The sequence below is a fragment of the Dermochelys coriacea genome, chromosome 3, assembly GCF_009764565.3.
Source record: "Dermochelys coriacea isolate rDerCor1 chromosome 3, rDerCor1.pri.v4, whole genome shotgun sequence".
NCBI lineage: Eukaryota > Metazoa > Chordata > Testudines > Dermochelyidae > Dermochelys > Dermochelys coriacea.
This window is the reverse complement of record NC_050070.1, coordinates 67,795,367-67,939,545: the sequence shown is the minus strand read 5'-3', so window position 1 is coordinate 67,939,545 and position 144,179 is coordinate 67,795,367. Positions and strand designations below refer to the sequence as shown.

General features: G+C 41.0%; 2 protein-coding genes across 3 annotated transcripts; one reads left to right on the top strand and one right to left on the bottom strand.

Annotated features, from left to right (window-relative positions):
- The first annotated feature begins 18,263 nt into the window (after positions 1-18,263).
- On the top strand, positions 18,264-43,962 carry GJB7 (gap junction protein beta 7). Its single transcript, XM_038396514.2, has 2 exons — positions 18,264-18,415; positions 40,493-43,962. The coding sequence occupies exon 2, from the start codon at positions 40,520-40,522 to the stop codon at positions 41,324-41,326; it is 807 nt and encodes a 268-aa protein (XP_038252442.1). The 5' UTR covers positions 18,264-18,415; positions 40,493-40,519; the 3' UTR covers positions 41,327-43,962.
- An 18,455-nt stretch (positions 43,963-62,417) lies between these two features.
- ZNF292 (zinc finger protein 292) lies at positions 62,418-127,502 on the bottom strand. 2 transcript variants are annotated; one of them, XM_038396119.2, is made up of 8 exons: positions 127,177-127,502; positions 91,614-91,768; positions 90,954-91,032; positions 89,982-90,117; positions 83,576-83,778; positions 76,650-76,786; positions 74,802-74,943; positions 62,418-70,549 (listed from the first exon to the last, which is right to left on the bottom strand). In XM_038396119.2, the coding sequence occupies exons 1-8, from the start codon at positions 127,336-127,338 to the stop codon at positions 63,344-63,346; spliced, it is 8,220 nt and encodes a 2,739-aa protein (XP_038252047.1). In that variant the 5' UTR covers positions 127,339-127,502; the 3' UTR covers positions 62,418-63,343. The 2 variants fall into 2 exon arrangements, with proteins under 2 accessions (XP_038252047.1, XP_038252048.1); XM_038396120.2 differs by lacking the exons at positions 74,802-74,943; positions 89,982-90,117; positions 90,954-91,032; positions 91,614-91,768; positions 127,177-127,502 and having other exon boundaries at positions 83,576-83,715.
- Positions 127,503-144,179: the final 16,677 nt, after the last annotated feature.

The following is a 144,179-nucleotide window of genomic DNA, read 5'->3' as shown; positions in this document are numbered from 1 at the left end:
AATAGCTGCAAATGTTTCAAGCCTCCCTCCTCCATCTCATAGGCTATCTCAGATAAGGTGGCGAAAAAAACGCACGCACAATGAAATGTTCTCTGAGCTCATGCAGTCGTCCATCACTGACAGAGCTGTGTGGAGGGACACAATAGCAGAGTACAGGAAAGTGGTCGATGAACGCGAGGAGAGGTGGCTGCAGGAAGATCAGAGGAGGCATGAAGCAACGCTGGGGCTACTGTTGGATCAAACGGACATGCTCCGGCAACTGGTGGAGGTTCATGAATGGCAGCAGAATCACAGACTGCTGCTGCAGCCCCTGTTTAACGACCCTCCCTCCTCCCCACGTTCCATAGCCTCCTCACCCAGACGCCCAAGAATGCGGGTGGGGAGGCTCCGGGCACCCAACCACTCCACCCCAGGGGGCAGCCTAAGCAACAGAAGGCTGTCATTCAAGAAGTTTTAAAGTGGCCTTTTCCTTCCCTCCTACCCTCCTCCCACACACACACCCCCGGGCTACCTTGTGAGTTATCTTCCTATTTTTATAATCAATTAGTAAAGTTATATATTCTTTTTTAAACGATAATGACTTTATTTCCTTTGCAAGCAAACTGTGATTGAAGGGGGGAGGGCGGGTGGCTAACCGGGAATTTTGAGGCAACCAAGGGGGTGGGTTTTCATCAAGGAGAAATAAACAGAAGTGTCACACAGTACCCTGGCCAGTCATGAAACTGGTTTTCAAAGCTTCTCTGATGTGCAGCACTTCCTACTGTGTTCTTCTAACGGCCCTTGTGTCTGGCTGCGCGTATTCAGTGGCCAGATGATTTGCATCAACCTCCCACCCCACCATAAACATCTCCCCCTTACTCTCACAGAGATTGTAGAGCACACAGCAAGCAGCAATAACAATGGGAATATTGCAAAAAGAAAAGGAGTACTTGTGGCACCTTAGAGACTAACAAATTTATTAGAGCATAAGCTTTCGTGAGTTACAGCTCACTTCATCGGATGGGAATATTGGTTTCGCTGAGGTCTGACCGAGTCAGTAAACTGCACCAGCGACTCTTTAAACTTCGAAATGCACACTCTACCACCATTCTGCACTTGCTCAGCCTATAGTTGAACAGCTCCTTACTACTGTCCAGGGTGTCTGTGTATGGCTTTATGAGGCAGGGCATTAAGGGGTAGGCTGGGTCCCCAAGGATAACTATAGGCCTTTCAACATCCCCAACAGTTATTTTCTGGTCTGGGAAGTAAATCCCTTCCTGCAGCTGTTTAAACAGACCAGAGTTCCTGAAGACGCGAGCGTCATGAACCTTTCCCGGCCATTCCACGTTGATGTTGGTGAAACGTCCCTTGTGATCCACCAGTGCTTGCAGCACCATTGAAAAGTACCCCTTTCGGTTTATGTACTGGCTGCCCTGGTGGTCCTGTCCCAAGACAGGGATATGCGTTCCGTCTATGCTCCACCACAGTTAGGGAATCCCATTGCAGCAAAGCCATCCACTGTGACCTGCACTTTTCCCAGAGTCACTACCTTTGATAGCAGCAGCTCAATGATTGCGTTGGCTACTTGCATCACAGCAACCCCCACAGTAGATTTGCCCACTCCAAATTGATTCCCGACTGACCGATAGCTGTCTGGTGTTGCAAGATTCCAGAGGGCTATCGCCATTTGCTTGTGAACTGTGAGGGCTGCTCTCATCTTGGTATTCTTGCACTTCAGGGTAGGGGAAAGCAAGTCACAAAGTTCCATAAAAGTGCCCTTACACATGCGAAAGTTTCGGAGCCACTGGGAATTGTCCCAAACCAGCAACACTATGTGGTCCCACCATTCTGTGCTTGTTTCCCAGGCCCAAAATCAGCATCCCACATCATGAGCCTGCCCCAGTAACACCATGATCTCCAAATTGCTGGGGACCACGGTTTTAGAGAAATCTGTGTTCATGTCCTCATCACTGCGCTGCCATCGCCTCCTCACCTGGTTTCTCAGGTGCTGGTTCTGCATAAACTGCACAATAATGTGAGAGGTGTTTACAATGGTCATAAAACTGCTGTGGTGAGCTGAATGGGCTCCATGCTTGCTGTGCTATGGCGTCTGCTCGGGCAATCCAGGGAAAAGGGTGCAAAACGATTGTCTGCAGTTGCTCTGATGGAGGGAGGGGCAACTGACAACATGGCTTACAGGGTTGGCTTACAGGGAATTAAAATCAACATAGGGGGTGTCTTTGCATCAAGGAGAAACAGAATGGCCCCCTCAAGGATAGAACTCAGAACCCTGGGTTTAGCAGGCCATTGATTTCATGGAGGGAGGGAGGAGAAAATGAATACAAAACAAATCGGGTCTATTTCTTGTTTTGATCCACTTCATCTATCTTTATACATCTTGCTGGCAGCAGACTGTGCAGTACGACTGCTGACCATCGTCATCTCCTGGGTGCTCGGCAGAGGATGGTGTAGTATGACTGCTGGCCATCGTCATGTCCTGGCTGCTCATTAAAAGGCAGTAGGACTGCCGGCAGGACTGAATTGCCATGTGACGAAATTTCAAAGGGTAATGACCTGGCTGAGTCACTCCCATGTTTGCCTGGCCTCACCGAGGTCAGTTAAAAGAGCACCCTGAAGTACGCTGACCATGGCTACCAGTCATACTTTGCTGTCTGCTGCCAAAAGGCAAAGAGCGGCTGCTGTGTAGCAATGCAGTACCATACCCAGGAAACATATGGTGACGGTGAGCTGAGCAGGCTCCATGCTTGCCATGGTATGGTGTCTGCTCAGGTAACCCAGGAGAAAAGGCGCAAAATGATTGTCTGCCGTTGCTTTCACCGAGGGAGGAAGGGAAGGGGGGCCTGACAATATGTACCCAGTACCACCCGCGACAATGTTTTTGTCCCATCAGGCATTGGGATTTCTACTCAGAATTCAAATGGGTGGCGGAGACTGTGGGAACTGTGGGATAGCTACCCACAGTGCAACGCTCCGGAAGTCGACAGTTGCCTCGGTACTGTAGACGCACTCCGCAGACTAAATGTACTTAGAGCATTTGTACACAGTTGACTGTATAAAAACGCTTTCTACAAAACCGAATTCAATAAATTCGACCTAATTTTGTAGTGTAGACATGGCCTTAGAAACAAAAAAAATTATGTTCGCTGCCCGAAGAGCATTTGAACAAGATACACAGATGACAAGGTGCAGGGCAGCAAATCAGGGGTGGGCAGGTTTGGGGGTTATGGATGAGGAGAAGAGATTGCTTGGAGAGATTTGAAAGAGGAAAGGAAGGGTAAGTAGTGGATGAGGATAGGGATACTGTTACAGGAGTAGGGGACAGCAAGACAGAAGACATGAAACAGAAAGCAGGAGGAGACACAGGGATAAGTAAAGCAAAAGGGTAGGGAGTTTCCTAGTCTCTTACACATGCTCCCTCAGTTTGACCTAGGCTGTGGGCATTCTGGATTTACTAATTTCACTCCCTTGGAGATACCATGGCAGGAAAGCAAGGAGTAGAGGCACAGCAGAGGAATTTCTTTACTCTTCAAGCATTTGAGTTATATATCTTTAAAAATAACAGATGTCCTGAGAGGGTCCCACCTCCCACCCCTACCTTTACACTGAGATCACTCCTTCTTGTGAGTGCATGGTTCTTCAGCATTTCAGGCTGCACTCTCACCTACAAGCCCTTCTTATGTGTGGCTACAGTTAGCCTCCTGCTGGCTCCACTCTTAAACAGGGCCCCCTTTAGGGTTGCCAACTTTCTGAATGCACAAAACCGAACACCATTGCCCCATTCCTCCTCTGAGGTGCCCCCCCCCACTCACGCCGTCTCCCCCTCTCTCTGTCATGCTTTCTCCCCACCCTCACTCACTCGCTTATTTTCACTGGGCTTGCTCAGGGGGCTGGGGTGTCAGAGTGGGTGAGGGCTTTGGCTGGGGGTGCGGGCTCCGGATTGGGACCAGAAATGAGGAGTTCAAAGTGCGGGAAGGGGCTCCAGGCTGAGGCAGTGGGTGGGGATGTGAGAGGTCTCTGGCTGGGGGTACGGGCTCTGATGTGGGGCTGGGGATGAGGGATTTAGGAGGGGGCTCCAGGATGGGGCTGAGGGGTTCAGAGTGCAGGAGGGGGCTCTGAGCTGGGGTAGAGGTTGGAGGGAAGGGGGGTGTGAGGGCTCTGGCTGGGGTCACATGTGGAGGGGCCTGCCAACCAGACAGTCAACCAGCCTGGTTAGTGGTGCTGACCGAAGATATGAGGGGCCTGCCAACCAGACAGTCAACAGCCTGGTTAGTGGTGCTGACTGAAGATGTGAGGATCCCTTTTTGACCATGTGTTCCGGTTGAAAATTGGACACCTGGTCACCCTAGCCCCCTTGCCTCCATGCTACTTGACCAAACTTCCAGAGCCAACTGGTCATGCTTGCCCCATCCCTTTGTGGTGTGTTTTGGTGCACACTCACCACCAGAACATACCCTTGTCTGAAGATGCACTGCTGCATCCTTTTTGACTCTGACCTTCTTGGATCCATAACTATCTGCAACTTCCATGGCCTATCCCTCCGGCCAGGTCATAATAAGAAAACCCAAAGTCCAGTCGCCTCTGATCTCAGCTCTTGATCTCTATCTGGAACTCCTAGGTCTTGGCCTCTTTCACTCTTGACACCTGTACTTCCCCTTTTGGTCTGAGGAAAAGGTAGGGGAACCCAGGACTATCCTCTCCTCTCCTCTGGGTTCTGGCCCAGGGACCCTGCTCAAGTGGCAAGACTGTTCTCTAATCCCTCCGTGACTTCCCTAAGATGCTCCCTTTGCCCTGCTTGTCAGCATCTTCACCAGGTTTGTAAACTCTGCTGTCTCCACCTTGGATTTGTGGTTCCTCATGGCTTCTTCTGAGCCAGCTATGGTGTTGCTTCCTCAAAGCCACTTCTAGCCCTTCTCAAACAGTCTCTCTGTCTCTCACCTTAAGGCAGTCAGTCTCTCCCTCCAGGGCTGGGCGAGCAGGGCAGTTGTCCTGGATGCCAATGCCCACGAGGCGCTGTACCACCATGCCAGACACATTTTTTTCTCTTCCAGTTGGCCAGGAACAGAGAGGGCAAAAACTTTTCCCACCCTGACCAGCAAGGGGCTAGGGCCCCTCCAGTCTCCCTCCTTCAGACAGGAGTCCCCCCACCTTGCTGGACTGAGGTCCACTTACTCAGCAAATGGATCTAATAAATATTAAGGCAAAACACTCAGAGCAGTGATCAATTATTCACAAGTGGGAAACTTACCAGGACGATCTCATCACAGTTGCCTCCAGCACAGACAGTACGGCTTCAATCTCCCTTTGTTACACAAACTTATTTATAACTTTGTTATTTTTTATACATATGTATCAGCCTCTCATTTCCATATTAATTCACCTACCCCATCAGTACAAGCTTAATGTTAATTTAAACCGGTCTTCTCTAGCTTTCTGGTTACTTTATCTTTTCTTGTTCTCACAAACATGATGTTCTCTACAGTTTTCGTACATGTGTGCAACACTAAATATGAATACTCTACAATTTGTTACAGATACACAGTTTTACACTGTTAAATGTTATCAGAACAGACTCTTAAATCCACAGCAGGCTTCTGTCAGGCCTAACTATGCTTCCCCACCTTGAAGCCATAGAATCCTCTCTAAGGCTTCATCAGAGCCTGTATTTCATATACATCCCTTCTCTTTCCCAGTTGCCTAACCAAGCTCCTAACCTTCCAAATCAATGCAATTAACACCACTACTAGTATGGCTTGCACAATTACAAAGTCGATTGATATCATGCATATCCATGGATGTTCCCCAATATTATACACTATCTCCCATCATTGGCCATTTCCCAGTGTATCTATGTTGCTTTAAATATTTCGACTCTCCTGTCTTAAGGTCAACAAATGTTCTGGTCGTCTACTCATTCAGGTCTGCACATTTAAATGCAATGGTTGTCTGACTCAGGTTAACTGTACCACAGAGTCTAGGGCAGCACCAATCAGACTGGCATCAGCTGATACATTATGGAACTCATGCTGGGGAATTAGAAAAATTACCTTGTCCCCTATTCGGATAACCTTTCTTGGAACTAAGCAGAACGTTGTCCCGTCATAACAAAGTTTGTCCCATATTAGAAGTGTCCAACCCAAGAGGTTACACAATATTTGCCTTGTCCAGCCTTTGCAACCTTGGCTTGACCTTGTCCCCATTGCCTCAGCCATACTGTGCAATTTTGAGTTTCTTCATCCAAGATGAACCAACATGCTGGCAATGCACTTTGCAGTACATCACAATGACATAACCGGGTACCATGCCTCTTAGAACAACATGAGGTATCTAAGGCTTTCCAGACTCCCCAACCCTTCCTTATCAGTATGTGAGGATGAGTGACATACTCCTTTAAGATGGAATTTGCCATGGTAGGTTCCAATGTACCTATGGACTGGACACTCACTACACACTCATTGCCTCACTTAGTCCTGTGACCACTGGTACTGCTAGTACCATAGAAAGCACCTTTTCTCAGCATAATAGACCCGTGAGTAGCACCTAACCCTGCACCAATCCATTCCTTTTATTTTTGTCCATTGTTCTAGCATCTTATTTGTTATGAACCCAGGCACTTTCCCACCTTGAATTTCCTTTAGTCCTACTTGTAGCTCCTCTCTTAGGAAGCTGCCATACCATGAACAGGTAATTGTCTTTGATACAGGCTGGTTCATGATTTCATTGATTGTTGCTTCCACGTCCCTAAACAGCTGTCCTATTACCCTAGCATCCTGAACATCCTTTAAATTCTCCTGTAAGTCCTCATTCTGTTGTTTGTTTAACTTTGTTAACAGGTTTCTGAACTCTTCTTTTCTGATTTTCCTCCCACAGCACTGTGATATCCATATGATTCCATGCTGAAGTTCCCAGTGCCCCAACTCCTAATACTGTTCATATATCTCTTCTCACTCTTTCCCTTCTCAGGCCACCAAATTTCGTCCAATTCCACCTCGTACATTGACTATCCAAAATTCTGCACCATTTTTGCTATCATTTGCATATAGAAGTGTACATATTTTGCAGGACAAAGCTGCTATGGTAATGTCAAATTGGTTAAATTCAATACCACAGGTATCATTTGGTACTGTACATTATACATAATCTGATGTTCTCAATTTATCACTAGTCCATTATCAAGTCCCTCTTTGGTTTCTGAGCATGGTTCATCATCTTGCTTTAATTCTGGAGTAGGAGGTATTGTTACTCCAAGATGTTCAGGAGTGGTGATGGTAATCTGACAATTCTTAATCACATTTGGAGAGAAGGTCGAAGTCTCAGGTTTCAGAGTAGCAGCCGTGTTAGTCTGTATTCACAAAAAGAAAAGGAGTACTTGTGGCACCTTAGAGACTAACAAATTTATTTGAGCATAAGCTTTCGTGAGCTACAGCTCACTTCAACGGATGCATCTGATGTTACTCTCTAAGGTGTCAAAGTCTCAGTCACTTTCCTGGAATGGTAGGTGGACTCAAGGGCAGTAATTTGATGATCTGCTAAAGTCACTGTAATATTTCTCTCATTTCTGAACTGGCATGCTATAAATGGTTAGGTTAGCCATTCCCATCCCATTTAAACACACCAACACCTCTAGGTCTCCAGTCCCAGTCCCTGCACCTGAGAGTTGCTTGTATTCCCCCACCTTGACTGCAGTGCAGACTGTACTAGGACATTAGGTTTTCTTGCATGATTACCCGAGAACCATACGGATAGGGTGGCATTCTCCCCCTTGTACACTGTCACTGTCGTGTTCCTTTGTTGTATCCCGAATTCCATGGATCCTGATCAGCACATGAAAAAGAAAACAAATATTCTCACTTCCCTCTTTTTACATTAGCAGATTCACTTCTGTGCTTCCTTCTGTATGGGTTCAGCTGCATAGCATGCACCCTTGAATCATCACTCCTTTTTCATGAACCAGGTATATTGATGGACTAGCCTTGCCCATTATATAGCAGTGATCCTCTCAACTGGCTTTTGTAAATGGCTTTTCAGCTGAAACATCCTGCACAAGTACCTGGTCTCTCATTTCATACTCCTTGCCAGAAGCTTGGCTATCAAAATATCTTTTCATTTTTCTTTAGACTTCCCATAAATTAAGCAGCTCGCATTTTAGCTTTATATTTCAGATTTGAATATGTTTTTCACAGGTGAGAACATTTTTTTTGCCTGGGCTCTGTTAACTGCTGCATTTTAGCAACGTTTTGTTTTACTTCTGCTTTGCTTTCTTTATTCTTTTCTGAGTCTCAGCAGACTTAGATATCAGTATCTCTGCTGTTATATCTAAATTGTTCTTCTGACAGGCAGCATTAGCTGCTGTGTTAGTCATTTTTTCTTATTGAACTTACTAGGTATTTCCCCCTTTGTATTAAAAAAAAAAAAGTCACCAGCATTCTTTTTAACATTCACACTTTTTAACACTTGCACTACCCCCAGTTCTTGAGTCCCTTCCGAGCTTTGCAATGTTCTTAGCATCTGTGCAAAACTCCTTTTAACGTCACATTCCTTTTCTTTAAACACCAGTTTCAGGTTTTCGATGTGAGATAGGACATTTCCTGAGTGCTCACTAGCTACTAAATTCTGGGATTGTAAACTGTCTGCCTTTTAGCTCAGCACAACATAGTTTTCAGCCAATGTATTCTGCAGCTTTAAGCAGATCTCTTTGCCTTTTATACTCATTTTTCAACTTAGCACATTTTGTAGCTGTCCCTAGAATCATGGGCCACAAAAATATGTGTAACGGAAAAGCTGCCTACTGTGACATCCAAGGATTTAGTAAGCCATCAAGTGGCTCCTTGCCCTGTCACTCCAGTCATGGTAATACACTGGTGTGTAAAAAGAAAAGGAGTACTTGTGGCACCTTAGAGACTAACAACTTTATTTAAGCATAAGCTTTCGTGAGCTACAGCTCACTTCATCGAATGCATCCGATGAAGTGAGCTGTAGCTCACAAAAGCTTATGCTCTAATAAATTTGTTAGTCTCTAAGGTGCCACAAGTACTCCTTTTCTTTTTGCGAATACAGAGTAACACGGCTGCTACTCTGAAACACTGGTGTGTGACATCTTCCACCTGAATTCTAGGTGTTAAAGAACTAGACACCCTATTATCAAACAAAACTTGCTTACAAATGCCTCCAATAACTGAGGACACATTAGGGCATCCCCACTCATCCAAAGTAATGTGGGTAAGAATCCTGGTGAGTAGAAGGAGGCTCGGTATCCATAGTGGGGGATGGAGGAAGCAGTTCTAGCCAGCAAACCACTCCCGGTTCCTGAGGTCATCTCCTGAAGACTCTGCACCTCCTCCTCCAGTTCCTCATTACACCTCTGTACCTCACAAAAGAGAATCCATGGATTATTAGTGACTGGAGAATAAGCAAAAATAAGTCATTTTGTAGGGGGCTCCTTAGGTTTCTGTTTCACAGCATCGACCGTGGTGATTACTCTGTCAGACCCAAATCAAATTCAGATAATCTCTGAACACAGGAATTATCACTGTCCCTGACCTCTGTGGAATATGCAGTGAAACTCCAGAGCCAACTCCCTCCTGAAAAATTCTCTCCCAATTCCCTCTAGTTGGATCACAAAATTCAACCTGCTCCCTAGTTTTCATAAGCCACTTTAACACCCTTTAGGTCACCTTTTACATGTTATTTTTAACTCAGCCCCCGAGGATTGAAGGAGTATGAAATATTCCCATTATGGAAAATTAAGAGCCAGCATTGACATTTTATATTTTTTAAATAGAAAGGTATTTTATATATATCCAGTCTTTTGTCAATTAATTCTTCTCTTGGTTGAAATTTCTGATGAGAATCGAAGCCCTAAGGGGAACAGACAAACCTGACATCCTAGACGGTTGAGGTTTAGATTCAATTAATACTGCTAATCATAGACACTCATGGATTCTAGCCAAATCAAACACTGAGACAGTATAAAGCCCAGCTACAGTGATATGCATCTTGAGAACTTGTGCTTGGCATTCCACTTTCACAATTAGATGAAAATATTTGGGAGGAGTAAGCATCTCTGAAAAATCTTTTTTCCTTAGAGATGAAAATCTGTGAGAGAAGTGAAATATATATTAATTCATGAAACATAATAAAGCACTAGTACAAACACAACCCTCACAAGACCCTTCCCTGTCTCTCCTGCACCCCAAAAGGAAATGTAAAACATTTGAGGCTCATGCAGGAATAAGAAAGTCTCCCTGGTGCACTCTCTTTCTCACACACACCTGCCTCCTTCCCGTAATACTTTGATTTTGACTTTCTCTTTCTTTTTTATTCTGTTGTTCTTTCTTTTTTTGAACACTGTTTTCCATTTGCAATAACCAAGCCTCAAGGCATTAGGAAACTGGATGACGCGAGAGTTTTGAACAATGGGCTACTTGTTTATTCAAACATAGAAAACCAAATGAAAAACATTCCAGATTTTTCCAGTGGGTGTGTAAGTATACTTGAGGCTACATGGATTAGTGGCAGTTATCTTTGAATTCTAAAAAGAATATAAAGAAAAACACAAAGGTGCCCAAGTCTGCAGATTCTGCGGGTCTGAACATCCCTACAACGTCAACAGTTGTCACACACACATACACATCTGCAAGCACAGTTAGGCCCAAGAAATTGAGTTTTATTAAGTTTGGATTAAACAGCCATAGTTCTGGCATTTGGATCTGAATTCTGATTCTTGGTCCCATCTCTGAAACCAATGGATGTGTTTAAATCACAGTCACATTATTCTTTGGTTTTCTCTGTCCTATTTGTAAAGGGGCAAATGATTAATAACATTGTGTAAAATCACTTTATTTTTTTCTTGTCCTTTACATTTGTATAATAACAATACTCAAACCGTCTGCTTTCTTCTAAATGTCAGTATGTGTGATACCATTGGTCAGCTTGTTCACTGTGAAACCTACGTCTAAATTTTGTCCATACAAATTGAGTTATCCATTGCTATTTGCAAATATCACAGAATGAATGAGAAAAATAAAGGGAAAGAGCTCAGTGGTACATCTGTGGTTTGTGTCAATATTTAACTCACAATACACCATCTGTTAAGCTGGTAGCTTGTTTTGGTAGCATGTGCTGGGCAGCTGGTTTTGTGTTGAATCCACAGAGCAGTAAAGAAAGAATCAGTATTGAATGAAGGTTACTACTGTTATTGCACTTAATTTTTATCTCTTTATATAATTAATGAAGAAAGCTTCTGTAAAATACCTGCATGAACCGTGGTATTTTTGAGAGGGGTAGCCATGTTAGTCTGTATCAGCAAAAACAACGCGGAGTCCTTGTGGCACCTTAGAGACTAACACATTTATCTGGGCATAAGCTTTCGTGGGCTAGAACCCACTTCATCAGAAGCATGGAGTGAAAAATACAGTGGGCAGGTATAAATATACAGCACATGAAAAGATGGGAGTTGCCTTAAAAAGTGGGTGGTCAGTGCTAACCAGTCTAATTCAATCATGGTGGATGTGGCCCAGTCCCAACAGTTGACAAGAAGGTGTGAGTATCAGCAGAGGGAAAATTACTTTTTGTAGTGACCCAGCCACTCCCAGTCTTTATTCAGGCCACATCCACCCTGATTGAATTGGCCTCATTAGCACTACAAAAAGCAATTTTCACATTTGTTGATATTCACCCCTTCTCCATTGCAGGGACATTTTCACTAGATTCTGTTGTTGTTACAAAATGCACCATTAAAATCATTTGTTCCGTATGGCTGATGTCAGGTGTGCAGTCCAGAATAACAGAGTAATATCTTGCTGACTTCAGATCTGCCACAATATTCCATTTGACTTTTGTTGCCAGTAACTGTATGATCTCATTTTGAATTGTTTTTCCAAGGTAGTGGTGTGTGTAAATTTCTTGGGTGGTGGCTCTTCTTAGATGCTCCTGGAGTACAGCATCAAACTCAGCCATCAGCTCCACAATTTTAAGGAAGTTTCCAATGTTTGGCACATAAGCTGATCTGAAGTGCCACGCAGTGCTAGATTTTGGGTAGCAAGCATTCTCACAATGGCAATAAGCCTTTTCAGAACATTTTGCCAGTAAAGAGACTCTGATGCAATCTTTTCTTGACGCCGATCATCTATGGTGGACTTTAACTTTAGTCTCTTCTCAAGCTCTTTCCACCTATGAAATGCTCTCTGGTGATTTGCTGCCTTCTCATAGCATGCCAGATTTCTAGCCAAATTTTTCCAGTCCTTTGTTCCTGTAGAACTCAATGTGGCTGGAACATTAGACTGGAAGAGTTTGCAACAAAAATAGTATGCAGCATTCTGGGTTTTTGAATACATAAGCCATGGCCTCTCCACTTTGTCACCATTGGGGATTTCACACCAATAACGTGTTGGATGGAAACTTCTATTTTCATTGTCTTTGGGGATCGTGAAGTTTTTCACTTGCTGTGGCCCATGCAGTACAAGGAAGTCCCTCAGGCTACTGCTCAAGAGAGTCCACAGTCCTGGATCACCTAGACTTAAGGAACTAAACTCAGCCGCAGCTGTTTCTTGTGCCTCCACCACACTCTTCTCTGATCTACACTTTTCTTCAGGAATGTGCATGGTTACATCCATTTGAGGTGGAGATATGTATGCTGCAGTAGCTGCCAGGTCACCTGCACTCTGACTAACTGGAAGATCAGGCATCTCTTCACCACTCACATCCTCACTGGGGCTGGAAGGCTCACTGTGACTATTTGTGTCTATGTATCTCAGGAGAGCTCCTTCCTGCTTAGATAGAAAAGCTTCCTTTGCTTTCTTTCTTTTTCTGAATGCTGCCCCAGAGGGGCGTTTTCTTCTTTCACTCATGGCTGCTGTTCTGTGCCAGCTATAGTGGCTCTCAACACTCAATTAAAGGGAACAAATAAACAGGCTGGTAGCAGGGCCTGAGTAAGGGAAGACATTAGCTTCTTAAGGGCCTAATGGCTCCTACTACTTCAATGGACCGCCTGTTCTCCTCAAGTGGATTCAGGGAAGCAGCAGGAAACAGGAAGCTCCCTGAGAAGCTGGTGTTAATCAGTCCAGGTTCCTGGGCATGCTAGAGAGGTACATAAGAGCCTCCTCCTCTCTCTCCCTGCAGCTCCTGCAGCTTTCTGTTATTCCCTCTCACCTTTTCTCCTGCCTCCTCTCTTATGTCTCTTGTGCCCTCCTTCCTCCAGCACAGCACTTCACCACCTCTGGGCATCTAGAGCAGAGAGAAGACATATGCACCAGCAGCAGACACAATTTTCTACACTCAGGGTCCTAGTGGTCCCCCCACAGTCTGGCACCTGAGGTGGCCACCTCAATTCGCCTCATGGTAAGGCCAGCCCTGTGTTTAAAGTACACACACCAGATCCTCAAAGGTATTTAGGCATCTAACTTCCACTGAAATAAATGGGAATTAGGTGCTTAAATACCTTTTAGGGTTTGGGCCTGAGTGTCAAGACTCCTGGATTTTATTGCTGGCTTTGCCATTGACTTGCTGTGTGATCTTGGGAAAGTCACCTAGTTTTCCTCCCTATAAATAAAATGATATTTATCTTCTTAATGGGATGTTGGACATTAATTAATTAATGTTCACAAAGTGGTCTGAGATCTTTTTGTGGAAGCTGCTATGAAAATACTAGAATTGTAACATATCTCTGGCTATCTATCTAAGTGTTTATAAGGTTGCCCATCCCCTTGGTATCTGAATACCATCCATGAGAAGGAAACACAAAAACACCTCTATCTTTTAGCCCTGCTGGCAGGCACAAACCTAGAGTTAGCATTGAGGGGCTTGCTTGCTTGCTTGTTTGTTTTTTCTTTTAAATAAAGACACTTGGGAATTCACTGTTGATATTGTGCTGCACACCATGGCCACTCACAACTTCATAACAGATCCCCCTGTTCTAACAGCTCAGACCCCTTTCACTTGAGGCACAAGAAAATCACTATTAGCACTACGATACATTTGAGCAGTTCTGACCTCCAGTTGACATCAACACAGAACACAATAGCCAGTTTATGACAGCAACAGTACACAATAGTCAGTTTTATTGTGCCTCGGCACCCTTGCTCACTCACCACATAGGCCCTTATTATGTCAAAGACCATACAACATGAAAGGTGAGGATGGTCCTTGAACTATAGATGCTACAACTCAAAGTTCCAGTAAACAAATAGCTATAATATTAAAATACATGGATGGACACCTAGTTACAAATCTGTCATAGACACAGAACACAAATGTTTTCCTCCCCAGCACCAGCTTGCTTGCAATAGAGAGGGTTGCTGTGTGGGAGACATCTTGATTTGTGATCTTGATCTTGATACAGGCTTCAATCTTTCTTCTCACATGAAGGGGATGTTACAATGTTTTACTTTGATTTTTATAATGGTGTTTTTACACTGTGTACTTATTTTACACTTTTTGAATTAGTGTTTACTATTTGGCGATTTTTTTTCCAAAACAGCCTTGAGCAACTCTGTGTGGAGCAGCCGAGGAAGGGGACGGCATTTTGTAAATGAAATTATTATAACATCCCCATCCTTTTCACAGTTAAGGGAAAAAATGTAATTATTTCACTAACGCATATACAACAAAATGTTGCCTTATTAAAAAAATATAAATGCAGAAAACAAAGTGGGTCTAGCTAGACCGAGGTACCATTGTGAATTTTTATGCATGTGTTACTTAGTTCACGCATCCTTTAGCCTGATTTTTCAGCCATTACCGTAAATCTGTGCAACTCCCACTGAAATCACTGCGAGTTGTGTGTGCACAAGGAATCCAGGCTCCAGGCTATACGTTTAAGGATCCAGTCACTGATGAGCCAAAGCAGTTTTAAGAAAATAATGATGTTATAAACAAATGATTCTGTCATACATGAACTCCTCTGTTTACACAATGCCTTATATATTTCTGACGTTGATGTTTGTTATTAGCCAACATCATCAGTGGGAAATGGGTGGACTATACCGTCCAGCCTTGCTTGTCAACAAAGATTAAACAAATTGTTTTTCAAATACCAAAGAAGCTTATTAATCATTTGAAGTGGATTTAACTTGGAAAACAAACAATGTTTTGTTCAGTTTCACTTCCATGGCACCTGTTTGATTTGTGACGTTCAATAATGGAGTTGGCAACAGGATGCTACCAAAACAAAAAAAATGTCCCTGTGGAGTGGAAAATCAGGTTTCTATTGAAAAGAGAGGAGAGAAAGATTCGCAGTGCTGACTTCTCGTTATTGTTCCCCAAGCCACAAGTAAAACTAGTCTTGTATCCAGGTGTCTCAAGAACATCTCCTTACTACAATATCCGCAACAGAAGCTAGTGATGGAGACTCCCTGTTCTGTGGAGTTTGCAGAGATTACAAATTCCACAGGACTAGATAGAGACACTGGAGCCAAGGCATTCTTGGGCCCTATGCAGTTTATAAACTCCGTAGGCTTGGTAGACTGTGTGGGCATCTAAATGGACAGACATTCCATACAAAATGGGAGAGACCTACAGGAAAGGACTATCATTAAGTAATTTATTTATTTATTCAAGCAGACAGGGTTGGTGACAACATTTACAAAAAGGCAGTTTAGTATTTGTGCATGAGATGAGATGGAGATATAAAGATGGGTGTTCTGCATAGCTAAGGCACCAGGACAGTCTTATCTCTATCCTATGGTGTCACCACGCAACAACCATACAATTGTGATTAATGCAAAATGGTTTTGGTAGTAGATTCCATTGATTTTTAAAAGGCAAATTCATGTTTTTTTTATTTTTATTTTCCTCTTTCCTACATATTCTTATGTTCTTGACATATTTGGATTTCTTTTAAGTTTAGCCTTAACTCTGAATTTCCTGGGTTAGCAATGCTTGTTTTGGGGATAATTACAATATTCCTGTAATATTTTCACCTTTAAATGATTGATAAGTGCTCACCTTTGTCTTAAGTTTAATATAGTTTTTATTCTGGGAATTATATATATGTGTGTGTGTGTGTGTGTGTGTGTGTGTGTGTGTTTGTGTGTCCAGCAGTTACATACATATTGTATAAGTACATTCTACTGTTAAGAAATCTTAACCAGGGAATAAATTCAGGCTGTCAATTTATTCTTTGTTATTTACCAGCACCATCAAATCCTAAAGAAAATCTGCCTAAAAATCAAAATAAGTATAGGAAGATTGAGACTCTAACACATGGTAAGATATGTTAGAATAGGCTATGTATGTTTGCTATATTGCTCATTCATTAGAAATCATCTCAACACATAGTTGGACATAAGAATCTCATTAAAATAATCAGTTTAGTACAGTAACCAAAGTACATTTAAATAGATAGCTGAAACAACAGGAGCGACTGCCCAAAACACAGGCCATATACAAGGCTAGAATAGAAGTTGAAATATGCGGTCTGAAGGATATTCTCTGGGTTCTAAATGCAAACACAAGAGGCTGGATATTATTTGACAGAGCTGTTTGTGTATGAGAGAAAGAATAGAAACAGCACAGAAGCACATAGAGAAAGCAGCAAGGAAGCCCCCATGACAACCAGAGAAGTACCTGTAGTGTGGTCCTCAGAGAAAGAGAGAGCACTTTTGGGCAGAATGCTGGCTGGAAAGACGCTTGGAACTGTGAGCAAAGAAACTCTTTTGCTGTTTGATTCCTACTGTGATCAGGGAAACAGAATTTTGTGTGCATTCTTTGTAAATAAACAAGATTGTATCAAAGAAATAATTTACTATCATAATTTTCTCCTTCTAAAGGAGACAACTTGCAAGACCCTAAGTATTGGCTAACTGCTTGGGTCAAAAGAGGTAATAACAATAATTATGAAATAGAATAAAGATGAACAACAGCATCAATCGCAGCTGATATGGGGCAGTATAAACTTATTCTATGAGTGCGGGTCTACTGCATGCTATGTTTTCCACAGCAGGGGTCCTGGCTGGGGCAGATGGGAGGGAGGTAGGGCGATGATATAAGGCACAAAGTTGGGTGTGTACAGAGGACCAGGAAAGCACAAAGATGGTCAGGGAAAGACAGAATCTTTTATCAACATTGAAAGCTGTAAGGGTAAATTATTCAAAAGCATCTAAATGACTCAGGAGCCTAAGTCTCATTGAAAGTCACTGGGACTTATATTCCTACATTATTTAGGGGCTTCTCTGAAAAAATTATCCTAAATGCTCAATGTGTCCTAGGTATAAAACATGACATGGTTAAAGTTTTCCATGTGGATAAAAGGTTCCCCTTCTCCCCTCCACTGTTCAGTATTTCTTTATCCCACTCAGATATAACTCACACCTGCTCCTCTGGCCTTGTTAAGGTCTGCAAGAGGGGATCCCGGCTTTGATGGGTCTTGCAGTGCTCTCTTCCTGGCAGGGCCGGCTCCAGGCACCAGCTTCCAAGTAGGCGCTTGGGGCGGCATTCAGAATGGGGTGGCAGTCCGTGTCCTGCCACGGCAATTTGGCGGCAGCTCCTCCGCTCTTCCTGCCGTGGCGACTCTTCCGGGCGTGGCAGCAATTCGGCAGCGACTGCTTGGGGCAGCAAAATTGGTAGAGCTGCCCCTGCTTCCTAGGGGTCATATAGTCCAACCCAATTTAAAGTTTTGGAGTGCATGGTGGGGTGAGGGGTGGAGAACACAGCCCAATTCACAAACAAAAAGCTTTGTTTAAAAAGTGTTCAGATTGAAAGTGTGTTTCAGTGAAGGCCAGTCCTTGTTATACCAATCTTTGCACACATCTTTGCAAATTTCAGGAGACAGTTAATGGTGGGTGGACAGTGTAAATCAGGTGGGATTACAGTAAATGATAAAATATCTGGAAAAAGGGAACGGACTGGATCCCTTAGTTATTTCTTTCTAGAATTTTTATATATAAGTTCTAATTCTTTGTAAATAAAGTTTAATATTGTTTTGGGGTGCTAGCTGGAATTAACTAAAACACTTTGTGAGTCAGAAGGCTAAATGTCCTCCATAGACCATCAGTGATCAGCAGTCAGCTTGAGAACCATTTCCCTCTGCCATAGTATGTCAAATTCCTCGTTCACTGTTGAGGCGCTACCTGTGATAGTGTAAGAAAAGAAGCAAAGAACTGCTGCTCTTCATTAGAGTTAATATTTGTGGATGGGTAAGAGAGAAAAATTACATGTATAGCATTAAATAATTGTTTCTCGTCTCAAGTTACTCATTGTACATCTTCCTGACAGCACTAGACACACTGTAATACTCATTTGAATAATATGCCAGAACAACTGATCAGGTTACACCTGTTTAGATTATACTACCTAGGAAACAACTGGACTCCATTTTCACAGCTTTAAAGCAATTACTCCCTTTCTGGGAAATGAGTAATTAATTGTTAATGGTACTAGAAAACGGCTGGTTCAATTTTAATCATCACCTGTTGCTGTTCAGGTAAGTAAGATTTTCTTGTTCTGATAAAATGTGTCTTTATTCAATAAGAAACAGGTTAGGGGGGAGGTTGTCTGTGTTTATCAACAATCAGGATAATAGGTTTAAGAAAGTGTCCTTCCAGAAAGTGTCAAATGTATATGCAATTCTAATTAAGTATAAGCCTTGTAAAATGGTGGTAAGATTTCCCATGCACTGTTGATCTACTTTTTAAACAATTTAATTGTTACAAACTGGAACGTAGCCATCTATGACCCACAGTCCGTATGTTTTAATTTATTTTTTTTCAGTAAGTTCCAATGTTGAAATCCCTTGCCTTGTGATTGTAATACTTTTGTCCTCTGACCACCCTTACAGAAATGAACTGCAATATTTATTGTGCAGATATGGAGCAGACACAGCTACTTTGGCATTTTATGTAATCCTGGACATTTCAAGTATCATTTTTGATTACCTAATTTACTAAGATACACAGAAAAGGCAATGGCTGATAGTTACTGTTCCCCCCAGAATCAGTCCTGTGATGTGGAAAATAATAAAACACACCATACTCTGGCAGAACATCATACTTGATAGCTGCTGGGTTGTTAAATGATGCTTTTAATTTCTCAAATGTAAATATAAAATGTTAGTGAGATGAAGCAATGCAACTACAAGCTATAAAAAAGAGTTCATCAGAGTTAAGCTTCTGACAAACACAGAGGAGGTAGTTTGTGGATGATATTCTCCCCTACATACAAACTATTTTGATCTTTCCACACATTCTCTGGGGGTGGGTAGGGAAGGAGGGCAGGTGTATTGATTTAAAGAATAAATTGTCAGCTGATCTTAAAAATGTGCCTTATTTAGATCTGAATCAGGCTTTGAGTAACATGTCTAGATTCTGGTATGGTATTCATCACCATCATGGCTGAATGCCTCAATATTTAGCAGCACAAGGCTGGGCTATTGAGGAATGGAGGTAGATGATTAGTTTAATTTTTCTGATGAAAGTTTTCAAAAATTTGGGAAACACTGTATCAATTAATTGACCCTCACGCTCCCCCAAAGAGATAGAGAAAAAATATTTATCCCACTTTGGAGATGAGGAACTAAGGCATAGAAGGATTAAGTGACTAGCCCCCGGTCACCCAGGGAGTCTGTAGCAGAGCAATTATACCCAAATGGTTTATTATCATTATTAATTATTTTATTAAAGTAGCACCTTGATGCCCCAACCGAGAACAGGATCCCATTGTGGCAGGGAGTATACACACACACACTAACAGAAAGCTCCTGCCCTGATAAGCTCACAGTCTAAATAGACAAGACAGACAGAGTGGAAAAGGGAAGTATTACCCCTATTTTACAGACAAAGAATGGAGGCCCTGAGAGATTACATGATTTCCCCAGAGTTACACAGGAAGCCAATAGCAGAGCAAGGAATAAACCCAAAACTCTACTGAGTGCCACTCCAGGGCCACAACCAAATGACCAGCCTTCCTCCATTTACTTCTGTTCACTACCATTCCTGTACATATTTAGCAAGTACCTATCCAGGCTAGTGTTTTTACACATTATACATACACATTTTAACCACTATTCTACTTGCATGGGAAGTATGGAAATTCTGCTTAAAAAATTACTTATTGTGGCGCCCAAAAGAGTGCTAAGTGCCTCCTCCTGAGAGATAAAAGGACATGAGTTGTGCTCTGATGAGCTTACAAGCTAATGCTAGACCTGATGTAATGAGAGGTTAATATTAAGAAGGCAGAATAATAACTCAGCATGCTACCGTGGCTCAGATACTGGACTGGGATACAAGAGACTGGGTTTTAGTCCTAACTCTACCATTGATCTGCTGCATGACCTTTGGTAAATCACATTGCCTCTGATTTCCCTCCTACCTTTTGTCTGTCTCTTTAGACTGTACACTCTTCAGAGCAGGGACTTTGTCTCTTACTCTGTGTTTGTGACATATCTATAACAATGGGGTCCTTCTTTCAATGGCACTGCTAGACACTGCCATATTATAAATAATAATCAACTAGGGCTAGTATGCAGTTCAGTGGAGGTAGGTCTGTTTGCTAATGGAATATAAGAAGTAAATATCTTAGCCAGCTAGTTTCTTGTAGGCTTCCAAAAACAATGAGTATTGAAATTTACATTTTTTATTTCAGTTTGACTCATTTTAGGACAGACAAGGGAGTATCTGAACAATGAAAGACCCTAGACACAAATAATTTCCCAGTGTTAAATTATTATGCTTGGCATTTCCATAACACCTTTCACCCAAGCATCAGAAATCAATTTTCAAAGTTGGTATTATCACCCCCATTTTACAGATAAAGAAACTAAGGCACTGAGGGTTGTGGCTTGATTTTCAAAAGTGATGAGCACCTACAGCTCCCATTGATTTCAATGGGATTTGTGGGTGCTTAGCACCTCTGAAAGTTAATCCATAAGTAACTTGATCAGGGTGACTCTGAATAGAATCAGGTCTGGCATCTTGTAACTTGCTCTAGTCACTAGACTACACTGTCCCCACAGGGAAGTTGATGTCTCAACTTATTTTCCACCTTCTGTTTTCCTGTGCCCTCCTCAGTGACTCTCAGCACCCGCCCCGCTCCTTTAGTGTCTTTCCCAATGATTTCCATCACCTTCTCTCCTCTGTCATAAAAGCCACCCATAAAGAAAGACTATGTCTTATAGTGAACAGAATTGATATTTTAAATCAACAATGGTTACACAGAAAAAAAATGTCACCATTGCACAGCTTGCTAGGCCAGTTCGAAGCCTGTACACACAACTTGTGGGCCTCACCCTGACTTCCCAGGCTGACAATCTGCCCTCTCTGCTCCACCTCTGCATTCCTCTGCTTTTATTGTACAGCAACAAAATACTCCCCACTCCTTCTCTGTGTGCTCCCCTGGTGACTCCCAGTGTCCTTCCCTCACCAGTATCTCCTGAAAGTATCCCTATTTCTCCGCCCCCACAAACTCCTGATAGATTAGCTCCATTTGCTATTGGCTCATTTCCCCCTCACATTTTCCTAATTCCCCATTCTCCTCTGTACAAAAGTACTTTTTCTACTGCTAACATAGTTAGCAAAGATGGTCAAAATCTGGGGGAAATTATTAATCAAATAATAAGCTATTCATTGGATGCATTAGTCAATGCATATTATTCAAGCTGCTATAGACCTGACTGAATCATACAATTGTTCAGTGAATAATTCATTCAACCGTGGCATTATTCAAATACATTTTTCAATAAATGATATTCAGCCAGCTTAGCAATTAATGGTGCAGCTTTCCATACAATCATGTTGTTCAGTCTGTCTTTTCTAGAGTATTTTGAACAAGAAACTCTTTCCTTTTCAGCCCCCTCTCCTCTGCTGATTTGAACTCTCTATAATGACTCCCTTTTCATTTCTGATAGAGATGATATCTTTCCTTCATCCCTTCCACTCTGGAGGCTCCATCTTTGGCCCTCTTCTTGTTCTCTTTTCCTGACACCCTTTGTGACTTCTCATTGCTAGCTTCGGTGCTGGACATCACCTCGATACAGATGATACCAATCTTACATGTTCCTCAACGTACTCTCTGATCCCTCTGCTTCCTCATTCAACTGTCTTTCTTCCTTCTGCTCATTTAATGCTGCACCAATCATTCTACTCTTGGATGCTCTAAAGAGTGAAATCTTCCTTCCAGGTATAAATCCACCTTAGACTTTCCCTTTGCTTAACGCAGAATATAATTTTGCTAAGACTAGAAGTCATCTCTAACTTGCTCTGCTCATTTATCTCCCCTCTTCTGGAACATTGCCAAAACTCCCCCTTATTGTGATCTCCCTCTTGTCACAAACACACCCCAACTTGACTATTTCAGTTCCTATTTTATAGTCTTTCTGAATCCCTAGACTGTTCTGGATTTGACTCCTCACACAATGGCTTCATCTTCTCTAGTCGCAGGTCCATCTGTTCACCATGCTTGGCCTCCCCAACCCCTCTCCCTATAGCTGCTTGTCATTCTCACATGTCCTGCTCCATCAGGAAGTCTACTGTCTCCCTCTCATCTACTGAATCACTGTCTTTTTGCTTTATTCTTTAACTGATGACTAACCCTGTCTGCAAAGTCTAAGCCTTTGAAGAATGAATGGCATTGTACAGTATCAACCTGAGCATCAGTTAAAAGCTACATTGCCATATAGCAGCAATTGTACATAAAATAAACATTTTTTTTCCTTTTAAGGACACATTTCCATCTCCTTTGGGCAGAAATGTTGCCTGTCACCCTGAGAAATGCCACAAAACAAGCTCTGTCACTCTATAGACCTGCTCAGCTGAAGTTTGTCCCATTGACACTCAGCCAGTGTCACAGGGAAGACTACAGATGTAAAAACACTGACATTTTGTTGCCTAGAGCTTGTTGGGAATTAATGGCTCCAGAAAGTATAGCTGTGTGTCCAACAATCACTTTATTTAAAAGTCTCATTTCAGCCAAAGGAGCATTTAATCAAGTAACTATGTAAATAAGTCTTCATTAACTAAAACCCTTTTCGGTATCTATTCTATATCAGAGCTACATGATTTAAACTCTTCCTCCTCTTTGCTCTTTCAGTAGATTGGGGCCTATACATTTCCTAAGGGCTTTCTGAGAGTTCCCTCCAAGCTCTTATCCCCAGTTCTCCCTGGACAGGTCTTTCCTTTGTGCTTTTCTTCAGCCTGTTCTCAGTGTAGGATTGTGGGGCAAGGCGTAAGGAACATTTTTTCTAGTCCCAGTTTCTATGTAGGCACTCCCTGATACAGAAACACTGGCAAAGATTTTCTAAAGCAAGGGCCTGAAGATAGATTCCTAAATTCACAAGTGGCACCTTTTCAAAAGTGCTGATTCCCCAGCTACTCCCACCCCCAACAAAGAGCTGCAGCATAGATATTCATCAGACAAGAAATATAGGCTTTCTTTACTCCGATCCAATACACCTCCTAAAATTCCCGCACTGCCTTTATGAGGATTCCTTAAGTAAAAAAAGTTACTTGGTAGGAATGATGACTTGACCTATAAGCTGTTTTCACAGCAGTTAATGCAGAACCTGGTTTTCTGAGGGTATGTCTACACTACGAAATTAGGTCTAATTGATAGAAGTTGATTTTTTAGAAAGCGATTTTATACAGTCAATTGTGTGTGTCCCCACTAAGTGCATTAAGTCGGCGGAGTGCGTCCACAGTACCGAGGCTAGCATCAACTTTTGGAGCATTGCACTGTGGGTAGCTATCCCACAGTTCCCGCAGTCTCTGCTACCCATTGGAATTCTGGGTTAAGCTCCCAATGCCTGATGGGGCAAAAAAATTGTTGTGGTTGGTTTTGGGTACATCATCAGTCTCCCCTCCCTCCATGAAAGCAACAACAAGCAATTGTTTCACTCCTTTTTTCCATGCGGGCGCCATACTGCTTTCAGCAAACGCTGCAGTAGGACTGCAAACCGTCGTCATCTAATGACTTCTTCAGCTGCCACTCTGCTCTCCTGATGCTATGAATCCACCTCACAGGTCCTCTATATGACCGTCGTCATCCATCGCTTCCGCTGTCACTCTGCTCTCTTGGTGGTCTCGCAGGGCCGCTTCCACTGCAACTCTGCTCGGCTGCTCTTGTCTCACCATACCACGGCAAGCATGCAGCTCGCTCAGCTATTGTGTTCTGGCAGCAGACAGTGCAGTAGGTCTGCAAAACTGGTCATCCAACCACCGCTTTCCCTGCAACTCTGCTCTCCTGCAGACGCCATACCATGGAGCCTGCTCAGATCACTGCGGCAGTTATGACCATTGTAAACACCCCACACGTTATCATGCAGTATATGTAGAACCAGAACCTGCAAAAGCAGGCAAAAGATGGCAGCACAGTGATGAGAGTGATGGGGACATGGACACAGACTTCTCTCAAAGTCTGGCCCTGGCAATTTGGCCATCCTGGTGGCAATGGGGCAGGCTCATACCATGGAACGCCGATTCTGGGCCCAGAAAACAAGCACAGACTGGTGGGGACGGCATAGTGTTGAAGGTCTGGGATGAGTCTCAGTGGCTGCGAAACTTTCGCATGCTTAAGGGCACTTTCATGGAACTTTGTGACTTGCTTTCCCTTGCCCTGAAGCGCAAGAATACCAAGATGAGAGCAGCCCTCACAGTTCACAAGCAAGTGGCAATAGCCCTCTGGAAGCTTGCAACACTAGACAGCTACTGGTCAGTCGGGAATCAATTTGGAGTGGGCAAATCTACTGTGGGGGCTGCTGTGATCCAGGTAGCCAATGCAATCACTGAACTGCTGCTATCAAAGGTAGTGACTCTGGGAAAAGTGCAGGTCACAGTGCATGGCTTTGCTGCAATGGGATTCCCTAACTGTGGTGGGGCAATAGATGGAACCCATATCCCTATCATCACCAAGGCAGCCAGTATATAAACCGAAAGGGGTACTTTTCAATAGTGCTGCAAGCACTAGTGGATCACAAGGGATGTTTCACCAACATCAACATGGGATGGCCGGGAAAAGTTCACAACACTCGCATATTCAGGAACTCTGGTCTGTATGAACAGCTGCAGCAAGGGACTTACTTTCCAGACCAGAAAATAACTGTTGGGGATGTTGAAATGCCTATAGTTATCCTTGGGGACCCAGCCTACCCCTTAATGCCATGGCTCATGAAGCCATACACAGGCACCCTGGACAGTAGTCAGGAGCTGTTCAACTATAGGCTGAGCAAGTGCAGAATGGTAGTAGAGTGTGCATTTTGACATTTAAAAGTGCACTGGTGCAGTTTACTGTCTCAGTTAGACCTTAGCAAAACCAATATTCCCATTGTTATTACTGCTTGCTGTGCGCTCCACAATATCTGTGAGAGTAAGGGGGAGACATTTATGGTGGGGTGGAAAGTTGAGGCAAATTGCCTGGCTGCTGATTACATGCAACCAGACACCAGGGTGGTTAGAAGAGCACAGTAGGGTGTGCTGCGCATCAGAGAAGTTTTGAAAACCAGTTTCATGGCTGACCAGGCTCTGGTGTGACACTTCTGTTTGTTTCTCCTTGATGAAAACCCGCCCCCTTGGTTCACTCTACTTCACTGTAAGCCAACTCCCCTCCCCCCTCTGCCGCTTGCAGAGGCAATAAAGTCATTGTTGTTTCAAATTCATGCATTCTTTATTAATTCATCACACAAATAGGGGGATAACTGCCAAGGTAGCTCAGGAGAGGTGGGGGAGGAGGGAAGCACCGGGTGGGCTGGGGGAGGAGGGAAAGACAAGGCCACACTCACTTCAAAACTTATTGAATGCCAGCCTTCTGTTGCTTGGGCAGTCCTCTGGGGTGGAGTCGTTGGGTGCCTGGAGGCCCCACCCCCGTGTTCTTGGGTGTCTGGGTGAGGAGGCTATGGAACTTGGGGAGGAGGGCAGTTGGTTACACAGGGGCTGCAGTGGCGGTCTGTGACTTTCCTGCACCTCAACCATATGCCAGAGCATATCAGTTTGATCGTCCAGTAGCCTCAGCATTGCATCCTGCCTCCTTTCATCATGCTGCCGCCACCTTTCCTTTTGATCCGGCTACCTCTCCTATTGATCCTGTTGCTCCTGCTACTTGTCTTCACATTCATTTTGTGCTTTCCTGGACTCTGCCGTTGTCTGCCTCCACACATTTTGCTGGACTCTTTCAGTTTGGGTGGACTGCATGAGCTCAGAGAACATTTCATCGTGAGCATGGTTTTTTCGCCTTCTTATCTACACTAGCCTCTGGGATGAAGATGCTAGTCGCAGCGTTGAAACATTTGCAGCTGCATGAGGAAAAAAGGGAGATTAAAATTGAAAAAGACACATTGGCCATTTAAAAGGAGGGGCTGATGTTTTTGGGTTAACGTGCAGCACAAACCCAACTAAATCTCCCCCACACCCAGTTCTCTGGGATGATCGCTTCACCCCTCCCCCCACCGCATGGCTAACAGCGGGGATGATTTCTTTTCAGCCACAGGCAAACAGCCCAGCAGGAATGGCCACCTCTGAATGTCCCCTTAATAAAACTCCCCTATTTCAACCAGGTGACCATGAATAATATCACTCTCCTGACGATAACACAGAGAGATAAAGAATGGATGTTGCTTGAATGCCAGCAAATACTGGGACCACACGCTGCCATGCTTGCTTATGCAATGATTCCAGACTACGTGCTACTGGCCTGCTGTGGTAAAGTGTCCTACCATGGAGGATGCAATAAGGCTGCCTTCCCCAGAAACCTTTTGCAAAGGCTTTGGGAGAACCTGCAGGACAGCTTCATGGAGATGTCCCTGGAGGATTTCCGCTCCATCCCCAGACACGTTAACAGTCTTTTTCAGTAGCTGTACTGGCTGCGAATGCACTCCAAGTCTTCAGGGCAAATTAATCATTAAACACGATTGCTTTTAAACCGTGTATTATATTTTCAAAGGTACACTCACCAGAGGTGCCTTCTCTGCCTTCATGGTCTGGGAGCCTGGGTTGGGGGGTATTGTCTCCAGGGTGATAAACAGTTCCTGGCTGTTGAGGAGAACGGTTTCTCCACTTGCCTGGTGTACACCATCTTCAACCTCCCCCTCCTCCTCATCTTCCTCATCCCCAAAATCCTCATCCCTGTTGCATGAGACTCCCTTGCAGGAGTCCATGTACAGGTGTGGGGTAGTTGTAGGGGCACCTCCTAGAATTGCATGCAGCTCATCATAGAAGTGGCATGTCTGGGGCTCTGACCCAGAGCGGGCATTTGCCTCTTGGGTTTTTTGGTAGGCTTGCCTGAGCTCCTTAAGCTTCACGCAGCACTGCTGTGGGTCCCTGTTATAGCCTCTGTCCTTCATGCCCTTGGAGATTTTTTCAAATATTTTGGCATTTCGTCTTTTGAAATGGAGTTCTGATAGCACGGATTCATCTCCCGATACAGCAATCATAGATTCATAGATACTAAGGTCAGAAGGGACCATTCTGATCATCTAGTCCGACCTCCTGCACAGCGCAGGCCACAGAATCTCACCCACCCACTCCTATGAAAAACCTCACCCATGTCTGAGCTATTGAAGTCCTTAAATCATGGTTCAAAGACTTCAAGGAGCAGAGAAGCCTCCCTCAAGTCAACCATGCCCCATGCTACAGAGGAAGGCGAAAAACCTCCAGGGCCTCTCCAATCTGCCCTGGAGGAAAATTCCTTCCCGACCCCAAATATGGCAATCAGCTAAACCCTGAGCATATGGGCAAGATTCACCAGCCAGATACCCAGGAAAGAATTTTCTATAGTAACTCAGATCCCATCCATCTAATATCCCATCTCAGGGGATTTGGCCTATCTACCCTGAATATTTAAAGATCAATTACTTACCAAAATCCCATTATCCCATCATACCATCTCCTCCATAAACTTATCGAGTAGAATCTTAAAGCCAGATAGATCTTTTGCCCCCACTGCTTCCCTTGGAAGGCTATTCCAAAACTTCACTCCTCTGATGGTTAAAAACCTTCGTCTGATTTCAAGTCTAAACTTCCTGGTGGCCAGTTTATACCCATTTGTTCTTGTGTCCACATTGGTGCTGAGCTGAAATAATTCCTCTCCCTCTCCTGTATTTATCCCTCTGATATATTTATAGAGAGCAATCATATCTCCTCTCAACCTTCTTTTAGTTAGGCTAAACAAGCCAAGCTCCTTAAGTCTCCTTTCATAAGACAAGTTTTCCATTCCTCGGATCATCCTAGTAGCCCTTCTCTGTACCTGCTCCAGTTTGAATTCATCCTTTTTAAACATGGGAGACCAGAACTGCACACAGTATTCTAGGTGAGGTCTCACCATTGCCTTGTATAACGGTACTAAAACCTCCTTATCCCTACTGGAAATGCCTCTCCTGATGCATCCCAAAACCGCATTAGCTTTTTTCACAGCCATATCACATTGGCAGCTCATAGTCATCCTATGATCAACCAATACTCCAAGATCCTTCTCCTCTTCCGTTACTTCTAATTGATGCATCCCCAATTTATAGCTAAAATTCTTGTTATTAATCCCTAAATGCATAATCTTACACTTCTCACTATTAAATTTCATCCTATTACTATTACTCCAGTTTACAAGGTAATCCAGATCCTCCTGTATAATATCCCGATCCTTCTCCGAATTGGCAATACCTCCCAGCTTTGTATCATCTGCAAACTTTATTAGCACACTCCCACTTTTTGTGCCAAGGTCAGTAATAAAAAGATTAAATAAGATTGGTCCCAAAACCAATCCCTGAGGAACTCCACTGGTAACCTCCCTCCAACCTGACAGTTCGCCTTTCAGTAGGACCCGTTGCAGTCTCCCCTTTAACCAATTCCTTATCCACCTTTTGATGTTCATATTGATCCCCATCTTCTCCAATTTAACTAATAATTCCCCATGTGGCACGGTATCAAATGCCTTACTGAAATCTAGGTAAATTAGATCCACTGCATTTCCTTTATCTAAAAAATCTGTTACTTTTTCAAAAAAGGAGATTAGGTTGGTTTGGCACGATCTACCTTTTGTAAAACCATGTTGTATTTTGTCCCATTTACCATTGACTTCAATGTCCTTAACTAATTTCTCCTTCAACATTTTTTCCAGGACCTTGCATACTACAGATGTCAAACTAACTGGCCTGTAGTTAGCTGGATCACTTTTTTTTCCTTTCTTAAAAATAGGAACTATATTAGCAATTCTCCAATCATTCGGTACTATTCCTGAGTTTACAGATTCATTAAAAATTCTTGCTAATGGGCTTGCAATTTCAGGTGCCAATTCCTTTACTATTCTTGGATGAAGATTATCTGGGCCCCCCGATTTAGTCCCATTAAGCTGTTTCAGTTTTGCTTCTACCTCTGATATGGTAATATCTACCTCTATATCCTCCTTCCCATTTGTCATGCTACCATTATCCCCAAGATCCTCTTTAGTCTTATTAAAGATGGAGGCAAAGTATTTGTTTAGATATTGGGCCATGCCTAGATTATCTTTAACCTCCACTCCATCCTCAGTGTTAAGCGGCCCTACTTCTTCCTTCTTAGTTTTCTTCTTATTTATATGGCTATAGAACCTTTTACTATTGGTTTTAATTCCCTTTGCAAGGTCCAACTCTACTCGACTTTTAGCCTGTCTCACTTGATCCCTACATGTTCTGACCTCAATTAGGTAGCTTTCCTTGCTGATCCCTCCCATCTTCCACTCCCTGTATGCTTTCTGCTTCTTCTTAATCACCTCTCTAAGATGCTTGCTCATCCAGCTTGGTCTACAACTCCTTCCCATGAATTTTTTCCCCTTTCTTGGGATACAGGCTTCTGATAGCTTCTGCAGTTTTGATTTAAAGTAATCCCAGGCCTCCTCTACCTTTAGATCCATAAGTTCTTCAGTCCAATCCACTTCCCTAACTAATTTCCTTAATTTTTGAAAGTCAGCCCTTTTGAAATCAAAAACCCTAGTTGCAGATTTATTTTTTGTTAATCCTTCCATTTAGTTTGAACTGAATTAGCTCATGATCACTTGAGCCAAGATTGTCCCCTACAACCATTTCTTCTATGAGGTCCTCGCTACTCACCAAAATTAAATCTAAAATGGCATCCCCTCTAGTCGGTTCAGTAACTACTTGATGAAGGAATCCATCAGCTATCGCATCTAGGAAAATCTGAGCCCTATTATTATTACTAGCACTGGTCCTCCAGTCTATATCTGGGAAGTTAAAGTCTTCCATGATCACGCAGTTTCCATTAGTATTTACTTTATTAAAGACATTAAAAAGGGCTCTATCCATATCCAAATTAGATCCCGGAGGTCTATAGCACACCCCAAGCACTATCGTAGGAGAGGCTTTACTAGTTTTCTTCCCCAATGTAATTTTTGCCCAGACAGACTCTGTCTTATCCATTGCATCACTTCTTATTTCTTTACATTCTACCTCATCATTGATATACAATGCTACTCCACCCCCTTTACCTTTGTTTCTGTCTTTCCTAAAGAGCACATACCCTTCAATACCTGTAGTCCAGTCATGACTACTATTCCACCATGTTTCTGTTATCCCTATGATATCTGGTTTCACTTCCTGCACCAGTAGCTCTAGTTCCTCCATTTTGTTACCTAGACTCCTCGCATTGGTGTACAAACATCTTAATTTTTGCTGTTTGGCCTCGCTCACATTTTGTACCCTATTAGGCACAGTCATTCTACATCCAGTATAACCTATTAGACTAGTATCCACACCGCCCTCACTCCTTATATACATTCTCCTACCCACGGCTGTATCCATTCTTACTTCATCTTCTTCCCTCTCAATGCTAAAATCTGGCGTGGAGATTTTCTGGACATCTCCCATCCATCTCCCCCCAGTTCCTAGTTTAAAGCTCTCTTTATCAGTTGTGCCAGCCTCGATCCTAGAAGTCTATTTCCTTCCCTACTGAGATGAAGTCCATCCCGAGAGAACTGACCTCTGTCCGTGAATGCCTCCCAGTGGTCATACATCCCAAAGCCCTCCTTATAGCACCACTGCCTAAGCCATCTGTTGACAGTCATAATCTTGTCAGACCTTTGTTGCCCTTCTCTAGGAACAGGAAGGATCCCGCTAAAGATCACCTGAGCCTCAATTTCCTTAAGCGTCTTCCCCAGCCTAGCATAGTCTCCCTTAATACTTTCCAGCGAGAATCTAGCCGTATCATTTGCTCCCACATGAAGGATAATTAGGGGATTCTTTCTCGCTCCCTTTAGGATCCTTTTCAACCTCAGGTCTACATCCCGTGTCTTAGCACCCGGAAGACAGCACACCCTTCTATTCTCAGGATCAGCTCTAGTTACAGGCCTGTCTATTCTTCTCAATAAAGAGTCCCCGATCACATAGACCTGCCTTTTCCTGGTGACAGTGCTATTCTCCAGTGTCTCCCCTGTTCTCTCTGGCTGCAAGTTCTTTCCATTCCTATTTGCCCTTACAATCTTCTTCAACCCATCCTGTATCCTCCTGGGGCTCATATTTGGTGTAGGCTCCCTTGACTCTTCCCCTTTTTCTATAGGGCTAGCCTCTCTTCTCTTCTTCCTTACCCTTCCACCTTCAACAAGTACCTGCTGAGCCCCTTCTTCATTTTCCAACTCTGCAAACCTGTTCCTAAGCTCTATTTCTCCTTCACTAGCCCATCTTTTTCTTTGCCTGGTTCTTTGAGTCACATGTTTCCACTGACCACTTTCCCCATCCAGTCTCTCCTCAAAATTCCCCAGCCCTGGTTCCATCTGTGAGTCTGATCTTTTCCCTTCAGATACCTCATATCTTTGCTCCATCATCTGCTCAAACCCCTTCCTAAACTCAACGAGACTTTCCACCTGCATCTCCAAACCTCGGATCTTTTCCTCCATCGGCTCTATCAGACGGCATTTCATGCAGAAAAAACTCTTACCGGTTCCCCCCTCCAGGATCATGTACATACCACAGCTTCCACATCCAGTCATCCTCAATGTGTCTTTCACTGCAGGAGTCACTCCCACAGCTGCCTCTGTATCTGTCATCTCCTTCCCACCTAAATCCTGTTAATCTGGGAAACACAAGCCACACCAAAAAGACCACCCCCCCCAGCAAAAACAAACCCCAAACAAGCACCACAATCCAAACCCCCTTTTCAAACTCCCAGTCAAACTCCCCTGTTTAGAGCTCTGTTTGCTAGCTCCTGTGCCGCTGCAGCTGTCTGTGATCTCATACCTCCTGTTCGGTCCATGCTGGAGCTCTTTTGCGATTCTAGGATTCCATGGTCACCCCTGCTGATGAGATCTGCACAGTCACCTATGCTGATCAGCTTGCCATGCTGGGCAAACAGGAAATGAAATTCAAAAGTTCACGGGGCTTTTCCTGTCTACCTGGCCAGTGCATCCGAGCTGAGAGTGCTGTCCAGAGCAGTCACAATGGAGCACTGTGGAATAGCTCCTGGAGGCCAATACTGTAGAATTGCATCCACACTAACCCAAATTTGACTGGGTGATGTAGATTTCAGCGCTAATCCCCTTGTCGGGGAGGAGTACAGAAATCTATTCTAAGAGCCCATTAAGTAGACAAAAATGGCCTCGTTGTGTGGATGGGTGCAGGGTTAAATCGATCTAATGCTGCTAAATTCGATCTAAACTCGTAGTGTAGACCAGGGCTGAGATTAAGAGTAATTTACCTAATGTTAGAAAAGGAAAACCTACTTGGCACATCTCTAATCTTCTTGTCTGTGTTTTATTAAGTGGGACCATATTTATTTTTTTGTTAGTCAGTTCACTTCCCTTGTCAAACAGGATTACATTAATGTGAAGTAGGAATCTTTTAGTTCAGGCCCTCAGCCCCCCACATGGGAGAGATACAGTGCAACACTTTGGTGCACTCTGCTATTCGCACTCCCATAGTCCAAATGGAGGGGCAGGGTAGATATGCCCTAAGATTTTGCAGCTTATGCTGAGCACACGCTTCTGTTAGCGTTGTCAGAGCCAGAATGAATCTAAGCAACTAAGACTCTGGACTGGAATTGAACAAACAATCCTACTAAAGATGCAGGGGACAGAGAAGACTCCAGCTCACTCTCCCATAGTTGTATTGACTCTACAGCTAATGAGTAAAAAGTAGGGAGAAAAATGAAAGGGACAGGGGACTGGAAACGCTGCAAGTCCTCCTCAGAGTGTTTCCCTGGCATAGTTTCCTGTGAGGGCAGATTTGCTCCTCCTCTTGCAGAACAAGGGATTTTGGGCCCCCAAACCAGCATATAGTCCAAGATCCATGTGGAACATGAACGCCTGGCCTCGCTAGATAGAGGCCCTGTGTCTGCCCTTGTTGTCTGTACTATAGCCCCCTTTTAGCTTTGATGGGAATTGCACTGCTAGGGGCTCCCCATCCAGCTGGTGATACTGGACATGTATAAAAGAAGATCTCTATAGCAAGGATGGTGGGGAAACACATAGGAAACATAGCCAGGTTTCTGTGATAAAGGTTAGGGCATATGTTAAACTATGAAATGATGTATACCCAGTACAGAAGTGGAGGATTTAAAATGCAACAATGATCTACAGGTAAAAGAACTTCCCAGCAAATGTCTATAATTTTGGAAAAATAATTCAGTCTAATATCATGGGATAGTTGGCTCCTACACAGAAGTCTGAATTTTAAATGGAATTTGCTTAGACAGCATGTAGCAAGTATTTGCATAAACTGGAGTGTGCTATAACACACTGCACAGGTTTTGGCACACAGCTAAAAATTTACATTATGGCTTCCTTTGAAATCAGCAGGAAGATAATGTGTATGGAGACTGGCATAAAGAAAGCGTTACACCATTTAGTGAGAGAAGAAATCATTTTTATCAAAGAACAATGAAAACAAATACCCAGTCATGTCTAGCTAAGAGAATGTCCAGAAGGTTAATGTCAGAGAAGAAGTCTGGTGCTGCTCCTTTGATTATGTACTTGATAATAAAAATAACTATTGTTGGCACTTATATAAATCAGGTCAAACCAAATCTCACAGAACTACTTATTTCTGGGTATTTTACCAACCCATGGCAAGCTTTAGAGTGGATAAAAAGGCATGTATTTTAAGATTTGATTTGTATTGTTATTGGAAATGCAATGTTTGTTGTTACTGGGAATATCTATGGCTAGCAGAGAAAGTGTCATATGCAATTTCACCTCTTTCTATAATAGGCTTCCACAATTTTGGACAACCTGTTCCTGAACACTTGAACCTGGGGACAACCTCACTCCACTTGCTTGAAATCTCACACGATCTCATCCTCTGATTACATTCATATTAACTTATGTTAGTGTCTTAATAGCACTTAGTAAAACTGTAAAATTCATCAGAAAACACCATTACACTGTAATCCTTCTGTTAGAATGTTTACATCTTACAAAGGGAATTATATCTAAAATGTGTAGGCTGCTTTAGAAAATATTTACTTGGACACACGGGGAGATATAGTTATACAGTTATAGTGACTTAGTTGCATGTTAGACAATAGCAGTTATTGTTTTACTGTTTGTTTTAATTATTTCAGACACATTTGTAATTAAACTTTTTAAATATTTGGACACTTTAATTTATCTGTATTGGGGTAAGTATGCTAACAGAATATTCATTTGTATACAATATGCTCATTTAAATATTAATATATACAAGATCCATAAATTCAAACTCCATTTGTAATATATATATCCTACCCCATTCTCCCCAGAAGAGGAAGTTAAAAAATCCTGCCCTGTCACACCGCATGCTAACTGTGATGAAGCAGAGAAACTTCCCACCAGCATAGCAGGGTTAAAGCAAGCCCCAGCCTGTTATACCTACAGTCAATGCCAGGGCTGTAGGGGGGAGAAAAAGAGGGGTCCTGGCTTAGTTTGGGGCTGATTGTTGAAGAGGCAGGAGCTAGCTACCTCCTGTCTGAGGGGAAGGGTCACTAGCCTGCCAGCCAAGGCAGCCATCTGGGAGTAAGCACTGTCTCTCCAGGCAAGAGAGACTGAGAAGGGGACCTAGGAGTCTCCAGCATCTGAGGTAACTGAGTGAGCGAACCCCATAGACATTGGGGGGCTTGCCTTCACCCAGCTTGCAGCTGCCCTGCCCAAAGAAGCTTGGGACTGTGGTAAGGCACAACCCACAACACAAGAGAGGTCCCTACAGGAAGCAAGCCGCTTAGCAAATTAGGCTAGAGGGTCCATGCTCCAAACTAAACAGACTGGTCGGAAGTAACTCAGGGCAGTGGATTTAGAGTCTCTTCTGGGAGGGCCTCCCCTGTTTAGGGGCTGACGTACACACGGCCCTGAGCTGCGACCCAGTGGAGAGGGAGGGTCCAGGTCCCCCTAACCCCCCGGCCTTAAAAACTGAGGCTCCTCAACCAAGCATGGGGCTGAGAGCCATGCGCTGTAACCACTAGGCAGTCCAGCTCTTCAATCTGCCTGTTACAGATTGGTGAAGAATGCATGTAGATGCCCTAGTCCCAGCATAAGGGAATTGAAGAAAAAAAGAGAGAAAGAAACCCTCAAGCAGCCCGCACTCTTGCTAAATGGAAATGGAACAGCTACTAAAACCGATGGCCAAACAAAACACCCATCATCATAAGCAGCAACAACTCCTTCTGCAAATGGCCAACCAGCAGCAGCAGTTGATCCAGGGGCTAGTGGCCCAGCAGCAACAGCAGCAGCAAGAGTTCGTCCAGCAGGTGGTCACGATATTATGGCCACCCGCTCCCACAGAGCCAGCAAACCCTGCCCCAGCTGCGACTGCCACCCATGAGCAGCACGTGTAAGAGGCTTACGGGGACTAAGCCTCCCCAGAAAAGGCTGGCCATGCAGCAGGGCAAATGCTGCAGTTGTGGCATGGGTCACCTTCCTTTGGAGGCATGCTGGGTCACCTTTCGGGTCCCGGAAGTGAAGCTCCCTAGAATGAGGGAGCCACTGGCATCTGGACCGAGGTTCCACCTTTGCTCTGCCTCCTTCCCTGAAACACCCATCCACCACTCACTCCTCTCCGCTGCGGAGAGGAGCAAGTGGTGTGTGGGCAGGCGGGCCCTTAGAGGAAGAGGTGTGGGGAAGGAGTGAGTGGCAGGTAGGCAGGCCTTGGGGGAAGAGGCAGGGAGGAGGAGTGAGAGGCAAGTGGTCAGGGGGCACCTTGGGGGAAGAGGCAGAGTGGGGGTGGGACATTGGAGAGGCAGGGCCACGGACTGGGCACCAATGGACCCCTCCACTTCCAGGGAGCTTCCAGCACTCGCGTGTAAGCCTCCCCAAACAGAAGTCTCACACACCACCCATGCTGCCACCCCATCAGACTTACCAAAACAAGATCCGGCCCATTGATGATCCTGAGGCCTTCCTTGAAACTTTAAGTAGGTGGCTGCGGTAGATCTCTGGCTTCAAGCCTAATACACTGTGGTACTGACACCATACTTAATCGGAGTAATAGGGGAGATCCCCAATCCTGGTGAGGGGACATCCCATGCATCTGAGCCAATCTAGCAAGACAAGGCCCCATCGAAGCATAATGAAGAGACCCCCTGCCCCGCCCCCCCGCATTACCTGAGTCAGAGATTCTGAATCAGTTCTCCAACTTTGTAGAGGAGCATTGGGTGGAGAACATGCTGAACTGAGCATACACCCAGGTGGTGGTAGCAAATAGAGAGACCTCTATCATATCCCCGCTTAGTCGTCTCTTTTCCAAGCTGAAAAGTCCCAATCTTATTAAGCTCTCCTCATACGGAAGCTGTTCCATACTCTTAATTTTTGTTGCCCTTTTTTGAACCTTTTCCAACTCCAATATATCTTTTTTGAGAAGGGGCGACCAGATCTGCATGCAGTATTCAAGATGTGGCATACAATAGATTTATATAGAGGCAATATAATATCTTCTATCTTATTAGCTATCCCTTTCCTAATGATTCCCAACATTCTGTTAGCTTTTTTGATGGTCACTGCACAATAAGTGGATGTTTTCAGAGAAATATCCACAACAACGTCAAGATCTTTCTTGAGTGGTAACAGCTAATTTAGACCATCATTTTATATGTATAGCTGGGATTATGTTTTCTAATGTGCATTACTTTGCATTTATCAACATTGAATTTCGTCTGCCATTTTGTTGCTTAGTCACCCAGTTTTGTGAGATCCTTTTGTAGCTCTTCACAGTCTGCTGTGGACTTAACTATCTTGAGTAGTCTTGTATCATCTGCAAATTTTGCCACCTCTTTTCCCACATAATTTATGAATATGTCAAACAGTTATGGTCCCAGTATAGACCCCCTGTGGGACACCACTCTTTACTCCTTTTCATTCTGAAAACTGACCATTTATTCCTACGCTTTGTTTCCTATCCTTTAACCAGTTACTGATCCATGAGAAGACCTTTCCTCTTACCCCATGACAGCTTACTTTGCTTAAGAACCTTTGGTCTTGTCAAAGCCTTTCTGAAAATCTAAGTACACTCTGTCCACTGGATCATCCTTGTCCACATGTTTGCCTACCCACTCAAAAGAACTCTAGTAGATTGGTAAGGCATGGTTTCCCTTTACAAAAACCATGTTAACTCTTCCCCAACAAATCATTTTCATCTATGTGTCTGATAATTCTGTTCTTTACTATAGTTTCAACCAGTTTGCCTGGTACTGAAATTAGGTTTACCAGCCTGTAATTGCTGTGATTGCCTGTGGACACCTTTTTAAAAATTGGCATCACATTAGTTATCCTCCAGTCATCTGGTACAGAAGCTGATTTAAATGGTAGGTTACAAACTACAGTTAGTAGTTCTGCAATTTCACATTTGAGTTCCTTCAAAACTCTTGGGTAAAGACCATCTGGTCCTGGTGAATTATTGCTGTTTAATTTATCAATTTGTTCCATAACCTCCTCTAATGACACCTCAATCTGGGACAGTTCCTCAGATTTGTCACCTAAAAACACTGGCTCAGGTTTGGGACTCTCCCTCACCTCTTCAGCCCTGAAGACTGATGCAAATAATTAATTTAATTTCTCCGCAATTACCTTATCTTCCTTGAGTGCTTCTTTAGCATTTCAATAGTTGTTTAGCAGGCTTCCTGCTTCTGATGTACTTAAAAATTTTGCTGTTACTTTTTGAGTCCTTTGCTAGCTGTTCTTCAAATTCTTTTTTGGCCTTTGTAATTATATTTTTACATTTCATTTGCCAGAGTTTATGCTCCTTTCTATTTCCCTTGCTAGGATTTAACTTCCACTTTTTAAAGGATGTCTTTTTGCCTCTCATTTCTTCTTTTACTTTGTTGTTTAGCCACAGTGGCATTTCTTTGGTTCTCTTACTATGTTTTTTAATTTGGGGTATACATTTATATGGAGCCTCTATTATGGTGTCTTTAAAAAGTTTCCATGCAGCTTGCAGGGATTTCACCTTTGACACTGTACCTTTTAATTTCAGTTTAATTAACTTCCTCATTTTTGTGTAGTTTCCCTTTCTGAAGTTTAAATTCTACCATAGTGGGCTGCTTTGGTGTCCCCCTCCCCCACCCAGGATATTAAATTTTATGTTGTGATCACTATTACCACACAGTTCAGCTATATTCATCTCATGGCCCGGATCTTCTGCTCCACTTAGGACTAAATCAAGAATTGCCTCTCCTCTTGTGTGTTCCAGGACTAGCTGCTCCAAGAAACAATCTTTTAAGGTGTCAAGAAACTTTATCTCTGCATCATGTCATGAGCTGACATGTACCCAGTGAGTATGAGGGTGGTTGAAAGCCCCCATTATTAGAGTTTTTTTATTTTTATAGCCTCTCTAATCTCCCTGAGCATTTCACAGTCACTATCACCATCCTGGTCTGGTGGTTGGTAGTATATCCCTAGTGATAGATTCTTATTATTCAAGCATGGACTTACTATCCATAGAGATTCTATGATAAGGTTTGGTTCATTTCAGATATTTACTTCATTTGACTCTGTGCTTTCTTTCACATATAGTGCCATTGCCCCAACCCCCAGTACTTTGGAACAATTTACCAAGGGTTGTGCTGGATTCTCTGTCACTGAAAATTTTAAAATCCAGAGTGGATGTTTTTCTAAAACATATGCCCTAGTTCAAGTAGAAATTTAGGGAAGTCCTACGTGTTATATAGGAAATCAGACTAGATGATCACAGTGATCCTGTTTGGCCTTATAATCTATGAATCTGTTAATATTATGCAAATGATCCACAAAAAGCAGACAAATACAGTCCTTTTACAGCAACTGAACTGCATGACAAATTTTGCACCCCCATAAAGCACAGAGGCTGGGGCTGAATGTAACGGAACATGAGTTAAACACAAATCCAGAGAAGATGAATGTTGGCACTAAATCTACCATTTTTAAAGGACAGAAAGAAGCCTGGGGCTTGGAACATCTCTTATGTTGATGGTTTTATAGGCTTGATTGTTTGTTTGACAATACATTTTGCCTATCAGATGCAACTTATTTTGGCTTTGCTTAAAGGGCTCACAAAGACTGTTGGGTGACGTTATATGGATTTGCTGTTGGCAAATATTGACAGATGGGCCAGGTGACTCTCTCTATGATGAAAACTAATCCTTGTTTTACAGAGCAGTATTTCATTTTAATCATTCACATAGACATTAACCTTTGAGGAGGATTTCAGACACGTTTTCTTGCATACAAATGTGCTTAGCTAAGGGTAATGAAGGACAATGAAGTAACTCCCACTCCATATTAGCCTGTAAATGGAACAGCGAGAAGGAGGGAAAAAATGAAACCAAAACAAAAATAACCAAAACTTTTATAAATAAGATTTTCCATCCATTTATATTAGAGAGAGATTACAATGATCTTATCTTTAGCATTATGCTTCAAATTGTGGAGCCAAATGCATCCACCACCTGGGATGTTCTTGGCCCATAATTTTTTCATATGCAATCATCACCATAAAATGTCTGCAATTGCTATTATTCAAGACACACCCAAGAGATCTGCTTTTCCTTCTATTAAGATATTGTTCTATTATTTATTGTTCTACTAACTGAGATCTGTTAGCAAAATTATTACTTTTTAATGATGGTCATTGCAGGTGCTTCTCCACATCCTATGATAGAACAGATTCATCTGTGCAGCCTGACTGGAGGATGCTATTAGGACACCATACTCCTTATGGTTGCCTTCCCCCCGCCCCATTTATATCATATGGTGAGCACATGGTAGCTTTAGCCTTGATTCCTGGGAGCTCACTGGGTCCTAAATAGTCAAACTATTCTTTCCTGGGACATTTTTATGATTTCTCTTAACGTTCATAAGAACAGTCCCGCTTTGTATTTATAGCATGTTTAGAGCAAGGCTGAACCTCAGTGTCTGATGTGGTGCCTAACATGATTTGGTCTTGCCTACACTTGCTGTTAAACTGTTCTCAGTATTAGCAACCATAGGAGGTACCAAATATCAGATCTAAAACCTGCCCTGTGAATCTAGGAACAGCACTTTGACCTTAATTATTTTAGGCTGGTTTAGATACTAGTTATATTAATACGATTCAGCGTGGATGCATTTGTTTTTTGTTCTTTATCCAGACAATGGGAAATCATTAACGTATGTTTGTTTGTTACAGCATTTTGTCCTTCCTTCAGAAAAAAACATGAGCTGGGGATTCCTGCGAGACATCCTAAGTGGAGTGAATAAATATTCAACAGGAATTGGCAGGATCTGGTTGGCTATTGTGTTTATATTCCGCTTGCTTGTCTATGTTGTGGCAGCAGAAAATGTCTGGAAGAATGAACTGAAGGAATTCGAGTGCAACATCAGGCAACCGGGTTGTGAAAACGTCTGCTTCGACCACTTCTTCCCTGTTTCCCAGATCAGGCTTTGGGCCTTGCAACTGATCATGGTCTCCACCCCTTCTCTTTTGGTTGTTCTCCATGTTGCCTATCGAGAGAACAGGGAAAAGCGACACAAAAAGAAACTTTACAAGAGCCCAGGAAGCATGAATGGTGGACTGTTATGCACTTATCTCATCAGCCTCATTTTCAAAACAGGATTTGAAATTGGTTTCCTAGTTTTGTTTTACAAGTTGTATGGTGGATTCAACGTGCCACACCTTGTGAAATGTGACATGAGGCCATGTCCTAATACAGTAGATTGCTATATCTCCAAGCCCACAGAGAAGAAAGTCTTCCTCTATTTTGTGGTGGTGACTTCGTGCTTGTGCATTGTATTAAATGTAAGTGAACTGAGCTATCTGATTTTCAAATACAGCATAAAACATTGCCTTGAGATATATGACAAGAAAGTTCAGACCATGAAAAGTGAGTGCCAGAAGCTAAAATACGTTGAGCCCGATGGAACAACAAGTACAGCTCTGTGCTACAGCAATGCTTCACCAGTGCTCGTCAATATGCCAGATAAACCTGAAAGTAACTTACCTACTGATTTGAGAGAAGGATAAAAATCATATTGCATCATGTTAAATAAACTGTCTAAATTATTCCTCTTACAGGAGTTCAAAGAAATCCATGAGTGGATAAGGAGGAACCTTTATTTTTATCTAGAAAATAGCGTATTCTCTTTCTCTTAAAAAGTTGTCAGATCCCTGCTATTGTGTTTTTGCCTTCCCATTCACCTGTATTACGTATTATTCAGGTTTGTTCAGGCTAAATCAAGGCAATGTAAAAGGTTGACATTTCCACCAAGACATAATATAAATACTGAAGCTTGTGATAAATCATCTTGAAAGGACAGTTACTCAAACAATTGTGTTTTGCATATTTTATGCGGCTGCTTTGGTTCAGTTTTTTGTTTCTTTTGAAGAGGATCTTTATGTCTAAGCTGAAACACTCTGGCTCTGGTTAGAATAGAGGAGTGAAAAGGCGATATAAAACTGTACAGATTAAGTCACTCTGCCCATTCGAATCCAGGCCAGGACAACAGGAATGACTGAAAAGGGTTGGCGACTTATGGCTGCTAGCTGTCCTATATGACAGGTTTCAGAGTGGTAGCTGTTAGTCTGTAACAGCAAAAAAAAAAAAGAGGAGTACTTGTGGCACCTTAGAGACTAACACATTTCTTTGGGCATAAGCTTTCGTGGGCTAAAACCCACTACATTGAATGCATGCAGTGGAAAATACAATAGGAAGATATATACACACACCACACACACAACATGAAAAAAATATACATCTTCCTACGTATTTCCCACCTGATGCATGCAGTGAAGTTGGTTTTAGCCCACGAAAGCTTATGCCCAAAGAAATGTGTTAGTCTCTAAGGTGCTACAAGTACTCCTCGTTTTTTTTGTCCTGTGTGAGTGATGGGCTGAGCCTAGTTCTGTTTATATACTAATTGTACTATTTTACAACAAACAACAACAACTAAACACACCTGCTGGCAGACCGATTCCAAGGACTCACCTAGGTAGCTGTCTATTTGAGCTACTTAAACCGCACTTATTGCTGTAGTAGTTGAGCACCTCACAATCTTTAATGTATTTATAATTTATAATGTATTTACACCCTGTGAGGGTATTATTGCCATTTTTATAGGCAGCAGAAACAGACAGAGATACTAAATGGCTTACCCAAGATCACACAGGAAGCCTGCAGCACAGTAAAGAATTGATCCCAGGTTTCCCATGTCCCAGACTATCTCTGTAACCACTGGACCTTTGTTCTTCTCTACAGCTATAGAGATTGAATAACTTTGTCATCTATCAAAGTCCTGCTTCTCAGGTTTGGGTTGAGACACACTAGCTGGGCACCAGGGGTGGTGGTGAGAGGGTTTTGGTATCTGCAACTGCCTGGAGTCTGGCCCCTTTTGCTAACAGTAAATTCAGTCCCATTAAGAACCTATCCTTGTGTGGAATTCTCACAGACGCCAATGGACGTTCTAGGCCCAGAGAGCTTAGAGGACTGGGCCTCAATATTTTAAAAGGTATTTTAGTTTCAAGTGGAAGCAAAGTCAGGAAGAATGTTCATAAATGAAAACTCCAAGGTCTTTTTCAAAATTTCAGAATGTGCTTCAGAATTATGGTCTTTTAAAATTAAGATTATATAGTTAAACTAGAGGGGAGATTATTATTCCATGAAGCCTATCATTTTCCTGCTAACAGGTAGAAAGCGAGAGAAATTAGGACAGGAAGAAATTCATTCTCTATTGAAATCAATGGGAAAAGATGACAATCAGTTTTTCCAACTTTAATTTATATGGTAAGCATTTACGGTTTTGCCTAGGTTCAACTGTTCCAATTTTTGATTTATTTCAATCATCATTGAATTCAAGAGATTTAACACACTATATATATACACACACTTTACTGCAGTAAGATAACTACTCCTGATTTACTAAGCCTTCCTTGCTATAACAGATTAAAATGTAAATTAGTCTAAGCAATATTCGACAGATATCAAACTGCATGTTTTAAGAAGTGGATGCATGTGTCCATCTGTCTGTCCAACTTGCTAAGGATTAGAGCTGGTTGAAATTGTTTGAAAAATTTTCCCATTGAAAAATGTATTTGTGCTGAAACAAATTTTCCATGGGAAAATGTAGATTTTAACAAAAGTTTCAGCTGGAAAATTCATAGTAACAATATTTGTTTTGAATTGGCTTTTGAAATAAACATATTGATTTCAATGTAAAATGTTTTTGTTTTCCATCTTGAGATCCCCCAAGCATTCCCATGTTAAGGCACTTACGTTAGGAAAAACATTCATGACGACTATTCTCTTCTACAAAGGAAAAGACTGTCCTCTAAAAAAGGAAGGTAGCCTGTGCTGATACTCTGTAAAGGAGAATGTAGTGGACCTTGCCTGCGTTATCACTGGCTAACGCAGACTATGGTTTATGTCCCTCCGATAAAAAAAAATATCCGGGGGAGGGGGGGGGGGAAGAAGAGTAAATGTTAGCTGATCATTTAAATAAACTAGCTGCTGTTCTGAAGGAAAGGTTAAGGAACAACTAATTAAAGTCTTACTTTTTTGAAAGACATTCAAGCCTATTGGTATAAAAGCAAATTGTGTTATTTCCATGATAGTGCTAGCTTTGCTAAAAATCAATGTACATAATAAACTAAGCTACTATCATGTTTTTGAAGTCTGTGTGCGCATTCTCATTGTGTGTTGCTAAAAGGAAGCCTTTTAAAATATATGAAAGATCTATTTCTGTTGCTTTCCTGTTTACAAGGGCAGCAGAATCTAACTGAATTTTAGATGTCAGCCTGCCAGCTAGTGGCCAGTTTCAGATTTGCATCTTTAACAAAACTGCACCATAGCATCTATGTTGGATAGTAAAGAGCGTAGACTGCTTGACTGATCATACTTATCCGTTGTTGCCAGAATCATAGAATCATACAACTGTAAGGCTGAAAAGGACCTCAAGAGGTCAGCTAATCCATCCTCCCCCATGGTGAAGCAAGACTAAATGTATCTAGGCCATCCCTGACAGGTGTTTGTCTAATCTGATTTTTTAAAAAAAAAAAAAAAAACTCAGATTATGGGGATTTCCCAGCCTCCTTTGATAATCTGTTCCAGTACCTAACTACCCTTATAGTTAGAAAGTTTTTCCTAATAGCTAATCTAAATCTCTTTTACTGCAGATTAAGCCCATTACTTCTTGTCCTTCAGTGAACATGAAGAACAAATGAATTCTCCTCCTCTTTCTAACAACCCTTAACATATTTGAAGACTTATCAGCTCCCACCTCAGTCCTTTTTTTCCCCCTCAAGACTTAAACAGGCCAAGGTTTTTTAATATTTCCTGATAGGCGAGGTTTTCTAAACCTTTGATCATTTTTGTTGCTCTCCTCTGGACTTTCTTTAGTTTGTCCACATCTTTCTTAGAAGTGTGGTGCCCCAAACTGAACACAATACTCCAGCTGAGGCCTCATCAGTGTCAACAATTAGCTCCAGCGTCTTACATATGACACTCCTGTAAATACACCTCAGAATGACATTAGTCTTTTTTGCAACTGCATCATGTTGTTGGCTCACATTAAATTTGTGATCCACTATAACCTCCAGGTCCTTTTCTGAAGCGCTACTGCCCAGCCAGTTAATCCCCATTTTGTTGTTCCTTTCTAAGTGCCGAACTTTGCATTTGTCTTTACTGAGTTTCATCTTGTTGAATTCAGATCAATTTTCTAATTTGTCAAGATCATTTTGATCTTCTAATTCTGTCCTCCAAAGTGCTAGAAACCCCTCCCAGCTTGGTGTCATCTGCAGATTTTGAAAGCATACTCTCCACTCCGTTATCCAGTCAGTGAAAATGTTGGTAAGTACTGAACCCTAAACAGATCCCTGTGGGACCCAATTAGATACGCCGCCCCCCAGGTCTGTCAGCAAACCATTGATAGCTATTCCTTGAGAATCGTTTTCCAGCCAATTGTGAACCCACTTTATAGTAATTTCATCTACACTGTATTTTCCTGTCTTACAAAAATTCAGCAAACATTTCCCATGCATTATCTATACAAAATGTAGTTTCTGAACTGATTTCAAATGCATGAGTTGAGCTAGCTGTTGCACAAAAAGCTCCTCGTACTGAATGAAACAATTTTGTATTCCATTGTTTATTTTTACCATTTGAATTGTCAGAATGATTAATTCTAGGAAAGGAAACTCAGTCCTATCTTGACATCTGTCCATTTTATGCACTACACATCCTCTTCCTTCAAGAAAAAAAGTAAATACTGTGTCTTGGAGGGGAGTGGGATTTTCTAAGCATTACAATAATGAAAGAGGACTTTTTAACAATGTTTACTTGCGAGTCAGAGAGAAGCACATACTATAAACACCAACATAGGCTTTCAATTCAATTTGGGCTTTTGCTACTTTTCAGTGAGTAAAGCATTCTAGGACAGGGCTCAAACTTTTTTTTGTGGGGTGGACTGCCTCGGAGAGGATATCTTGTGACTACCTCCCCACCCATTTGCAACATATCAGCCATGAGCCATCTATATAATTTGCTTGCATGGAATAGTAATATTGGGAAACATGTTCCTTTGTCTCTGCAACTCATCCAGACTAAAACATGAGAGAAAACTAATAGGGCTTTTGATTAATTGCAGTTAACTCACGCAATTAACGAAAAGAATTGCAATTAAAAATTACTCTTTTGTTTATCATTTTTACAGTGCAAATATTTGTAATCAAAAATAACCCCCCACCAGTAGCAATACAGAAGTGTGGGTGGCAATACCATACCACGCTAGTCTTACTTCTGTGCTTCTGCTGCTGGGGGTGGTGCTGCCTTTAGAGCTAGGCGCTCAGCCAGCAGCTGCTGCTCTCTGGCTTCCCAGCTCTGAAGGCAGCGCTGCCACCAGCACCAGTGCAGAAGTAAGGGTGGCAATACCACAATCCCCCAACAATAGCCTTGTGACCCCCACCCCCCTCTGGTTCTCCTTTGGGTCAGGACCCCCACAGTTACACCACCATGAAATTTCAGATTTAAATATCTGAAACCATGACATTTATGATTTTTTAAATCCTATGACTGAAATTGATCAAAATGGACCATGAATTTGGTAGGGCCCTACTTGGGTCAATGTCTTAACAAATAAAGCACAAGATGGTGTATTAGCTATGGTCTGCTAGACCACCAAATTACAGTAGGAAACAGGACGACAAGCTCCTTAGCACACATATCTAAAACGTGCAAGACAAAAGCTGTGTGATCATGGAGGACTTCAATCTGAGTGATATAGGCTGGAGGTCTCATGCTGACAGTACTAAAACATCCCTGGAATTTCTAATTATAGAAAAGGAGTACTTGTGGCACCTTAGAGACCAACAAATTTATTTGAGCATAAGCCCTCGTGAGCTACAGCTCATTTCATTGGATGCTGTAGCTCACGAAAGCTTATGCTCAAATAAATTTGCTAGTCTCTAAGGTGCCACAAGTACTCCTTTTCTTTTTGCAGATACAGACTAACACGGTTGCTACTCTGAAACCTAAACATTATAGATGACAACTTCCTAATTCAAAAAGTGTTGCATCCAACATGGGGGAATTCTATATTATACCACATCGTGACAAATAAAGACCTATAAAACTAAAGGTTACTTAGGCATAAGTGATCATGACTTGAGCACATTTATAATATGCAAACAGAATAAAGTCCTGATCAGTGATTGATATACTTGGTACTTTAAAAAAAGGCACATTTCACAAAGCTGAAAATAATTATGCGCCAAAACAGTCAGGAGGAAGAATTTACTTAGAAGACTGAATGATAATTGGGAATTATTAAATAACACTTAGTAGCGATCCAAAAAGCCACAATCATGGAATAAGGCTACACTGGTTAATAAACATACCTGGTTTAGTGGGGAAGTGAAGGAAGATACATATGTGTGTGTGTGTATACACACAAATGGAAGAAAGGGGAAGTTGATAGCAATGAATATAAATCATAAGCTAGAAATTGTAGAAAATTGATAAAGGAAGCAAAGGGACACAAGGAGAAATTGATGATCAGCAGAGTTAAAGAAAATAAGGAGAAACGTTAAAAAATATATATTAGGAACAAAAAAGAATCCTAATAATAGTATTGGTCAATTACTAGTGTGACAAAGTTCCTACTCTACCTTGGTCGGTCTTGCACTTATTGGCAGATTTGCTCGTCTTGGAGATTCACGGCAGCCCTCAGTTTGGCCGTTTTCATGAAGCCACAGTCCAGGTCAACTCCTCTGGTATCAAGTAGGGAATTGCGGGGGATGGAGGGAACCCGGGCCTGCCCTCTACTCCGGGTTCCAGCCCAGGGCCCTGTGGATTGCAGCTGTCTACCATGGCTCCTGTAAAAGCTGTGTGACAGCTACCACTCCCTGAGCTACTTTCCCATGGCCTCCTCCCAACACCTTTTTTATTCTCACCACAAGACCTTCCTCCTGATGACTGATAATGCTTGTACTTAGTTTTCCAGTAGTACGCCTTCTCAGTCTCAGCTTTTTGTGCCTCTTGCTCCCAGCTCCTCGCACGCACACCACAAACTGAAGTGAGCTCCTTTTTAAATCCAGGTGCCCTGATTAGCCTGTCTTAACTGATTCTGGCAGCTTCTTGATAGGCTGATTAGAACACCTGCAGCCAATCTGACTTAATTGTTCCAGAAAGTTCATGATTGTTCTGGAACCTTCCCTGTTTCCTTACCCAGAGAAAAAGGGACCTATTTAACCTGGGACTAATATATCTGCCTTTTATCACACTCCTGTAGCCATCTGGCCTGACCCTGTCACACTAGATGGAAAAGGTAGAATTATCAATAATAGTGCAGCAAAGACAGGAGAGTTCAATAAATGTTTCTGAACAAGAAACACAGGAACTGCCGTACTGGGTCAGACCAATGACCCATCTAGGACAGTATCCTGTCTCTCCAGTGGCCAGTATCATAGTCTCATGGAAAGTGTACAGAACAGGGCTTTCCCTCCCAGCTTCTGGAAGTCAGAGGTTTAGGGTCACCCTGAGCATGAGGTTGCATCCCTGACCATCTTGGCTAATAACCATCAGTGGGCCTATCCTCCATGAACTTATCTAGTTATTTTTTTTAACCCAGTTATACTTCTAGCCATCACAATATCACATGGCAATAAGTTCCACAGGTTAATTGAACATTGTGTGAAAAAATACTTCCTCTTGTTTACATTAAACCTGCTACCTATTATTTTCATTATGTGACCCATTTTTTGAGTTGTGGCAAAGGATAAATAATATTTCTCTATTCACATTTTCCACACCATTCATGATTTTATAGACCTCTATCATATACCCTTCCCTATGGCTTTAGTTGACTATTTTCTAAGATGAACAGCCCTAATCTTTTTAGTTTCTCTTTTGTATGGAAGCTGTTCCATATCCTTGATTATCTTTGTTGCCTTTGTTGCCTCTGAACTTTTTTTCCGTTCCACTATATCCTTTTTGAGATGTGGCAACCAGAAATGGACACGGTAGTCATGGTGTATCAACAGTATTCTGTTCAGTATTTGGGGGGTGGAGAGGGGGAACAGATGATATATCATTTAACTCTGTCCATTCCAGCAGTACCTCAGGAGGATGTTAAACAGCAGCTACTAAAGTGAAACATTTTAAAATCAGAAGGTCTAGATAACTTGCATTCAAAAGTTTTAAAAGACCTGACTGAGAAGCTCACTAGACCATTGGTGTTGATTTTCAATAAGTCTTGGAACACCAGGAAAGTTCCAGAAGACTGGAAGACAGCTAATGTGCCAATATTTTAAAAGGGTAAATGGGATGACACAGATAATTATAGACCTATCAGTCTGACGTTGATCCCAGGGAAGATAATGGAATGGCTGATATGGGACTTGATTAATAAGGAATTAAAGAAGAGTAATGTAATTAATGCCAGTCAACATGGGTTTATGGAAAATAGATCCTATCAAACTATCTTGATTATTTTGGATGAGATTACAAGTTAGGTTGACAAAGGAAAAAGTGTTGATGTAATATACTTAGACTTCTGTAAGGCATTTGACATGGTACCACATGACATTTTGAAAGACTAAAATTAACATAGCACACATTAAACGGATTAAAAGCTGGTTTTAAGTCTCCAAATGTTGTTTGCAGTGTAGCTGCAGCTGTGATGGTCCCAGGATACGAGACCCAAGATGGATGAGGTAGTATCTCTAATCGGACCAACTTCTTTTGGTGAAAGAAGCTTTTGAGCTACACAGAGCTCTTCTTTAGGTCTGGGAAAGGTGATCAGAGTATTATAGCTTAAGGGAAGGTGGAACAGATTATTAAGCATAAGGAGTTAACATATGTTGCAAGAGACCACTGAAGGTGAAGTTAAGAGTCAGAGGACACCGAAGGGTTAGTATGTTACAGATTGTTGTAACAAAACATAAAACAAGTCTCCACTGAGTCCATGATTTTTAGTATCTAGCAAAGTTATGAATTTAGGCTCTAAGGCTCATCTTTAAAGGTGTTGTGCAGGTTTCCTTTGAGGTTGAGGACTGAGAGGTCAGATATGTAGGTCTCAAAATGTAACTGTAAACAGGGAATCATCATTGAATGGGGGGCGTTGTTAGTGGTGTCCTGCAGGAAACTATTCTTGGCCATGTGCTATTTAACATCTTTGTTAATGACCTGGAAGAAAACATACAATCACTGATAAAGTTGGCAGATGACACAAACATTGGGGAGTGGCAAATAATGAAGAGAACAGGTCACTAATATGGAACAATCTGGACTGCATGGCAAGCTGGGAGTAAACAAACAATATTTGTTTTAATGTGGCTAAAAGTAAATATATATTGTCTCAGATCCTAGTGAGAGCCTGTTCCTGGCCGTCCTCTAAGACTAGTGAGAGGGGAATTCAAGCCTCTGTGCTCAGGATCCCCTGGGATATGTGAAGTTTTTAGAGCCAGAATGGAATTCAGACACTGCCCCAATCTCAGGGTCCCTAAGCACACTCTCAGGGTACTGATCTTCTATCTGGTACCCCCCCTTCCAAGTGTGGGAACCCACTGTCCAAGTGCCTAGCCCCTCTCAGCACAGCCCTGACTCTCCAATATTTAAACATGTGCACCTCTCCCAGAACTGCACCGAACAGATGTGAAGCTTTTGGTTTACAATTTAACTCTCTCAGGGGCATGCAGTAATTGTGAAGCAGTCGACAGACATGTGCCCACGTACACACACTTCAATCTAAAACCTTTATGCTCACCCTTCCCCTTGGATTACCTATGTTCTATCAGTCAGTCAGTCTTTCACCCCATTGCTTACCCTAACCCAGCAGCAGCCCCCCTCATCTTATTCTGGTGCACAATGGCTCTAGGCCCTAGTTCCCTATTTGGCACCCCCTCCGAGTGTTGGAACCCACTGCCCAATCGCGCATCGGCTCCGAGCACTGGCCCTCTGACTTCCCAGTACTTAAAACACACCCCTCCCCCAGAACTTCATCCAACATGTGTGAAGCTTCTGGTTTACAGTTTAACTCTCTGAGGGGCAAACAGTAGTGAATCAGTACATACGTACGCACACACTTTGTTTAATCTAACAACTTTATGTTCTTTATACTTATGTATAAAGCACACAAAAGTACAGATCACACAAAACAATACAACATCCTAAACACGAGCGTCCCTTACTAGCTCACCCTTCCCTTGGGAGATCATCTGTGCTCCATCAGGCAGGATCTTTCACCCCATTGCCTATCCTGCCCCAGCAGCAGCCTCAGGCACTTAATTCTGGTGCAAAACAGTGCTTGCCTCCAGTTCATTCCTGAGAGTCCCTTTATAGATTCCTGCTGGGGTCACCTGCTTCTTTTGTTTTGCCTTTTGGTAATTTTCCATTATTCCCAAGTCTCTCCCCCCACCCTTCAGTCAAAAGGAGGAAGAGTCTTCTCCCAGGTAGATCAAACTTATTGTCCCAAGGTACTTTACTTTGAATAAATGATTGTGAATTGCTGATCACTCACCAATGCCTCTCTCGCCTGGCAGAGATATTACAATTCTGCTAATTCATGGATCAACATACATACAGGCTTTCCATGACGCAGTAATTTCATGATACAATTTCATAAAATCATCCAAAGTTCAGAAGTGGTACAGACAGAACTCCCAATTGGTCACATATACATCTAGGAAACAAGAATCTAGGTCAACCTTACAAGATGAGGGACTATCCTGGGAAGCAGTGACTCGTGTGACTGCTGCTGAAATACTATGTCTGGTTCTGGAGTCCACAATTGAAGAAGAATGTTGATTAATTAGAGAGGGTTCAGTGAAAAGCATGGGGAATGAAAATGGAAATCATGCCTTATACTCACAGAGGTTCTCAAACTGGAGGGGTGGGGGTGGGGGACAGAGTATGTACTGGGGAAGAGCATGAGAAGCTTTGGGGGGGAGAGGAGGGGGAACAACCAAACTTACTGTGCACATTTTATCCACAGCAATGAACAAGCAAAGCTGATTTCTTCAGACACATCAGGTCCTTAGATGGCGCTGTGCATTTAGACCGATTTCTATTAAGCTTGCATAGCATTATACAAAGTTACTGCCATCTATCTGTATGTTAATCCATTTGCTACAATACAGTGTGCACATTTAATTGTATGCATCGATTACAGTCAATTTTGCTTTTGCTCTTATTACAATAGATTGTTGGCTCAGTTTGAATCAATGCCTTACTGTTCTTAATGTTTAGTGAGAGTTTCATGTTGATTTGTTTAATTGGTATGTATGTATGTGTGTGGTGGTGGTGGTGGGGGCATAAACTGCTACAGACACAAAGAAAGGGGGCACAATCAAATAAGTTTGAGGACCACTGCCTTAAAGCGATAGATTCAAGGAACTCAATCTATTTAGCTTAAAAAGAAGGTTAAGGGATGACTTGATCATACTCTATAAGGAGCAAGATGGGGAACAAATACTTAATAATAGGCTCTTCAATCTAGCAGAGAAAGGTATAACACGATCCAATGGCTGGAAGTTGAAGCTAGACAAATTGTTGAGTATTTACATCTTATTTCCCCATCTCAATGAGAGTAATTAACCATTGGAACAATATACAAAGGGTTGTGGTGGATTCTCCATCTCTGATGATTTTTAAATCAAGATCAGATTTTTTTCTAAAAATATATCCTCTAGGAATTATTTTGGGGAAGTTCTATGGCCTGTGTTATGCAGGTCAGATAGACTATCACAATGGTCCTTTCTGGCACTGACATCTATCAATCCCAAGCAAATTTCACTTACCACCACAGAGGAGAGCAACAAGGGAAAGACTACCCAGAAATAAAATGAGCTGTGCAGTAGAACTTCCTGCAAACCCACTATTCTCCTTTATACAAAATTGAAATAATCAGTCCTCATCTATGGGGCAGGATCTTATGAACTCTGATTCCATGTCTTAAAAATAAATCTAAATCAGAATCAATCACTCAAAGCATCTCACATTTTCACTGCGCTATTCTGGATTTGGGTATACAATTCTAGATTTGGGATCTACTTGTTTACTTCAGTGAGTTTATATTTTCAGCTGCATACTTTGAAAGTTCAGAGGTCAATAATGACTATAAAATGTTTTCTGCAAGACTGTAGCAAAATTAAAGAAGATTGGATAATAAAAATTGAAGTGCAGACCTGGTTTAAAAATGCATTATCCATGACTATTGTCTCAATTGTCAGTGGTGTATGGGGGAAAAAAAGCCCAGCTTGACTCACTTCACGGGTTAAGTTTGATTCTGCCAGCCCTACAAACATTTACATTTGTAAATGGAGTACATTTGAAAAAGTTATTTAAAATGCCATCAGATATGTACAATGCCATTTCTTTTAGTGTACCTGAATGGAACTTAGGAAGCAATTCTACTGATAATGCACAAAAGAAAATACTTCAGCTGATTTTCAGCACCATTGAGACAACACAGTTATCAAAAGTGAGAAACATTACAAACATTTTTGTCATTAAAGGGAACAGATATGACTGAATACACACCTAAGGAACAGATCTATTAAATAATTAGGTACTCTTTTTGCACTCACTTTTCCTGGAAGAAACACACTTTTGCCAAATCTCAGGATCCTTTGCACTTCATAATATTTTCAAGCAAAACTACTTTAAAAATATAAAACCTGCTTTTCAAACGTTTTATTTATAAGGAAAAATACTACACTGTGGCACTAGACTACTCTTTAATCAGGCACCCAATATCCAGTTAACAAGTTGTCCAGTGAGGACTAAATGACCACTTTGTTTTGGTATTGTCCCCAAAGGTCTGACTTTGTTTCTGAATGTGGGGAAGGACAGAAGATGGAGAATAATAATTTCTCAGAGATATTGTCAACTGGTATTAGACTCCATATTATTAAACAGACTAAGAATAGAAATGATTTCCTGAATATTGGTATCAATGGTAAATTTTCTGGATTTTAGAACATGCCAGTGTAGTACCTGTGAATGCGAAGTCCAAATGCTGCCCCACAATATTCTCATGGAATTTCCATTCCATAGGAAGGCATGAAAACCTAGGCCCAGATCCACAAAGTTAGTTAGATACCTAAGTCCCAGTTTTGGCTCCGTTACAAACCACACAACTATAATAAAATTCTGTAATTACGTAAGCTCATTCAACGCTTAAGTTTTCAGGGTAAAAATTCCCTTGACGCCTAAGTTTCAGCCTCTGGGCACATACACTGCTGCCTCCCTCTAAGCACCTGGAGGCCTATTCCCCTGCCACAGCTGCAGAACACCTATCGAATTGGGTCCCATTCAATATCCATCCAGAAGTAGTGGTGTTGGTACCTGTCTTATAAGTCTCAGAACAGTGGTTAGAGCACTTGGCTGGGATGTGGGAGACATCCGTTTCCCCTTCTCTGCCAGAGGGGGAGATGGGAGACTCCTGTTCAACCATCTCTCAGGAGAGTGCTTTAACCACTGAGCTATGGGATATTCTGATGTGGGGTTCCCACAGTCTCTCCTGTTGAAGCTGGTCCACTGTGTATAAAATAATGAAGTGACTGGAGCCAGGGAGGACTGGACCCAGGTCTCTCTCCTTGCAAGGAGCTGCCCTAACCACTGGACTACAGCATCCTTCCCCCTCTCTCTCTCTGACCCAATGACCATGGATAAATACTTAGTCATTGGGTCAGAGGGAGAGGGAGAATGACTCTGCAGTTCAGAAGTTAGGGCATCCCCTCCCCTTTCAGGAAGTGGGAGACCCGAGGTCCAGTCCCCTTGCTCAAATCACTCTTTCATTATCTATTCACAGCTTCAATAGGAGAGACTAAGGGAATACCCACACCCCGATCAGTGGTTAGAGCACTCTCCTGAGAAGTAGGAGATCCCTGTTCAGATCCTTTCTCCACCACCCTCTGATGGAGAGGGGAACTGAACTTGGGTCATCCACATCTTAGATGAGTGCTCTATCCCCTGGGACAAAAGGTATAAGGCAGGTGCCACCTCCTCTAGCCATTGTGTGTGGAAAGAGGAGCAAGGCAGGCACTTAACTCATTCTCACAAGAAACACCAGAGGTATCTAAGCTGCACAACACCAGGAAACGAGTTCCCATTCATGGACTAAGCAGAAGATAATCACCAAAGTCTGGCCTGCAAGGAGGCAGCTCTCTGAGAACGAGGCTGGGCTTAGCACCGCCCCCTCTGGTTAGCATCCCCCACAGCATCTAACATGCTGGCTTTTGTGGATCTCTTTGTAAAGCAGCTAATTCTCCCCATTCATTGTATAAGGAACCTAGACACTTAACTCAGCCTTTGTGGATTTCAGTGTTAGTCCTGTGATTTTGTAGGCACTGTGTTGCTGAGCACTGCAACACCCAAGTCCCTTTGTGGATCTGGTCCCTAGGTACTAACGGTTGAGAAAAACTAATTACAAACAAGTGATTGTGAACAGTATAGATTCACTGCCAAGTCTGAAATGCAATCATAAACTGTGTGTATGCAGAATGTTATCAACATGTTTAGTTCTTATATAAATAAGGAAAGGTGCGAATGAGAGTATGGAATTTTATAAAAAAGTGAAGTCTGCTGATCGTGTACCTTTGATTATCACATAATCATTCACTTGAAAGTGCCCAATAGCCCAATAAGAACTTTAGGCCTTTTTTACAAGACTGGATGTTTTTCTAAAAAGATATGATCTAGTTCAACCATATAACTGGAGCTGAAGCAGGAACTAATTCAAGGAAGTCCTATGGACTGTGTTCTGCAGGTCAAAGTAGACTATCACAATGGTCCCTTATGACCTTAAAATCTAAGAATGTTTTGATTTTACGTTTAGTAGGCATGGTTGCTTTCTTGATTTGGAGGCAGCAACGGTTTAGTGGCTCAAAAGCAGATGAAAGTTACTACTGACAGCTAATGGGGCTCACTTCATACAAGAGTATTTGTTTTTGTGTTAAATGGTAGTCAGTTTAAGACCAGATGGTGACAGATTGTTCACAAGATTTAATTACTATTCTCTCTCCTACATTTTTTACGTTATCTGCATCCTCAAAATAGATTTCATTTGAATGAAAATGTCTTTTACACCAATATTCAAGTCAGCTATCAAAGATTATAGGTGAGAACTTTAAAGCAATCAAATGTAGTATTTAATGCAAAGATGATTACATGGAAGTGAGGCAAGTTTGTAGAAAAATCAAGCAAACAGCAGTGAAGATAAAGAACAGTTTATACCACTGAAGGTAGGTTTTGTCTAATACCAGAGAATCCAAGGAAAATGATTTTTGGTACCAAACAATATAGCTGGCTGGTTCCGTGTAAGTTAAAGATAATCTTATTGTGGCAAAATATCTTGTTCGCCTCAGCAGGCTTAGTCCTTTTTAGCCTTGGAGACTCAGGTTTGGGGCAAGGCAAATCCTTACAGGTGGCACAGAGTCCTGCTACTCCTCTCCTCAGTCAGTCCCTTCTGCTTGTTTTCCTTCCCTTTTGGGGATGGAGTGCAGCCTCCCTACTGGGAAGGTTTGGTGTCTTGCTGCAAACAGCCTACTGGCAACTTCCCTGCTCTTCTCACTCCCTCACTCCCCGCCTCCTTCCACACAGGGGAGGGTTTAAAAAGGTCTCAAGTAGTTGGGGTCAGGTGAACCTAACTAGTTCCCTAGCAATCCCTTTTCCAGCTGAACCTTATTGCCCTGTGGTTCTCTCTCTTCAGTGGATAGGGCGGGTCCTTTTAATCCCCTGGGACTAATTACTACCCCTACCCTCCTTTGTAGCTGTTTGTCCTGGGTTTACCACATATCTCCCCCCCCACTCAACACTAAGGGGTTGGGCTACTTGGGTCGGCAAACAGTGAACTCTCGACAGGCCATCCGCATTGCCATGTTGGATTCCAAACCAATGTTGTACTCTGAAGTGGAAGGATTGAAGCGACAGGAACCATCTTGTCACCCTCGCATTTTTGTCTTTCTTTTGGTGCATCCACTGCAGAGGGGCATGGTCCGTGACAAGGGTAAATCTCCGCCCCAGTAGATAGTAGCAGAGACTATCTACAGCCCATTTTACTGCCAGGCATTCTTTTTCGACAACGGCGTATTTTCATTCCCTAGGCAGGAGTTTCCTACTGAGGAAGAAGACGGGGTGTTCATCATCCCCGACCATTTGTGAAAGTACTGCCCCCATCCCTACGTCAGAGGCGTCTGTTTGTAGGATAAACTCCTTCCCCCAGTCTGGGGCCACGAGTATGGGGTCTGTGCAGAGGGTCGTCCATAGACCTGAAAAAGCGTCTTCAGCCGTGGTCGTCCATAGACCTGAAAAAGCGTCTTCAGCCGTGGTCGTCCATCTTACTATGTCTGGGCCTGAGCTTTCATTAGGTCCATTAATGGGCATGCCCTGGTGGCAAAGTGGGGAATGAACCGTCTATAGTACCCCACTAGTCCCAGGAATGCTCTGACCTGTTTTTTTTTTTTCCAGAGTGGTCAGGGCCACTTCTGTATAGCTTCTAACTTGCTGAGTTCTGGCCTCCCCACACCCTTCCTCACTATATACCCAAGGTATCTGGCTTCAGCTAGCCCGAGCGAACATTTGGAGGGGTTTGTCGTCAACCCCGCCTTCTCAGGGTATCCAGCACTGCCTCCACTTTCTCCAAATGTGTCCCCCAGTTGGGGCTACATATGACGTCGTCGAGCTAGGCTGCCGTGTACTTGCCATGTGGTCACAACAGTTTGTCCATGAGCCTTTGGAAAGTAGGGGAGGATGGTATACCGATATAGTCCCTCTGAAGTTGCAAAGGCCATCTTCTCTTTGTCGGCCTTGGCCAGGGGGATCTGCCAATAGCCCTTGATCAGGTCAAGGGTAGACATAAACCGCGCTTTTCCCAATCTGCCAATTAGCTCATTTATCCGGGGTATAGGGTATGCATCAAACTGGGACACCTCATTCAGCTTTCGGAAGTCGAAGAACCTCACGCTGCCACCCGGCTTAGGCACTAAAACCACTAGACTTGACCATTGACTATGAGATTCTTCAATGACTCCTAAAGCCAGCATTTTCCTGACCTCTGTCCTGATCTCCTTTCTTTTGGCCTCCAGGATCTGGTATGGCTTGACGCTCACCTTCACTCCAGGCTCTATGAGGATGTGATGGTGAACCTCAGTAGTCCTGCCTGGCTTTTCCGAGAACACATTCTGGTTGCATTTAATCAGGCTGATCACTTCAGATTGTTGCTCCAGAGTCAACTCTGGGGATATTCCCACTTGGTTGGGCTGGTTGCTTTTAGGGGATGATGCCACTAGTGCAACCAACCACATGCGCTTCTCTATCCTGCCATGGTTTCAGCAGATTTATACGGTAGATCTGCTCCAGCTTCCAGTGAGCCAGCTGTCGGACATTATAGTCCACTTCTCCTATGGCTTCTATCATCTCATATGGCCCCTGCCACCTGGCCAGGAGCTTGCTCTCTGCCATGGGTATAAGCACCATTATAAGATAATATGACCTGGTTCTCCTACCTGGAACTTCCGGGTCGTTGCTTGGCAATTGTAGCATGTCCATTGGGCCCCTTGGGCCTTCTCCAGGTGTTCACACACAAGTGGGGGCGACTTGGGCTATCCTGTCTTTCATTTGCAACATATGTTCAACGACGTTTCTCCTGGGGTTTGGCTGTTCTTCCCAGCCCTCTTTGGTCATGTCCAATATGCCCCTGGGGTGGCGACCATATAACAACTCGAATGGGGAGAATCCAGTGGAAACTTGGGGAACCTCCCGTACAGCAAACAGCAAGTAAGGCAGCATGGCGTCCCAGTCTTTCCCAAAAAGAAAAGGAGTACTTGTGGCACCTTAGAGACTAACAAATTTATTTGAGCATGAGCTATCATGAGCTACAGCTCACTTCATCAGATGCATGTAGTGGAAATACAGTGGGGAGATTTTATTTTCCACTACATGCATCCGATGAAGTGACCTGTAGCTCACAAAAGCTTATGCTCAAATAAATTTGTTAGTCTCCAAGGTGCCACAAGTACTCCTTTTCTTTTTGCGGATACAGACTAACACCGCTGCTAGTCTGAAACCAGTCTTTCCCGTTGTGACTGACCACTTTCCGTAGCATGTTCTTCAATGTTCTATTGAAGCATTCAACAAGACCATTGGTCTGGGGATAATAAACTGATGTCCTGAGGGTCCGCATATGGAGCATTGCACATAAGTCCTTCATTAACTTAGACACAAACGGAGTCCCTTGGTCCGTCAGGATCTCTTTAGGTATCCCTACTCTGGAAAAAATCTGGATTAATTCTTCGGCTATGGTATTGGACGTAGTGTTCCATAGGGGTACGGCCTTGGGATATCGGGTGGCATAATTTAGTACTACCAGAATGTACCGATGACCCTGGGCTGACTTCTCCGATGGCCCTATTAGGTCCACAGCTATTCCCTTAAATGGGATTTAAAAAATTGGTAGAGGTATCAAAGGGGCCTTTAGGTGTGGTCGGGGTCCATGTATCCGACATTCCGGACAGGAGATACAATATCACTGGGCCACCACATAAACGCTGGGCAAAAAAACCCTCTGCAGAATCTGATCAAGCGTCTTATCTACCCCTAGATGGTCCCCGAACAGATGGCTGTCGGCCAGATCCATCACGCCGCTTCTGTGGGACCAAGAGTTGCTCTACAACTTGCTCTTAGGCCTGGACTACACTGTATAGCAAATCACCCTTAATCACATAATATGGCCTTGGGCCCTAAACTCTCCCGTCCATGGGGACCCCATTAACCTTGACTACTACTTCACGAATATTGCTGTATATTGGATCATTGGCCTGATCCTGACCAAAATTCCTGAGGGCCCCATTTGTACAAACTCGGGGGATCTACCTCTGTCTCCCCCTTGGGGAAAACCCCCAGGGAACTAGGTCCGGCGATTGGGTCGTTGATTGCTAGCCCTGTCCCGCTGTCCATTGAGTCACCTCTTTCCCCTTCAAGTGTAGATTTCTAGTACTGGTTCAAGTCACTTGTTCCCCTCCTTTTATCCGCCTTCTGTTCTCTCCGAGTTTTCTGGGGCTTTCCTGGCGGGGAGAGCAAATCCTGGCCAAATTCATGGAAGGCCGAGGGGGGTGGGAGGGGGGGGGTTCTATCTGGGCCACCCCCTGGGTCCCAGGTTCATTAATTATTTTCTTCCACCTTCTACCCAGAGAATAGGCCATCAAATCCCGGGAAGTCTCGTCTGATAAGGACTGGGTAGAGGAGTCTTGGAACTACTCCCGCCGTCACCTTAGTGGATGTAGTGGCGTTTCTGAGAACTTCTATTTTTACGGGGATGGTTGGGTAGTAACTGATATCCCCATGCACACAGGATATTCCTGAGCGTTTGGCCCAGGACAGTTGGTCCTGCCTGACCAGCTTTCCTGAGAACGGCGTGATTGCACTTCCTGAGTCTACTAACGCGGTGGTCTGTATACCATTCATCTTAATGGGGTCTAGTGTATCTACGAGGGACCACTGCTACCCCTACTAGACTTATTAGATCACATGGTCCCCCTATATCTCCTAGTTTGCATTGCATGGGCTCGTCTAGATTTGGGCATCGATATGTCCCAATTCACCACCCTGCTCGGGGCAGTCCGCAATTTTTCGGGCTACTGTGCTTTATCCCCCGAGCCTTTCTCCCCCAGTCCTCAAGTCTCTCCAGGACCTCTGGCAGCTCTTCCACCTCCTTCCTCCTCTCCATAGTCTGGCCCAGTGCTAGGGCAAACCAGGGCTTCAGAGCAGAGACTTGTATCTGATTCTGGCGCCTTCCTTCCCCGGTGGTCCGAGGAAGTTTTTGGGCTGCTAGGTGTTGCTCTATGAGAGCAACTAGTTCATAAGAGGAGGGATGATTTTGGCCGACCCACCCTCATATGTCCAGCGGCAACCCCCTTATGTACCTGTCCAACATGAGGATTTCCACTATCTTCTCCGGTCCATGAGTCTCAGGGCGGAGTCACTTCCGGGCGAGGTGAATTAAATCAAATAGCTGGGACCTTGGCGGTTTGCTGTCCTGGTATTTCCACTTGTAGAAGCGCTGGGCCCGTATGGCTGGCTCACACCTGACCTTGAGAGAATTTTCGCCTTCAGCTGGGGGTAATTCATAGCTGTCTCTGTGGTCATGTTGAAATAGGCGTTCTGGGGCTTCTCACACAGAAATGGAGTCAGGATACCTGCCCACTGGTCTTGGGGCCAGCCCTCCCACAATGTCATCCTCTTGAAGGCGAGGAGATATGTCTCTACATTGTCGTCCGTACTCATCTTCTGTAAATAGTTACTTGCCCGCAGCAGCTGGGCCGCTCGGGGCCTGTGCGTCAGCATAGTCAGGGCTTTTAACTTGTTCACTACTTCATTCAGGGTGGCTTGATCTTGGGTCGCCTGGTTCATCAGTAATTGGTTCGTCTCCTGTTGGACACGTACTGACTTTTGCTGGGCAGCCATCTATACCCTGGTAACCTCTTGTTGGGCCGCAGTGGCCTGTATCAATGCCTTCACTACATCCTCCACTTTTTGGGGGTGTGTGTGTGCGTGTGTGTGTGTGAGATTTACCCTTCCCTGAGATGGCTTGCCACAGAGCCTTACTCACTCACCACATGCCACCCCCGACACCAAGTATAGCAAAATACCTTGTTCACCTCAGCAGGCTTAGTCCTTTTTACCCTTAGAGACTCAGGTTTGGGGCAAGGCAAATCCTTATAGGTGGCACAGGGTCCGGCTACTCCTCTCCTCAGTCAGTCCCTTCTGCTTGTTTTCCTTCCCTTCTGGGGAGGGAGTTCAGCCTTTCTACTGGGAAGGTTTGGTGTCTTGCTGCAAACAGCCTACTGGCAGCTTCCCTGCTCTTCTCACTCCCCCCTCCTTCCATGCAGGGGAGGGTTTAAAAAGGTCTCAATTAGTTGAAGTCACCTGAACCTAATTGGTTCCCTAGCAACCCCTTTTCCAGCTGAACCTTATTGCCCTGTGGTTACCTCTCCTCAGTGGATAGGGAGGGGCCTTTTAACCCCCTGGGAATAATTACTCCACCCCCGTAGCTGTTTGTCCTGGGTTTACCACATTATATATGGTTTTAAAACATTTTAAGTTTTCTTGGATAATGACAGCTCCCACTAATGTATTTACTGTTCTGGTTACTAAATAAATTAGATACTTGTTACTGCAGTTAACAGCATAAAGAGCAATCTCACAAATCCCAGTTATGACAAGTGGCACTGCTTCCAAGGCTCATTCCAGTGTGGAAATACAGAGTAGGCAAAACAGTTGCCAAAAACAGGTGGCAAGAGGAAAGGTGAGTGCAGAGGGAACTTATGCCATCTGTAGAGTACAGATATTTTGTCTCAGAGTTCACAATCTCTACCTTTCTTTTTAGAAAGTGCTCCACTTACTCAGTTTTAAATATCATGGCATGAGGACTCATATTTATAGATATACCACACTGGTATGGTCAAAATAAACCTGTTTATAAAGCTGTTATTTAAAAAACAAAAAACCAAACCTCCCCCAAATCCCTCTGTTTCTGAAGTAGCTTTTTTTTTTTTTTCCACACAAAAAAATTAAACTATACATCAATCTAAGTTATAGAAACAAAAATAACCTTCATAAGATCACATGTATAAAACAAGAAATGAAATGTGATTTTATTTAAGGCAATACTGGGCTACTTCACAAATCACCACCTCAAATATATACACTGCTCCACACTACTAATTTTCTATCACATTCACAACAGGTTCTTCAATACCAAATGCTGTTTAAAATCTCCAATGTAGCAAACTATTTTTATTCACATTTCCATCGTATTATGGAATCATAATAGCTTTGTATCCAATTAAAAGCAATGAAAAATGTAGTTATAGGAAAACTATTTAAATTTATGACTTAGCTACATATGAATACCATCCAAAGATAATGGATGTTAAAATTTACAAAAAATGAGAACTGTCAGTATGTGTTGAACATATGAAATGTGATCTTATCCAGCTCCTTTCCTGTAAATAAACGCTTTAAGCAAAATAAACTGGATATGGCAGATTTATCTAGGTTTAGTTCAAAAATTTCTTAATTTAAAACGATTAAAGGACAATTTTAAAAACTTGATCGCTCAGTTACAAATTAAAATTCCGAATATAAATGTGTCATTTAATAGTTTAGACTTACAGACTGCTGGTGGCAGCAAATGATTTACAATAATAAATATATACAAAAAATGTATCTACAAATAAAGAGTACTGTTATACATGAGAAGTGACCTGGTGAAAGATACCAATCACAGACAATTCACAAAGATTTAGTTAATGGAAAGGACAATTTGATAGAAAGTTGAAGTTCTGATCAACTATTTACAAAACTGAAGCAATGATTCTGTTCCTCAAGTCCCATAGGGATAAAAACAAATAAGAAATTTACATGACTAATGTCATGTTTCTGCTAGGTTAAATCACTTCAACAAAATAAAAAAGCTTCACAATTACTAGCATGCTTGATGGCTTCCTATTCAAAATAAAAATGTATTACAGGTCATGTTTAAAACACAGTTATCAGTAATGTGATTCCCCTTCCTCATTACCCACAAGAATTTCTTTTGCAACTGGATCATCCTCCCAATGTCCTTCAAGTTTTTTGAGACTGACAGTAGGTTTCATTTCCTGAAGTTGCTTCAACACAAGCTCAGTGCAGTCTTTAAGAGTCTTGTCTAAAACTATTTTTACTTTATCACTACACTGAAGTTGTGATGGGTTGGCAAACTGTACAAGGGTTTCACTTTCAGAACAGGACCATGTAACATTACTACTTGCCAAGGAGGTCTTTTCATTGGATTTTTTTGAGTTTGAATTAGACCCTTTTTTGGTTCCACTACTATGGTAGTCTCTCTCAGCATTTTTCTTTTGCTTCACAGCAGACTCTTCAAGGAACTTGAGGAATGATACTTCAAATCCCATAGGCTTAAATGAGCTCCAATCGAAAGTTGTGGGCTGCTCTTCAGCAGTCTGAATAGCAACAGCAGTCTCTTCCTCCCTACGCATGCTACTTAATTCAACTGCCAGTACTTCTTCAGGTTTCTCAAGTCTTCTCTTTTTATTCTGAGAGAGGTTTTTTTCTTTATTTGCTCTCTTTAAATTATTAGATTTTTGCTTTTCTGAGTGGCAGGAGACAGTTTCCTGAAAGTTACTATTTACACTGGAAGAGGTCTTAGCTGGATTTTCAGCACATGTGCAATCCTCATTAATCAGTTTTGTAATAAAGAGTTCTGTCAGTTCATCTACTTCATCTTTCTCGCCTTTTTCAATTTCACTTTGTGGTAATGCAGAGCTACTCACGTCATCATTGCTCTCTGGCAAACATGGATCAGACTCTTTCACATCACTTTTTTTATTAGCTTCCTCTTGGTCAGAGGATGCTTCCTTTACTTGTGAGACTGAGTGTTTTTTTGAGACAATAAGAAGATTTCTGTGTTGTGAAGTAAATGCCTTTGATAACTTATGACATTTATAATGTCTAATTATATTACTCTCACTTGTAACAACTGAGGAACATCCTTTTATCATACAAGGATACTGAGTTACAAATCTGCTTGTACATTCAGATAAGGCATCATTTATAGCCTTTATCGAATACACATGTTTTCCACGTTTCAGGGAATAATCCTTGTTTTCTTGAATCTGCCCACCTTTTGTATTCTTGCTTTCCAAGTTAAGATTTTTCTTTCGTTTGGTCTTTATCGACAATCTGTTTCCTTCCTTTCCTGACCTATTGTGTTTCATTCCTTTATGTTTAGACTTTATTGGCTTCTCTTGGTTTGCCTTGCTGGAAATATTTTCCTGACCTGGTGTTAATCGCCTGGGTCTTATTAAGTGATCTTTATGCTTATCATTATGTTTATTAAAAATGTGTCTTAGAAGGTTTGATCTAGTTGCGTACATACGATCACAACCCTCACAATCACACTTGTATATGCCATCTTCTTCTACTTTGTTTGGCCTTATCTTAATTCCATGATCTGTCTCAAGATGTAGAATATAATTAAAATAGGCTGTAAATGAAGATTTACACTGAGATTGATCACATGGAAATCTTCCAACGTCCACAGCTGATTTCATACTTCCGATTTCCTCAGGAGTCATCTCATGAAGCTTCATATAATGCTGTATCAGACTAGTAACCTCTTGAAATATTCTCGAGCAGTCACTCACTTCACACCTGAATTCTTTCACAGTCTGTTTGGTTTCAATTTCATCACATTCTTCTTTACTTGGTTCACTTTCTTCTTCAACCTCCACAGGGAAGGCAGGCAAATCTGATTTGTGAACAGCCTGGTAATGAAGAATCAGGTTTTGTTGTATTGTAAAAGCTGCAAAACAGCCTTGATGGACACATCGGTATGGTCTGTAAGGACTATATCTAGTAGGAAACTCAAGAGATTTGGTTACTGGTTTCCTGCGTTTTCTTTCTTCTTTCTCTTTCCGATGCCTCCTAATTTTGCGTACTTTTGGCTGTATTTGTATATTACTGAAAGACACTGCATTATATTGCTCTGGAGGAACAGTAAGTACCTGTGGAGGTTTTTCCAGTTTTTCCGGATTTTTTTTTTCTGGGATTAGCTTTTCTGGGATTTTCACAGGTTGTATGACAGCCTCCTTCTTTACTTCAATTCCTTTAACCAACCGAGGTTCGTTTTTACTTTTCATTATTAGAGTCTGCAGATTTTTTATTTCAGCAGGCCGTTGGGTTATGTTTATAGCTTCATTATGAGATCGTCTTCCATAAGGTCTTTTTATTTTTAATTTTACCATTTCCTCTGTTGTGAAGTGATGAACCAGCTGACAGTGTGCTCGGAGATTCGAATTTCTTGTAAATGTTTTTGGACAGGTAGTTACAACACATTTAAATGGGGCATACTTCAATTGATGCTTCTTGATTTCCAGTATCATTTCTGCAGTGTATTGATGTACCTTGCCATAGTGTTTAAATAATGCATCCTTTGTCATAGCACTATAATCACAGCCTTGGTCCTGGCACACAAAAGGCTTGTGGACTTTGTCACTAAATTGAATATTACTTGTCTCTGAAGATGGCTGGGCCAGGGATGTACTCTCAGTTGATACAACAGCAACAGCAGTCAGCGGTGCTAGTGTATCTGCTGGAGGACCCGGAGACACACTATCAGACACCTGACTGGATATATCATTTTCTAATCTCAGTTTCTGCAAACCCTCTAAAATTTCCAACACTTGAACATCATCCTTTTGAGAAGTTTCAGGTTGAGAAGAGTTACTCTCTGCAGTGATGACATCCCTAGTGCATACTGCAAACTGGGTATGGTTGGGTAACTTAATATTTTGTGAACAGTTTGCTGGAGGGAGTTCTGTAGTATTTACTTGTGTATTCTTGGTTGACCCAATGACAGAATCCTGAATTTCATTTTTTACCTCAAATATTTGGGAATTCATAGCAGTCTTAATTATTTCAAGGGTTTTCTCAAAGTTTTGAATAACATTGTCCTCTGAAATCTGTAAATCAGAATTTCCCTGAGCACAGGCATTCAGAGTCATCATTTGGGAGTCACCATTTTCAGTTTTTATTGTTAAAGGAGCTAATGCTGCATGAGACTCGAGATTAGTTTTTAAGTTCTCTTTGACACTGGGCACGAACAACTGATTGTCAACATTATTTAGTTTTTGTGTAAGATTTTCTACCAACATCTGAGACTCACAGTTTGCCAGTAAGTTTGATTGAAAATTATCTGTTGGTACTTGCACACTCCCTTCAATGCTTTTGGCTAGAAGTCCCATTGCTGTTAAATCATTTACTACTAATTTTTGTGAAGAGTTAGGTGAAAGCAATGGAGTAGCTGCTTTTTTCTTTCTCTTTGAAGCACTGCTCCCCTTCTTATTCAAGGTACTTGATCCTGAATTCTTGGGACTATTTATAACTGAAACTCGCGAACTATTACTTGCAAAATTCTGTGCTGCTGCAACAGAATTAGAAAGTGAGCCAGAGCACAAGCCATTTTCAATAGTCTTTAGCATTAAATCATCGGTTGCAAAAACAGACAAATTGTTGCAGTCATCCGATGAAGGAATTTTGTTGTTTAGGGCCCGGTTTTGGTTTGTTAGTAGGGTACTTGGGTTGCATACTGTCTGCAAAAGAGGGGATACAGTTGTATTGGAGAGAACTGCTGCATTCATTTGAGTTGTACCAGTGACACAGCTAGTTGTAACTATATGTGGAAGCATTTCAGTGTTATCAAATGTACTTGGAATGCCTGCAGTTTCCAAGGCTTGTTTAATAATTTCATTTCCTTCCTCATTCACACTAGTATTAAAGTTAGCCACACTAGCCCGTGGAAACATGGTCTGTAAAAAAGCAGCTGAACGGTTTTCAGCTGCAAGCAACTGTAGGAATGATGGATCTTTAAAACATGCTTCTGGATTGAACGTAGACTCCTGGGGTTGCTGCAAGTTTCCTACATTTGAGGAAAGAATCATACTGGCTAGTAGAGAAGATTGTCCATTAGTCTGCAGGGCTTCTGGAGAAATTTCTGACCCCTCAATGGGTTTACAAACAGACCGTTTAGACAAGTGACCACCAAGTGATCTGGGATTAGTAAAAACTCTGAAACACCTACTACAGATAAATTTGCCATCTCTAATTATTGCTGGCCATTTTGCTCGCTTGTTATGTTTTGGTTTCCTTTCTTTTCCATTTGGACCCCGTCCACGATCCTTTTTTACCTTTTCTGAAGCTGGAACTTGGGAGGTGGTTTCACTGAAGTTATTTTCACTATTTGCTCGAGAAGAAAAGATTGGTTCATCAACACTTTCCTCCTTTGGAAAAACAGAACTAGTGTTTCCTTCTAGTTGTGATGAAAAATGATTTGTATTGTTTTCCAGCTGCGAGAAGACTGAATTTGGGACATGGTCTGCTGGTGAAGGAAAGAGAGAAATGGAATTGCTTTCGGCAGGTAAAGGAAGAAAGGGATCTGAACCACTGTCAATATTCAAAGGCATAACTGTTTTTGCCAGATCTTCCAATTGTGAAGGTAAAGCCGTACTGGATAGATTTTCTATTTGGGAACATAAAACACTCTCAGGTTCACTTTTAATACAGACTGGATTTATGACACTTTCCACTGTAGGTATCATTGGATTAGACAAAGTTTCTAAGTGGGTTGGGAAAAGCGTATTTGAGACATGTTGCAACTGACTTGAGCAAGAAGCATTTACACTGGTTTTGTTTTGTGATATAAAAGCAGCATTATTGGTGTTGTCCACTTGCGATGGCAAAAAATACACGATCTTTCCATCAGTAGGCATATTTTGCAAATTGCTGGGTTTTCTGGTTTTCTTATTCTTACGTTGCATTTTAAAAGCAGCGTATTGATCAGGGTGTGCTGCCTTCATATGTTTGCCAATACTTTGTGAGGAGTTGTAGGTTCGAGTACACCCCTCAACTTGACAGTTAAATTTTTGAACTGGTGCTGCTGGTGGTACAGCTGGAACTAAAGAACTGCTTAGGCTGGACTGTGATGGAAGAAATATAATACTCTCTAATGTCTTCAGGGGCAAATTAAATGGATTAGTTGCACTCTTAACACTGTCTTGATGTTCAAGTTTGGAAACAGGTAAGTTGTTTCGATAACCTGTCTGATTCTGCATGCTGAAAGGCGTCATATTACTTACTTGTCTTTCTAGGCTTTTTGATGCAAGAGCTTCTGTTTTTGGTGTGTCTGAATTTACAGAAATGTTTTGAATATTCTGGGACTGACTGAAACAATCCTCCTCCTTTCTTCCCTGGAAAACTGGAAGACAAGAATCACTGCAAGAATCTTCTGCTGCTGAACACAACTGACGGACTACAGATTTACTGGTATCTATTTTACTGCCCGCAGAAGCTAACTTTCCTCTTCTCACAAAGTTATCCCGGACCTTCTGGCTAAGAATAGGCATCCTGATATTGCTGATTCTAATAGTTGCTTCTTTCTTTACCAGACCAGTGACAGAGTGCTCCAAACCATCAACAGATAGGGAATCAGTTTGCCTCAGTATGCTGGCTGATTTATTTGCTCTCTCAGTCCCAGCTGATTCTACTTTGATTTGATCCCACACATTACTTTCTGCTTCAGTAAAGTTACGTGTGTTACTGTCTAGAGGAGAGATCAATTCCTTTTTTACAGTAACCCCTTCAGGGTTTTCATTAGCTTTTGAAGACTGAATGAGATCAGATCGATTAGTCTGGCCTTCAATCTCTAACACTTTTTCAGGTTGCTTATTATGATCTTCACTGTGTTTTTCTAGTTCATTCTGAGAACGGTAAACTTTTCCACAGCCTGTGAATTTGCAGGTATAGGTATTATAGTGTTGTGCTTCATGATCATAGAGCAAATATGCTTCTGAAAACACTCTGCCACATTTAGGAAACATACACTTTGCTCTAAAGACTTGATGTTCTTTTCTATGAGTTAACAGCTCAGCATAACTGTTAAAACCTGCCTTACATTTCATCTGTATGCAGATGTAGGGCTTGCTGCCACAGTGCATTTGTAAGTGATCATTGAGGTGAGTAACACTTACAAAATGTCGTCTACAGTACTGGCAAATCACTTTTTTGCTTTGCATTTCAAGAAAACGTTTTGCTTCTTCATTATCTTTATGCCCCTTTGCATGTGCAATCAAATTTTTAAAGTATTTAAAACCTTTTTTACAAAAGGTTACCGGACAAGTGAATTCATTAATAGGCAATGGTTTTTGAACTGGTATTATCTCTGGTACATAAGGTTTATCTTTGTCATCATTTTCATCATCTGAACCATCGTTATCATTGAACACTATGAAGTCTGCTGAATAAAGACTATTCTTTTTAATGGGTCGTTGTTCCTGCTTGGATATGGCATCAGACTTCTGATTTTCACTGGTGGTTGCTATTTTAGGAGGTCTTCCCAATCTTCTCAGTGGTTTCATAGCAGCCAGTCTCTCTTTACTAGACTTCTTAACATGTAGAGTTACATGAGGAACAAAGGTTTCTTTAGAATTAAAATTGTGTGCACATATAGGGCAACTGTAAATTCCATCTTTATAGTGTTTCTGTGCATGCCTAACTATTCTATGACCAAGAAATTCTTTGTCACATAACACGCAATACTGCATGTAGGCTTGCCAGTTCCTAAACCTAGCTGATATGAATCCCCTCTCTCTCAGTTTTTTAATTTCTCTCTTTTTCTGCTTTTCATCTCTTATGCCTTTAAGCAGGCTTGTAGCTTCATCGAAATTGCCAGCAAGACCATTCAGAGAAGTTTCTTTATTCTCTTCTTGGCAGTCTTCGACCTTCTCATATACTTCACTGTCATTCAGCTCATCTATTGAGGATACAATGGATGCCTCCTCTCCCATCAATGCAAGACACTGACGTTTCAGAGTTTTCCAGTCCCAGAATTCTGGATCAAAAGGCCACTGAGTTTTCAATACAAGCAAGAGCTCACAGCGTAATGAATTTGGTATTGGAAGATTCTCTTCATCATATTTCTGGTCAGGCTGATTATACAGCATTTCAACAGCATAGTATGCATCCACAGTTGGCTCAAGAAGAAATTCACTTAATTGACAAGCACGTTTAACCTCCAAATCATCTGGCAACAAACAGGAGATAGTCTTGCAAATGGATATCTTGACATCTGTGTTTTCACTGGATTCCAAGCGCAGTGCTTTCACACACAGTTCAATGCAGGTTGCAAGTCCAGCAGCTTCAATCTGCAAAGTATAAAGACACGAATTTTAAAAAGTCATTTGACTAGAACTGTTTATGCATTTGTTAATTCAAGATAATTTTCATTGTTCAATCCTGAATTTCAAGAAATTGTAAAGACAAATCATAATAAGGTGTTTATTATTCACATTTTAAGTTTAAAAAAAAGATAGCTTAGTAGCTCACACTGTAGAACTGTGCACCACAATGAAATAAAGCCCCGAACATTGTGCTTTGTTTGTGTTACTTGGTCTCCAGCCTGGAGAAGGAACTTGAACACCAGCCTTTTTAAAATTCACACACAAGTGAAAGATGCAGAAGGCTCCCCCATGTTGCCCTGTTAGGATCACTTATTTTAGGAGTGTGTACAGTAGTACAGTACAGTAGTTCAGTCTTTGTATTAATGAAGTACTGGACCTTTCCCAAATAAAAGTGACCAATTATGACAAATTATATGTTACAGTTTTGAGAGAGACTCTGTTGATATCAGGTTCATTTCACTCTGGTCACAGAAGCAGAAGGTAAGTGTGGTAATCAATAAGTCTTCTAACCTTCCTAGTTACACTAATTATAGCAGTACACACAACACCAAAATAGTTAAATCTTTTATTTAAGATATAAAACCAAATTTTTGAAGGGACTAATGTAACAGTTATAAAGCCACCTTGATCTTAAACTGAGAACACAATTCATTCTGATAAATATATGTATATGAAAAATTAGTAAATATATTAATTAAGTGTTTCACCTAAGTGTCTAAAAGGTCATCTGTGGGTAATTTTTTCTAGAAAAGTGGACCCTGATTCTCATTTACACTAAGGCCACTTTACACCACCCTGGCAGAGACTTGGTGGGATAAGTCTCCTGACTAGACTATTGGTATAGAGGGGTATAGCTTATTGAATGACAGGCAGGGCAAAAAGGGAAGAGGTGTTGCATTATATATCAAGAATGTATATACACGTGTGGGGAGAGAGAGAGAGAATCAGGTGAGTGGCAGACCAGTTGAAAGTCTCTGGTTAAAGATAAAAAGGGTAAAAATGGGTAATATGGGTAAAAATTAAGGCTGACATCCTGGTAGAGATCTACTATGAACTACCAAATTAGAAAGAGAAGGTGGATGAGGCATTTCTCGAACAGAGACCACAAATATCCACAGCACAAGATTGGGTAGTAATGGCAGATTTTAACTACCTGGACAACTGTTGGAAAAGTAAACTTGCAAACACAACATTTCCAATAAAAGTTATTGCAATGTATTGGGGGCAACTTTATGTTTCAGAAAGTGGAAGATTTAACTGGAGGACAGTCATTTTATGCTTGATTCTGACCAACACAGAAAAAACTGTTGTGAAGGTGGAAGGTAATTTGGGTGAAAGTGACCATGGAAAGGTCTAAGGAAAAGAAGGAGTGGAGAGCACAATGGCAAAAACAAACAAAAAAAACCCCAGACAAACTAAGAGAACTGGTACATAAGGTTCCATGGGAAGAAAATCTAAGGGATAAGGAGTCAGGAGAGCGGGGTGTTTCTCAAGGACATATTATTAAAAGGCACAACTGCAAACTATCTTGATGCAAAGGAAAAACAGTAAGAGGCCAACATGGCTCCATCAGGACCTCTTTAGTGACTGCTGAATCAAAAAGGAATCCTATAAAACATGGACAAATTGCTAAGGAAGAGTGCCAAACAAAGGAACAAGCATGTAGGGACAAAATCAAAAAAGCGAAGGACCAAAATGAGTTACACCTAGAAAGGGACATAAAAGGCAATTAGAAGAGGTTCTTTAAATACCTTAGGAGGAAAAGAAAGACAAAGGAAAGTAAGTCTTCTACTTAGCAAGGAAGGAGAGCTAATAACTGATAACATCAAGAAGGCTGCATCCGATGGAGAGCTGTAGCTCAAGAAAGCTTATGCGCAAATAAATTTGTTAGGTCTCTAAGGTGCCACAAGTACTCCTTTTCTTTTTGAGAATATTTAGGGAAGTTAGAGGTATTCAAGTCATGAAATTCATCCTAGGGAACTTAAAGATAATTGCTAATGGTTTAGATTGTTTCAGCTATTTCCTTGAGAACTTATGCAATATGGAAGGGCATATGTAGTGGGGCCATGCAGGCATCAGTTTTGGGTCCAGTACTATCCAATATTTATGGATAATGGAGTGGAAATCCGTAGAGGACACCAACCTGGGGAGGCATGCTATTACTTTGGAGGAAAGGATTAGAATTAAAAACAAAACTGACAAATTGAAGAATTGGTCTGAGTTCAACAAGAAATTCAATAGCCTGGGGCAAAGTACTTCACTTGATGAAAAAAATCACATGAAGAACCACAAAACGGGAAATAACTGACTAGGTAGTTATACTGCTGAAAAGGATCTGGAGGTTATAGTGGATCACAAATTGAATATGAGCCAACAATATGATGTAATTGCAAAAAAGGTTAATATCATTCTAGGGTGTATTAACAGGAGTGTTATATCCAAGACACAAGAGGTAACTGTCCATCTCAGCTTGGCACTGGTGAGGCCTTAGCTGGAGTACTGTGTCCAGTTCTGGGAGCCAAACTTTAGGAAAGATGTGGACAAACTAGAGAGAGTCCAAAGGAGAGCAACAAAAATGACAAAAGGTTTAGAAAAATCTGACTTATGAGGAAATGTTTAAAAAAAAACTGGGCATGTTTGGTCTTGAGAAAAGAAGATTCAGGGGGGACCTGAAAACAGTCTTCAAATATGATAAAGAGGATGATAATCAATCGTTTTCCATATCCACTGAAGGTAGGCAAGTAGTAATAGGCTTAATTTGAAGCAAGGGAGATTTAGGTTTGCTATTAGAAACTTTCTAATCACCAGGCTAATTAAGCTCTGGAATAGGCTTCCAAGAGATGCTGTGGAATCCCCAGCATTTGAGGTTTTTAAGAACAGGCTGGATAAACACTTGTCAGAGAGGTTTAGGTTTACTTACTGCTTCCTTGGCACAGGGGCTGGACTTGATTTCTCAAGGTCTCTTGCAGCCCCACATTTGTATAATTCTGTTACATTTATATTTTCACTTTAAGGTCCCTCTACACTGCCAAAGAGCGTAAAGAAGAAGAAAGGCTATAATATTTATGAATAAACAGTGCTATTCCTAAGTCTTAAATTTCTACTACCAGGGAGACTGATTCATAGCTCCTTCAGTGAAGACTTCCTGTTTTTAAGAAAACCATTAGGCATATAATGCACATGGCTCAAGGTCTGGACCACAACTCTTCATGCAAGAAGTTGTTTCTACTCAATCCAAATTTAAAAAGTAAATTAACTCAAATGAAGGAAGAAGTGGAGGACGAGTGAGTATAGTCCCAATGGATATACTAACTGAAAACAACTTGTTTTTCCTCTTAAAACAATTATCTATGGATCCAAAGCCTATAGAACAAAAAACTCAAGGGAAGAGAAGACTTAAAGTGATTAACATTAAATAATACAAGCAAGATGTTGGGGAGACTTGGAGCAATGGGTGACCCTACATACAAGGTTAACAGATATACGGATTGAGTTTAGGATACAGAATCCATTCTAAAATCATAAAAAGCAACATACTTCCAAGTCAAGTCATAACTTACCCCCTCAAAGCAAAATCATACCCTTAATGGTGAATCATAAAGCAACAACCAGGTTTTGGGGTTTTTTTTTGCCTTTTCCAGCTTGTTTAAAACATTAAGAGAAAGTCTCAAATTTTCCCCCTCAAATCTTTTTCTTTCCCATTTTATTTTCATTAATATTTGAAGTATCAAGAATATCAGGTCGTTACATTCCTCTCTTCACTAAAGTAACTTGTCAAGCCATTTGGAGCGTAGAATAATGTTACAGGAGACTGTATCCCTCAGCTATAGCTCTCCTGTCTCCCAGCTGCTGAGTTGCAACTTCTATTCCCCCTCATGTCTACAATGAAAAGTTGTAATTATATTTAACCAGTTTAGTTACTGCAACCCTTTGTGTGGACATTCTTAAGTAAATTTAAGAGCGTCTTACATTGCTTCATCTTAAGTGAATTCCTTACCAAGTGATTTAAGAAAGTCTACCAAAAGGGGGATCCAGTGATGTAATTGCATCAGTTTATACACCGATTTACTTAAATCGGCACAACTTGCATAAGTAAGCAAGGCTTAGGTCTCGAAGGTTTAATGTACTTCCTAACAGATATCCAGAATATTTTCAAATCCTGATCTGATGTTCCATTCAAAAGGCCATGAAAATTCACCTTCTATAGTATCCTTACCTCTGAATTAATTACTTTAATCAGGAAGAATATATGATAAACCGTCTTAGTTAACACCGAAAGTTGACGACACCTCTCTAGATACACTTGTACAGAAGGCTCTACCCTTTGCTGCAGTTTGCTCCAGAAGAGAGTCAATTCCCTGGAAATAGAGAGTTTTAAAAGAAAGAATAAAATATAAATGGCAGTACTAACACAACCACTATATTTGATCAATTTGGAGTTCTTTTAAAAAAATATGAAGGATGAAAACAGGATTTATGCTGCCTCTCTAAAAAACCTAACAATTCATACTTTCTTTTATAGAAGATCATGGTTCATCCTTTCTGGAGTGTATTAATAGGAGTATCAGATGTAAGACACAGGAGGTAATTGTTCTGCTCTACTTGACATGGTGAGGCCTCAGCAGGAAAACTGTGTCCAGTTTTGGGTGCCACATTTGAAGAAAGATGTTGACAAACTGGAGAGAGAGTCCAGAGGAGAACAACCAAAATGATAAAAGGTTTAGAAAACCTGAACTATGAAGAAACCCTGTTTTTTAACCTATGTTTAGTCTTGAGAAAAGATGACAGAGGGAACCTGGTTAAGTCTTCAAATATGTTAAGGGCTGTTATAAAGAAATGGGTGATCCATTGTTCTCCATGTCCACTGAACGTCAGACAAGAAATAATGGGCCTAATCTGCAGCAAGGGAGATTTTGGTTAGATATTAGGAAAAACTTGCTAACTATAATGGTAGTTAAGTAATGGAACAGGTTGCCAAAGGAGGTTTTTAAGAACAAGTTAGACAAATACCTGTTGGGATGGTTTAGGTATATCTAATCCTGCCTCGGCATGGGTGGATGGACTAGATGACCTCTTGCGGTCCCTTCCAGCCCTACATATTTATGATTCTATGTTAATGCATAGACTTTATGTACACATTATTTCTTTATTATATTTAATTACTCTGAAAGCTAGCATTATAAAGTTAATTAAAAGCATAAGCGTAACAAACTAAATAAAAATATGGAGGCCAGACTGCTTCTTCATAACAAAATAAAGTAGAAAACATCAAATCTGAAGGTGTAAATGTCAAGAGTGTTTTAGATAACCAGTGGAATGATACACAAAGATTGGCCCCAAGCCTACAGCAGGATCCGTTACTGCAAAGCCCTGCGCTCTTCTATGTCCCATTACTTTCAAATGATACTTCACAGATACAGGAGTCAGCACTGCAAATCCCGGAGGAGGACTGGGACCAAACCAGCAAAATTATCCACTTTACCAGACTGAAGTTAAAGTTCTAGTGGGTCAGCTGCCTCCCAGTGAGGCCTGCCAGTTGCCCTGGATGCCCAGTGAAAGCTTGTTTTAACTACCAAATGCTGCTAAACTAGCACGTGGCTTCAATCCGACTGTGGAGAGATCTTGCTGGAAGGTTTTCACATGAAATGATTTCTGCATTTTTTAATATAGGCAGAAAGAAGTAGGTGACTTGTATGAAAAGTGCTCTTCCACACAACAGAATTGTCTAAAATTGAGAGTTTTCATTACAGCGCTGACGACCTGCCTAACAGATGTAAAATTATTTGTTTCCACAATGTAATACAGTTAATTTATTGTCAAGTGAAGTGACTCAGCACTCATCATCTGCTGATGCCTGATCCACAATATGGCTTTTGAAACAAAGAATTGTAAGGTAATGATGTTAATTATTATGGGTTATTAGAAAAGCATTAATTTTATATTAAGCTTTTTCTTTTGTTTTTTCAAAAAAGGTTGACAAGCCCTACTCCCTCCAATAGATTATTAAAGTGCTAAATGATCCAGTTTTACTCTTAGAAACAAACGAAAAGAAATTCTAACTCACCAGGCACAGTACATCTCTCCTTGCTGTAGTTGACGAGATAAAAATGCCGCACATAAAATTAGAGCACTTTTTTCATCTCCATCAGACTCTAGGTTACAGATCATTTCCAGGGCATCTTTGCAATCTACTGCTGCAATCTGGAGAGGAAAAATACAAGATCACTGAAGACTGACAAAATGGTTTTGTTTTCAAGCATGTGGTAATATAGTGCTCTGTGGGAAAGCAGGAATAAGGAATTTCCTTAACATTTTCAAACTTTTTATTTTTCAGTTAATTACTTAAAGCAATTCAAGAGCTTCTGGATAGAACAAGCATGTCAAATACTGGATCTGCGACAAGTAAAAGGAAAGTTGTACACCAGTAAAATGGTTATAAGCATGTACCTGAAAGACGTTGTAAGACTTAATGTTTACGTGTCTACAGTACCATTCATCCAAAGATCTTAAAGCACATTATTCATAATTAATATAAAGCTACACATATACTAACAGTAATGTGTATCTCTCTCTCCATACATATCAGTATAATTAATGAGTTGTTTTAATAAACTTTATATTACAGCCTGACTGCTATACAAAAAGACTTACTTACTATTAACTCAGATTCCCCATCCCACTCAATTTACTAAAATCAGCGATGTTATTGCTGCTTTAACAGGAGCATCGATCATGAAAGGATGCGAAGGTTAATATAGGAGTATCACTATATCTTCCATAAAATCAAAGATAACGGACAAAATAACCTGTTTACTGAAGGTAGATCAACTGAATGTTTTCCTAGCATATTTGTTACATTCTTTTTGGTATTTTTATTATTTAAAGCTGGGGGTTATAGACAAATAATGTTTACTTCCTATATTTTGATGGGAAACTCAGACTGCTATTTGTAGTATGGTTAGTGTTCACCATTAGGCCAAAGGGCCTATTGCTAAGTAAAGGCCTATTGTCAAGTAAACCAAACCCCTAGCAAGCTTTAAGAATAATTTGTAATAATAATATTAAATGTGTAATTTTTATTAAGAGTGGAAAATTTAGTATAGTGAGTGGATAATTTAGTTGCTTAACATATAGCATAATATCCTGTTTATTAGAACAAGTGTTCCAAATGTAAGATGTACTACCCATATTAGTATGGAAAGTTTGGCTACTGCAACATGTACTTGTAAATCTGAAACATGTACCAGACAAAACGGGGAATGTGTAATTGTCATGTGCGAAAATAATAAATTATTTAGGTTGTGAAGTCAAGCTCTTAAAAGTTAGGGAATGCTAGGATTTAGATTCTACTGTTATGATCCACCACTACTTAAATCTGAACAGAGTACCATCCAAACACAGATTTGTGACAAACATGAGATCCACTGCTGATCAAACCACTGAGATTACAAATATCTAACAGAAGAACTCAATGGTCCTATGTTAATTGTTCAAACAATGCTGCTAGAAATTTCCCGAGAAATTATCAGAAAATCCACAAAGCACTATAGCATAAAACGAGAAACAGAAGACCCATCCAAAGGTAGCAGGCAGTTTAGCACTTTGCATAACAAGGAAATAGGAATTTGATTTAGTAGCATTAGTATCTAAAAAATGCCTTATCTATTTAAAACTACAGCCTTGCTGAGTAAAACAGTCCCTAAAATATAATTATTTTCAGATCTTTCAGTTTGTGACTATTTGAATGATAACCTACAAGTTATTTATATTTTTTTTGAAGTTCACCCTTTCAATAGTTCAGTTTCTTTTAAGTTCTCAGAGAGGATCGAGAAAAAGGTTTATATGGACCAAGCATCATGTTTGAAATACCTAGATCCACTCAAATCACTGGTTTGAATCCTTCATCTTTCTGAGGCAGACAAATAGAATAGTATGAAGTTCCTTTGTTTAGGTCCTGTAAATGAAAATTAAGAATCTCACAGCACTTGTAATTGAGTTGGAGTTTGTGTCATTGGCCAATACTTCCCATTTCTCCTACTGCAGTATCCTATTGGCAACCAGTTTTCCCTTTGGGTTCAGAAGTCCACCACACAGCTGTTCTACATATGCCTGCATGTCATTTTTGAAAGGTTTTAGGATTCAGGAAGATTACAAATATTAAAAACAAAACACAATGTTAAAAGAACACTATTAAAGTTGCAAAGTCAAGGACTCAAAAGTTAGAAAAAGTCAGTATTAAGTTTGCTCGTGCATGTGAATTATGATACTGAGTTTAATATAATCATATACTGTTTTTCCACTGGATTCCTGTCTCATGCAGTGCACAGGACATACCTGCTCTGGGGGTGGAGCAGGGTTGTGTAGTGAAGGAGAATGTTGTTTTTATATGTTGCAGAAGCTAGATAGTGTGTAGTGTAGTGAAGTGAGGCAGGGGATTTCAGGAAGAGAAAGGAACATCTCCTATTTAAGGCAGCTGAATGCTGTCCTGGAGAACTAGATTCAATTCCTGCCTCTGCCACACAGTCCCTGTGATATACCCAGCAAGTCATTCAAATCAACCTTTTTAGAAGGTGCTCACTATTTGTGTGTTCCTCATTTTTCACAGTCTAAAATTTTGCACAGGATGGATAGGGAGTAGAAGCACAGAGCGATTAAAGTCAAAAGTATTCACTAATTTTGGTGCCCAGTTTTTCCCCCACAGTATATCAGATGCGTCTCCCTTCCCCACTGGTTCTCAATCCCAGTTCCCCCCCTCCAACTCTTCATCCAATCTTAGTCTTGCTTCCCCACTCCCAGACCCAGTTCTCCTGCCTAGCAAACTCTCAGTTTTCTTCTATTCTCCGCACCACCACTGCACCCCAGGTCTGGCTACTGTCCCCCTCTATATTTCAACCAGATAGCTCTCTCCTCTGCACTCTGAGCCCAGCAGGGGGATTATTGAGAGTACAGGAAAGACAGATTTCAGTTCTGGTGCCTAGACCCACCATGGCCTGCAGCAGCACAGAGATGCATCTGGAGAAAGTCCTCCTCAGCTCCAAGCTAGAACATGCCCAATGGAGCATGATTCTTCTTGGAATTTAGCTGCTAAAATCTAAGAAGTCTTTACTGAGTGTGTATGAACTGCAATATTTCAAAGCATTATAATTTGGCCAAATTTGGGGATGTCCATCCACCTCAGATGACCTGCCCCAGTGTTTTCAATTAAGCTGAAAACAAGCTACTCCATGATTAGTGATAGAACAATGAAATATGGGGTGTTTGAGGTAGGTGAGAAGCTGAAAGGAAGCTGAAGAGGAGATTGTGGAGGGGGATCAATGAGGATTGTGGGGGGTGGGCAGAAGAAGATTGAGGGGGTGACTAGAGATACGAGTATGGGGCACCAATTTATTATTTAAAACATTATGATTTATAAAGACAAACTCATGATTTTTGGGGTCTGACTCCTGAATGTTGAATAGATGGGGCTAACATTACTAAAAAGGTGTGGCCTCATCCCTCCTGTGTCATGTTTCTGGGTCAAATTAATATCTTAGGGTACGTCTTCACTACCCGCTGGATCAGCAGGCAGCGATCGATCTAGCGGGGATCGATTTATTGCATCTAGTTTAGACGTGATAAATTGACCCCCCGAGAGCTCTCCTGTCAATTCCTGTACTCCAGCACCGCGAGAGGCGCAAAATCGACGGGGGAGCGGCAGCAGTCGACTCACTGCAGTGGAAACACTATGGTAAGTGAATCTAAGTATTTCGACTTCAGCTATGTTATTCAAGTAGCAGAAGTTGCATAACTTACATCGATCCTACCCCAGTGTAGACCAGGGCCTTGTGACAATCCAGAATCACTGCAAGGGACAGACAGCAGGGAGCAACTCCAGAAAGGGGCAAATGAGATCAGCATCTGCCCTTCTGTCCTCTGGCAGTGGGTGAGAGAGAGCACAGGAAGGTGGTTTCATTAACTACCGTCTCCAGAGGGTTCTAGTTATTGCTGAGCTAGAAGAGGTTACTCTCTGTTTGTTCAGGATACTAGCCTCTAAGATCGAGCTTCCTAGGTCAGATGCTCCTGCCTTCTCCATTTTGTTCCTAGAGCCTGGACTGAGGCCTGGTCTACACTTGGGGGGGGGGGGAGGGGCGAGCTAAGTTGGTCTAAGTTATACAACTTTAGCTATGAAAATAGCGTAGCTGAAGTAGACGTACTTAGAGGTATTTACCACAGTGTCTGAGAGGGTGACAGAGAAGAAGGGAGAGTGTTTTTTTAGAGTAGTTATTTGTCATTTAAAAGTCTAATCACATTACTGCCCCCTCTCCACCCTGAGACAAACTGTGGGATCCCTTTGGATTCCACATAGATAGGTAAATCTCCCCAATATTAAAGTGGTGATAGTGACATGTTGATCCATCAGCTTTGTCTAGTTTAAAAAAAGGACTGAATGAGGCAGGGTTCTCTATTACTGAACAGTGATTATATCCTAATCTAACAGGGCAGTGGTTTTCAACCTGTGGTCTGTGGACCCCACTATGTCTAAGGGGTCCGTGAAAGTTGACTATGAAAATAAAGTTTTGGATCCCAGAAAAGTATTCTGTTTTTCTGATCAATCAACAGTATGTCAACACCCCCACTTCTACAGGTCAAACCCCGGAAGTGTTGTTGTTACCGCAGAATCCCAGTTTAGCACCCTTTCTCACGCTTCGTCAAATGCCGTGCTGAGCACATGCAACATTTTATAGTTGAATTCCGTGGAGTCACTTTTCATCTTAAGACTTCTATGGTAGGGGTCAGCAGACCACAGGTTGAATTTCCAAAGGGGTCTGCACCTCATTTCGAAATATTTTAGAAGTCCACAAACAAAAAAAGGTTGAAAACTACTGTACTAGGGCAATATAATCCCCTCTGATCTTGTACTTTTTCCTTCTCCAATAAACTAATATTGCCTGTACCATCCCTCATTTTTTTTCCTTTTTCCTCATTTACCTCAGATTTTGATATACAATCCCCTCTGATTTTGATTCAATTCTCTCTCTTTATAGAATAAGAACATATTATCTGCAAAATATTGCTTATTTCTCTAAATACCAACTATTATTATAAAAACCCTCAGGCTGTGTCTTTTTCCTTTATAAATAGTCAAGTTATGTAAATCTCAGATTTTCTTCATTTTCTCTCTGATCAGTATCAAATACTGGTATAAATATCAACGTTTGCTGATTTTTCCACTCTAATTATTGAAGAATATAACACTTCCTCAGTTTTGAGGAGAACTGCCTCTCTGAGTCACTAACTTGATTAAGGGGAGAAAATATCGGTAGAAAGTCTCTTTAATTTAGCTGAGACAGGCAGAAGAACAAGAACCAATGGTGGGAAGCTGAAGCTAGATGAATTCTATTTAGAAATAAAGCACACCTTTGTAACAGTGAGGTTGATTAACCACAGAACCAAGTAGGGGTGGATTCTCCATCTATTGATGTCATCAGATAAAGACTGGGTGCCTTTCTGGAAGATATTCTTTGACCAAACACAATTTATGGGGTTCAATATATGGGTAACAATAAAACCGTCTGACTTGTGTTATAAAAGAAGAGGTCAGACTAGATGATCTAATGGTCCCTTATGGCCTTAAAATCTAAGAATCCCTGACACGAGGGCCACCTCTCTGCCATATTTCACGTCTTTGTTCCAAAGCATGGGGGCACTAGAGGCTTCCAGAATTTTTAAACACATGCAGAACATTTTTTTCTAGTCTCTTTCCTAAAAACGTCTGAATACTTCTGGCTAACATCTTCCAAAAAAATGTCAGCCTGAGACAGACACCCAGTATAGAAAATTTCAGCCCAAATGGTTAAGGTTTGGCATATAAGTAACAGACAGCAGGGTCTGACAGACAACCTTAACAATAGGCGGTGCGACCAGCCATGCCTATAATAAAGGACAGGTCACTGAAAGAACTTTTGATAACTTGTAAATAACCTAGTGTTAAACTTGGAATAAGGTTTTAAAGGAACCCGACTGTGAAATATTTATCTGACAGACGTTTACAGTAACTAAGTCATAATACAAATTGTTTCTCTGAAGATTTACAAATTATTCTAATTATAATGAATTTTGCATAAATTTGTAAGGTTTTTTGTTTTGTTTTTTTAAAAAGGAAATTTAAAACCAATAGTAAGTGACTAGAAGAAAATGTGAAGGAAGAGATGCAAGAAAATTGTAAAGATTTTGAAACAGAAGACTAACGTGACATATAATCAAAAATAATAGAAACAAATAATATTTAAAAAAGGGGCCAGATGTAATCATTTTACTGTAATCCTTGTATGTACCAGGTAAAACTGTTCCACAAGTGACTTTACTTGAGAATAGCCACTTCAATCAAGTGAGTTAAAGCCTAGTGAACATTACTAAAATACATATACTCACAACTGCAGAACCATTACCAAAATTGGCCAGCAGGATGGAAAATACAAGTTAAAAATTAAGTAACTGCAGATATTCTAATGAATAAAGTATATATTCCTGTCACACATTACAAAAAATGAAGATGGTCTCTATTATCATAATTTATAAATGAGAAACAGAGGGGTCTAACTGAGACTGAAGCCCTGCTGTACTAAGTAGTATACAGAAACATAATAAGAAAGTCTCATCTCTGAAGAGCTTACAATTAAAACAAACAAGAAGAAAAAGAATGGAAGAAAGCGATTATCATTTTCCCCATTTTACAGATGAGGACTGAAGAACAGAGAGTTCAAGTATCTTGTGCATTCACCCACAGGAAAGCTGTGGCAGAGCCTGGAACTGAATCTGTATGCTGGCTTTAAGACCATATTTCTTTCTATTAAAAAAATAAATAAAATAAAAAAATACCAAGTTGCATACTACATTTTATATACTGTTTTTAAGCAAGGGACTTCTTTTCTATAGGAAAGCCAATGTAATCATAAATTCTGCCATTCCCATAGAAAAAAAAATCACAAACTAAAAGTAACGTTTACTCACCTCCTCCATTAGCTTTTCATTTGGTGATCCTGAACAAAGACAGACCAGGTAGGTTTGCTTAAAATTGCCTTTGGTGCTGATTTCTGGGTGGTCAGAGCACAGCTTTGCCAGGGAAGTTGCTTGAGTCAATTGCTTTGCTTTCATTAGATGCTTAATACGCATATCCAGCAGAATGGGGCCTTCAAACACTAAAAATTCATTCACTTAAAGAAAAACAAGACAAAAAGTTACATATAAATATTTCATGAAGTGTTATGCAGTTAACAGATGGAATTTAATCATATTCATATGTAACATTTAAACAGAGTAAAAGGGCACAAAAGATAGGGAGCACTGGAAAATGTGTTTTTTCTAATACCTTGCTTTTGTACTGTTCATTTAACCAGTCACTGATCTCATTACATTTCAAGCAGGAAATCTAAAATGTTCTCAAAAAGGTTAAAGAATTTCTCAAAATTAATAAACTGAAATGCATTTGGAACTAAAAGCTTGTATTTTCTATTAGCATTCTGCTACCAATAACATACTTCGTCATCTTGCTAAAATATCCTCTAATGACTTGTTCAAGGAAACGAAAATGTTGGTTGAGAGTTCATAATTAAGAATTAATCTATATTTTCTACACATCTCTAATTTTTAAATCAGTCCACTTTATTTCCAAAATGGGATGTGTATTTTAAAAGCATGAAGTTGACAATTAGGAAAGTGTAGCATTAATCATATGCATATGCTCCTTAAATAAACAAAATTATATTTTCCCCAGTCTTGAAATTTTTTGGTGCAAATGTTCTTGGCAATACTAAGTTTTCACAATACCACATTTCAGAGATGCAGTTCTTTAAGCATTTAGTTTTAGTTTACAGGCATACTCCAACTAGCTATTTAAGAATAGGAAGGGTTCAAGCTTGACAAGCCAGTTTCACAGGAATGGTCTTGACAGCTACCTATTGTTCTAAAATTCTGGAACATTATCAAAGTCTTCTGGGATTACAGAGAAAGAGAGAAATGGGAATGTGGGTGGAAGATGAGAGTAGAAGAGAAAGGGGCAGAGAAGAGGAAGTGTGAATAGGATATAGGGGATGTAGAAGTGGGGAAATGTACTTTACCTGCAAATTTTACTTCTTGCTCACCCTAGTTTCTAGATTAATAAAAATAATAAACAACAAATGATCTAGTATGGAACCTTGGGGCATCATACTGTTAACCTTTTGTCACAATGAAAACTGACCATTTAATCCTACTCTTTGCTTTGTCTCCCCTAGCCAGTTTCTGGTCCATTGCAATAATTTGTTTCCCACACTCTATAGTCACTTGGCTTCTTTAGTAGCCTCTTGTGTGGGACCTTGTCAAAGACCTTTTGGAAGTCTAAATTATGTCAAACAATTTTCCTTTACTCACTATTTTCCTCTGCAGAAACCTTGCTGGTAGACCCTCCCTTATCATGATATTCTATATGTTTTTTTATTCTCTTTTTAATTATAATTTCAACCAATTTGCCAAGTATTGATCCATGGCCACGGCTCCTAGCAACTACAGTAATGCAAACAAATAAATAAATAATAAAGCTTACTGGTCTATAATTCCCTGGATCTCCCCCAAGAGCCTTCATTAAATATAGATACAATATTTGCTATCCTTCAATTCACAGTCTATAGTTTAAAAAGTGTGTCCACATAAGGGGGTTGTACCAATTTCACTAAATTAGTTTCTAAACCAATTTAAATAGATACAATTTTCTCATTTAAGGCTGAAGCCAATCTTACTTTATGTAGAATCAAAACAAAAAGTGCATTGAATGATGTCTTGTAGATGATAACCTAGAATTGAATATATATTATACATTCAAAAATTTATATTAGATCTTACAGTGGGACATTTCCTTTTTAAAAACAGAAGAAATGCTCCTTCAATGTCCATTTTTCAAGTATCTTATCAGACATTCAGGTTCTTCCCAACCCACAAATGACCCAGTGACTAATTACATTTGTTCGTTTTTATCCTTGCTTTTCCACCCACAGGTCCCCAATAATCCTTTAAACTGCCGCGTTTACTGTTTCAGCTTGTCTGCCTTGCATAAACATTGGAACATGTTAGGTTATCTCTGAAATATGATACAAGATGACCTCGGATTTAAAACTACCCGTCTAACTCATGAGTCTTCCCTCTAATCCCTATGATATTAAAATGACTATATTTAATATTTTAATGCCAAGTTTTTGGCCTTGCTCTTCCATTTAGAGGCCCCAATAATCCTTTAAACTGCAGTGTTTACTGTTTCAACTAGTCTGCCAGGCATAAATATTGGAATATTTTCTGTTATCTCTGAAATAAGATATAGGAAGGTCTCAAATTTAAGACTACACTTCTATCTCATGTGATATCTACACCCTCAAATGATATTGATATTACTACAATTAATAAATAATGTTAAGCTTTATTTTGCACTTCCAAATACAGTAATTTCATTTCAATTTTGCTTATTCTGTGATCAAGATCTGAACCTGTATTAAATTAGTATATTTCAAGACAAAACTCAGTAAAGATGGAGTTAAAGGTAAGAGTACAAATCAGTAATTTAAAGGGGGAGAGGGTGGTGATCTTAAAAGAGCACAGTAGTTATCAAAAAACCCAAACATCACAGACCTATTAAATTCAGAGGTTAAAAATATATATATATATGAATGCACCAAAGTTATTAGCTAAGGTACCATAACAACCTTAACTCTGCTCCAGGACCAATGCCTCAAGAAAAGCTACAAAAATCTTGAATGCACAATTTCAACGTGAATAGGTTCATCTCTTCGTTCACAAAAACTAGCATGCCTTAGCAGAATGAGAAATAGCTTACCAATATCTTGTTTTATTGAAAAATATTAAGTATAATTACTCTCCACTGTTCATTAAGGTTCACAAACTACCAAAGCCTGAAGAAGATCTGACCCAGACCTGAAGAAGAGTTCTGAATAAGCTTGAAAGCTTGTCTCTCTTACCAACAGAAATTGCTCCAATAAAAGATTACCTCACCAACCTTTTGTCTCTAATATCCTGGGACTAACATGGCTACAACACTGTACACAAAGTCTAGCATACAAAGTCCAGATCATGAAACTATAACATTTACATGGGGGCAAGGGGAAGTGAGCAGAAGCCATGGGCCTGATGTGGACTATACCAAAGTCGCAGGGACTGAGGGACCAGGCAATTCTGTGGGGTACTGGGAGACAGGGAAACCTATGGAACCTTACAGAATTTAGGAGTTTTACATAATCCCTTATTCAGCAGGCTTCCAGAGTCAGCTTCCCATTGCTCCCTCCTGCTGATCAGATCACTGGACCTAATGCAGATGGTAGTAAGTCAGCAAGAGCCAAAGTGAACTTTTACTAGGGTCCACAGCAGCACCTGTGAATTTAAAAAAATGCCACAAAGCAAATCTTGGATTAGTAACAGAAATCAAGGTATGAAACCTATGAAAGCGAATGAAGCTGGAGAGTATGTGTCAGGTGACTTGGAGAAGCCATCTGGAAAGTCAAAAAGGCTGCAGAATTCAACAATGGCCAGGATGAAGGCTGTGGGCTTGAGAATTTTGTAGGTGCTAATGCCAGGATGAAGCAGCAGATTTCCGGTGTGCTATGGGAGTTTCTGTTGTAGCCCAGCTAACTATGCTGCATTCTGATGAAGCACTGGGCTGTCACCTCCCCACTGTTCATTTGTAAAATATGGTAGAAGACTGTAAATACCAAAGCTCTGTAGTTCCCTTTCAATAAGGTAATTCTGTAGTGTTGCTTACAGAAGTAATGGATTCAATACTCATTTTTCCTTGATCCCCATAACTTCTTCCTGACATCAAAGTTGTGCCACTGCCATGGAGAAAAACGTTGCCACATATAACCCCTCTATGCCACGTGTAAGAGAAAATTCCTCTAGTGATAGCTTCTCCTGAAGCCAAGAGCAGATATATGAGGGGAGTAAACACTGCACTGACAGATGCCCTTTGGTGGAAAGAGCAACCTAGAAACAAGTATCGCAGATCTTGCTACTGGTAGCTGAGGGAGTGACTAAGCTAAGTGAATAATTCATAATCATAAGTAATTTATTTTGCTAATTTAGCATTTTACTGCTTGCTGAGTATGCGCAAACTAATAGCAGATCTGTTATTAAATGACTGAATCGATATTTTTGCACTCAACTCTGTGGACTGATAAGCAGTTTCTTCATTTAGTTCATATCCAGTATTTGAGCTGTGTTGGTTAGTTTTGATTAGACAGGTAAATTGTATGTGGGTATTTCTGTTTCCTGACTAGATGAACGTAAGAAATACATCCAGATAAAACACAAACATCTATTTCCTTGTATATATATCTGCATATATGACTTTGAAATTTGCTTTCTGCAAATAGTTGGTAATATTTGATCATGTGAAGAAAAGGTTGCAAACAAAGCCAAAGAAAATGTGGAAGTTGATTTATTTGCATTAGTTTTTTGCATTATTACCCCAATCTACTACAAATATCAGGTCAGAGCACAGCTACTGAGAGTAGTCAAAGTCCCCTTGAGCCAAGGGCTCATCAGGCTGACATGGTTAAGACATGAGAGAAAAGGTGGATGAGGTCATATCTTTTATTGGACCAACTTCCGTTGGTGAGAGAAAAGCTTTCAAGCCACACAGAGTTCTTCTTCAGGTCTGGGAAACAACTAGACTGCATTGTTAAGGCACATCAGTTTCATGGCCAACAGTACATAAGAGAATGATGTGGCCAGCATCACATCTGACCATCTTTGACTGTCCTAATCTGATGGATCAGATACCTACATTTTGCAACTGGGCAAACTAGATGTGGCATTTCAGTAGGCGATCAAATGAGACTTGAACTCACAGCCTTCAGGTTTGTAGTTGAGCACCATAACCATTTAGCCACCACACCTCATAGTGAAAATAGTTTCACAATATTTTATTTTGTGAAAAATAAATCAGTATGGTAAACCTTGCTACAACTTGGTTTACACATTTGAAGAAACAAGGCAAGTGGCTTTCTTTAAAGTAAGCTCAGGACTCCAGCCTTTTAAAAATTAACCAGAGCCAGGCTCACCATTCTGTCATATCTAAGTCATTTGGCAACTGTGCCTTTCAATCTCAAAATTTGTATGAGCATCATATTTAACCAAGATCTTTCATATGAAATTTCTCAGACAAACCATTTGTGAGACACGTGGCAAAAAAGTATTAGAAAAATTTTCAAAATACAATAATCCCATTTGTTTTCCCCCAAGAGTTCAAATCTCTCAAGAACTTCCATGAATATTCTCAAATTTAGCAACATATGCCATGGAGCACACATGCAAATCTGAAATGTACAGAACCTTTGATGATTTTAGAGTGGGGGACAAAATTGCTTAAATGGAAAGCAAGTCTCAGTCTTAACTACAGAAAGGCTACAAGAGAACATAATAGAATGGTTTGGATGTTATGGGCGGGAGAGAGAGAGAAAGAGAGTCAGAGAGAACATGCAAACAATACAAACACTATGTGTTATTAGCAGGTGTATCATGTGAACAAAATTCGAATCCCTGCCACAAAGTGTGTCTAATTTTAAAGAGACCAAGTGAATCCATTAGTGGTCATTTCCAATGTTATACAGGTCATTTAACATTTAAAAGATGACGAAAAATTAGTATAAAATTCACTTTTCAATAAATCTGATTCACAGTGCTACCTATAACACAGCTGTAACCTATTACTGTACCAATAAATGTAAAATCCAAAAGCCCATCTAATGGAGCTACAGCACATATTTTCAGGTAACAAGCTGAGTTTTTCTACCCCAGTGTCTGAACTGCAAAAAAAGGAAGACTTTACTGCATAACCATAGTTAAGATAGATACTGAAGAAGAAGCCAGAAAATCCATTTACCTTAAAACTGTTCAGGGTTCTGAAATGCCAAACTAATGCTTAGGTTTTTGGTTTATTTAAAAATACATTTGTATTTCAAGTAGAGTCCCAGTTCTGAAGAAAGATTCAAATCACTGCAGTCACTTAAATGTGTAGTGTGTTAGTAGTGGTTTCTTAAATGTGGTTTCTTAAGCATAGATGGAGGTAACGGTTTCAGTTTTCTATTAAACATATGGCAGTAAAAAATTATAGTTGTGTCTTTGGTTTACTTACATACAGACAATTTAAGTAAGTACATCCGGCTTGGCCACCCAAGTACCTGCTTTTACCCTACTGGAAAAAAGCCTGGTTACAAATCCCACACAACAGAGTTTATGAAAGAAATGGCAAAAGATCTTCAACTACAGCAACACTATACAAAGCAGTAATGTTGTAGCAATATTTGTATATTTGTTAAGAAAAGTGAATTCATTAAATAATTGTAGAGGCTTATTTTTTCCTAAGCCATTGCAAATTTACCTTTATCCTCATCCAGTGGTTCCTGGGAAAGAATACTGCATAGCACTGGATTCTTCCACACCCCCTTCTCTTGAGTAAGTGTAGCTAAAAAATGCAATTCACAGCTACCATTCTCCATCAACTTTTCATGAGCCACCTAAAGAAAAGTTTTAGATATTTCACGAGTATGGCAATGACAAAACTACATAAAACCATAAGCACTCAGATTTTTTTTTTTTTAAACGTAACAGGAAAACTTCACAAGTAAAATGTGTCCCTTTTTGTAAAAGGTCAATTCTAAGACTTAATACAATAAGTAATTTCTAATCCCTCATATGAAGGCTATTTAAAGTTTCAGTTTAATTACAATAAGTGTTATAATATCCACCTTGTACATTAGTATAATTTTGATAGGCTTCAAAAGGAGATTTTTTTTGTATTGGGATTCTAGCACTACTATACCTATTGAATAACTGGGATGCGGCCTTAAAATAATCAAGATCATTATCATACCACCATGAAGTAACCCTTTTGAATAACAAAATACTCTTAAATTCATTGGTAAAAATACACGTTGACAGGTTGCAGTCTTGTAATATGGTTAAATATTTATAAAAATTCAATTAGAAAAGGCTAGCTATTTCAGCAGGTCATAGAACACTGTGCTCATTAAGAGGAACAAACATCCTTCTTTGAGCATCCCTTGAAGTATTTCTCAACAGATGGGACCAGAGGTTCATTTTATTTTCACCCTAACAAACTTTGTCTAAAAAGCTGGCATATCAACTATTTAACACAGAAGGATGCGATTGGCAACTTAATTACCTAAACGCGCAAAGAACTTCCAGCTGAATGACTTTCTCCCACAGGAAACAAGCACAGAGTTAATCTTAACTCTTGTGACTCAATGTTCCCAGGCTCCTAAGCTGTTTTTTAGAAGCTGGTGATCCCATCTTTTCTTAGTATTTTTTTTTATAGAAGAAAAATTCTCACCTGTATAAAGGCTTGAAACTCTTCCCATTCATTTTCTGGTAATTCAAGAGGCAGACAAAGTAAAAGTTCAACACAGCTTCTGAAAGTCAAATAAGAGTATTAATTCACGTGGCTTTGCGAATGCATTAAAAAAAACCACTAAACCCAACTTGTCATTCAAGAGTCTAACCAAGAGCCATTATCTATTATTCTGCTTAAAATTCACACACAAAAAAACCCCAAACAAATATATCGCTTATTTATTAAATCTATACAAAAAATAAAAAGGGGCATCTATTCAAGGGTGCAGGTGCTTTGCCAGAAATAATGAATAAGTATCTACAGAACATCCAACTCCCCATCTATACACAAATCAGATTTCCCTCAAAAGTCCAATCCTGCACCAGTCCAGGTAAATAGATGTGCCTTGCAGTGTGCCCTAGAGGTCAACAGACTCTCCCTATTTCAAACTAAGAATGGGTTTTTCCGTCAATCACAACTGAGAGAGAGTAGCACTGGGAGAGAAGCAATTTTCTAACTAGCAAGGTCCCAAGTCCTATGGATCAAACCCAACTCTTAAATTCAGACCAGAAATCATCAGGTAGCCAGTACAAATGGCTTAAAAATAAGTGATCTATAGTAGATTCTACACAGTATCCAAATCACTGAAAATATACTCACAGTGCTAAGCGTTCAAGCACAAAGGCTACTTTTTCACACTCAGCAGTAAGATAAGGTCGTGCTTTCACGTAGCTTCGGATTGCCACTGTGTATACCTGCAACAACGGCAAGGGATCTTCTGACGTCTTCCACTTTTCTGCATATTCTAGGAGCGTCTGTTTAGAGGGAAGAACATAAAGTGATCACAAAATCTATTCAACAGTGATTCCCAGATTTATACCTTCTTCCTCCTTAGCTAGTCCATCTGTATGTTCTTGGTATGATAAGGTATGAGTTCTCAAAACTTCCAAATTAAATAATGATTTCTTTAGGCCTTCAGCAAAAGAGGTTTTTATGAAAACTTATCTGGAACTCAAAATTATGCTTATCAGAAGAAATAAAAATGGACTCAACTTTGACCTTCTCCCTCTCCTTATCCTCCCCAATCTATATACTACAGTTTGGCAACATTTTAAAACTTGAATATTCAAGGCCAACATTTTAAGATGTAGATGTCTAAAGCTAAACGGCAAATCCATATTTGGGAATGTATACGGGCAGCCAGATTTTCAAGGGGAGGGGGGGTGAAGAACTATGGGTCTGAAAGTTCACTTATTCAGAAGCCTGGATGATTGGGTGGGTATCTAAGGCAACCAAGTCTGGAAATTTTAGCCGTTTCCTTACTTTCCCTACCCTGAGGGAGCTGTTTCTCAGGAGTCTGCATCCTCTCTTCTGCCCATTTACTTGTACCATTTAACAGAAACACTGTCTGTCCTAGAAGGAAAGCTGACTTGACAACATGGATTCTAAAAATATAATGCATGAGTCCCATGACATTAGCCAACCAGGATTCAAATTCACTTTCCTATTTGACACAGGAATACTTACAATACTCTCTAAACAGGATCTATTGCTGTGATGCCCACCCAAGTCTGAAGAGAGGGTGAAACAACAGAAGAGGCATAACTGCCCCTTTCAAATCAGTTAGGGTCTTGTGGCCTCTGCAATTCTACAGCTGCGGCATTTGGCATTTTCCCAAGATATATGGAATTCAGAATTTTTGTAGCTGAACTTGCCATTTTGCTGCAGCTGGGCACCCAAACGTCTGTTTTATAACTTTGTATCCTGCCAAGACCTGCCTACAGCTGCCTGTGGCTCTCTGGCTTTCCACAGAAGGGAGAAATTTATTGAATTATAATGCACTGTTACCCCATGGCATCCAATCTGTGCAATGGCTCTGGAAAAAAATAGTATATGGTCTTGTAATTAAAGACTGCATCATAATGCATTTGCACCAGGGGATCGAATTATGATTGCATGGGCAATTGTAAATCTGGCTTTCCGAACTTCCATGTGCCTGACTTTATATCCGAAACAACATTTTAACATGGTTTTATTTTTAAAGGACAAAAGGTAAAAATATTTTTATTATATACAGTTGGAACCACTTCCCCATCATGGACCATCAACAGGGTTTGAAACCTGAGCCTTTAGCACTGCAGTACACAGAATGCTACCACTTGAACTACAGGACTAACCACATTAGCTGGCAGCAAGAGAAGGCTGAGGAGAGAGGAGATGGGTTGCTAGCACCATGTGCTGGTTCTACAGGGTGGTTGCAGAAGGGAGCTCAACCCCTCACTTTTGCCACGCTGGGACATGGGGGCTCCTGCCCCACATGGCCCCCTACAGGTGCAAAAATAGGCTGTTGGGGGGCCTGTGCTGAATCTGGGGGGTTTATGGGTGGAGCCAGATTTGTGTATCTCTTTTCAACCCCTGGATTTGGAGGAGCTCCTGGCCCATCTGGTGCCCACCGGAGGCTGGAGCTGATGGCAGGAAACTGGGTTCTAAGTTCAGGGGAAACCAAGCTTCGCTCTCACTCCCATACTGTTACAAATGCTCTGGCAGCTTTCTAGGTGTTCTCAGTGTTGAAGGTGATGCTTTGGGAGTTGTGCACCATTAGCCTAGGCTAAGTGTGCCCTGTGATTTGGGCAAGCTGCTAGAAGTTTCCTGACTCACAGAGAAGGGAAATGGTGATTTTTTTAAACACTCTCCAACTAAACCAACCTCAATGGAATTTCACGGGACAAAGAAAAGGCACTTCTATAGCATCAGCGGATTCACCCTGCAGAATATCAAAGGTCTGCTGTACACAAGTGATAGAGCTTCTCAAACAAAAGTACCCAAAAATCCTTATAATGGAAAATTTAGGCAACTAAAACATAGGGGCTACTACCGTCTCCCTCTATAATTAAAGGATTCAGAAGAAAGCCTGAAAAGTTTTAGCACATAGATTTTTATTTTAAAGCTTATTTACACATGATTTAGTGGCTCACTATATCCATTGAGTGTTTCTGAGATAGCAAAAGCTTAACAGCAATTACCATTTGAACATTTAAAAATGTTGTCTAATCAACCAAACATTTTTAATGAAACCACCAGAATTTCATTAACATTAGATTCACAGAGTTTAATGCTAGAAGGGACTGTTGTGATTGTCTAGTCCAGGGGTTCTCAAACTGGTGGTCACAAGGCTATTATATGGGGGATTGCAAGCTGTCAGCCTCCACAACAAACCCTGCTTTGCCTCCTACATTTATAATTGTGTTAAATACACTGGACCCTCGCTAGAACACTATCTATATAGTGAAAATTTGCATATAATGTGGTCGCAGCCATGAATCCCAAATGTAATTACTTTAATTGGAATTAATTTTAACGTGCTCCCTGCTTTAACGCAGTACTGCGCATGGATCCCAAATCCCATGTTCTAGCGAGGGTCCGGTGTATATAAAAAGTGTTTTTAATTTAGGGGGGGTGGGAGAGAGGGTGGACTCAGAGACTTGCTACGTGAAAGGGGTGGTCACCAGTACAAAAGTTTGAGAACCACTGGTCTAGTCTGACCTGTACAACACAGGCCATGGGAGACTTCCCTGAATTAATGCCTGCTTCAAGTCCATTAACTGTGCTTGAATCTTGATTCAAAGTTTCTTCTCCATAACCACTGGTAAATTCTTCTAATGACGACTTACTCTCACTGTTAAAATACTGCACCTTATTTCTAGTCAATCTGTCTAGCTTCTACCGCCAGCCATTGGTTCTTGTTATGGGTGTACTAGACTGAAGAGCCCTCTATATTAGATTTCTGTTCCCTAAGGAGGTACTTCTAGACTGTGATCAAGTCATCTCTAAACCTTCTCTTGAATACGCTAAATAGATTCCGGGAAATCAGTCTCTCACTATAAGGTGCATTTTCCAACCCATTAGTCATTCTTTTAGCTCTTTGAACCCTCTCCAATTTTTCAACATCCTTCTTGAACTTCAGACACCGGAACTGGACACAATATTCCACTAGTGGTTGCAGCAGTGGCAAAAAAAGAGGTAATATAACTTCTCTACTCCTATTCAATATTTCCCTGTTTATATATATATCCAAGGATTGCATCGGCCATTTTGGTTACAGTGTTGCACTGGAAGCTCCTTGCCAGCAGATTATCCACCAAGACCACCAAGTCTTCTTCAGCATCACTTCTTCTCAGGATAGACTCCCCCTTCCTGTCCTTACACATTTGGCTTTACTGAACCACAGTCTGCCAGTGCCAATCTTATCAATCAGTCCAGATTGCTCTGCATCTGTGACTTCTCTACACTACTTACTATAATACCTATCTTTGTATCATCTGAGAACTTTCTAATGATTTGGTGTTTCTCCAAGTCAAATGATAAAAATATTGAATAGCCCAGGGCCAAAAACCTGTCCCTGGGGAACCCCATTAGAAACTTCGCCACTCAACAATGATTCAGCATTTATAATTACATTCCAAGACCTGTTTCAGAGTAGCAGCCGTGTTAGTCTGTATTCGCAAAAAGACCTATAATTTAACCATGTTGATTTTGTATCATTCTAGTTTATTGATTAAAATATCATGCAAGAACAAGTCAAACGCCTTATAGAAATCTAAATATATTACATCAACACTATTACATTATCATTCAACTATGTAGTCTCACTAAAATAGATCAAATTAGTTTGACAAGACTTATTTCTATAAACCCATGTTAACTGGCATTAATTCTATTATCCTCCTTTAATTATGTATCAGTCAGGTCTTGTATCAGCCATTCCATTATTTTGCCCATGATTAAAGTCAGGCTGATAGGCTTATAATTATCTAGGTCATTCCGTTTACCCTTTTAAAAATACTGGCACAATATTAGCTCTCTTCCAGTGCTCTGGAACTTCTCCCATGTTTCAGGACTTATTGAAAATCAACATTACTAGCTGCAAGACCTCCAAGGTCAGCTCTTTTAGAACTCCTAGATGCAAGTGACCTGGACCGGATATTTAAAAATGTCTATCATCCTTAGCTCTGTTGGTATGGGGAATATGTTATCATAATTATCTGATATGAAAATATCATCTGCTTCCTTCCCCCCCATACAGAACAGAAATAGATAATGAACACTTCTGCTTTTTCAGCATTGTTAATAATTATACAATGTCCATGTAGTAATGGGCCAATTCCGTTGTTTGTATAAAAAATGAAAGGAATACTCTTAAAAATTCCTTTTTACTGTCTTCAACTCTACTGGCCACAGATTTCCCTTTTAGTCCTTTTGCTTCCCTTACCAATTTTCTATGCTTCCTAGCATACAATCTATACTATCAATTCCCCTTTTTCCCCATTTGTTTTATATTATTTACACACACACGCTTTCATCTCCCCTTTATACCACGCTGTTATTTTAAACCAGTGTAGCCTTTTCTTTCTTTACTGGCTTTTTGGACATCTAGTAAAATGTTTTTAGAGAGCTCCTAATTATCATCCGCAGTTTACTATTTAAAATCTTTCTCCCATCTGATTCAGCTCAATTATTTTCAACTTTGTGCAATTAACCCTTTTAAAGCACCAAGTACGTACGCTACTGTTTTGACTTTATTTCGTTTTCAAAGAAATTTAAATCTAACCTGATTTTTAGTTCAGAGATCAATTAGTCTGTATTTGTCAATGTTTGGTCTGACATAGACTTCTCGTGCTGGATGATGAAGATACGAAAAAGTCATCTGCAATTTCTAGAAATTCCAAGGATGTTTGAGTACTTGCAGCATGAAATCTCCAGTATATCTATCTATCATTCAGACTGGAGTCCTCCATTATAACAGATTGTTTTCCTACATATAATGATAAATGTTCAAGGAGCTGTCCATCCTGCTGTATAGTGTGATTTAGCGGCACGCAGCAGACATCAACTAGTACCCCATGTTATGTGCAGAACATTAATCCACAAGAATACAAGATCATTTTCTTCTGAGTTATCAGTGACTCAATCAGGCAATACCATTTTTGATAGACTGTCACTCCATCTCCCCTTTTGCCTACTTGATCTTTCCTAAATAAGTTATAACCAGTGATTTTTAACATTCCAATCACGTGCATCTTCCCATCAGATTTTAATAATACCAACTACATTGAATTTATGCTCATAAATGAGCAATTCCATTTCTGTGTTTAGTAGCCAGGCTCTTGACATTGGTGTATAGGTAAATACAGAATTTCTTCTTTTCAAGTGCCTTGATTAAATTTTACTCCTGACATCCTGATATTGTGCTAAATGAGTGCCTCTTTATTCCTCCTGCCTTTCCTCATCAAATTGAAAGACTAGCAGTCTTGAGATAGCAAGGAAAGGCTCCTGTGGTGGGGAGCTGCCAGAGCCTTTCCAAGCTGCCTCCCCTACCAGAGGCTTTAACAGACACATGTAGCTACACATTGTAGTATGGATGCAGCTTGCTTTTCACTGCTGCTGCCAGTACCGTGCAGCGTAAATGTCAAAGTTTAATGTTAAAAAAAAAAAAATTCTACCACTACCCTGGAACACTATTCCACAATATAAGAAGTCCCATTTTAAAGATTCCTTGATATTTAGCCTTGTCTGTGAAAGTATACTAGCTGTGCAGAATAGTTTTCTGTGGCCAGTGTATGAGAAACAAAATACCTTTACACATTTTAAAGCTAGTTGGAGTTTGTGAGTATTAACTGCCACAACCATAGGTTAGTTTGCAAATTATTCACTCACACCATGAGTAGTTCCATTGATTACAGTGGGACTATTCACAATAGTAAAGTTAGGCACATGTGTAAGCATCTGCAGGATCAGGACCTTATCTAGGAGTTATTATCTAAGAACTGCAAGCTCTATGCAGGCTAACTGGATCATACCACCATTATACCAGAGCATCTCCTGCGTACTGAAAAAATAGAAATATGACTCTTCCTTGCCAGCCTGGAGGAGACATAGGTTGATAGGTTTATCGTTTATGTTTTTTAGTTTTGCTTGTTTATATTTGAGAGAGAGTGGGTGTACTGTGTGTTTTAAAATAAATCTAACATACTAATCATTTTTCGTAAGTAATGACTATTTTAATGAAGTTTTATGCTTGGGACATACTGTGACCTACAACCTAAAGACTTCATCCTCTCTGGCTTTGTCTAGACTAGGATTTAAAAAGTGTGTTAGAATGTGTTAACTTTTAAAAATCAAGTGTACACAAAGCAGACAAGAGAAAACCTAAGCTCCTCCCAAGCTTGAGTTCGACTAGTTAATTAAAATCTACACTACCTTGTCTACATTACACTTTTAAAAGGAGTTAGGTAGCTAACATGTTCTAGCAATATACGGTTACATTCTACTTTGGACAGCCTATTAAGCTCTGTCTCTGCTAACGTGAATAGCTTATTTAAAACTGTTTTCAACACAGCTCTCCTCATCCAGTGACAATATGGTTGCAATTTATATTAGGACAAGACCTTAACTAGGCTAAAGCTAACCCTGCCAAGCACACAGTTATTGTCCCATCTATACTATAAACTGCAGTCTTTTTTTGTTTTTAAAAAAAGGTGATGTGAATAATCGTATTGAAATCTGTTACCATGGCTATTTCAAGTGTAGCATAAAATGGCCTTAGAGCAATTTAACAGTTTGAAGGACTTGTGCAAATAGGGCTAAACTATGCTGCTTAACCTAGAGCCCTATCATGCTAGGGGACCAAAACTGTTAAGAACTGTTTTAGCTCCAATTGAGTTTTAAATGTAGGTTCCCTAACACTGGAAATAAAGACCCGTAAAGACTAGGTCTTAGTGTTCTTCCACCATTTATTTAAAAGGGAATGAAAAATGTAATTTCTACTCTGCCTGCAGTAGTAGAGATTCATTACTCCAGGACGTGGCATTTCCCCACTAGAAGAGTGAAACTGAGTTGGATTGCATCTACGGCTGCTACTTTGGAGAGTTGTACTGTTGTGGAAGCACTACTGGACACAGTAGGATAGGCACAATGAGAAAGCTGGAGAGTAAATAAAGCAGAAGGGAAGAGAGAAAGGCTAACTAAGCAGGAGGAAGGAGACAGGCAAGATGATACAATTGTAATGAACATCCATTTTGGGGTCTGAATTTAGTCCTTGGATAGTTTTATGACCAACATGGCTATGCCTACTAATATTGGAATAACCAAAGCTCTTGCTTCAACATCTTGAAAGAGGCAGAATTCAGGAAAGCATTCTTTTCCCAACCACCCTCATGGTCAAACAAAAACAAATGGTCAGATGCACTATGGTTTTTGATCGGCTTTGCTATAACTGATCTGTTTAAACATTTTCTAGAGGTAAGATATCAGCTCATAAGGACAAATGGTCTGGAAATGCAAACCCTATGTCCCTCACTCTCTGAGCCAACAGACAGCAGTGTATGGAGGAAAGGGAGAAAGGGAACCACCACTGGAGTTTTTCCACACTCTACCTGGAAATAGGAGTAGTATTAATAGACTACAGAATAAGGGGAGCTTAACCTCTAGCATTCCTCCAAAAATAGGATACTGCCATACTGGCCTCTAAGAACTGACAAGTCTTGCAGAATTAATTACCTTCTTTTTACCAGATATGTTGGTCTCTCCAGGTTAATGGTGAAGCACAACAATGAGATGCTATGAGGTACTTGTCCAAGGTACCAGCATTACTGTTCCTGTCTGTGAATACAGGTCTTGTCATTGTGGCACCTTTCACAGCAAACTAGGTTCTTATGAAAACATTTTTTTCTTAAAAACTAACAATGCATTTTATTCTTGAAATAAATGAAGGAAAAACGTTTACTCTAATATGCCTTCTCTTTTATTCTTCTGCACTGGAACTAACCAACATATGCTGAGCAACACTATACCTTTCAGTCCCAAGTTAACAACACTCCGTTTTGCTTGTTTTATTATCTCTTGAATGAAGCAATAATCCTGAGACAAGCAAGACTATTTTTAAAGTTATGAATGGTGGAGTAAGGGACTAGTGACTTTATGAGGTAAAAGGGGACAAAATGGGTGTTTAAGTTCATCATAGTTAATTTTGCACATTTTCTTAAAATTGATTTATTTTTAAGAACTATATGCGACACATGTACATACAACTGCATTTTCTCCAATCTCTCAGACAGAGAGACAAAACACCTACAAAATCTCTATCAAGCATTCTTAAAACTACAATACCCACCTGCTGAAGTGAAAAAAACAGATTGACAGAGCCAGAAGAGTACCCAGAAGTCACCTACTAGAGGACAGGCCCAACAAAGAAAACAAAACGCCACTAGCTGTTACCTTCAGCCCCCAACTAAAACCTCTCCAGTGCATCATCAAAGATCTACAACCTATCCTGAAAAATGATCCCTCACTTTCACGGATCTTGGGAGACAGACCAGTCCTTGCTTACAGACAGCCCCCCAACCTGAAGCAAATACTCTCCAGCAACCACACACCAAAAACACTAGCCCAGGAACCTATCCTTGCAACAGAGCCCGATGCCAACTCTGTCCACATATTTATTCAAGTGACACCATCATAGGACCTCATCACATTAGCCACACCATCAGGGGCTCATTCACCTGCACATATACCAATGTGATATATGCCATCATGTGCCAGCAATGCCCCTCTGCCATGTACATTGGCCAAACCAGACAGTCTCTATGCAAAAGAATAAATGGACACAAATCTGACATCAGGAATCATAACATTCAAAAACCGGTAGGAGAACACTTCTACCTCTCTGGCCACTCAGACAAGGTGATATTTAGACATGTTTTGGTTTATATGTTGGGAAAGCTCTGATGTATTTATAAATTAAATAATTTCCTCAACTGGTTTTCTCAGGCATGTAATTACATATTTAGGAAGCATACCATATTCATTAGAGACACCTATGAAACTTCATGGATAAAGTTACTCATATAGTGTAGCTGACATTTAAATCTAGACCCAACATTTATCCTGGACCTTTAATTTGAATTAGTTTTTCAAAACATAGTATTTTATAGACCTAATTCATTCCCCACCTTCCATCCCCTTTTAATATCTAATTCATTTGGGATACACAAATGAAAAAATTATACAGATTCAAAAAACTGAGAAAGGTCAAGGCTAAAGTTTATTTTTATTCAAATTTTAAAAAGCATGTGAAGTTTCAATTGAGTGTGAGGTTTTACAATAATATTATAAATGTTGGGAAATGGGGCAGGAGGGCTGTTATTGAAAATGCCTGCATATCTTTTGTAAAAAACAAACAAACAAACAAACCAAAACACAACACAACACCTAACAGTATTGACAATGATGTATCATCACTGATTAATAAAAACAAGCAGAAACTGGGGTTGTGGAATTAAATTTCAGACGCTATTCAGAGGTTTAGGAGAAGTTCATCAACCTGGCTCCCTTTTCTTGGTACAAAATGTAAACAAGAATAAAAATGTGTTCATCAATAAACTGAAGCCAGGTACTATTTACAGACCTACATCAGTATAACTATGTCACTCAGGGGTGTGAAAAATCCACATCCAAGTGACATAGTTGTACCAACCGAACCCCCCATGTAGACTGTGATATGTCAACGGAAGAGCTTCTTCCATTGACATAATCCATCTCCCCGAGAGGTGCTAGCTATGTTGACAGTAGAAACTATCCCATTGACTTAGTAGCATCTTCATTAAAGTGCTACAATGGTGCAGCTTCAATGCTGTAGCACTGTACATGAAGACAAGCCCTAAGTATCCCTAATTCTCAAAGTAAGCATGAGAGCAGAATGATCTGGTCAATTCACTGTGGTTTGCTCAGTGAATCACATTTCTCTCTTCTCCCTCACCCTCTGTGAAACTATCATCATCACATATACCAACCTGCTGAAAGCGTCCAGCATTATTTACGTCTGGTACTGCCCAAGTTAACACACTGCAATACTTTCCATATATCAGTCTCAACCTATCCAATACCGCATGCCAAATGTATTAGCAATATTTCTTTGACCTTACAGCCACACTTTTGAAATTCAGATATGCTTGGTAAAGCCTATCTAAATCACCAATGTCCACCTTGCATGTACGACTATGAGAGACAGGCTTTTGTCTCCACCCATCAAGTCCCATGCAGATACCCTCTTCTCTGTAAGGATAGGCTTTTCACCAGGCAAGATATCATGGTCAGAGCACAGGTACAATGAATTTTGCTGAATGTTGGATTAAAACGACATTTTATTTCAGCTATACAACCTGTGAAAGGAAAAATACCAGGATACAGCAAGTAGATTTACATTGTGTAAACTGACAAGTGTTGCATGTATGAACTTAACTACAGAAAATAAATCTTTAAACAGATATGCATGAACATTCTCTGTATTTATCTATTGCAGGCTTTGAGTAAATCACAAATGTTCACATGAAGGCCTGAAGGGATACACACAAGATCCATTGTACGATGCATAGCTGGAAGATGATTAGGCTCATGAGATCTGTAGTGCTTTTCCACTTTCAAAATTGTTTATTAGAAAGCACAGAATACAGATCAACATTCTTTGCTCAAAATTACAGTGCTGCAGTATTGAAGTTCTAGTTAAAGTCAAAAGCACCACTCCATACTAAAACCCTTTTTTCGGTTACTTTTTTCCCTTCTTTTGGGGCTGAAATTTCTTATGCTTTGCCTCAGTCCAGAAGATGTGAAGATTATTTTTGGCTGCAAATACAAAACAGATTAATTTGGCCACTTGAGTTAATAAACTATAAAGAAACCACAAACATGTATTATACTTTAATAGTTAATGCCTTCTGTGAATTCAGAGAAAATGGTTTTGTTTTGTAACTATAAACATATTACACAATGTAATTTGTGGTATATATATGTTCTATTTAAGAAATATAATCGCTATACTTTTCAGTGTGAAAATCAGAAAATGGACTGAATACGCAGTATCTAATTTCCTGCAACAATTCAAGCAGAGATCCTCCATATCCATCAGCCTTTCCTGCCCTTTTGTACATGGAAATCAGATCATCAAGTGGCAAACCAGGAAGGCATATCTAATGGATCCTGCAGGGTCAGTCCTGGGTCCAGTACCATTCAATAGTTTCATTAATGACTTGGACAATAGAGTGGCGAGTATGCATATAAAATCTGCAGATGACACCAAGCTGGGAGGGTTGCTAGCACTCAGGAAGACAGGATTAGATCCAAAACAATCTCAGCAAATTGGAGAATTGGGCTGAATTCAACAAGATGAAATTCAATAAAGATAAGTGCAAAGTACTTTACTTAGTTAGGAAGGAAAAAAAAAAAAGTCAAACGTAGAACTACAAAATGGGGAGTAACTGGTTAGAAGGTAATACTGCTGAAAAGGACCCGGGGGTTATAGTGGATCACAAACTGAGTCAATGTTGATAAATGCAAAGTAATGCACACTGGAAAACATAATCCCAACTATACATATAAACTGATGGGGTCTAAATTAGCTGTTACCACTCAAAGTGATTTTGGAGTCATTGTGAATAGTTCTCTGAAAACATCCACTCAATGTGCAGCGGCAGTCAAAAAAAGCAAACAATGTTGGGAATCATTAAGAAAGGGATAGATAATAAGACAGAAAATATCATATTGCCTCTCTATAAATCCACGGTACACCCACATCTTGAATACTGCGTGCAGATGTGATCGGCCCATCTCAAATAAGATATATTGGAATTGGAAAAGGTTCAGAAAAGGGCAAAACAAAAATTATTAGGGGTATAGAATGGCTTCCATATGAGAAGAGATTAATAAAACTGCGACTATTCAGCTTGGAAAAGAGAGGACTAAGGGTGGATATGATCGAGGTCTATAAAATCATGACTGGTGTGGTGAAAGTAAATAAGGAAGTGTTATGAGAAGGAATCGACAGCACAAGAGCTAGGGGTCACCAAATGAAATTAATAGGCAGCAGGTTTAAAAACAAACAAAATGAAGTATTTTTCCCACACAACCGCAGTCAGTCTGTGGAACTGGTTGCCAAGGGATGTTGTGAAGGCCAAGACTGTAACAAGGTTCAAAAAAGAATTAGATATGTTCATGGAGGACAGAGGTCCATCAATGGCTATTAGCCAAGATTAAGGACACCATGCCTCCCTGACTCCGTTTGCCAGAAGCTGGGAATGGGTAACATGGGATAGATCACTTGATGATTACCTGTTCTGTTCATTCCCTCTGGGGAACCTGGCATTAGCCACTGTCAGAAGACTGCATACTGGGCTAGATGGACCTTTGGTCTGACCCAATATGACTGCTCTTATGTTCTAAGTCTTGTAATGACTCTTACGTTAATTAACCTTAGAGCTAAATTTATAAGTACTGGAATAGGCTTAAGTAAGTACTGGAGTAGTAAGTAAGTACTTAAGGCTTATAAGTACTGGAATACAAAGGAGGTTGTGGAATCCCCATCATTGGAGGTAAAGCACAAGCTGGACAAAACATCTGTCAGGGCGGTCTAGGTTTACTTACTCTTGCCTCTCCACAGGGGCACAACTTGACTTCCAGCCCCTCTCTCTCTATGATTCTATGAAGTCAGTCATCCAAAAAAATAAATAAATAAAATAAAATAAAAAAAAAAAATGAGCATCAGATTTTTTTTTGGCTAATCCCAGGTGAGTACAGTTTCACATGCTTTGAGAAGGTACACTTTTATAATATATAGCACACTACAGAGTTCAAGAAATTTGAACTTGCAGGTACTGGAGTAAAGCAGAATGGCAGCCAAACCAACTGGGGAGACTTATGCATCATCTAAAGAGGTATATATAAAAAGGACAGGGTTGGGCTGGTGATCAGCATTATTGTTCTCCCCACCATCACCATATTTAAAGTGGCATTGGATAAAGTCTGGGAGGTCTCTCTGGACATTTTCAAGTTTGGTGTGCTCTGAATGGTGCACTGCACAAAGTGGCAAGACCTCTATTGCATACTAAAGTTTTATTTGAACATGGAAGCAATTGTCACATACATCCAGGCCACCGTGGACAAACCCTCCTGAGTTCACTTGTCCTACTGGTCTCAGAAGGGTAACTGCAGTGTCTCCCTCCCTCAAAATCTTCAGCCTAACACCCTTCCCACAAGAATAAATCCTTAGAGCCGTAACGTCTTTAGAGGTCTGTTAGGTGTATCTAGCCATACAAATACTTAGAATACAAATGTAATTGCTAATCTTTATATTTCAAATCTTTTGAATAATAATACTGAAGGGAGAGCCAATTACAACAGACAAGACCAGAAACATGAAGGAGATAACTAATGTCTCTTTAAAATCCCAAACTTAAAAGCATAAATCTGTTATTCAATAACACCGAAGAGAAAGTTAGTGCTAAATTTGAGCTCCCTCTCCTCTTATTATTTTTATTTCATCTACTTTGTGTAAACTGTTTCTGCTGTAGGGGTCAGTTAGTTTCCCCTCCTGCATGGGTCTTTCACAAAGCAAAAGCGGAAAGAAAACATTTTCAAGACAAGAATGCAGTTGTAAAAGTCACAAATTGGCAGGAGACATGTAGTAGTACCTGAAAGAATATTTAACTCATGCTTAAACATTGACTAGATTTCAAAATATGACTCTATGGCTTTAAAAACTCCTTGTTAGTACAGTAGTTCTTAAGAAAACAAGAATACCTCACCCACCCGTACTTGGAAATTTAAGGTTAAGGTTGTATTTTCTTTATTTTATATTTCTATATCTATTATACACTTAAGAAAATTAGAATGTATAAAAATGAACAATTAATGTCATATCGCAAACCATAACTGTGTTCCAATGCATTCCCAAACTCACATCATCTACCTGCCTCTTATCTGTGTTTAAGATAGATATGTTTTTATAAGGACTTTAAGAAGTTGACAGCCTTTAGCTAAATTCACTTTATTTGCCTTTGTTGCCTGTGGAGTCAAGTAACTACATGAAACAAGCATTTGGTTACATTTTTCACATGCACACAATTTACCATCCTTTGCTGCTGTGTAAAAGCTACTATTTTTGATCCAGTCCTTAAGAGGGTGATACACATATAGCTACTAATAGTATGCAGGGCCACATTAAGATATAGGCATTACATGACTGTGCCTAGACCACCAGCTCTTTAGTCACGTGACTTTGGAATCTCAGCTTTCATTTAAAGTGTCTATCCCTCATGGCTGCAAAGCAAAACTCAAAACCATGATCCACATCTAAATGATGCAGTGGTGTCTACTATAGTAGACAGCCTGGAAACAATAGTTTGAACTACCTCATGCAGCTAAAGTATTAAATTCCAAGCCCCACTCCTCTGGGAGGCACCACCTATACTAACCCAAGAAGAAAAGGAGTACTTGTGGCACCTTAGAGACTAACAAATTTATTTGAGCATAAGCTTTGAGCTGTAGCTCACGAAAGCTAATGCTCAAATAAATTTTTTAGTCTCTAAGGTGCCACAAGTACTCCTTTTCTTTTTGCGAATACAGACTAACACGGCTGCTACTCTGAAACCTAACCCAAGAAGGGGACTCTGGATGTAGCAGATAGGGAAGGAATGCAATGAGGACAGCCCATCCTCCCAAATAGATAACATCCCAGCTTCTGGGGTAAATACTTTGCCTGTTCCTCCTCTGCTCCCACCACCAGCCCTACCTCTCTAGGTGGGAGAATGTTCCTGCTTGCTCCCATGGGGGGGGAGTGGGAGGGAAGGGCAGGGGGAAGACATGACAGACACCATGCCACCATTCTGGAATGGAGAAAGCAGCCCCATGCTATTGCTCCCGACTCTTTGCCACTTCTACACTAGGGACAAGGCCATGATACAGGGGCAGTGGTGGAGACACAGAGGGTCTGGTGTCAATCTATATGGGGCTTGACAATGGTTAGGCTGTTAAGATCACTGCCCATCATGCTGAGCAATACTGTCTCATTGTTTCACTGTACTCCTCCACCTCTATCTATCTGTCTGTCTTTTCTTAGATTGTAAACTCTCTGGAGTAGACAGGTTTTTTTGTTCTATGAAGCACCTAAGCACAATATTGTCCTAGACCATGACTAGGGCTCCTAGGCCTTACAGTAGCACAAATAATAATAAACCTTAATCCATCTTCACACCATCAGAGCATTTTGATAATTTAAGCCCCATATACTTTGGAAAATTATCCAAAAATGACTGTCCTAAATGTGATCTCTTGTTAAAGAGATTTTGAAGTCTTTTTCCGCTTTCACAGCTTGTCCATGACCTTGAAGGAGTTTTCTATAGCAGAGTAACAGTGGGTAATTCAAGTACTGTAGTAATGTAAAACAAAAGCCTGGATGCACTGATCAAAAACATCCTACACATACGGTGGTGTAGAAAAGGTGTATAAATTACCAATTTTGGTACAAAGACACTTTACACCACCAGATCATTATGAAAGAACAGTTGCTTCTGATGTTAGTAATGAAAGGATTAGCTGCATCCACATTTTGCAAGGTGAAAAGGTCCTTTTTGTCCTTGGGTTTGAATACAGATTTTTAAGCTCTCCATTCGGACTTCTTTTTCTACTTGTGTTTTCTTCCCATTTTCTCTTTATAGAAGTCCTTGAATGTTAGATGGAGGAACATGCACAGAACCTTTCTGGATTTTGAAAGGGAAGTACTTATGCCCCCAATTCTTATCCTTCACTATATTCTTCCATCTGACCCACATGTATTTCTAATACAGAAATACTTTATCACAGTTCAAACAAATAGAGAAGGAATAGTCTATCCAGTCTCTTCCTTCTCCTCTCCTTTGTCCAGGTGACACAGTTCTTCTTCTTCTGGTAATGAAATAACTGTTTTTGAATTTTTTAGTACACGATTTTTCTGGTGTGTTTCCAGTTAGGAACCGGAAGAAGATACTGATAGAGGCTTCTCTTTTGATTTATACCATCCTGTTGAGTTGTGGCAGCTTTGGAGAATGATTCTTCTACCTTGGTGAGGGATGAGTCTGAATAAAAACCTCAGACTTTGAGTTCAAAATTATCTCCCCCTCTCCACCCCCACTTTGTTTCAAGTTTATGGGACTGGTTAGCTTTTTAAGCTTAGGAATTGGAATTCAGAGAGGTGGCTATTAGCTTTATTTATATTTTCCTTCTCAGCTTTTTTATTTTTGCAATTTTTGTTCTTACCATTTCTCAACACACAAACATAAGGGAATATTCATTGAGGAATAATGCCTTCAAAAGGCTTGAAACAATTTTAACTCATACTGTTACAAATTACTGAAATCTACATACTGGCTATACAGAAAAAACAATTTTTCTTCAACATGCACTGTGTGGATCTCCAAAGCTATCTGTATTTAATATATATCTGGAGATCAGCACTTAGTGTTTGTTCCAAAACAGTAACAAAAATGAAGTATTGTCCATACACATTGCACATCATTTATAGCTATTTATGAATCAAAACTCGATTGTAGATGAAAACCAGAAACAGTTTCATGCATCTTAAAATTAATTCTCTCTCTCTTCCTTTCTTTTTCCAAGGGTCATCTGAGATGTCACTGTCTCTTCACTCCAGCCCTTCTCTAAGGCAGTGGTCCCCAAACCGTGGAGCATGCGCCACTCTAGGGAGCGCCACACAACCTTGCTCCACTCCCAGGCCCCTGCCCCCAGATTGTGCTCTGGCCCCGGCTCCTGAGGGGTGGGGGGGGGACACAGACAGAAGAAGTTTGGAGACCACTGCTCTAATGTCTTGGTTTCTGATTCCCCTTCTCTGGCTAAGGAAAACAGGTTGCTGCTTCTCCTCCCAGGGACGGTGTGTGTACTGCCTCAACTCCTCCAGGCACTGCTGGCACTTAGCGCTGAATTCTGCAATGATACCATTGCAGCACTAGACCAAAAAACCCCCTTTCCATTTGTACTCTTTTCGGTATCTCTGCTCCCTAACTATTTCTCCACTCTATTTCTCTTGTATTGCTACTGCTGCCCAAGCAAACTGAAATATATAAAAAAAATGCAACTTTCACCATACTTCTTCTGGGGCAGTGGTTCTCAACCAGGCTTATGTATACCCCTGGGAGCATGCAGAGGTCTTCCAGGGATACTCGGCAGAGGGGGACATGCAGCTGGAGCCGAATGGGGCCGGAGGAGGGGTGGCGCGGATGGGGCCGGCAGCTGAGAAGCCCCGGAGACACGACAGCAGCATTGCGGACTATGCAGAGGAGAAGGCAATTCAGAGATCAAACCTGTAGACAGCCATGCCAGTGATTGGAGACAGAAGATCCAGAGAGCAGAAAGCAAGTCATCTAGATCAGTGTATCTCAACCTGGGGGTTCTGTCTCCCACAGAGGTCGCGGGACGGGTTTAGATGGTCACAAGCACAGGGCTGGCATTAGGCGGTAGCAAGTCTGGCAACTGCCCGGGCCCCATCCCACAAGGCCCCCCTGCGACACTAAGTTACATGCTTCAGTCCTGGATGATAAGGCTCAGGCTTCACACAAAGCTTGCAAGTGAAAAACAGGTTCAAGTATCACACTGAAATGTAAGCACAATATATGCCAATCGATTTTATAATTATATGACAAAAATGAGAAAGCAATTTTTCAGTAATGTGCTGTGACACTTTTGTACTTTTATGTCTGATTTTCTAAGAAAGTAGTTTTTAAGTGAGGTGAAACTGGTGGTATGCAAGACAAATCACACTCCTGAAAGGCGTACAGTAGTCAGAAAGGTTGAGAACCACTTTTCTAGGGAAGCTCTGTGGGCAAGGGAAGTGACAAGTGGAACTGATCCATAATTGATTATTTTCAAAAGTGCAGGATCTAGGGAATGGAGATAAAAATGGTCAGCAGAAAAATGTGGTATACCTATTACCCTTTGCTAAATTTATGTTTAAGGCTAGCATATTGAAGATTTCCTCATAGGTTTCTGGGGACTAACTCTTGGAACAAGGAGTCACTCTTATATGCCTCAGGCTTTTGGATAAGACTTTTGTTTTGGAAGGGTCAGCTTTAAAATGTTATAAATTAATGTAAACAACTAAAATCTCTCTGTCTTTCTACTCTAACAAAAACTGTTTAAAGAACCATTATTTGTCAAAATCCTATAGAAGTATGAGTTTTCTACAGCAGAGACTACAGAAAATTTCAAATGAACCTTTTCAAATCACAGCAAACCTCAAGTGATATTCCCCATTCCTCAACTGCTATAGAAAGAAAAATAAATAAAATAAAATAAAAAAAATCGAAGCAGCGTACAAGCTTCAACAAACATTTAAAAACTAACTCACAATGGTTTTGTAGACCTTTTCACGCCTGGTAAATGGAAATCCTGACGTAAACCCTTGTGGTGGTGCTTTTGCCTCACTGTATCACATCAGGGCCAAGGGTAGAGTTAGTGGTGTAAATTGGGGTTATTTGGTCAAAGGCTCCCTCTGACACAGCCTCCCTAATGAGGAGCTCATTTTAATGATCAAAGTGCTCTAATATCCACCTGTATAGAGAAATAGTCTTGAAAACTGGTATGCCACAAGAGAAGCTAGTTTGTGGTGAAAATTTGGGGTCATTTGGTCAAGGGGTTCCCAGATATTCAGCCATTTAAAGTGAGTTGCTTATAACTATCAGACTGATGTAACTTTTTTGGTGCAAAGCTAGGGAAAAATCTAAGACACTGACCCTGATGAAATAAATGTAAAGTATGGACTGTCCCCATGATCAGCTATTGAATAGTGTCAAGGATCAGTTTAGAAGTATTTCAAAAGTTATTGCACTCTAAAAGCTTTAGGACCTCTACTTATAGACAACTTGCAATGGTAAGAGTTATTGTTTCCTCAGGAACTTCTTGATGAGTAAGCACTCAGACTCTGGCTTAGAGGACTAAGCATTGCCCCTTGCACAGAAGGCCCATGAGTCTGATTCTCCTCCTCTGGAGTTTTGGGTTCAGCACACATCCACTTTTAACGTTGTGTCTGAGGCTACAATGGGGATCACTGTGCAATTCTTTATATTGCAAACACATGTACTAATACGCTATAATGTGAACTAGACCTGAAATAAACACAAAGCCATGACAGTATGAAAGTAATTACTGTTCCTGTCACTGTAGAAAGTGTTCAAATTAGTCAAACACCAAGGCTGAGCGATGCAACTAATCAACATAAAATGCACTTGTGGCACCTTAGAGACTAACAAATTTATTAGAGCATAAGCTTTCGTGAGCTACAGCTCACTTCATCGGATGCAAATGGTGGAAAAAACAGAGTACTCCTTTTCTTTTTCACAAGTACTCCTTTTCTTTTTGCAAATACAGACTAACACGGCTACTACTCTGAAACCTGATAAAATGCACTGTCAATGCTATCTGTAAAGAAGGCTGACCAGGAGAAATATTAGTACTGGTAATGTGCTTACACCACAGAGGAAGAGACAACATCTTTGGAGCAAGTATAAGCTATCTCCAAAATAGCAGCGAGATATTTACTTCAGAAGCATCATCAGCCATGTAACTAAAATTGTTCTAAATCTGACATTTTCTTCACACCCTTCCGCCCCCCAGAAATTATAGCACTTCAAAAGGTGAAAGTGACAGGTGTAAACCCTTGGTTTGTGTAGACTGGAAGAATTACTGTAGGAAGTTGTAATTTGTTTTCTGTGCTTATTTTTCCTCGATAAACATAAGTTACTGTTTTGACTGATGACATTACCCTGGAACCACACTTACCAATGTCAACCTTATGCCAGTCCTTAGAATACACCTCTTTATTGGTATGTTTCCTGATGCTCAGCAATCCCTTCAGCTTGCTGAGAGTCAAAACAACTTGTTTTTCTTTGATCACATTCAGTACCATTATTCAAGATGAACATGATTACAATACCCCAATACTGTCTTTAATCTTCCTTCCATTAATTAATGTCATTGTCCTTGATAACAGTTTTAAGGTAAAAATCTGAATATGTATGTGGATTTTAGAGTGCTCTGAAATATCAGCTGTTAAAACCAGAAACTCTCTAAGGGTAAAACTTCCAGAAGAAGCTCCCTCAGAATGCAGCAGCCAGCAACTAACATACACAATACACATTCTCAGAAAGCTGCCAAGGAAAGGACTCAAGCTCACAGTACATTGGTGCTGCTTGGTTTCAATAGCCACAGCATGTTATCTTGAACCACTCATCTTGATGTAAGGTTGCCTGCAAACATTCTGGCACACAACGCCCCAGTCATGCTGCACATACACAAATAAATGACATTCTGGCTTATCAATTTGGCTTGACCCACACTGTCATCCCAACTTTTACCCTGGACAACTTTTAAAATATTGCTTCCCCGAAGGCAGTGGATGATCGACATTAGCAGAGACCAATCCTGTGGGGACAGATAGTTTGAGGAGGATAAGAACAATAGATCAAACCTCAGACCTATGCAAAAAAAATCCCAAATTACAGAACTATAAAATTTTGACATCAGCTTTTTTTTTTTTTTAAAATGGGGTTGTATCTTGGGAATCTCTTGCTCAAATAACCTCAAATTTGGACCACTCATTTAGACCCAGATCCCCTTGAGGTACAGAAATATTCAAAGCAATCCATGTTAGCATGTGAACTTTAGAGCTTTTAGAAAAATTGGCTGTGAAACAGTAATTTAATCTCAATCTTAACTACAATGTTGCTACCTCTCCACTATCGTGCACCCAGTACACTTTAAAGAGCATACAAAGGAGGTGTATTTCTACTTCTCTTTCTGGGGTACACATCTCAACCTTACACTTGAACAGCATGCTTCTTTCTACCTCTTCAACTGAATCCCCTATAATTTTATTTCCCTTTTTGCCCTCATCTCCCACAGTATCCTACTCTAGCCTGAACGTGAAATGGACCAGTTCCATTCTGTTACTTCAGCCACATTATGTGCAGTGGTAATCATTTGATGCCTGGCATAGATGAAAAGTAGAAGGAAGAAAGGAGAAGCAAAGATATTTAAAATTCTAATTCTCTCTTCCTCCTGCTGCAACAACCTCCATTAAACGGAGGAAGACAGCACTCATGAATCTGCTGCTCCTGCAATCCTTGTAGGGATAGGCTGCACAAGGCTAATGAGGCCTGGTCGACACAAAAACTGCACCGCTTTAACTAAAATCTGTTACAATTTCTAGTGGCAAAAATACAAAGAACTGGGCAAGAAGAAACCAGATTATATACTTATACTCTCACTGTCCAGCGGAAAGGGGTTTTGTGGAAGGAACAAAAGAAAATGGATATTGGGAAGAACACCGCGTAATCTGATTAACTGGCAGCACTGTGATCTTTGGAGAAAGTTATCCTTTTAGCTGCAGAGATGTCTGCCATGATAAAGGTTTTAAAAGTGCTAGTGGTAAACAAGGAACAATCCCAGAAAAAGCCTTCCCCCAAAAGTAAATAAAAAATGCAAACTGATAAAAACCACAAACTATAATAAAAAAGCTGACGCTCCACCTTTAACTCATACAGTATTAAAAAACAAAAAACACACACACCTGCTGATGCAGTTTCAAATAGATGAAACTATTAGGTCTTTTAACATTAAAAAGAAACAGTACAGCTTATTTACTCACTCTTGAATAAAAGAACCTTTTAACGCCAATAAAAAAGGGCTTCAACATAATGCACCCAATACAATTTATTTTCTCAGGGCTGGTCCACACCAGAGGCAGATTATGTCAACCTAATTACGTCACTGTCTACACTACAGCCTTCCTCTTGCTGATGGTAGTACCCTACCAAACCAACAACTACAACTCCATGAGAGGCATAAAGATTATGTTGGTGTAATTAAGGCCACACCCTGTACGTGTAGACACTGCATTACCTACAATGGCTGTTGGATTTGTCATTTTCATGGCAGGAGCCATGACAGCTTTATTTTTCATAGTGTCTTTCATAAAACTCACAGAACACTTAAGATCTGTGGAAGAAGCTACTGTTAAGACAGGGAAGCAAAGTCAATGAGAGTAATCATTAACTCCTCTCTCCTGGCTCTTTCCAGAAAGAAAAGAATAGCAGTTATCTAACTCTGTTTGATGGTAATCCTCATAAAATCTGTCCACCGGCCCTAGTTACTGTGCATATTCACTAGCTAGATTTTCATTTCAATAGTTCCAGAAGATAACACAGCAGGTCTAGCTCTCCCCCCGCCAAAAAAGATTAATTGTTTAATAACCGTCATGAGCATTAATTCACAATGAAAGTTTTAAATTCCATACAAAAGACTACACTGGAAACACTAAGGCTCAGATCCTACAAATGCTTATACACCGCTCAATTGGAAGCAATGGGAAGTGTCCCGTTCATGTGTCTTACGTAGTTATATCATCTCTTTTTCTATATGAGAGCATCCCACAACCATTAAAATGTTTATCCTTACAACATCCCTTTATGGTGGTACTATTATCCCCATTTTTCATATTTTTAATTCCAAGGCAGATGGAGACTAAAGGTATGTGTACACCTCAAATTAAGGTGCAACAGTAGCACAGGTAGGCTCACCGCACTAGTTTTAACATAGCCAGCATGGGCAAAAATAGTAATAAAGACACGGAAGCATGAGCTGACGCTACAGTACAAGCCTACCAAGAGATGACTGGCTATGACTCTGGTTGCTGGCCCACGCTGATGTCCATGCTGCCAAATTTTCACGACTACTGTTATCCACACTAGCTAGATTAAAGCAAGCATAGGTATGCCTATCTGTATTACAATTACAATTTAGTCGGCAATGAAAACGTACCCTAAAAAACTTGCTCATAGTCACATGGAATCTGTGGAACAGCAAGGAACTAGGGTTATGAAAGGGAATTTCAAATGGTTTGAAAATAAAAGTGGAAAAAAACAATTTTGGTATCGGGGCTGCTGTCATTCCCAGAGCAAGGCACGTGGACTGGAGGGAATGATGGTAAAAGACAAAGATGAGGAGAGGGAGGATTGAGTCTCTTGGTCTGTACATAGAAGGGAAGAGGCAAGATGTCAAATCTTCCCATTTACGGGAAAGTGAACTGGGGGACTGGTCTTTGAGCCAAACATGGTGGGTGGTTTGTGAGTTTACAGCACTTATTAGAAACGTATGATACAGAAGATTGGTGGATTTAAGAGGATTTCTAGCGTCTAGGTTGAGGCTGGTCAGGAATACAGGGCAGGAATTTTGGTTAAATCCCCCTTTCTGAACTGGAGTAACACAGCACTTGTTTTTTGTACCATTCATCTCAGACGTTGTTGAACAGAGTCATATTGCACTCTCTATTATTACTTAGGTGATCCAATTAGAGTTACTTCTTGAACCTAATCTTGCATGAAGTAGGACAAAGACATTTTTCTGCATCCCCAAGAATTAACTGTTCTAAGCAGCAATTTTTTGAAGTGTTGAGAACCTGCTTCCCTAAACCTCACCCTGTTGCGACATTCTCTCTGTTTAGAAATGAGTAGCTGAAATCATGTATTGTTAGACTTAGGTGCTTATCTCCTTCATCTTTCAGTATCTTTTTTCCTGATCAGTTCAGTAGTGTAAATGTATTGGTATCTTTGCATCTTTCTGCTTTGGAATTTGAATCCATACCACTCCGACTGTAAGGATCTCTTGATTTAAGTTTTCCTCTCAATAGTCTTCTTTCTTAATCTTCCCTTCTGTGTAGTTTGTAGCCAGCTGTTACAGTATCTCATTGATTTTTTTAAATTCTACCATGTTTCAGAAATACCTATTATGTTAAACTCATCCACTGCCAATCTATTTCACCTATTTTGTTTAAGCATCTTGAATTGGTTTAACCAGTTTTCTTGGAGATGTTCCTATTTTTGTTTAAGTCTACTCTAAAACCATGTTATTTTTCTGGCACTCTCTCATGATCTGAACCTTCCCATCTAGTTCAGTTGTAATTTCTCTTCTATCTTTTTCTAGAGGAAGAGACTCTTTGTATTAGACATTAAGAAGTGGTCCTTGTCTAATTATGAACTATAAAACTTATCTGCTTCCACAAAACCTAAATTTAAATAATCTCCCCCAACCTTGTCAGCAAGGTTCTTCCTTATCAGCAACCTCTTCCATCAGCAAACGATTCACACATGTGTTAGTAATAAACATAGTCCATTTATTAACACATACAATAGGTAATAGAACCTTGATCTCTTGGGATACAGTAGCCCTCTGTCATTGACTCACTCGCTATGTAGCTTAGGCAAATCACTCTGTGTCTCAGTTCCTCCCTTTAAAAAAGCAAACACAGGGATATTATTATTTTGTATGCAACATTCCATCAGTAGTTACAGTATGATGGTTGCATGGAAAGCATCACAAAAAAGGTATAATCTGAAGACAGTGAGGTTGTAATGTGTCACTAAAGGATATAATTGAGGCTGCAAACCTTTATTATGGTTGGAGATGTATAAGATGGAAAGAGCCCAGCTTGAGGCTACAGTGTTGACAGTGAGACGATGACAATTTCACTTGCAAGATTTTAATCAATAAGAATGACTATGGAATCACTTTATTTATTTATTTTTAATATTTGTAAAAAGGGGTCACTTTTCAGGATAACACCATATTTTAAAATCTCTGGAATACAGAAAGTTATATAGGGCATTTCAAAATTTTCCATGGAACATTCCACCCTCCCCAAGATTCTTTTGCTTCTCATCAGCTCAACTCTGCACGTGCACGCACACACACAATTCTACTTGGCTGGCCTATGAGCTTCAATGGTGATACATTTCTTCTCTCCCCTTCCTGATGCTGCACCCTGTCATCACCAGATAACACAAAGCTGTGTCTTCACACAGCACTGCGACTAGATAGTGACCACAAGAACTGGGAAGCCCATATCTCCTATTTTAATATACTTTAATCATTAGGCACTCTAAATGTATTTTTGAATTTGCCAAAACACTTTTGGGAAGTAGTATACTTGTTTTAAGGTTTATCTATTCATCCTGCTCTCTTGATTCTCTCCATCACTTTGAAGCATAACAGGTCAAGAGAGTCCTATGAGATTCTATTCTTAGGAGACACTTTCCCCTCAAATCAATATAATTTTTTTGGTACTATAAGGATTACAAAGTGAATTTTACAAGAATATAACCAGCTGCCTGCAACATAGAGGACAGAAAAGTGCTACAGAGTGCAGGGGTGGGTTTCTGAAAGGTTGAATTAATGTGGAGTGCTGCCTGTAGCTGAAACATCTCACATAGATAATTTTGTACCAGTAAATTAAAGTTTTCATAATTGTAAATCCATTAGACCAACAATTAGAAAGACAACTTCATGCAGCCACACCTACTAGCAGTCATTGAAGTAGCTCTGCCAGAAGCTTTTGGCATTTAATGAATCTTCCTGTGAGGGCAAGAGACCGTGCCAAGCCCAGATTGACCGACTTAAATAATCAAGCAAGACTAACCATTAATGCTAACAATGAAATAGTTTGCCCGACTGACAATTCCTTGCTATAATACATTAGTCATTCTCACACACACGGAATGCATCAAACCAGAAATATAACTTATAGGACACAGAGTTGGGGGGACAGAGAGAATAGAATGAGAAGAAATGAAGAGACTGCAGAACCCAGTGACGAGAACCTACATCCACAAACGACACCGAGTTAAAAATGTCTTGGAAAAGAAGTGGAGGAATCATAGAATTGTAGGACTAGAAGGGACCTCGAGAAACCATCTAGTTCAGTCCCCTGCACTCAAGGCAGGACTAAGTATTATCTAGATCATCCCTGATCATTGGTTGTCTAACCTGCTCTTAAAAATCTCCAATGATGGAGATTCCACAACCTCCTTAGGCAATTTATTGCCATGTTTAACCACCCTGACAGTTAGGAAGTTTTTCCTAATGTCCCACGTAAACCGCTCTTGCTGCAATTTAAGCCCATTGCTTCTTGTCCTATCCCCAGAGGTTAACAAGAACAAATTTTCTTTTCTCCTTGTAGCAACCTTCTATGTACTTGAAAACTGTCATCATGCGCACCCCCACAATCTTCCTTCATAGGTCATGTTTCCTAGACCTTTAATCATTTTTGGTTACTCCCCTCTAGACTTTCTCCAATTGTCCACATCTTTCCTGAAATGTGGGGCCTATAAATGGACACTATGCTCCAGCTGAAGCCTAATCAAGGTGGAGTACAGTGGAAGAACTACTTTTCATGTCTTGCTTACAACACTCCTGCTAATACATACCAGAACGATGTTTGCTGCTGCTTTTTTTTTTTTTTGGCAACAGTGTTACTCTTGATTCATATTTAGCTTGTATCTGAAGGTCATAGTGGATCACCTTTCTGCAGTACTTCTTCCTAGGCAGTCATTTCCCATTTTGTATGTGTGCAAGTGATTCTTCCTTCCTAAGTGGAGTACTTTGCATTTGTCCTTAATGAATTTTATCCTATATACCTGAAACCATTTCTCCAGTTTGTCCAGATCATCTTGAATTTTAATTCTATCCTGCAAAGCACTTGCAACCCCTCCCAGCTTGATATTGCCCGCAAACTTTATAAGTGTACTCTCCATCAATGATTTAGACAATGGCATAAAGATACTGAAAAGAACCAGACCCAGAACTGATCTCTGCGGGACCGCACTCAATATGCCCTTCCAGCTTGACTGAGAACCACTGATAACTATCCTCTGGAAACATTTTCCCAATCAGTTATGCACCTACCTTATAGTAGCTCCATCTAGGTTGCATTTCCCTAGTTTGTTTATGAGACGGTCATACGAGACAGTATCAAAAGCCTTACTAAAGTCAAGGTATACCACATCTACCACTTTCCCCCCCATCCACAAAGCTTGTTACCCTGTCAAAGAAAGCTATTAGGTTGGTTTGACATGATTTGTTCTTGACAAATCCATGCTGACTGGGACTTATCACCTTATTATCTTCTCTGTTTGCAAATTGATTGCTTAATTATTTGCTCCATTATCTTTCCAGGTACTGAAGTTAAGCTGACTGGTTAGTATTTCCCCAGGTTGTTCTTATTTCCTTTAATAGACTGACACTATATTTGCCTTTTTCCAGTCCTCTGGAATCTCTCCTGTCTTCCATGACTTTTCAGAGATAATCGCTAATGGTTCAGCTATCTCCTCAGTCAACTCCCTGAGCATCCTAGGATGCACTTCATCAGGTTCTAGTTACCTGAAGACATCTAACTTGTCTAAATAATTTTTAACTTGTTCTTTCCCTATTTTAGCTTCTGATCCTACACCTCATTTTCACTGGCATTCACTATGTTAGACATCTAATCGCTATTAACCTTTTTGGTGAAAACAAACAAGGTCATTGCCCAAATTCTCTGACCATTTACCACACAGTGCTCTATTTTCTTTGGCCATGAAGCTGAAATTGATCTTGAGTAAAACTGCAGTAGCAAATTTTACCTGATTTCCTGTATGCTCCAATAACAATGGCTCAGACCAATCTTAATAGGATAGCCCCTTCGTGCTTCGGCCACCATTCCATGCTGATGATGCTCGTTTAATTAATGCTTTTTTTTTTTTTTAAATTAGTGACTGAACTCCATGGGGGAGAACTACATGTCTCCTTGCTGTTTTACCCGCATTCTGCCAGATATTTCATTCGTCGATCTGCACTGCTTTGGATTTTTATCGAGCAGAATCCATCATCAGCATGGATGCTTGTCCCCTGAAAGAGTGGCTGAAGCAAGAAGGGACATATGGCTATTTAGCACATCTGGCACATAAATATGTTGCGATGCCGGCTACAACTGTGCCATGAGAACGCCTGTGCTCACTTCCAGGTGACATTGTTAATAAGTGGGCAGCATTATCTCCCATAAAAGTAAACAAACTTGTTTCCCTGAGCGACTGGCTGAACAAGAAGTAGGACTGAGTGGACTTGTAGGCTCTAAAATTTTACATGGTTTTATTTTTGAATGCAGGTTTGTTTTTTTAAACATAATTCTACATTTGTAAGGTCAACTTTCATGATAAAGAGATTGCACTACAGTACTTGTATTAGGTGAACTGAAAAATACTTTTTTTTTGTTCTTTTACAGCGCAAATACTTGTAATCAAAAATAAATATAAAGTGTGCACTGTACACTTTGTATTCAGTGTTGTAATTGAAATCAATTTATTTGAAAATGTAGAAAACATCCAAAATATTTAAATATTGGTATTCTATTAACAGTGCAATTAAGCAGGATTAATTTTTTTAAGCATGCAATCACAATTAATTTTAACTGCTTGACAGCCCTACTGATAACTCCTTTCACATCCAGACAATGCATTTTGAACACTTAGGGTCAGAGCGTTTCAGAAATAAAGGTGTTAAGGAGAGGTCTTTATGAATGTGATAAGGGAAGAAAACTTGAAGAGGAGTTCTGATACAGTCTGACCACTTTGTGAGGAAACAAAAAGCCACAATGGTTTTGATGGACAGTGTATTAACATCAACTACTCAACATATGAAGGCCAAAAACATAACAGGGAAATGGTAGACACTGGTTCAAAAGTTGGTTCCATATAACCTACACTAAAGTCAAGTTCTAGCTGCTAACTGGGACTTCAGTCTGCAGATGGAGTTTGACCATTGCTTTAGGCTAAGTCTACATTAGAGATCTTACAGCAACACAGCTATGCCGCCGAAAGGTCTCCCATGTAGCTGCTCTATGACGACGGGAGAGAGCTCTCCCATCAGCATAATTAAACCACCCCAGTGAGCACTGGTAGCTATGCTGGCAGGTCAGTGTTTTTTCCCTCCACACCTCTGACCAACAAAAGTTTTACTAACAAAAGAGCAGGTATAGACAGCCTATGTGAAGCTGATGACATGAGGATGTGATGCTAGGATACCCTTCTTTCCAGAAAGCTTAAGAGTCCCATGAGCTGTTCTGTAACCATGCAAGGAGCTTATACAGAAGTCTTTAATAAAAAGCTGTCAAAGAAGTTGCAGCATGGTTTGAGAAATTAGCCCATGCTTGCAGCACCATTTCTGAAGGTATGCCATATTCTTATGGAATGAGAAGTCTGCAAATTGACTATCTGAATTTTGGAAAGTTAAGGATCTTTGATTCTAGTCTGAATTTCATAGGATTCCAGCATCTGATTGGATCTTGAGTCAGAATACTGTCAAGAACGTAGAATCCAAGGAAGCAAGCTGACATCTTTAAGAATCAGACAAATTAAAAGCTTACAAGGCATTATCACAGAAATATTCTGATCCCATCCAGCTTGATTTTTTAGGTTACCTGATCAGGGAGGGGAAGGAATGCACTAGGTGGTCAGAACATTTAAATAATGTATATTTTCCATGCTTTCTTTTCCCATAATCTGACATGTAAAAATCTGGTTATTTATTGTTGATTGAGGAAAATTGATCTGTGCTCATTTGCTATTCCCACTCTTGAGGGAAAATGCATGGTGACTGTCACCGGACTGAAATGTTGAGTTTGCCCTATATGTAAGCAGCTATTATTTATTTGTATTACAATGGTGCTCAGAGTTTCCAATCAAAATCAGGGCCCTAGTGTGCTAGATACTGTATAAAAAACAATCTTTACCCAAAGAATTTACAGTTTACCAAGAACTTCCATTGTTCGGCCCATTTTCGGAGAGACAGTTTTTGTGTAAAGATCTGTGCTTCGAGTATCCTACCCTCAACCCCAATTTATGTAGACTATTGTTGTCCAACTGTCTCACCTTCTTGAGTTTTCAATTACTTTAACCAAAGATATTGTTTTCCCAGATACCTCTGAATTTCAAACAGGTCATTTTCATCCTCCTTTCTGGGGCAGACAATTTCCCGATAGGTTTGTGTGGGTTATCTGTGCTCCCCAGTCTGTCACACAGGCATCCATGAATGTTCACACCACTGATGCCAGTCTGAGGAATCGTAATGTTACAATATATGGACTCCTATGGGTGAACCCAGTTTCACAGAAGCAATGCTTGGACATTTCATGTAGAATTGGAGCTCTTGATTCCTGCCCCCCCAAGAAAGAGCAGAACTGAACTTCTGTTTGTACAGAGAGGCAGAATACTGAGGAGGAAGGGAACAGAATGTTATCAGTTAGGCACTGGGCACCAGCCAAAAAAGGTTATTTGGATTGTTCTGGCCCAGATGTGAAATGCTATTTTAGTCTGTTCCCAGTGGATAAGTTTGCAAATAAATGGAAAACAATGCCAGTAAGCCACAGAAAATCTACCTGGCAAAAGGTAGATCAGATGGAGGTCAAGTCCAAGTCTTGTCCTAGTATGGCATAGCATATTCAGAGTAAAGTATAGCTTACGTAAGGTATGTTTGGATAAACTATTCGGTACAGCAAAACTTAAGGATACTTTTTGTGAATGCTGACATATATACATTTGAACAACAAATTGCCATGAAGGGCAGAAATAGATTTGATGGCATAATGGAAAGACATTAAAGTATGATTAGAATAGCAACTTAATAGGGATCTTTTTTAGTTATGGTCAGCAGCATGTTCTTACTTAACAAATCTTGCTCCTTGTGTGTGTATTTATTCCAAGTCACATTTGCTTACTTTAATAATTAGTCTTTATTAATATTGTAGTCCTGCCTAGTGGTCCCAATCAGGGACCATTTCCAAAAGAGCATATTAAACATTATTGTTAGTGTGACTGTGGTTAACCCTGACCAGCTAACGTGTTTTTCTAACATGATGCATTTCCCCAGTATAATCAAGATCTAACCTAGATTTGTAAATCCTTGGGACAGGGATGCTCTTTGTTATGGGTTTATACAGTACCTAGCACAGTGGGTTTCTAGTCCCTGACTGAGACCTCTAGGCACAATTGTAGTCTACTAATATCTAAAGTTATTATTTTTAAAGCAAGCAGATATGAATCAAAATACACAGAGGGAGCAGATATGTTAGAAAAGCACATTTTATTAACAGGTGTTATTCTGACTAACTATACTTAAAAAACCTCATTCACTGGCTCTTCTAATCCTACTTTAATGATTTTGCAACTATTCTATCAATGCTGGGGAGCCTCCAAGGTTAATCACAACTAGCTAACTTTAAAAAAAAAAATGATTGTTCTTGTCCACACTAAAGAGAAAGTCACATTTAGCATTTTTCTACCTATATGCATTTTCCCAGTATAAACAAAGCCACTGTGACAAGAAACAACAGGTAGATGGGATAAAAACCATGTTGGTATGCAGCAAATTTTTGGAGACTGACTATACACAATTTAGCTCCCTATTTACCTAGCTGTTAACAGCTGGCAATGTTTTGTAGGCAGTGCAGCAGAAGAGACTCTTACAAGAGATCTGAAGAAGCTTTATACCACACAAAAAGGAGCAACATAGGATAAATAAGGTGTGGGAGAAGTGGACTAGTTGGTGAGATTAAGTCTGGATATTAGTGGAGTGAAGGCAATAAAAAGCCTGATAGGTAGAGTGGAGCTAAACAGTGAAAGTCATTAAAAGTAAGGACAAGACATTTATATATGATGCAGTAGGAAGGAAGCAGCAGATGGAAGAGGGGAGGAAGGTGTCACAAAGCAAACAGTTGGAAGAGAGGATATGGCTGCCCTATTTTCAACTGACTTAATAGATGCAAGGTTACAGTAGTCAAGGCCCAAGAAGAGGAGATTATAGTAGTTAATATGCAATATGTTAAGGGCCTGGCTTAGAGCTCTGGTAGTCTGGTCAGTGCTGTACTGGCTCTACACTGTTCCAGAACAGTGAGTTGAATTTTTTTAAATTAAGCATTATCAAAATTATCAATCAAATCAAAGTTTGAAAATATCAATCAGTGGCAAGGAGGACAGTTTCTCTGGAGAGTTATCCATTCTAAACCATCAGTTACTGCGGAATCTTTGTTTTCATTAAAAAATTAAGGTTCTTTTCATTGAAGATAACCTTCAAAAAAGGTGAACCAACACAGATCTGTCTTCCTGAGTCTGCATACAGATCATTCTAGTGCCTCTGCTGCTGGTCATAGCTTTACCAAACAGCTTGAGTAGTTTGCTTAGTATAAGTGACAAGGGACTAGTCACTTTCACTACTAATATTCAGACCCTGCAGGCAGCAGTGAGATGACAAGATCTTGTCAGTATAACTTTCCTGGTGCTTGTGAAGCGTATGACCAGCAACAGAAGCATGCTGGAAGTAGATCCAACTAGAGGATAAAATAAGCATATTTATATGGATGAAAACATCTACAGTTTTGTTTCATAAAAAGAGCATAAGTCAGCCTCTAATTGTCCAACATTAGAAAAAAAAATCTTCCCTGTAGCCTGGTTGTTCTATAAGTTTTCTTACACCTTTCTCTAAATCATCGGGCACTGGCTATTGCCAGACACGATATTAGACTAGAAGGATCACTGGCCTGATGTGATATGGCAATTCCTATGTTCCTAAAAAGAGTAGCTGGAGAAGTAGAAACAAACAGTTTTCCTATCCACCAACCCACAGGCTCGGAGAGAGATGCTTGAGGGGCTTCAAATTTAAACAACTACTAGCCAGAGAGACGCATGAAAGATGGAGCCCGCGAGCAATAGGCAGAGACAGCAGCTTGGTAAGTACTCCAGTACACCCACCTCTTCTCAGAAACTGTGGTTACAGTTGGACTTCCACATGTAACAGTCTGTTGAGACTAAGCCTCTGGCTATTAGGTTTAGTTCTTAGAAAGCAAGTACCTAGTCCGTCTTTCAAGTCCATTACTAAACCTTAATTGCATTATCTGTTTTACAGGTGATTATTCAGAAGCCAAAGAAATATAGCATGTCTTTTAGACACTGAGTTGCAATTAAGAAAGTCACTTTACATGCAATCTGAACAAATGTTGATATGGAATCAATGAGAGTAAAACTGAATCCTGTTATACCAGCTGTACAGCGACAGTATAAAGTAACTGCACTTTTCTGGGAACTATGCAGAATAATAAGGTACTGCCTAATATCCCATGTATGTTTTTCTAAGAATGATTAAAACATATAAAGTCTATGTAACAATGAAAATTGAATACACACATATGTTTACCTTACGTGTATAATGAAAACTGTATGAAATTACAACAAAATTGAATTTACACTTTGTTTCACTCTTACAGGGTAAGTGAACAACTCCAGAATAAAGCTATCCTATTTTTTCCGGGTACAAGAAAACATATTTTTAAGATTTATGATAGATACCTGAACTGTTTCATAATGGAATTTTCAAATCAACTAAGGGATTGATTAGCTGTACAACTTCTAGGAAGTTAACACTACTTGAGTGGCTAAATCCCTTATTCAGCTTGGAACCTCAGAATCTACTGATGAACTAGTGCACATTTTATAGCTACACTTTACTCTAAGAAGCGTAAAGGTACATTTATTTCTCAAGCGGTGTTCTACAGTTTCTCAAGTTTGTTATAGTTCCCTATCACAATTAATGCTACCTGCCTCATTTTATACAAATTAACGAAATACTGACATTATCTACACATCTGTTCAACTTTACCCGTTTGTTCAAATTCAACTGTTGCTATCTAACAGAAAAGTTATGATATTGTAGTTTTTAATCTTGACATTCTCTTGCATTTTCCATGCGTAGTAAATAGTACTGTGATATCCAAAACATTTTTTCAGCACCGCTTTTCAGACTTTGCATAGAATTAAGGTTGCAAGTTTTGAATACGCAGTCAAATATTCTAATGTTTTTGCATATACAAATAATCAACTGACTTTAAAAATCAAGGTAGAAGTTGTCTTTGAAGTATCACTAAAAATATGGATTCCATGGGTAGACTTCCAGTGATGTAGATTTTCTACAACACCACTAATAACCACCGTCACCCAATGCAAAGAGCCAGACTTACTATTTGAACCATAACCATTAATATGAAATAACTCCACAACAGAGAGCACTACACATTTAGGCATCAGCAGAACTGTGGGCACTACATGTTTAGTGTTCAACAGTAGATAAAGAGATGGAAAATTTGTTGCTTAGCTGGTGAAAAGCTATGTTACAGATTTTTTTAAAAAAATGTGTGTTTCTTTGGCACTTGCAAAGACTTCAGTATCTTCAAATTCAGTTGTTTAAAGTAACATTGAATCATAGTGCTTTTCACCCACAGGCATTATGAATCTGATCCATGTCCTCTGTAGGGCCATCACAACTGATGCAACCTTTTAATAGTAGGAGAGTTAACTTTAAAATCTCTCTCTATACCTCTTCCAGTGATACCTGATACTAAGATGTTAAAAAGAGTAGGAAAAAAAGCAAAGAAAATGTGTGGAATTTTTGCAGGACAAGAGACCTAGGTTAGGAATTTACACACACACACACACACACACACACACACTATGGTGGATGGGGTTGCGTATGTAAAAAGCTCTCACTGGAACTGGAAGTTCTTTAGGCTGCAAGAATTCTGCAGACAAGCCTTTTTTGTACGTTTCTGGTGCCTAACAGTTTAGGAACATTTTATTGTTTAGCCGAATAAACATTTTCACTCTTTAGTTGAGATGGGACAGAAGGTAAGCGAAAAATTCAATAGGAATTGCACATAGTCCCCTATCTCCTGTAAGACAATTATAACTGTAGAGTTATGCCACGGGAAACGCTTTTCCTGTCCCAATTAGATAGCGATGGTGATACTGACAACAGAGCTCCTACAGTCCCCCAGCCCGTCTCTACAATGTGATTCCGTTGGGCGTGAGGAAGGAGGGGAGCAGCGCAGCCCCCCAGGAGGCCAAGCGCACCCTTCTCCCCACGGCGGGGCAGGCCCAGCGGCGGCGGACAATAACGGAAGCCCCGGGGCGGTGTCGGACTCTCCGCACGGCCGCCCCGCACTCCGGAGCGCGCGCGGAGTGTAAACAGGGCCGCGGAACGGAGTCTCAGCTCCTCCCCCAGGCTCGCGAGCCCTGCCGGGGGCGGGGGGGGGGGAGGAGGAGGCCCTCACCGCCCTGCTCCCAGGGCCGCTAGCGCCGCCGCCAGGAACAAAGGCCCTTCAGAGCCGAGGCGACACCAGCCCGCAAAGCACAACAAAGGGGGCCCAGAGACCGCGAGCGGGCGAGGGGAGGAATTACGGGCCGGGAGCAGCTCCCAGGGCGGGGGGCGGGCCGCCTAATCCGAGCCTACAATGAGCGGCAGCCTCCCCGTTGCCACCACTGCCCCGGCCCGCGCCAGCCGGGGCCAACTCCGAGCGGGGCTAACCGCCGCCGAGCTGCTGCCTCCTCCCGCGCGCGGCGGGAGCGGCGCTGCTCCCGCCCCCCGCTCGCTCGCGCGCGCACACACACACACACACGGACGGACGGACGGGGGGGGGGAAGAGGGCGGGAGGCGGCCTGACCTGGCACAGCTGCTGACAGTACTCGGTGGCCGCCTCCACGGCCGGCTCCGCGCTCTCCCGGAGCCCGCTCTCCAGCTCCAGCAGCCGCTCCCGCAGGCGCTGCAGCTCCAGGAGGCCGCCGCCGAGGCTACCGCTCTCCTGCTCGGCCTCCTCATCCGCCATCTTCGCACCCCGCTCCGTCGCGTACGCAACCCCCCTCTCTCGCCCCCGTCCTTCGCCGCTCAGGTCACGTGATTACACAATGCCACGTTCCGGGGAGGGGTCACGTGCGGAGGAGAGGCAGGAGCGCGCGCTCCCTCGCCCACCGCCGACGGCTCTGGTTGGGAGGAGTGGCCATTGTGTCACATGACGCGGCGGCGCGCGCCCATGGGACAGGAGCTGCGTCGCCATCACGTGGTCCTTCTCCGCTGGTTTTTTTGGCGGCAAATAGAGAAGACGACGCTCAGTTGTCCTCTGGTTGCCTTTGCGGTGCCCTGGGTCACGAGACGGGCTTGTGGGTAGGCGGCGTAGGAGCCTGGCGCTGATCTAGGCAGCTGTGGAGCCTCCCTCCCGTCTCAGAGCAGCTTGGCCTAGAGGCCGGGGGCCAGGAAACCTCAGTGTCATTCTTTACACCACCGCCATGTGGGAGGCATGAAACAAGTGAAGCTGGACTCAAGGGCTTCGTGGGTCTGAACTGCCACCTTCCCCCAGTCTCCACTGTGAAGGGCAGGATATGGGAGGCTGATAAGATTTCTTTGCGGCCTGTCAAGACAGCCCCCGTCTGTCTAGTCTTCCTTTGTTCTAGGGTGCTCAATAACTGATTTCTTTGCCATTCCCCTAAACAGGCTTCGTCATGGTCTTTCTGTTCTATTCTGGTACTTACGACTTCTTCACCAGTGTGGTAACCCTCCAAACTGCGCTACGTGACATGACTAACTTTTATTATGTGAGACTGTCTCTTTTCTGTCCACAGAGGAGAATTTTGTGGGTTTATTTAAAATATGTTGTATTTATCTAGTTTATCACTGCTGTACTATATGTGTTTATTATTGACGGCAAAAAACACACGTCGTGCTTAGGACAGCCCCGTGAGTTGGTTCTTGTATCCTGTGGAAGTTCATTCCATAGCCTTGGGTCGGCTCCCAAAATAGCACCATCTACATCAAAGAGCATTACCGTTATAGCGGTCAGCTACCGTGTGTCTTAGTAGTGGAATTGTTGACCACAGTTCTCATCTCAGGAGATCTGTTAGGTATCCTGGCTCCAGACCATTGAGTACCTTGAAGATAAGGACTGAGACTTTGAATTTGACTTGATATTCTATGGGAAGCCAGTATAAAGAGGCAAGGGCAGAGTTAATTTTCTCCTAGTAATCCATGCTGTTTTTCACTCTTGGGCTGATCTTGGCCAAGCATTGCACCAGTTTGGCAACAGTTGTGTTATCATGAAAAATAGAGCTACGGTATGTGTCCTTTGCACATTGTTGGCATTTGAGTCTGTCTTACCAATTCTCCTTAGTGGCTGTATGTACATGTTGAATAGGATCACTAAGAAAATTGATGCTTGTAGGATTGTGCAAATGATGGGTGGAGGTGGACGCTTTCACAGTGGCAGCACTGAAAAGACGAGATTGTGAAGATAGACTCAAGCCTAGAAAATTCCATGAAAGCCTCAGAATCTGGCCAAACAATTCAGATTAGACAGGTATGTCTCCAGCTTCACAGAACAGGCAAACACCCTGTCCACCACTCTAGGGCCTGATTCCTTTTAAGTCTTCCATTTCTCTATTTATTTTATTTCTAAATGAAAAACTCACTTCTCACTGTCTTCTACCATATTCAGGAGCACACTTCTCCAGTTCCATCTTTGCACATCTCAGCCTCAACACAGTACCAGAAAAATCAAACAATTGTGCAACTCCCTGGGAATCAGGCACACTGATACATCTTCACAACCGAAAGTGACTACCCACCACCCACAACATCAATATTAACAGAAAGAAGCAAATACTGGAAACATCTGCCTACGCAGTGTGACATTTGGTATTTTTACTAAGTTATTCATGCATCAGTATTAGTCCAAATATTTTCCCCTAGAGAGCTTCACTGGATAATTCTCTGCAATTATTTATTTTGCTATTTATAGTTTATTTTCACTTAGGGATGGAACCATGTAAGCCAATTTCATATTCTTAGCCTATCATTGTTCTGTGTTGCTGTCTTGCTTCCTTCTTTCCTAGGGGTTTTCTGAGTTGAGCCCAGCCCAAGGAGCAAGGAGAAACTGGAAAATCTACTGTCTTGCTTTTACAAAATAACTTGGTTGTTTCTCAGAGACTTTAGAATTGAGTTTTTGTTCTCATTTAGATCAAGCTGAGGGAAGCCTGTCCTGAGATTGTTTTATTTCTATTTGTGCAAGGCTGCAGAAAGCTGGAACATTGCTCCTTTAAGCGAGGTTCAAAAAGACAGTGATCCCAACCCCTAGGGTTAGGCAGTATCCTGTTACACTATCGTCAACTACATACTCACTAGTCGCTGTTTCCCACCAGTTACAGAATTCTCTGTCCTGCTTGCCTAATTCATTTCTCTGTCTGTCTCTCTCATGCAAACATACGTACATGCCACATCCACATACCACGTTAAATTTTCTATGGACCGGAACTGAGTGATGGTCATATTTCTGTCAGATATGTTATGTTATGTGAAAATTGTTGATTTTGTCAAGTGTAATATGAATTGAAGGGCACTTTATTTTACAGAATGCTCTACCTTTATATTACAGCATTATATACTACATGCCAGAAACAGAAAATCACACATAATTGTCTAAGCACTGAATAATAAAAGATACAGAAGAAAAAATTGCAGACAAAGTGGAACTCATTTTCTTTGTATTTTAAATGTTCTGTTCAGACTGTGGCTTTCAGTTAATATTTCTGTTTCTCCCAGCTTGTACACACAAATCCATTTTTTCTTTCAAAAAAGATGAAGGTGCGATTCCCAGCAGGATTTTTTTTTCACTCCACAGTGAACTTAGAAAGAGGAGCAATTTCCCATCTCCTGCGCAATTATTTCAGTCTCACTGGCTTTTAGACCCTAATCCTTCATTTATGCACATGGTTAACTTTACACACATGAGTAGCTGAGTTCAATGGAACTATTAACATGGGTAGAGTTAAGTTTGAATTTAAGTGTCTGAAGGATTGACCTTAGTTTCTATATTGTCTGCACCCATATGTAGCTTTTCCTCAGTGCTCCATTCTGCCTCGTGCATATGGTAACATTGAACATATCAGTCAACAAGCATGATTCTGATAAATTTCATATTGTTGCTACATTACCGAGTGGAAGAAAGCAACAAGGAAGAAAACTTATGGGGGGAAGAAGTAAATTTTCTTGTCAAGAATGAGCAATATATTGCTCAAAAGCACAGGACACACTACTAAATTGTGAGTTATGGCAACCCTATTAGGCATGCACACTGAAATAAGACTCAAATTAACTCTTGTTTGGGGTTTTATTTTTTTTTTGTTCTCATCCTACCTTCCATTTATCTGGATCATTAAAAGTTGCAGTATTGTTTTCTCAGCAGTTTGGGAATTTTTGAGATTGGCCTGTGTCATAATTGGGACAACTTAAAAGAAAAGAAGACCAAAGAAGTAGTTTGCAAATCAAATCAGCAGCTCTGACAACATGAATTCTAGAGAATAAACTTGCCAAACCACTGATAACTGCTTATGGAAAATTGAGTATCAGTATACTAGGTAAAAACAAATGTGGTACACATCTTCAAAAAAATGAAAAAAGAGTGATCCTGACACTCTGAATGCAACATTTTGATTAATGCAACATATAGGGTTAATGCACACTATAGGGTTAGATCCTAATTTGGTTTAAATCAATGTAGGTTTGTTGACTTCAATTAAGCGATGCCAGTTTATGCCAGCTGAGAATCTGGCTTATAATATTTCATCACAATGTAATATCTTTTTCTGATTGCATGGGTATATCCTGTAAGCAACAGTAGTTCTGTAAATGAGTAGATATTCAAGAACCAACTTTCCTTGTGATATGCACAGTTTTTAAAAAGAATTGCACCGCAACCAACAATAAACATTTTCAAAGATTTAATTGCTTATACTGACTGCTAAAGATAATTGGTAGGATTTATTTAATAGCACTGTCATGTGACTCCCAACAATATTGCAATATGTCATAATAAAGGTGAGGATTATTATCAGACAAAATAGATGAGAGATTATTGCTAGAAAACAGTAATACAGAGGATCCGGGTAAGGACAGTTGACAGTAATGAGACATGAGCTCAAAATGAACAAATGTGAATGCAGTACAGGAATATGGTGTATAAAGTAGTATATATATTAAAGTATCCTATTTATTTAGAAAAAAAACAGGAGTACTTGTGGCACCTTGGAGACTAACAAATTTATTTGCGCATAAGCTTTCGTGTAATATGTGTAATGACCCAGCCACTCCCAGTCTCTATACAAACCCAAGTTAATGGTATCTAGTTTGCATATTAATTCAAGTTCAGCCGTTTCTCGTTGGAGTCTGTTTTTGAAGCTTTACTGTTGCAAAATTGCCACCTTTAAGTCTACTACTGAGTGACCAGAGAGCTTGAAGTGTTCTCTACTGGTTTTTGAATGTTATGATTCCTGAGGTCAGATTTGTGTCCATTTATTCTTTTGTATAGCGACTGTCCAGTTTGGCCAATGTACATGGCAGAGGGGCATTGCTGGCACATGATGGCATATATCATATTGGTAGATGTGCAGGTGAATGAGCCCCTGATGGTGTGGCTAATGTGATGAGGTCCTCTGATGGTGTCACTTGAATAAATATGTGGACAGAGTTGGCATCGGGCTCTGTTGCAAGGATAGGTTCCTGGGTTAGTGTTTTTGTTGTGTGGTGTGTGGTTGCTGGAGAGTATTTGCTTCAGGTTGGGGGGCTGTCTGTAAGCGAGGACTGGTCTGTCTCCCAAGATCTGTGAGAGTGAGGGATCATTTTTCAGGATAGGTTGTAGATCTTTGATGATGCGCTGGAGAGGTTTTAGTTGGGGGCTGAAGGTGACGTTCTGTTATTTTCTTTGTTGGGCCTGTCCTGTAGTAGGTGACTTCTGGGTAATCTTCTGGCTCTATCAATCTGTTTTTTTCACTTCAGCAGGTGAGTAATGTAGTTTTAAGAATGCTTGATGGAGATTTTGTAGGTGTTTGTCTCTGTCTGAGGCATTGGAGCAAATGCGGTTGTATCTTAGAGCTTGGCTGTAGACAATAGATCGTGTGGTGTTTCCTGAATGGAAGCTGGAGGCATGTAGGTAAGTATAGTGGTCGGTAGGTTTCCGGTATAGGGTGGTGTTTATTTGACCATCGCTTATTAGCACAGTAGTGTCCAGGAAATGGACTGCTTGTGTGGATTGGTCTAGGCTGAGGTTGATGGTGGGATGGAAATTGTTGAAATCATATTTATTCAAGTGACACCATCATAGGACCCAATCACAGCCATGCCATCAGGGTCTCGTTCACCTGCATGTCTACCAATGTGATATATGCCATCATGTGCCAGCAATGCCCCTCTGCCATGTACATTGACCAAACTGGACAGTCTCTACGCAAAAGAATAAATGGACACAAATCTGATCTCAGGAATCATAACATTCAAAAACTGGTAGGAGAACACTTCAACCACTCTAGTCACTCAGTAAAAGATTTAAGGGTGGCAATTTTGCAACAGAAAAGCTTCAAAACCAGACTCCAACAAGAAACTGCTGAGCTTGAATTAATATGCAAACTAGATACCATTAACTTGGGTTTGAATAGAGATTGGGAATGGTTGGGTCATTACACATGTTGAATCTATTTCCCCATGTTAAGTATCCTCACACCTTCTTGTCAACTGTCTAAATGAGCCATCTTGATTATCACTACAAAAGCTTTTTCTCCTGCTGATAATAGGTCATCTTAATTAATTAGCCTCTTACTATTGGTATGGCTACTACCACCTTTTCATGTTCTCTGTATGTATAGATATCTCTTCTTACTATGTGTTTTATTCTATGCATCTGATGAAGTGGGCTGTAGCCCACGAAAGCTTATTTGCAAATAAATTTGTTAGTCTCTAAAGTGCCACAAGTACTCCTGTTCTTTTTGCAGATACAGACTAACATGGCTGCTACTCTGAAAACTATCTATTTAGAGCCTTTTATTAATTTATTATTTATTTGTATTATGGTATCATCTAGTTATCCTAATCCAGATCAAGGTCCCATCATTTTTGTCCCTGTCCAAAATCTTTTTTTATAGTTAAGTCTATGAAAATATCCCTTAAAGAAAAAGAGGTGTATGGAGTGAGATCATTCCCTCAGATCCTCATGTTGTCTCCTCCATGTGCAAATCATCCCTACTGTGCAGAAGAGGGGATCTGTGTCCTCTTCCCACATTTTGGACTACCTGAAGAATTTTTATCTGGTCCAGGGATCTGTGCAGGAGGAGGATGTTGGGCCTGCAGAAAGAGGAGTGTTGGGGCAGGAATTAGGCTGGGGAGGTTACACATTATTCCTCCTCCATCTCCAAGGAATGGGGAGATGGGAGTACAGTGGAAAGGTAATGCAGTTCTAATAACTCATCAACTTGGGGCATGGGATATGTTTTAAATGTAGATATCACATTTACCTTCCTAAAGTTAAGAACATAAGAATGGCCCAACTGGGTCAGACCAAAGGTCCATCTAGCCCAGTATCCTGTCTTCTGACAGTAGCCAGTACCAGGTGTCCCAGAGGGAATGAACAGAACAGGTAATCATCAAGTGATCCATCCCTGTTGCTCATTCTCAGCTTCTGGCAAACAGAGGCTAGGGACACCATTCCTGCCCATCCTGGCTAATAGCCATTGATGGACCAATAAAATCCATGAATTTATCTAGTTCTTTTTTGAATCCTGTTATGGTCTTGGCTTCACAACATCCTCTGTCAAGGAGTTTCACAGGTTGACTGTGCGTTGTGTGAAGAAATACTTCCTTTTATTTGTTTTAAACTTGCTGCCTATTAATTTCATTTGGTGACCCCCTGTTCTTGTGTTATGAGACGTAGTAAACAACACTTCCTTATCTACTTTCTCTACACCAGTTATGATAGACCTCAATCATATCTCCCCTTAGCTGTCTCTTTTCTAAGCTGAAAAGTCCCAGTCTTATCAGTCTCTCCCCATACAGAAGCCATTCCATACCCCTAATCATTTTTGTTGCCCTTTTCTGAACCTTTTCCAATTCCAATATATCTTTTTTTGAGATGGGCGACCACATCTGCATGCAGTATTCAAGATGTGAGCGTACTATAGATTTATATAGAGGCAACATAATATTTTCTATCCTATTATCTATCCCTTTCTTAATTATTCCCAACATTCTGTTCACTTTTTTGACTGCCGCTGCACACTGAATGGGTGTTTTCAGAGAACTATCCACAATGACTCCAAGATCTCTTTCTTGAGTGGTAACAGCTAATTTAGACCCCATCATTTTATATGTATAGTTGATACAAAACTGCATCATTTCATCTATCTTGGGCAGCTGGACAATGTGGCTTCTCCACCTGCTGAGAGATTCCTCTACCACCCCAAAGTCCAACATTGCCTGTGGCTCCTGATGTATAGTGTCTCACATCTTCCTGGGCAGGGGACAGTGGCTTTCCTCAACCTTCTGTCTGGGCTGTGTGATATGGTGACAAATTAGCCATGTTCATCCAGGTCATGTGAGAACACAGAAGGGAAAGATTGGACTACCTGCAACATTTGAGCCTGTTGGGACTGCCAGAGTCCTTCCCCCCAGGGGAACTGTGTCTGAGTTCTGAGAGCATAGGCATCAGTCTTTGTGTGGTGGCTTTGTGTGGCTTCCATTGTTTCAGCTATCATTAAGTAAAGGGACATTTAATTGTTTCCCCATTTATCCGGCATGGAAGGTGACTAGCACACTGTGAGCAAGGGTGAGCCTCCCTGCCCAGAGGTTGCAGTCTGTGGCAGCAGCCTCGCCTAGCAATTATAAGGTAGGGGAACCTGGGCCTTCCCAGTCCACTGGGTTCTGACCCGGGGTCCTCGCTATAATGCAGGAGAATGCTACCTGTGGTCTGGTTAATGCTCTCCCTGGGCCTCTTCCTACCAGTCTGCCCCTCCCATTGGGGCATGTTGTGTCTGGCAGTTGTCCCTGGTAACCTGGTCCATGGGTCTCAGCAGGGTTCAGAGTCTTGGTTCTGTACAGCAGACCTTGTCCTGGGAATGCCCTTCTGTCTTAGTATCTTTACAGCAGCAAGCCTGAGAGGTCTGCCTCTCTCTGCCTACCACCCTGCTGTGATGAAGAGACTCCCTTTTAAGTCCAATGGGGTATGCCCAGCAGGCCTGTCAGGGTGGGGCTACCCAGGCCAAGAATTGTTCTTGCACTCTTAACTCTCCAGTGTGGGGTTTATCCATCCCATCACTCCTCCACCTCTTAAGTCTGGTGCTGGTGTGTCCATGTCCAAGCCTGGCAGTCCTCCATCCCAGGAAAAGACGTCTGTACTCTGGTGTTTGTTCCCTGGCCTGTGGTCTACCTAGAAGGCATAAGGCTGTAAGGCTACATACCACCTCATAATCCAGGGGTAGTGTCCTTCATGGAACTGAGTCAGCAGAGGGTGTGCAATCCTTTATTAAGAGAACCAGGTTCCCAGTAGGTATTATTGTAACGCTTCTATGGCTCATTTCACCACCAAGGCCTCTTTTTCTATAGTCAAGTATCCCTTCTCCTGGAGAAATAGATTTTGGCTGATGTTCAGATGTATCAGATGTTCTTCCTCTTCAAAGTCCTGGAACAGTACTGCCCCAAGCCCTATGTCTGAAGCATTGATGTGGAGTATGAACCATTATGTGATAACCAGGTGGAAGAGGACTAAGTCACTGCTCAAGAGGTCTTTCAAGGTCCTGAAGTCTTGGTTGCAGGCTTTGGACCAGGCAAACTTCTTGAGGCAAGAGTTCTTGACTTGGGCTGTGAGAGGTATGGTTATTATGGTGAAGCTGGGTATGAACCATCTGTAGTAGTCAGCTAGACCCAAAAATCAACTAACTTGCCTCTTTGTCAATAGGATAAGGTAGTCCATGAAGACCTTCCTGATTAAAAGCCTAAGTTTGCCCCTTCCGTGTATTTCAGATATGACCCCTCATGAAACTTCAACTGGCACTTGGCTGTCTTCACTGAGGCCAGCATCCTCAAGAGTCTTTAGGACCATCACTATATGCGCAAGGTGTTTCTCCCAATTACCACTGTAAATGACTATATCATCTATGTAGACAATTGCAAACTGACTATGTGATTGCAGGACTGTGTCAATCAATCTTTGGAAGGTCGCTGTAGCCTCATGAAGGCCGAAGGGAAGGGCATAATCTTGAAATGGTACAGGCTGAAAGGTGTTGTAAAGGCAGTTTTCTCTGAAGACCCCCTTGTGATAGGTTGGCCCCACCGCTGGAGTGCCACATGATGTACGTGGTACCACTGAGGCTGCCTGTTCCACCAGCCTGGGTTCCCTTACACTGTCCTGCTGAGCCCTCAAGCCTCCTCCAGCACACACACAGGTAGGGACACACCCAGCAGCAGAAAGACACAGACTGAAATCAGCACTGCATGGGAAGGTTTCAGCTGTGGAGTTGCCCAGCACACCTTCTCTGGGCTGCAAACCCCAAATTGTATCATCTTGCACTGCACAGAGAACTGTACAGTGTAAACTCATTGAAATTCGCCCCTTCCCTCAATGTGGAGGAAGATATGCACAGCTTTTTGCCACACACACCCCCATTTATTCCACAAACTGGTTTTAGAGAAAACAAAAACAAGTTTATTAACTACAAAAGATAGAGTTTAAGTGATTATAAGGGATAGCAAACAGATCAAAGCACATTACCCAGCAAATAAAACAAGAACACAATATAATCTTAAAATACTAAATAAACTGTTACAAATAGTAATTTCTCATCCTAAATATTTTAGACAGATTTCAGAGGTTCCTGAAGGCAAGCTGCTCTTGCTTGCAGCTTAAAACTCCAGGCATTTCTTTCACAGGCCAGATACCTTCCCAGCCTAGGCTCAATCCTTCTCCTCCCCTTTGTCTTTGGTTCTTAGATGTTCACAGCAGTCAGTCTGGGGGGGGAGTCAGTAAAGAACCATCCTGATTATGTCACTCCCTTGCCTTAAATAGGTTTTACATATGGAGGGAACCCTTTGTTTTCCAGTGTGATTCCCACCCCAGCCCCTAGTGGAAAAATTTTTCCTAGTGGAAAAATACTGGTATTCTATCATGGAGTCCAGTACCAGATAACTTGATCACATGATTCTGCAGTGTCAAAGCAGCCATGAGTCGGAGGTTGTTTGTAGCATCCCAGAAAAGCTGCTCAGGAAGGTGGGATATCAGCATCTTCAAAGACCCATTGTTCTCCCTAATGGTCCATTGACTTGTTCCCAGCTAGCCAGCCAGACTGATTGCATTTTGTCTGGTGGGCGTTCCCCAGGTGCAAACACTTTTGTAGTACAGATGTATATTCTTAACTTTAGATACAAAAATGACACATGCATACAAATAGGATAATCATATTCAGTAAATCATAACCTTTCCAATGATACCTCATGACCTATCTTGCATAAAATCGATTATGATTATAACACAATCATATAATATTACTATGAAAAATATGGGGAGCAGTGTCACACTCCTTATAAGAAGGAACTGCCAGTAGCTTTTGGTCAGATCTAAGGCTGATGTTGTAACTGTGGGGGTCCTGACTTAAAGAAGGGGGATCACAAGGCTATTGTAGGGGGGTCGTGGTATTGTCACCCTTATTTCTGCACTGCTGCTGGTGGTGGTGCTGCCTTCAGAGCTGGGCAGCCAGGGAGCAGCGGCTGTTGGCTGGGTGACCAGCTCTAAAGGCAGTGCTGCTGCCAGCAGTAGCACAGAAGTAAGGGTGGCATGGTATGATATGGCCACCCTCACTTCTGTGCTGCTACTGGCAAGGGTGCATAAGTAAGGGTGGCCATATCATACTATACCACCGTCACTTCTGCACTGTTGCTGGCAGCAGCACTGCCTTCAGAGCTGGACTCCCAGCCAACAGCCATAGAGCTTCCTGGAGCTGAGGGAAATTCCCGGAGGTGGGTCTGGCCCAGCCCGAGGAGCATCCCCGGCAGGAGAAGAGGAAGTCCCATCCCCATCAGCCTGGGCGGGACAAGCAGCTGGAGCCTGGTACATTGTAGGAGCCCCCAGTCCTGCACTTTCCCAACCCCTGTACTAGCCAGATTTCACAGGGGAGAATAGATTTCATAGTCCATGATGCATTTATTTTATGGCAATGAATTTGATAGGGCCCTATCCATGGATCTCAGTAGGGCAGAGAGTCTCACTTCTGTGCAGCAGACCTCACCCTGGGAATGTCCTCATGGTGTAGTCCCTCTGCAGCAAGAAGTGCAGGTCTGCCTTTCTCCCATGCCAACCAAGTCCCTCCTTCAACTGTGAGGTCTGATAGGCTGAGGCTTCCTGGGCCCAGAGTTATTCCTTCACTCTTAACTCTCCAATGTGAGTAGGGTTGATAGGTGTCTGTTTTTTGACCGGAAAGTCCAGTCCAAAAGGGGACCTGGCAGTGTCTGGTCAGATATACTGACTGGACACCAAAAGTTTGGTTACTGTGGGCGGGGGAGATGCCGGGACATCAATCCATGCCAGCCCATGCTTAGCCGGGGCTGCCTCCTACCTACAGGCAGGCAGACAGGCTCCATGTCAGGCTGCAGCGCCTGTCCCAAACCCAGAGCAGAGGGAGCCCAGCTGGGATAGGGGAAAGGTGGTGAAGAGAATCAAGTGAGGAGGAAGGAGGAGGGGGGAGAGGAGCAAGTGGGGGGCTGGGTTTTGGAGAGAAGAGGCAGAGCCTGGGTGGGGGCTTAGGAGGAAGAGGTGGAGCAGGGGCTAGGCCTGGGAGAAAGAGGTGGGACAAGGGCATAATCTTGGGGGGGAAGAGGCAGGGCAGGAGGTGGGACCTAGGGGGGTAGAGGTGGGGGATGGTGTCCAGTTTTCAGAAAGTCGAAAGTTGGCAACCCTGTGTGAGGTTTATCCACTCCACACACACCCATCAACAAGTTTCAGTGGGGTTTGTGATTGCCAATAGATCAAAGATACACTTGCTGTAAGTCACCCAACCTCTAGCATTACAGGGGGAAGCCACCTGACCTCCAATTTGTGTGGGATCATTTACGGGTCAAAATTCAGCTGTAAACACACACACACAAAATGAGGGTTTCCCTTTTGTCTACTTAGGGTCTTCCTTTTCTTTCCTTATCCCTAGCCTGTCTTCCTCTGTGACCTACCTAATTCAAAGCCCTGCTCATATTCTTCCTCCAGGCTTTCTCTAAAGTCTTCTGCCCCACACCTGTTGCATACATTCATCTGCCTACATATAATCCCTCTTTGCCAACTTCCTGTTATTCTTGCACCTCTTCCTACTCTCTGCATTGCCTTTGTCTGTCTTGTTTGTTTAGAGTGTAAGTTCTTCAGGGCATGAACTGTCTTTTCCTATATGCCTGTATTGTGCTTAGGCCCAATTTTGGTTGGGGCCACTAGGGGTGATATTAATACAAATAGTATATAAAAATTAATTAATAATATCCCTGTATTTCTTCATACTACTTACTGCACATCACTTTCCCATGCACTCTTGGCTAGCATAGACCCCTGTCCTTAAATTAAATTCAGGGAAAGACTCCTGTACCGCACAGAACCCCGTGAAAGTTAATGAAGCTCACCTGTGTGCAAGGGTCTGCCCATGCTGGAGGATCAGGGTCTTAGCTGTTTATTGAAAAATTTACTGAAGGTGAATAAAACAGGGTTCAATCACTGGGTATTTTATGAGGTGTATATTGACTAAGATGTGCTACATTAATTACATTCTTTGCTTCATTTCCTCCATATCTTGTAAGAGGTGCAGTCAATGGAGCAGGAAACCCTTGCTTCGATTCTTTTTACATTTTGTAGGGTAAAAACTGTGTTCCTCTTTAGGTATGCAAGAAAGAGGGTTCCTTGTTTGGGCTTAGAGATAGGGCATTCCAGTGATTAAACATTTTTTGGCTTTTAACTGATGGTTGCCAAAATCCTGTTAAAATTAAGGAAAGCACTTGTTGGTAGATATTTGCTCAGTAGAAAAAGCCCCTTATATTTTGCATTACAACCTGCTTTCTGTGTTCCCAGTTCTCTGATATTTAGCTCTTCCCTAATCAGTTTGTTACACAGAGTGACACAGCTCTTGGTTGGCACAGAGCATAAAAACATTCCCCAAGATTGGATTTTATAGCTGCATATTTATTTAAAGAAATATATACATGCCTTAATTTTTTAGCAAATTAATACTGCAAACTGGAAGGCCTTAGTGTAATACAAATCCAAGTGCCAAGTACAGCAAAAAAAAGTGCTGTTTTCTAACCACAGGAGGAGGAGGAATGGATTTCAAATTCAGCAAATGTAAGTGCTCTGCAGTCCCTTGCCATTCTTTGACTGATGATGAGCTGCGTGTACTGCCTGTTAAAGGAATATTGATTGGAATCAGATGATAAAATCATTGCACAGGGAAAAAAAACACTTCAAGTGAAAATGAGAAGATGGAAACGTAATAAAATTCTTGATTTAAAAACGATTTATTGGAATAAAATAAAAATGCTTCCTATAACAGAGTTGAGAGTTAGTCCTGGGAATAACAAAAATGTTGAGAGAATATATCCATTGCTTAATAAAATTCATTATAAATTACACATATATCTCTGACAGCCATCCCACACTTTACATCAACCTTCCTTATTCTGCAATTTTTCCTCAGACAGCGCTTTAGCTTTACTTACAATTAATCCACTGGTATTATAGTAATGGAGATTCATGCTGGAAAGCGTTAACGCTCTCCGTTAAATTCCCCTTGAAGCAAACATTTGAAAAATATTTCTTTTGTTCAGGACATGCAATTTAGTAGCTCTCTTTTTATCCTGAGATAGCAATTCTTATGAATACTATTCCATATAAAAAATGCATTACATTACATAGTAGTAAAAGATATGAGACAAACTTTGCATTACTTAGGCACAAATGACTAAGGAAAAATGTATGACTAATTCTGCTCCACTTGAGATAAATGGCCAAACAAACATTGACATTAAGAAGGGTAGGACTGGGTCCTAATTTGTACTCTACAATACTTAGGTATTAAAGAGAATGGGCCTGATTCTGCAGATTGCTGAATGCCTACTTTAAAGTTCTGAGTTTTCTCAACTCCCATTGAACTATTTCCAGCAGAGCATATACACATGTACTTAAATCCATTGCTGTTCAGTTATGTGCTTGATTAGGTGTCACTGGACTTAAGCAAATGATTAAGTGCTTTGTAAATAGACAAGGACTGCAGAATCAAGGACTCAGTCAACAGGAGTCAAGGGCTTTGAGTGCCTTATAGGAGTTGCTGTCACGGCTAGGTCGTGGGCGGCCAGACCTACTAGACAGAGCGAGAGTCTTCAGTCACAAGACAGTAATCAGGAGTTGACTGGATCAGGATAATTGGAGATCAGAACCATGAGTCGGGAACCCGAGTCAGGCTGGGTCAGCATACCAGGAGGTCAGAGCCTAGAGACAGACTGGAGGTCAGATCCACAAATCAGTGCCAGGAGTCCTGCTGGGTCAGGATGCCAGGAAATCAGAGGACACATAATACAGAACAGGGTGGAGCCCAGTTGTTCAGATAGCATCCTGTTCCTGCTGCAGGCGTAAATAGGTCCAGCAGGCCAATGAGCAGCTCTGCGACTTTGCCCATAGGACTGCAGGGCCAAAGCCTCAAACTGGGATTGGGTTTCATGGGTCCCAGGTGAGCAAACATAAGCAGGCAATGTAGCTGCCAGATGGATGGTTGGAGTGTGACCCAGGTTTGAGGCCTGTGGGTTATGACAGTTGCTCACCTGCAGGATTAGAGCCTTTGTGCTTTTCTGTAGATTCCAGCACTCTTGTAGAGTGGTCCTAGACCCTAAATATTATATTTTATTATCCAAATTTCTTCTTAAAATACAGTGTTACATTTTGGTGTAATTATTGTAAATGGTAAAAGAGCCAATTGCCATTAATGAATGAGAATACATAATTATGAGAAGGTATATTTAGGTCTTATATTGATGTAACTACAATGTATGATGACAGAATTATATAACTATGATATATACTGCTGGAGAGTGCCATAAAGGTATCTGTTAAAAAAAAAAAGTAATGCCAATGAATCATGGGTGTTTGAATGGTTTTCCAAACAGCTGTAAATAATCAAACATAGGAAGTAGTGGCACCTGGGCCAGATCTTGGCTTCATCCCTTCAGCTGGAAGGAAGGAGTAAAGTTGTAGTGAGAGCTGGGTGTGTGTACTGTGGGCTGGACAGTTACTCCATGTGGAGGTGCTACATGGGGATCATACATGCTTAACCTCAGGTTTTTGTTAGATTTCTCAATCCTTCAAGACTGCCATCAAAAAATCTCAGGACTTCTAGTGCTGTAGCTGAAAGAGTGATACGAATGGCACAGAGGCAGAATCGAGAGATAGGGCCTATTTAGACTGGCTGTCAAGAAGTAAGTTCCTCAGCTCTTGAGACCCACTGTTGTCTAAGGTCACTCAAAGTAGAGAAGTACTTTCCCCCCTAATTTAATAGAAATACATTTACTATCAGATGGCCAAGGGGAGCACAGAAAGTAGCCAAAATGAAAATCTCATGCTTTCCAGTTTCACACTGTAGGCCCGTGCGGTGGGAGTCAAGTACTGGATGATGGATGGGAATGCTGAGAGGCTGGTGATAGGTAAGGGATTTATTAGACTGAAAGGACTGAAGAAAATAGGACAAAAAATGGAAGTATCAAGTCATTACCCTGCCTACTTTGCTCGTTTCCCCTTCCCTAGCCCTACATCTGTGTGTTTCTTTTTAGACTGTAAGCTTTTGGGGTGAGGGGTACAATAACCATTGTACAATACAGTACATTGTGGGTACTACTGCAATATTATGGAGGCACTGATTGTGATTCTGTATATAAATATGTTAAAGAGACTGCATGTTGATATATGATTTAGGATGTGTTCAGGGTGAATGCACTGTCACTGTTCTATGGAGAGGAAGAAGCCCACGCTCTGAGACTGTGAGAAGAGATGACCCTTCCCCTCAGAGGGAGGGGAAGTGACAGTTGGAGAAGAGGAGGACGGTTGAGGGACAGAGTCAGGCAGTCCCTGATGGAGAGAAACAGAGAGTCTGTGAGTCAGATGAGAGAAACAGGGCGAGGGAAGAGGGCAGAGAGAGGGACAGAGAAAAACTGAGAGCAAGTGGAGAGACCGAGACTGAGCAGGACAAACAGATGTGCTGAAGAGGGTCCCCTTAGTTTATATCTGGCTGGTCAAGTCAGTCTCTGTTTGATGGTGTTCCTGAGCATCAGTTCCTGTTTGTTCCTGACCATCGGTTCTAGTTGTCTCCTATCATTGATTTGTGTGGCCCTGGAGATCCAGAACAGGAATACCAGTAGGTCTAGTCTAATGTGCACCCCCACAAACAAGTATCACTTAAGGTGAATCTAGCTCTTCAGGAAGTCACAAGAGGTGCTTGAGTCTCAGAGACTGACTTGGATTTTAGACAGAACCCAGTGAGATGTTTGGAGAAAGGGCAATCTTGAACTAGAGGAAAAAATCCCACAAACAACCTGTTAAATAATAGTCTGTGCATACAGAGATAGATATATTTCTTTATTTAGAGGGTTATATTTAGTTAAGTACACTTAGTAGTAGGTTATAATGTGGGTATATATAGATTCAAACTGTTATAATTTTTATTATATATATTCTTCATCTATTTAATATTATCATAGAATCTAGTGGAATCTAGTTCCATTTGTTCTGATTTAAATAAAATCCCCATAATTTTTTTTGACAACCTGTTGGATTATTTTGACAACCTGTTGTGGCTAGCG

Bases quoted from the DNA above. Each gene is read 5' to 3' on its own strand.
- GJB7 (XM_038396514.2), top strand. From the start codon at position 40,520: ATGAGCTGGGGATTCCTGCGAGACATCCTAAGTGGAGTGAATAAATAT.
- ZNF292 (XM_038396119.2), bottom strand. From the start codon at position 127,338: ATGGCGGATGAGGAGGCCGAGCAGGAGAGCGGTAGCCTCGGCGGCGGC. The intron at 90,118-90,953 runs GTGAGAATTTTT...ACTTTTCTTTAG, and splicing joins AGTTTCAAGCCTTTATACAG to GTGGCTCATGAAAAGTTGAT. The intron at 74,944-76,649 runs GTGAGTTAGAAT...CTCTATTTCCAG, and splicing joins GGAGAGATGTACTGTGCCTG to GGAATTGACTCTCTTCTGGA.